The sequence below is a fragment of the Falco biarmicus genome, chromosome Z, assembly GCF_023638135.1.
Source record: "Falco biarmicus isolate bFalBia1 chromosome Z, bFalBia1.pri, whole genome shotgun sequence".
NCBI lineage: Eukaryota > Metazoa > Chordata > Aves > Falconiformes > Falconidae > Falco > Falco biarmicus.
Window position 1 is genome coordinate 318,242 of NC_079311.1, and position 124,536 is coordinate 442,777.

The following is a 124,536-nucleotide window of genomic DNA, read 5'->3' on the forward strand; positions in this document are numbered from 1 at the left end:
AGGACTGAATGACAATGCAGAATTAAATCCTGTAAGAATCTTTCTCCAAAATATCTTTAGTTGCAAGGCGAATTATATACTGTAAATCATCATCAATGGCTCTACATCACCAAGACTCTAGGTGTCTCCATCTGACTCTCTTAACAGACATAAACAACTCGGAAAGAACAGAAACCACCAGAACAGGGTTGAAACAAACAGAAGCATCAGAAAGTGTACCAAGCACCTTAAGTAACACTTAAGCAGCCTGAACAACAATAAATGACAAAAAAAAAGACACCTCAAGAGAGATGTTGAGAAAGACAAATGAGTCCACACAGAGCAAAACAGAAGTCCTTCTGAGAGGACTGTGCAGGCGAGAGAGGACCCTTCCCTTCTCTCAGAACTCAGGAGGACGTCTGGGCTGACAATGTCCTCAGGGTGCCAGGGACTGAACAGAGGCATCCATTAAGATCAGTAACTCTTTGTCGTATTATATGTATAATTTAATGGCTAGGAACTTATGTTTCAAAGATAAAACAATTTATCATATCTGAAGCCTTCCTGAGGGGCTGGGGCACTCAGAGGGACGGTGGGAGGCTCCCTGGGTGTTGGCAAAGTCTGGCAAAAGCCCCAGGGTAGTCTGGAGAGAAGCGGGGTCCTGCCAACACACAGTAAAGCCTGCTAAATGCCAAGGGGAACTCTGGAGGGCAGCAGGGCCCCTTACCAGCCATGGCAAAGCCCCCCCCGAAGGCCTCAGGACACCCTGGAGCGAGGCAGGGCCCCACCAGGGCATCTGCAAAGTTCAGCCATGGCCCTGGGGCTCTCTCGAGGACAGCTGGGCCATGCCCAGGAGCTGGCAAAGGCCCCAGGGAGCTCTGGAGGAAACCAGGGCTCTGCCTGGGCCCCGGCAAGGCCTGGCAAAGGTCCCAGGGACATGGGAAGGGCAGCAGGGCCCTCTCTGTGCCCCAGCAAACCCAGCGAAGGCCCTGGAGCAGTCTGCGGGGGAGCAGGGCCCCACCCGGGTGTCTACGAAGGAGCCAAATGCACCAGTGTGCTCCAAAGAGCAGCAGGGCCCCACCCGGGTGTCTACGAAGGAGCCAAATGCACCAGTGTGCTCCAAAGAGCAGCAGGGCCCTTTGTGCGCCTCATCAAAGCTGGCTAAGACCCCGGAGTAGTCTCCAGCAGTGTGAATGCAGGGGTGGCGGTGTGTTTGAGGTGCGCCACTGTGGTGGTTTCACCCCGGCCTGCAACCAAGCACCACGCAGCCACTCGCTCACTCTCCCTGCAGCGGGGCAGGGGAAAACTTGTGGGCAGAGATAAAGAGTGAAGCAAAAGTTGTGCATGCAAGCAAAGCAAAGCAAGGAACAAATTCACCATATCCCATCAGCAGGCAGGTGTTTAGAGCCGTTTCCAGGGAGGCAGGTCTTCATCATGCATAACAGCTACTTGAGAATATAGATGTCATCACTCCAAATGTGCTCCCCCTTCCTTCTTCTTCCCTCAGCTTTATATGCTGAGTGTGATGGCATATGGTTTGGAATGTCCTTCAGATCAGTCGGAAACAGCTGTCCCAGCTGTGTCCCTTCCCAAATTCTGGTGCATTCTCAGCCTGTTTGCTGGTGGGGTGAGGTGAGCGGCAGAAAAGGCCTTGATGTTGGGTGAGCACTGTTCAGCAGTGACTAAAACATCCCTGTATTATCAACACTGTCTTCAGTGCAAATCCAGAACGTAGCTTCATACAATCTACTATGAAGAAAATTAACTCCATCCCAGCCAAAACCAGCACATCTACACACATCTCTTCCTGGCGCATGATCAATTTGCGTGCAGACAGTCCCTTGGGGTTTGCCACTCACTGTTTTACTTCTCTCCGCTCTCTGCTCCCCGCAGAGAGGACATGCACAGCAATCAGCCACGACAGAAGGGTCCCCATCACTACCAACACTATGGGTGTCCCGACATGGCAGAGCTGCTCTCCAGAAAGCCCTAGGGACCTTTGCTGGGCTCTGCAGGGACCCGTGCATGGCCCTAATTATCCCTGGGAGTGCGCCAGGGCTTTATCCAGGCTCTGCAGGGGCCTATGTGCGGCCCTAACTGCCCTCCGGAGTGCCCCAGGACTGTAGCCAGGCTCTGCATCTCTTCAGTGGTCCTACCTGGAGCTGCCCTGGCCCAAGCCCACAGCTGGACCTGAGTGTGAACAGGGGGCCATCACTCCAGTCTCACAGCACATCATCCCCCCTTCACTGGATCCAGCCATGGCCACTCACCCCATGCCCAATACCTGCAGAGACATGTAGGATTGCAGAGGCACAGTAAAATGATAATTCATTCATGCACATAAGAAATCCCAGCAATGACTTGGCTTGGAGGCTCAATGCCCCGGTGCAACAGGACAGAGGGAGAAGAGGCAAGAGGAAAGCAGGAGGAAGGACAGAGGGATGCACAGAAGAGGTGTGGGACAGGGAGCCAGAAAATGGGGGAATGAGAGGAGCAGGACAAGGGCGTAAAGAGAGAGTGAGCACCTACTCGTGGTCTCCAAAGATCCAGAGGATGTCTTGTGCACACAGGCCATGTTGAGGAAGGTGATTCAAAGTGCCCCAGCATCATATTCTAGGAGCTTGGTAGCAATGTATTGCTTGGATATGGATACACCAACTGTGTAGAGTGTCTTCTTGGCTTCAAAACTTTGAAGAGCATCTCTATACCTCCTCATCCCTATAGGCCAGCACCCTGGCTGTCAGGGGTGCTCCAAGAAATCAGTCCTCTCCTACCCCAGTCAAAGGGAAAGGGAGCCCCAGGTGCATGCTGGTGCACTCTGGTTCTTCTTGTGTGACCAGGGGAAAGCCATGAGGAAGCGAGATGGCGAACCCACTTTGAAGATGGAAGCCCATGTACGTGAACTGAGAGGGAAGACAGCTGTTAAGAAGGGGTCACCCAAGAAGGCTGTCAGTGTAGTCGCTGCAGAGACTCAAGAAGGCAATTAATGCTCTCTCAGACACAGAAAAACTGAAATCACCTCCCTTGATCCTGGTGAGGGGAATTCTGGTCTGGCACTGCAAGGGGAAGACAGTGAATACTGTGACCAGGAATGGGACCTTTTATAGGTCCCTGACATCAGCCAGGAGGAGGAAGGGGATGACCAGGTATACAGGACTATGTGGATTCAATGACCTGGCACATCAGATCCACAGAAGTATAGAGCTTTGGTAGACAATGGTGTGCAGTATATGCTGGTACCATCAGGGTATAGTGGCATAGAACCCATCTGGATCTCCAGAGTGACAGGGGGATGCCAAGAATTGTCTGTATTGATGAGGTGAGCTTAACAGGGGCAAGTGGGAAAAGCTTTCCATTGTGACTGGCTGAGAGGCCCCTCGTATCCTCGGCATTGCCTGACACAGGAGAGGGTGCTTCTGTAGACACTGCGAATACAGAAAGATCAAATTGCTGTCTACCCTGCCTTGCCTCTCCAAAGATCCCTTTGTTGTGGGGCTGCTGTGAGTTGAAGAACAGCAGGTGCCTGTTGCTACCACAACAGTTCACCAGCAGCAATATCGCACAAACCAAGACTCTCTGGCTCCCCTCCATGAGCTGACTCATCAGCTGGAAAGCCAAGCAGTCATCAGCAAGGTTCGCTCACCTTTTAATAGTTCCCCGCGGCCAGTGCAAGAATCTGATGCAGGATGAGGTTAACAGTAGACTATCACAGCCGGAACAAAACAATGCCACCATTGAGTGCTGGTCCTGGTTTTGGCTGGGATGGAGTTAATTTTCTTCTCAGTTGCTGGTGCAGTGCTGTGTTTTGGCTTTGCTGTGAGAATAATGTTGATAACACAGTGAGGTTGTCAGTTGTTGCTAATTAGTGTTTGCACTAAGTCAAGGGCATTTTAGTTTCACAGGCCCTGCTAGCAAGAAGGCTAAAGGGCCACAAGAAACTGCACCCAGGACAGCTGACCTGAACTAGCCAAGGGGATAGTCCACAGAACATCATGCTCAGTGTAGAAACTGAGGGGGAGTTGGCCCAGGCCCTGAGAATTGCTGCTCGGGGACCAGCTGGACATGGTTTAGTGGGTGGTGAGCAACTGTGTTATGCATCACTTTGATTTTCTTCCCTTTTGGATTTTATCTCCCTCTCTCTCCTCATTACAATTGTTGTGCTAGTTGTTATAAGTATTATTATAATTTAATTATTAAATTGTTTTATGAGTTTTACCTTTTTCCCAGTTCTCCTTCCCATCCCTTGGGGTCACAAAGTGAGTGATAGACTGTATGGTTCTTAGTTGCCAGCTGCAGTTAAACCATGACAGAGGCTTTAACTGCTTGGCTTGCTTAATGGCAACACGTTTCACATGCATGGATAACCTGTGCGACAGTGTCTACGGTGAAGTCCACCCCTCTCAGTCACGAGCCCATCTATATGTTGCATCTCTTCCTTGATGGCATGAGGTCTTATGGTCCCATCATGCTGTATTGTTCATATAATTCACTCGCATTTTGCCAGTCCAGATCCACCCAAGCCACTTCAATCTTAGCAGCCTGATCTACCTGCTGGTTACTTTGATATTCTTCAGTAGTCTGACTCTTGGGTATAAGAGCAGCAACACGACGTACTCCATCACAGCAAACTGGTGACCCTGACGTGATGGGTTTATGAACCACCAGGCTGAGCGGCAGGCTGTGAGTCCCACAGAACGTTTGAATGAGCTGCTGAAAGGAAGCAGGAATTGAAAAAAAAAGTCCCTCTGGAGTTGACAGGTGAGCTGTGGAAAACTTGGGAATCAAGTGTCTTCCCCTATGAGAGATGTATATGGACTCATAAAGGGTCTTCTGGTCAGATCCGGGAGTCGGTGCCTCAATCTCCTCAAATGGTGACCCCTATGGTGGTGTCCCGAAGCCTTGGAAGAATAAGGACAGAACTGGTCGATAAAAAGACAGCTCGTGGAAGAGGGCTGCGTTCCGGAGGAGACGTCTTGGCTGAACGATCGTCTTGCTGGGTGGGCCAGGCAGACAACCTAAACCCCAAGGATAACACCTGTATGCATCGAGACAGGTGAGCAGCCAAGAAACTTTAGAGACTTTGAAAGAAATGAAAGTGTGTACATACAGCAGCCAATTGTATGATGCTGCCGCGGAGGGGAACTCCGTGTCGGGAATGCATTTAGCACCTTGGTGGCAAATTCTGACTACTCTTCACCAAGTGTGGACTAATTCTGCTAACGGTGCTAAACCAGAGGAAGCTGTAAATTCCACAAACAGTGTAAGCACTGAACTGGAGGAGGCTGTAAATTCCACCGACAGCGCGACTCTTCTCAGCACACTGTCAACGATGGCGATTCTGTCCACACCTCCTCTGCCCCCAAAGCTTCTGTCACTGATTGCAGCGACCGTCACAACACAGGACCAAGCACGGGAACAGGACAACTTGGACAATGATTCCATTGACACTGATAAACCTTTTGATCCAGGTCCTATAGATTCAGAAAAGGAGCTAGACCTTTCCCCCCCCGCCCCTGCCGCCCGCCTCTCTCGATGCATTGACTGTATTTTCGGGGAGGGTGAAAGGGGGTCTGAGGGATCGGTGGCAGGAATGCAAGTGGGAAACACTTAAGTGAGGGGTTTTGGGAGTCGCTATGGCATGTTCAGTATTTTGTCAGACAAATCAACCTGCAGAGTGGCAGCCTGTGCAATACGAGGCTGTTAAAGAGTTAAGCAAAGCAGTGCGGGAAGGGAGGATTCATAATACATTTGTTATTTGTCCCTTCGTAAAGTGATGGCAGAGCCTTATACACTCACACTGCGTGACTGGAAGTTATTGCTTTGTATGGTACTAACTGATACAGTATATGATGTGGTTATCTGATTTTTGTGGGCTATGTGTAGTGGCCTTGATTGAAAACCTTAATCGGGGAATTGCTGTTAACTATGAGCTGTTGGCTGGAGAAAATAATTGTGCTGATTCTGTGACTCAGGCAAGGTATCCCAGGAACAACTGTTTGCAAATGAAGGAGATGGCTATTAAGGCAGTCCGGATGCGGGAGTCTTGCCACAGTCTTGCAGGGTCCTAGAGAGTCACTAACTTTAATACTAACTTGATTGACTGGCTTCAGAATATTTTGCAACAAGTCGAACATCAGGAAGCTCAAGGGATGCTTTTAAAACAACTAGCTGTGATAATGCCAATGAAAATCGTAAACGGGCAACTTTCACAATCGCAACCCCAACATGTTTATATATAAGTATAATGCAGAACTCACAGCAGACTGTAACTCTCAGGCTGAGTTCTGGAATGCAGCGTAACACATTTTTGCTTCTCTAATCTCTTCTGTAAGAATAGTACACGCTCTTAATTTGCTTAGTAAATTAGGCTGCTAGCTTGCTAAACAAAGTAATACTACAAATACTATTCTTTTTTTTCTCTGGCTTATTAACAGATGTTGATTCTGTCCATCATATGTTGCTACAGAACCGAGTTGCTATTGATTTTTATTATTAGCACAGGGACATGCATGTGAAAACTTTGATAGGATGTGTTACGTGAATCTGAGTGACCACTGGGAATTAATTTACAAAAGTATACAAAACTCAAAAGCCTTAAAACAAAGATCTGCAGCAGAGCCAGGGGCAGGATGCCTTTGGTCTCTTCTCACAGCTGGGAAACCTTGTATCACAGCACAGATGGGTTTACCTTTGCACTACAAGTTGCTCTGCTTTCATTGCTGCAACCACCCATGCAGGGCATTAGCCACCATCCATGTACCATTATAGAGGCGAAGTATTGGCTACTTTTCTCATTCAGCGATGTCTAAAGCCAGCTAGATAGCCTTCAATCTGATTCAATAACCTTCCCCTTCAGCAGTCTCTGTGACTTGTCATAGAGGACTCCATATGGCCACCACCCACCTCCAATGCGTTCCTACGATACGGCAGGACCCATCAGTAAGCAGAGCATGCAGCTGCTCACGTTCTTGCTATTTATTATATGGTGGGGACTCTTCAGCATGTGTCACCTCTTCCTCTGGTGACATTCCAAATCTTTGCCTTCTGGCCAGTCCATGATCCCTTCCAAGATTCCTGGGTGACTGGGGTTTCCTATTCGAGCTCGTTGTGTGAGCAGTGCGACCCACGTACTCCACGGAGCATCAGTTGCGTGATGTATAGAGGAGATGCGGCCTTTGAACATCCAGCCCAGCAGCAGTAACCGGGGTGCCAGGAGGAGCTGTGTTTCGGTGCCAATCATGCCTGAAGTGGCTTGAACCCCATCATACGCAGCCGGTATCTCTCCTTCAGTTGGAGTGTAGTGGGCCTCAGACCCTCTGTATAGAGCATGCCTGGTACGAGCAGCACTCAGCGGCGGCGTGACGTCGTTCAGGCCACGATAGTCCAGCGTTCATCTCCTTTCTCCATTAGGCTTTCACACGGCCCATATGGGGCTATTACAGGGCGAGAGGGTCCTGCTGATCACTCTCCTTGTCTCTCCAGTCGCTGAATCAGCTTACGAACGGGAATCAGGGAGCCTCAGCTGCTGCGGTATTGCCACTGCTGTGCCACTGTGGCAGCGACAGGCACCTGTTGTTCGTTGACCTTCAGCAATCCCACAACAGAAGGGTCTTCGAGAGACTGGGCAAGGTAGGCAGCTGCTTAATTTCCTCTGTCTCCAAGGCAGCTATACCCAAAGCCCACCGGTACCCTTCTGGGCCCTTGAAATACCCTCTCCTGAGAGTCTGTGCCACGGATGCACAGAGCCTCTGGGCCAGTCGCAGCGGGGTGCTTTTGCCACTTCTTCCTAGTCATCTTACTTCAGCCTCCAATACAGTTGGCTGTTGGGATCCCTGTCACTCCAGAAATAGAAAGGGCTTCTGCCCGGTATGGCTTGATGGCATTGGGTTACACTGTGCACTGGTGTCTACTAGAGCTTTATTCTCTTCTGGATCTGATTGTGCCTGGCCATTGGGTCCAGACAGTCCAGTAAATTCAGCTGTCCCTCTCCTCCACCTGGCTGGGGGCAGGGCCCCTCTAATTCTGGTCATAGGATTCTCCACCACAGCAGCAAGTGGTGTGGAGCAGCTGTACCACAGAGCAGTCCTGTCCATTTACATATTACAAAAACGGGTTAGAATTGATTTTCATAGGATCAATACTAAAATCAGCCCTATCACTCTGTCTGAGAAACTACCCCCTGGAGACTGGAGCAGTAGACTTGCTGAAAGATCCTCTATTTTTGATTGGTTTTCCTTGCAACTCACGCACCCATGCCTTCAGGGTCGAGGTTGGTTTTCCATCCTACCTCCTCATGTCCTCTCCATGGTCCTGCAGGTAAAACCACAGGGTACCCTGTGTTGTGTACCTCCTACATTGTTCCTCTCAAGCAGAAGGACACTTACTGACAACAGCTGAGATGCAGCTCCATACAGGTGGGGAGTAGGATCTAAACTTGTTGAGTTCTGGACCAGTTTCTCTTCAGCCAAGATGAAGGAGGTAGAGATGTTATCTTATTCCAGGAGTTGGTGAGCCACTTCATCCACCACAGGTGCTGCTTTATATCTCCAGTTCATTACTGCCAATGAGTTGGCATATGACAGTGGTCTGCTCCGTAGAAATTTCTGCTACACAGGTCATGTGCATTGGACTTCATCAGGATCTGTGGGTTCCCACTTCATCGCGATCTGCGGGTATGTTGTTCAGGTCATAATAAATTCACTTTCATGGCTAATTCCCTCAGGCACTGGATAACACTCTCTATTGCAGTCCACTTGCCTGGTCGACATCTAATATCCTCCCTGAAGGAACACCTTTCATTCATGTTTGACAGGAGTCACCTCCAGAGCCTGGGGACTTGTGTCCCTTTTCCAATTGCAATGTCAACGGCCCCTTCCCTTGAAAGTGATCCCAGTTGCTTGCCTTGCCTAGCCTCTAATTCCAAACTATTAGCCCCATTATCCCAACATCACAGCAGCCAGATGATAACGTGCTCACCTGGATAATGGGCAAAATCTCTTTGCATACCCCACAGTCATGCAGGGACAGGGATTGAGTGGTTACCTCTTATTCTGCCTCTTCCCCCCATTCCTGTGGTGGCCTTTCTTTGTCGTCCTTTGCTAAATGAGGCGACTTTTGTATCCATTTTTGATTGTGTATAGGGGTGACTGATACAGACAGGGGTTGGTCCTCTCCATCGCACGTCATGGGGCTGCAGTAGCCACAGTACTTGTCGGGAGGAGGGTTGGATGCCCACAGCTACTTGCCTGATCCTCAGCCGGGCCCAAAACGTCAATACCACATCCAGTATTCCTAGCAATAGCATCAGGGCCAGCGCTACGCTGGGTCCAACATCCTAAGGATGGTCGACATCTTCAAAAGTCTTAAATGCTTCGGTAGTTAGCCCTGGGGAGAAGGGGGAGGTGTAGGCCCTACCCACAGCTCGGCTCTCCAAGGCCAAAGGTGCAGTTGTCAGCATTGCCCGCAAGATGGCACCAAAGTACAGGGATGACAACAGCCCTGCGCGCGCAGACCCAGTTAATTTCGGGACCAGCGAGCCCATCAAAACCAGAAGCCAGCGCTGTAATAGCACAACAAAACGAGATTTTTAACCTGAGCCCCAAGGACGACAAACGGCAGAACACGGAGCACATGCTGCAGTAAAGTGCATAACGCAACCCTGAGACCATGGCCAGCAACTTTAAGAGCAAAGAAATCAGCATTGTGGCCAGTGATTATTAAACTGTTACAATGAACACTTTTTTTGTTGTTGTTTCAATTGTATTTATTTTCAATTGCATTTTATTTGTTTCAATTGTTATATTCAATTGTATCAATTTTGTTCTAACACACTCTAGACAGAGCTGTTATGATCTCACCCCTTCTTGCCCTGCATTGGGTGCCAAAAAGGACTGTTGTGGTTTAACCGCAGCTGGTAACTAAGCACCGTACAGTCGACACAGCACCACAGAAAAAACTGAGTCAGGTAACAGGAGTCATTTCCAAACCCTCATAGACACCTGAGCCAAAGAGCCTGGCGTTATGTGGGTATATCACACCCCCTGTCCTGCACAGGCCTCCTGGAAAACCAAACGACGCAATGGACTGTTAAAAGACCACACTGAGAGCAAGGTGGTGGGACCTTCAAACACTGGGATACACATTCAGCAAAAGACACCTGGTTAGTCAACACTAGAGGACCTGCCAGTCGAGCTGCCCAGAGGTTTTACGTACTGTAGAAGGGAATAAAGCTCCTGCAATGCACATTAAAAATATGCTGGGGAAAATGGCCTGATTCATTCCTGCCTCAGGCAAAGGCAAACCTATTCAGGGATTGCTTTTGTTTGAGGACCTGGCAGCGCTCGGTGGGTGAGGCGGAGGGATGGGCAAGTCCAACGTGTGCCTCAAGGGGATTTGATTCTGGGTGAAAATAGCCAATAAATCAAATTGTGTGATGTGAATTGCTGTACAACACTGCATATTGTCATTTCTATATGCTTGAAGCACCCGTCTCTGCCATTCTGGATTTGTAGGTCTGAACCCGACCTTCCTATGGCCACATTATCAAAGAATGAACTCTGATGAAACTAGATCAGTGCAGCTGTGATAAGATCAGGTCTGGCTTTAGCATGCAACAATGAAACACCTTGCACCATCTTTCCTGCCTTGAAAGACTCTTAATGACAGACAGAGCCCAACATCATGGACTAAATTAACTCAATAAACTCTTAGAGGGATGGTCCATAGATTAAGGGAATGGTATCTGTGTGTTTATATCAAAAGTCAGGGAAGGTGATGGCGCATTGCTAAGTGTGGCATGACATAAATTGTATGAAATAAAGGGTCGATACTGTCCTCATTTTGGCTGGGATAGGCACTTATTTTTTCCCAGCAGCTGGTGCAGCGCTGTGTTTTGGATTTGGTGTGAGATAATGTTGATTACACAGTGATGTTGTCAGTTGTTGCTAATTAACATCTACACTAAGTCCAGGGCTTTTCAGTTTCACAGGCCCTGCCAGCAAGAGGGCTGGAGGGGCACAAGAAACTAGGAGGTGACACAGCCAGGACAGCTGACCCAAACTCATCAAAGGGATATTCCATATCATAGACCATCATGCTCAGCGTAGAAATGGGGGAGTTGGCTGGGGCAGGCCAGTTGCTGCTGGGGGACTGGCTGGGCATCATTTAGTGGGTGGTAAGCGACTGTATTGTGCATCACTTGTTTTTTTTCCCTTTTGGATTTTATTCCTTTCTCCCTCTCTCACTTTCTCGTTTCAATTCTTCCTCTTAATATTATTTTAATTTCATTTCATTATTAAATTGTTCATTTCTCAACACACAAATTTTAACTTTTTCCCAGATCTTCTCCCCATCGGTCGGGGGCGGGGAGGGGCGGGGAGTGAGCAACTGGCTGGCTGGTACTCAGTTGCCAGTTGGGGTTAAACCACAAGAGCGCTGCTGTAGCAGACATGTTAGAGCTCCAATAGGAACTGGAGCTGAAGGTAGCCAAGGTGTATGCTACAACTGAAATTGCTGATGCCTTCTTCTCAATCCCTTTGGCAGCAGGGTTCAGGCCACAGTTCACTTGCACTTGGAGGGGCACCCAGTACACCTGCAATCATCTCCCCCAGGGGTGGAAACACAGCCCTACCATCCGCCATGGGCTAATCCAGGCTGTGCTGGAAGAGAGTGATGCCCACGAACATCTGCAATGCATTGATGACATCATCATTTGGGGCAACAAGGCAGAAGAAGAAGCGTTTGAGAAGGGAAAAAGAGCAATTCAGATCCTTCTGAAAGCCAGTTTTGCCATTGTGGAAAAATGACTAAAGGTACATTACAACATTAAGGGAAGTTTAGGATAAAACTGCAGCTGCTCCTTCCGGAGAGGAATGTGATTGGTATGCAGGGAATCTCCTCCTCAGCAGTTCCCCAGGCAACACAACCTCCAGCCTTAGCACGCGCTAAGAGGAACTGAATGGAAGGTGAAGCAAAGTGAAGCACCAAGACACCACCCCAGGCTGTGTTGTACTCTCTGCAGGAAGGGAAACTTGGTGATACCATGTACTGATAAACTGCATATTAGCTGTCAAGCAGGGAAGATAAGGGAAGATGTCATCTGTTGAGCTAGCAGCTGTGGTAAAATTTCTTTCCTCAGATGACCTTTGCTTGTTATAATGTCATTGTAATACCAAAGCACACCTCCCTCTCAAAGCTACCTGCCTCCAAGGTATGACCACCCCTCACTAAGCATGCACTTTATATTTTTATTGACTGTACCTTTAAAGGTAAAGCAAGAGGATTTGACACCTGGAAGTAACAAAAGTATGTATGACTAGAGTCACACAAGCTCCAGTGAGAAGTAAAGAGATAATACAAGTTAGGAAGAGGAAAAGTTAGAGAAGACTCCATCGTAGTTATTGGAATCAGTCGAAGGGCTGTTTGACAAACCTGTCTTCTCCCCAGTAGAGCTGCCTGTCTGCTAAGAACTACCCTGTACTCTATGCACGCTTAATGATTAACTCCAGCTGACTTTTATTAGTGATTAGATTTTGTGTGCATACTATTTCACATTTGTTCTTGCAGTCAGGGTACTACCAATGGTGATCTTGAACCTTAATCTGTCACAAATCTCTATAACAAAAAACTCTCAGCTGAGCTCGGGTTTGTGTGATTTTTCTGGAAACTTGAATAATTGATTTGATTAGTGAATCTATCACCGTGAATCCCTGAATAGGATGGGTGAATCACGCTCCAATGCCATGTGCTGTCCGGTAGAGTCTGTAGCAAGCTGTGACAGGCTGGTCAGGCACAAAGTTCTTGTCTTTCCTGGGGCATTGACAGACTAGCTGAACACAAAGGGTTGGGGGAAAACCTCCCCCTAATGTGACAGTGATAAAGAAAAGCAAGGGCAATGGACCTACAGAGGAGATTCAGTACTTGGGAATAAAATGGCAAGATGGACATCATATGTGCCTATGGATGTGGTCAACAAGACAGCAACTACTTCTCCGCTAGCTAACACAAAGGGAACACAAGATTTCCTAGGCCTTGTAGGGTTCTGGAGAATGCGTATTCTAGGTTAGTCAGCTGATGAGCCTTCTCTACTGAGTAATCCAAGAGAAGAACTACTTTGACTGGGGTTCTGAGCCTTTGAGCAGGTCAAACAGGAGCTTGTGCAGTAGCTCTTGGGCCTGTCTGGACTGGACCAGCTGTGCAAAATGCACTCTACACTGCAGCTGGGGAGCGTGGTCTCACATGGAGCCTCTGGCAGAAAACATCAGGAGGAATTCAAGGTTGACCATTAGGGGGTTTGGGCCTGGGGTATTGAGGATCAGAAGCCCACTACACTCCAACTGAAACAGAAACAGTAGCAGCATATGAGGGGGTTCGAGCTGCTTCAGAAGTTGTTGGTACAGCAGCACATCTCCTCTTGGCACCCCTATTGCCTGTGCTACACTAGATGTTCAAAGGAAACATCCCCTCCAAAGATCATGCAAAGCATGCTACACGGAATAAGTGGGTAGTATTGAGGATGGAACAAGCTTGACTGGGACCCAGCTGCCCAGGAATCCTGGAAGAGATCCTAGCAAGAAGGTAGAGGGTCTGGGCTGTTGCCTGAGGAGGTGGCTCACGCCTAAGAGGTAACACCATATAATGAGCTATGAGAAGATGCAAGGCATTATGCTTTGTTCACTGATGGATCCTGTCATGTGGTACAAAACCGTTGGAAGTGGAAAGCTGCTGTGCGGAATCCCACACAATAAGTTGTTGAGGCCCCTGAAGGAGAAGCTAAGTCAAGTGAGTTTGCAGAAATGAAAGCCATCCAACTAGCCCTAGAGACTGCTGAATGACAAAAGTGGTCAGTACTCTATACTCAAGTATAGTCTATACTGACTATATTGGACCACTGTCACGAACACGGCAAGGCAAGGACTACATAGTCACTCACCATGGTGGAAGCAACTACTGGTTGGCTAGAAGTATACCCTGTAAACCATGCAACTGCCTGAAGCACCATCTTGGGCCTTTAAAGGCAGATTTTGTGGATGTGGTACCCCTAGAAAGAATTGAATCAGACGACGGGACTTACCTCCGAAATAACCTCGTAAAGTCCCGGGCGAAGAAACGTGGCACTGAGTAGGTGTATCACATCCCCTATCAGCCACGAGCCTTTGGAAAGACCGAGAGAGATAACGGCCTGTTAAAACCTCCACTGAGTGCGTTGGGCAGTGGTGCATGGAAGCGCTGGGATACAAAGCTAGCGGAAGCCACTTGGCTGGTTAACACTAGAGGATCTGCTAACCATCCTGATCCTGTAGGAGCAAACCCCCTCTGGTGCTGTGGGAGGAGATAAGGTCCCCACACCACACACAGGAAAGTGGCTGGGCAAGGTGCTGTGGGTTGCTCCTCCCAGGGGAAAAAGCCAACCCGTTCATGAGAGTGTCTTCACACAAGGACCTGTGCGTACTTAAGTGGTTATTGGGAAGGACGGGGAGACCTGGTGTGTGCCTCAAAGAGATTTAACCCTAGGGGAAAAATCATCTGTGACGTGAGTTGTATGTTGTAGGAAGGAATGTAGTTGGAATGACCTGAACTGATGAAGAGTGAGTTTCACCAGGAACCTGACAAGTGCAACGATGACCCAAACCAAGCTGATGTTGGTGTCCCACAACTGAACATACCACTTCTGTCCTGAGCACCCATCTTGACAGATGGGGCCCAAGCAAAGGACGGGGAGTAGCAGTTAGTGAGAATGTACAAATCTATATGTTGGGTATAAAGACGCTTTAAGTATGTCATTAAAGTTGTAAGTGTTGGTAAGAAGGGATTTCAGTCATGAGAATTAAATACAATGGAGTAGTTAGGAAAGACAGATAGATACATATGTGTATGTATGTATTAAATTATGTGGGACCTGAGCGTGATGCAAGTGATACGGAAAGTGGTGGAGACTGTACTGGGTCTGGCTGAGCCCGAGTTAATTCTGCCCACAGCAGTCCTCACATTGCTGTGCTTCAGCTAGAAAGGTGTTGGTGTTCAGTCACTGCTGAGCAGCGCTAGCACAGCATCAAGGCCATCTCTCCAACATCCCCCCTCACCAGCAGGCTGGGGGTGAGCAAGAATTTGGGAGGGGACGCAGCCAGGACGGCTGACCCAAGCTGACTGAAGGGATATTCCATACCATATGATGTCTGCTCAGCAATAAAAGCTAAGAGAAAGGAGGAGGAAGAATAATTTATGACATTTGTCTTCTGGAGCAACCGCTACAGGTCCTGCGGCCCTGCTTCCTGGGAAGTGGCCAGACATCACCAGCTGATGGGGAGTAGCAAATAATGTCTTTTGTTTTCCTTTGCTTCTGCATGCAACCTTTGCTATTGCTTTATTAGACTGCCTTTATCTTGACCCACGAGGTTTTTTTCATCTTATTTTCTCCCCCCATGTCCTGCTGAGGAGGGGATAGAGCAGCTTGGTGAGCACCTGGCATCCAGCCAAGGTCAGCCCACCACAGGGGTAAAAGAAAGACAGCCCAGAATTAAAAAACAGGGAGCAGGAGCTGGATACAGAGAGACGTAGAAAAAAATTCAGAAGGCCACAGGGTACAGGGCAGCGTTGGTAGAAGAGGAAAAAGTTATTCTGGGGAACTGAACAGGCACAAGAGGGAGACAGAGGCAGGGACAGGCAGGCAGGAAGGCAGAAATGTAGAGAAGAGTGACAAAGATCTGCTGCAGCCACCAATCACACACTGCACAGGGCTACTGTGACAACCAACCCAACTCCAGCACAGCCAAAACCAGGACTGCTCCTTCCCATCCTATGATAGCTGTGCAGGTATGAGTCCCTCAGTCTCCATAATAAAACATCAATAAATTGCCCATTTTTTTTTTTTTTTTGGACATTTGCTGTAGTCATGTAGTCCATGACTCGGGCTCCAGGACAGGAGAGGCAGCGCAGGGCCTCGGAGAGGAGCTCAGGTGGGGTCACTCCTCCTCCACCAATTTAGGTGGCTCCAGCTGCGCCACTTCCTACCACATAAGCACCTCCAACGAGATGTCCATACAGCATCCCTTGGCACCAGGCCACAGGGTTTACTGTCACAGCAATCCCCTGGCTTCTTCTCTGGGGGCAGCTGCAGGCCAGCAGATCTTCAGGGTGTAGCTGCTCCGGTGGGGACTTCTCCACAAGTCCCCGTGGCAACTTCTGGAGTTGGGTGGGAGATGAAACAGGACAGAGTGGAAAAAGAGGGGGAAAAGGGCACAGGGGGACTGAGAAAGGGGGAGAGGGACAGACCGGAGTCGGGAGACAAACAGAGAGGGGGGCAGAAGCAGGGACAAGGAGAAGAACACAGCAGTGCTGCGGGGCAGGACAGGGGCAGAGAAGGAGAAGAGAGGGAGAAAGGACAGGGGGGAATGAAAGGGGAGAGGCGGATGGCGAGAGGGGTAAAAAGGAGCAGGGAGGAGGAAAGGGATGGGGAAAGCGATGGGATAAAGGGAGAGAGAAATTAAGAAGACCCAGGGGCAGGACAGGGAGATGGGGAGGCAGGAGGAGAGAAGGAAAAGGGAGAGGCAAAGGAGCAGGAGGAGGGAAAGATAGGAAGGGGAGAGGGACAGAGGGGTGGGGGAAGGGGAGGGTATACAGGGTGAGGAAGGACTAAGGAGCCAGAGAGGAAGAAGGGTACAGTGAGGAGGGCTGGAACAGGGAGAAAAAAAAAACAACCCCAAGTTGAAAAAAAGAAGGGTAGCAAGACATCAAAATACTGCCCTAAGAAATAAAAAGCCAAGGAGAAAAAAAGTAAAACAAATCTAGAAATCAACCCACCCAAGAAATAACACTAGAAGTCAAAAAAAACAACCCAAGTTAAAAAAAAAAAATCAAAATAGCTCAAGAACTAAAATACATGCTAAAAAAAGAAAAAATAACAAGAAAAAAAAACTACAAGGAAAAAAAGAGAGAAAACCAACCCCAAGAGATCAAATTAACCCAAGAAATCAAAAAAAAATTAAATAACCCACAAGAAAATAAGGGGGAAGGGAAAAAAAAAAGAAGGAAAAAAGAAAAAAAAAAGAACAAAAATTACCCCCTCCCCGTTGTGAATGGGCGATTTAGATTGCTTAGAGAACCACCAGCAAACGTATTAGCAAAAGCAGTTTTATTGAAATATAAGGCTGTAAAACTGTGACTTAAAAGTTCAATAGCAAGGTTAGCTCTATTGCTGTACTGCACAGTAATTTGAAAAAAGATTCTAAACTACCAAGGCAGAGCCCAGGTTACCAAGACAAAAATCAAAGTTAACAGGTCACAACTCAGTTACTGTAAAACAAAGTTATGCGCGGTATTGGTCACTTAACAAGGATCTGCCGTTGGCGAAAGGCACCTTTGCCCCGACAACCCCAGAGATGTGTCCCATCCCCAGGGGAGATCACTGCTGCCACAGAGAGCTGGCAGGGTTCAAGGTCAGCTCGCTTTGGGCTGTCAAATACGGAATAAAGTGCTTGGCTCACAGTCAAATTACCCGTGATGGCAAAGGCATGCATGAGACTCCTTGTAGCGACAACTGGCTTTTGTTCCTTGAGAAACGAGTCTTGGAAACGCCACCTGCTATTCATGTCTTAATTGCACTTAATTTTTAATGTCTTAAAAGCACAGGCTGGTGTTTCCAAGCTCACACGCCTGGATGCTCACTGGGTCACACCGCTCCTCTGTGGGGTCTCCAGGAGTTCTTCACCCATCTACGGTGCAGGCCTTTGCTTCCTTTGGAGCCTTTACCAAACTACTGCCAGTCTGGTTCAGGAGTTGAGTGCCTCCATCAACCCCTCTCCAAGAAATAAATTAAAAAAAAAAAACCAAACAAACAAACAAAAAGAAACCACAAAAAAACACAAAAAAATCAAAAAACAAAAAAAACCACCCACAAACCCACACCCCCCCCAAAACCAAAAAAACCCTAAAAAAACCCTAAAAAAAACCCAAAAATAAAAAGGAAAAAAGTCTGCCCCAGGAAATCAAAAGCAGTCCTGGAAGAAGTTAAAAAATAAAACCAACAAAAAAAAAAAAAAAGAAAGGAAAAACCAACCCAAAGAAATAAAAAACCACAGAGCCAAGAAATAAAATACGAAAAGCAAAATCCTTCTCAAGAAAGAACTAAATAAATAAGTACTTTAAAAGTAAATAAATAATAAAGAGGCCAGCCGCAAGAACTTTAAAAAGAGAAGAAAGAAAAAAAAAAAAAAAAAAGTACAAACCAGCGTAAGGACGCGGCACGGGCTGCAACAAGGCGGGCCGGGGGTGAAAGATGGAGCGACCGGGGGCTGGGGGGGCGCGGCCAGAGCGTCCCCGCCACCGGCCCCGGCCGGAACCCGCGGCCGGAACCTTTAGTTCCAGGCAGGAACGGACCGGGAGGGAGCTGCAGGGCGCGGGTGGCCTGTGGCGCTGCTATAAGGAAGGACGCGGGGCTGCTGTAGGGCTGGGGGGGGGGGGGGGGGTGTGTCGGTGTCGGTGTCGGTGTCGGTGTCGGTGTCGGTGTCGGTGTCGGTGTCGGTGTCTGCGGGGTTCCTGTGGGGCTGCTATGGGGTAGGGCGTAGCGAAGGCGCCGCGTAGGCCCCAGGCGCCCGGGGTTGTTTGCCGGGACACGCCCCGTGACTCCGCTTCCTGTTCGGGCGCTCGCAGGATGGCGGCGGCGGCGGCGGTTCGGGGCCGGCGGTTCAAGTGGTCGCTGGAGCTGGCGGCGGCGCCGGGGGGGCGGTGAGGCCCCGGGGTGTGGGGGGAGGGGGGGTTTGGGGGGCGGATGTGGGGGGTCCAGGGAGCTCCTTGGCCTCACCTGCCCTCCTCTATCCCACCCCCAGGCCCCGCGGAGCCGCCGAGGGCCGCGGGCCGCTGGGGTTCGCCGAGCGGCAGCTGGGGGAGGGCGGCGTCCACGAGAGCGACAAAATCCTCATGGAGAAGGTGGGCGGGGGGGGACCCGGGAGGGAGAGGGACGTCCCCTACGCCGGGTTCCCCCGTGGAGGGGATCGTCCCCGTCCCCCATGGCTGGGTACGAGGTATCCCCACATGGCGGACGCCTCGTTGGCCTCTTTCCTGCAGCGTTGCTGGGACGTGGCACTGGCGCCGCTGAAGCAGATCCCCATGAACTTGTTCATCATGTACATGGCCGGCAACACCATCTCCATCTTCCCTGCAATGATGGTGTGCATGATGGGCTGGCGGCCGCTGCAGGCCCTCATGTCCCTCTCTGCCAGTGAGTACAACCCCACGCTACAGCCCCGGGTGACAGCTCCCTGGGTGATCCCCCGTGGTCGTCCTCTGCCATGTGACGGTTCCCCCAAATACTTGTGGTGGTTCCCTGGCCCGTACCTCTTCTGGCAACATTCATCCCCACATATCTCCCAGCAGTGGTCCCTGCAACAGACCCCACCACATACGTTCCCCTCCAACAGTTGCCCCTATGTCAGTTGCCCCCACGTGTCCCTCAACAGTTGTACCTGTGACAGTCACCCCCTCGTGTCCCTGAACGGTTGCCCACGTGTCAGTTGTTCCCCCGTGTTCGCTAACAGTCACCCCCACATCACTCACCCCCATGCATCCCCCCCGCCCCCAGTTGACCCTGTTGCAGTCAACTTGTATGTCAGACCCTGCCCCACACCCCCTAACAGTCACCCATGTGACAGTCATCCCTACGTTGTCACTGCCATGCGTTCCTCGACAGCCATCGCCATGCCATCCACCCTGCGCCTCCCCCACCGCTTCCCCCATGATGCTCCCCGGCTGCTCCCCACTCATCACTACCCCGGTCCCCTGCAGTGCCACACGTGGGTGACAGTGACGGGGTCCCCCAGTCCCAGTGTCCCACCCTGTTCCCCCTGCAGCACTGAAGGCCCTGGAAAGCTCAAGCCGGCGGGCCCTCCAGGGGCTGGTGTTCCTGGTGGGCAACGGGCTGGGGCTGGCCCTGGCCCTCTACAAGTGCCAGGCCATGGGGCTGCTGCCCACCCGCCCTTCCGACTGGTTGGCCTTCGTCGCCCCACCACAGGTGCGTCCAGATGCCAGGGTCCCCCCACCCCCGCTGCCCTGCACGCCAGGGTTCCCGCTGGCCTGGCCGGCAGGGTCCCCCCGCTCACCCCCCTTCTCTCTCTCTCTCTCTCTCTTACCTTGGCAGCGGATGGAGTTCACTGGGGGGGGCCTGATCCTGTGACCCAACTCGCCTGTCCACCAGTAAAGGCAGAGGCAAGGCTGGTGAAGTTACTCTGGGGAAAAATTCAGAGGGTTTGGAGGTTCAGCCTTAGGAGGCACCAGGATGGGTTGAAGCGAAAACCGTTTATTGGTGGTATGTGCTGAGAGCGCTGGGGCCTGTACTGGTAGTGCCAGGGCCCATACTGGGGACACTGGGAGTGCACTGCAGGAGTGTTGAAGCCTGTACTGAGAGTGCCCTGAGAGCCTTGGGGCCTGTACTGGGAGTGCACTGGAGCAGCAGTCAGAGCCTTGGGGCCCATACTGGGAGCCTTAGGGCCCTTACTGGGAGCACTGGGGGAACCTTGGGGATCACACTGGGAATGCACTGGAGCTGCACTTGGAGCCTCAGGGCCCATACTGAGTGCATACTGGGCCTTAGGTTGCATACTGGCAACGCTGGGATTGGGGCCCATACTGGGATCATCCTTGGAGAGGTGCAGCCCAGGCTGGTACTGTACTGGGAATACTGAGTCCATACTAGGATCTTAGTTTAAGTGTAGCTCACATTGCCGTCATACTGGGAGCGCTGCGTCCACACTGGTAGTGTTGGGGCCATACTGGGATCCTACTTGAAGAGTTATGACCCAGACTGGCATTTGATCGCATTTGCTTGCCCTGTTTTGGCCTATTCTCCCAGTTCTTGCCCCAACCCCCATAACTGGCTGGTTTTGCCCCTTGTTGCCTTGGGTTTGCCTTTTTTTTTTCCCCCGGTTTTGACCTGTTCTGCCTTGTTTGTGCCCGGGTTTGTCCCTCCCGTTTCCCCTGTTTTCCCTGTTTCTCCATTTCTTCTCTGTTTTCCATTATTTCCCTCACTTTCTCCAAGTTTCTTCTGGTTTTTTCCTGGGTTTACTCCTTTGCCACCATTTCCTTCCTTTCCCCCCATTCCCAAGCCATTTCCCCACATTTTTCCTGTTTTCCCACAATTTCTCTCGGTTTTCTATGTTCCTGTTTTCCCCTGGGGTATTCCTGTTTCTGCCCCATTTTACCCTGTTTTCCCCCATTTCCTTTGGTTTTGCCCTGGTTTTCTCCCTACTGTTTGCCCATTTGTGCACCAGTGTTTCACTGTGTTTCCCTTTTCTCTTGTTTTTTTCCCCACATTTTTCCCCATTTTCACTCATTTTTGCCCCATTTCTTTCCCCATTCCCCCCATTTTCACTCGGCTCCTCCCCCCCTTTTTCCCATTTACCCATGTCTTCCATTTTCTGTCATTTTTCCCCAGTTTCCCCATCTTGCCCCAGTTTCTTCCTCCATCCTGTCGTTTTCCCAGTTACTCCCTTATTCCCGTTTGTCTCCGTATTCTCCCCTATCTCCCCCTTTTATCTCTTTTTTTTTTTCTTCCCTTACTTTCTCCCTGCTTTTTGCCCTGCTTTATCCCCCATTCCCCCCTTTTTTTCCCGTTCCTGCCATTTCTTTTATTCTGGCCACCAGCAGCACCAGCCAATCCCACTCACTCATTCAGTCACTCTGTCACATGTGCATATGTGGCACACATTCCACCTCCCCAGTGTCCACCAGTAAGCATTGGTATGCACCAGTGCCCACTTGTGTCCCCCCCCAACATTCCCCCCCATCTCCCAGTATGGCCCAGAGCTCCCCCTGCCTCCCAGCGCAGCCCACAGCCCCAGAACCCTCCTCCCCAGTATGCCCCCATGCCTCCCAGCACCTTCCAGTATGGCCCAAGACTCTCCCAGTATGGCCCAGAGCCTCCTCATGCCCCCCAGCATAGCCCAGAGCCCTAGATCCATGCCTCCCAGAATGGACCACTGCTTCCCAGTGAGTCCCAGTATGGTCCAGCTCCATGCCGTGTGGCCCAGCACCTTCCCCATAGAGCCCAAAGTCTCCTACTGACTCCCAGTACAGCCCAGACAGCTAGAAGAGCACTCGGCTCGCCGGGTGGTCCTACACGAAAGTGCGCAGCTGGGTTACCATAACTACACGGGGTACAGATGGCGAAAGCGTGGTGAGCTTTGCCAAGTTCGACTTCCTCCAGTGCCAGTCCTGGTTAAAGATGCGAAGATGAAAATACGATACCGACATCTGAAACAGCCAGAGCCTGCAAGTGTCATCCCACGTCTCCCGGTATAGCTAAGTGCCCTTCCTAGCAGTCCCAGTATGATCCAGGGCACCACAGTGATTCCCAGCGTGGCCCAGAGCCCCATCCCAATATAGCACGCTGCCCTCCCAGTGATTCCCAGTACACCCCAGTGCCCTGCCAGAGCACACCAGACCCCCCCAGTGGCACTCACAGGCTCCCCCCCAACCCCTGCACGGGGGAGCTTGCGATAGGGCAGAGCCTCCCTCCCGCACGTTGTACAGTATGTGCTTGGCAATAAAATCTGCAGGGAAGAAAGAGGAAGAGGGGACATTTGGAGCTATGGCGTTTGTCCTTCCAAGTCAAGAGTCAGGTGAGATGGAGCCCTGCTTTCCTGGAGACGGCTGAACACCTGCCTGCCGATGGGAAGGACTTCCTTACGTTTTGCTTGCGGGCAGCTTTTGCTTTTAACTATTAAAATGTCCTTATCGGAGCCCAAGTTTCCTACTTTTACCCTTTTATTCTCTCCAAACAGCTCCTGGGGGGGCAGTAGGGCAGGTAGCTGTGTGGGGCTTGGCTGCCGCCCGTGGTTATATGACAACAGACAAATATGTTGGGTATGGATATATTAAGGTTAGGCTGCTAAGACTGTTACACACGTGAAATGACAAACCATCGGACCCCAAACTCTTTAGCCTCTATAGGTGAAGTACCAGCTGAGGGGTCTGCTGCTTCCCTATTACAGGCTGCACCAAAATTGACCTGCAAGTGCTTTGACTCAACGTATGACAATATCATATCAGCCCTGGAGCTACGCTAGGCATAACTACTTTTACCTAGGATTTAGAATGATGGGATATTGCCTCGAAAACTTTCCCCATATAACTCCCGTGTGTGGCCACGCAGAAGCCGAACAGCACCTAGCGTTTGGCAGTAGGTTATCCTCCACTGAATGGAAATATCAGACACGTAACACTGCGTCCTGTCACGTATCTGATTTTTTCCTGTACAGTGAACAGCCCATCCTTGGATGGCTGCCTTGGATATAAAGGATATATTTTTCATGGTCGTATTACAACTTGAGGATCAAGAAGAGATTCACTTTGACGTGGGATGGAATACAGTACGCTATTCCCTGACTACACCAAGGATTCAAACACAGCTCTACGTTGTCACACCAGGTTTTAGCTAAGGAATTAAGAACAAATCCCACAGAACAAGGGGTGATGGTATATCAATATATCAAAGACATTTTAATTGCAGGAGATTCTCCCGAGAAGGTCCAAAGAATGTGTGGTGGCGTCCTAGCCCGTCTGAAATGTGAGGGGGTTAGCATCCTGTTGCCAAAAATCGTAACCAAGAAAATGCTCCAAACCAAGTAATAGTTTAGCAAGCTGACATCGGTTTATTGCAGCACTGAGTGCATGGGGGGATTCTTCCTCCTAACATGCATATCAAGTTATTTGAGGGTATAGATTATATACAATAAATATCTATATTCATAGTCCATTGCATATTCATTGTCATACACACAGGGTTGGTTGCAAGTTTCTCGCTTCCAATGCAAGTTCGTATTCTTCCTCAGATAGCACTGATGAAGCTTTTTTACTAATCCGCATGCTCCCCAAGTGGGGTTTTGTCCTGTTTCAGGGGAGCTATCAGAGGTCCCGAGCTCCCACTGCCACAATTACCTTTGTCTTACTTTCAACTAATTCTCTGCTGATGTCTGTGGACTGCAACACCTTAGCAGCCTGCCTTCTCTTGCAGCCAGGACTACCTCATTTGAAGTCGTCTTTTTGCATTTTATTTTTACTTAACTTGGATAACGGTGTTCTTTTAACCATCTGTTCTTTGTTTCCTGACTTTGTGACATGAGCAAAAGAAGCAGAACCTAGTTCTCTCTTCTTGCTAACTAAATTGGTTTAAGTCCTTGGTATCAATCCCTGAGGCTAAATAGTGGGGCTCTAACCTAAAGGTTAAATTTTTAGGCATAACTTGGCAAGGGGGCAGATGATATATTCCCTCTGATACCTTACAGTAAATATCCAAGTTAAATTCACCCTTTGCTAAGAAGGAGTTTTGACAAGCCCTAGGAACTTCAGGATTTTGAGGATTTTGGCAAGCTTGTCTCCACAATTTAGCATAATTGCCTGAACCTTATGCAATCTACTAAAGATGCGTGCTACCTGGGAGTGGACAGTTGCTCATGAAGTAGCATTTTGTTCATTAATATGCAGTGGTTTAGAATATCAGCCCACGGGCCCAATAATAGCGGGGGGGGGCCTTTAGCCTACATATAGGACTCACAGAAAGAAGATCCCATGGGAATTCTGGCAACCAGCTCCCAATAAGGCTCGGTTTACTGCTATACAGTTAGGATTGAAGGAGCAGCACAGTTCCCAAGCATGGTATTCACCTTGGGAAAAAATCACTACCGATGGTTTAAACAGCCCTGTTAGATGCAGAATCCATCACTTTAGATCCACCCTTAGAAACGCAAACTCCATTCCCTATCCTTAAAAAAGCAAAAGAGCCTATTCCCATTCCGCAGAGAATTGTGCACTCTGGTGCGATTCAGAAAACAGTGATGCACGTAGCTGTGGCAGTGTGCTCCCCTGCCACTAACCCCACCTGCTGAAGCCATAACCATTGTTGTGATGTTGTCCACCTTACTCTGGATTTTGGGGGATAGATGGCAGCGTGATAGCCAAAGGCTTTCTGGAATGGTGAAACAGACGTCTTGCTGACATGCAAATATGACTATTACTTTATAAACAGTCGGCAGCCCAGGGCTCATGGAGCTCTCCTGCATGGCAGCCGGCTGCCCGGCAGGATCTCCCCTTGAGTTCAGTCTTGAGGCTTGTCAGGGTTACTCCTCGAAGCTGAGATTCCTTGCTGCAAAAGATCCTTGGTGAGTGATTGCATGCTAAACTTTGAAATCTTAGCTAAGTGGTATAAAGGATTGATTGTGAATATATAATCCTTTAGACATAAACTGTTGACCAAGTCTTGGACTAGGGTTGGGTCTAGCTGCATCTAGAGTCCTCTGTGAGAAGGAGTTCTGAAACCAAGGGGGTTCTTGCTGAACCTCATGACTCCATGGGAGGATCTCCATGACAGTCTTCTCTGACCCTGTCCTCTGTGTAGTAAATAACCAAGTGTACCAAACCACTTGCATTTAACATTAGACTTTGTTACCTCACTCTTTTATATCAATGAAGTGCGGTGTTCTCTCTTACGAGCAAAGTGGATGACTCCACCTGAGACAACAGAACGTCGCCACTGGGTGGATGGAGGAACAGGCCTTACAGGGAAGTTCACAGGCGTGTAATATCCAGTGGCAAGAAGCTGCTGAACCACCCCTTGCTACGCTGCCTTCACCCATTCATGGTGCACCACTCCCATCTGATTTACAACAGGATGCTGTGGCTTGGTCTAAGGTTTGGTTTAACAGATGGATCAGCTCAAAGGGTTAAAGGGGAACGGAAGGGAAGGGCTACCCACATGTGGCCCTCAGGTGGGACATCTGAAGCACAAGAAGTAGCGGGATCAGGTCAGTTGGCTGAGCTCTAGCCGGTCATGCCAGGAGCCCAACGGGGCGCTGAGGCGAGTGTACTCATTCCGATGTGGCCTGGTCTATGTGGCCACCTGCGGCTTCCACACTGGAAAGCTGAAGGATGAAAAATTAAAGGAAGGAAAGCCCGGGGAAAAGGTCAATAGGAAAGCTGTATTTAATACCTCAAAGCAGAGCAGTGGAAACCCTCTTCAAACTGGGCACATACCAACACATACAAAGGCCACATATTTACAATCCAGATGGGATCATGACATAGATCATTTGTCTAAAGAACATAAAGCAATAATGTTGATCTTTCACATAACATGTATACACTATTCCACCTCTGGCCTGGTAGTTCTGGGTTGGCTACAAGACAACTTAAGACATATGGGTAGCCTGGATCTATATCAATAGGTTGGCCTTCAAGGGGGGGCCTATTTCTAAAACAGAACGCTGAGATTTTATAATTAGGAGCCTTTTTTGTGCAGATGCCCAAGCCAATATTTTAGCTGGACAACACTGGCCTAACCTGAGGCATGGTAAACACTTGTGGTTCTTTGTGCTGGTTTTGGCTGGGATAGAGTGAATGTTCTTCATAGTAGGTAGGATGGTGCTATGTTTCGGTGATGAAAAAAGTGCTGGTAACTCTCCAACGTTGTAGCTGCTCCTGAGCAGGGCTTGCACAGCAGCATCAAGGCCAGCAAGCAGGCTGGGGGCACAAGGACCTGGGCAGGGGGACACAGCTGGAACAGCTGCTGACCCCAACTGACCCGAGGGGTATCCCCTGCCTGATGGCATCACGCTCAGCAGGTGACACTGGGGGAAGCAGGAGGAAGGGGGGGGATGTTCAGAGTGATGGCATTTGACTTCCCAAGTCCCCACCACATGTGATAGAACCCTGCTTTCCTGGAGATGACTGAACACCTCCCTGCTCATGGGAAAAGGTGATTGAATTCCTTGGTTTGCTTTGCTCGTGGGCACGGCTTGGCTTTCTCTTTACCTAATTAAACTGTCGTTATCTCAACCCATGAGTTTGTTTTCTCACTTTGCTGATTCTCACCCCATTGTGGGGGCAGTGAGCGAGCAGCGATGTGGTGGTTAGTCACCAGCTGGGATTACACCATGACATTCTTGTGGCAAATGAATTTTAAAAGGAGCTTTACCAGGAACTCCAAATAAATTGGAGTATATTTTAACCTGGGCAGAGATTATTAGTGGTTTAGGTACAGCCCACCCATTCTTCAGGCTAGTGCAAAATGCCTAATTTTAGGATTAAGACAATGGTTTACCCACCTGCCTTTACTCTCTGTGATTCAATCAGACAATCAACCACATTTCAAAAAGTAAAGATACACACAGATGGGCTGAAACCCAAGGATTTAGATAGATTTTCCACATTCCTTGTCATCCCCAGTACAATGTTATCATTGAATGCTGGGATGGACTTCTTAACATTAGTGTAAAACTGGAATTTACACTCAGACCAGTCAGTCCAAAACCTCAACCAGTATTTCCCCATATCACAATTAGACACATCGTCTTAATGACACAGTGACTGCTTTAAGCAACCAACAGACCATAACCAGTAGTCTGAGCTGGAAAGTTTTTGATACCAGCTGCAGCATAACTTTAAGTGAAAATTATAATCATCAGTTACGTGTTAATAACTGTCTGAACTAATAATCTGCAAAAAGGAAGATTTCACTGAGTATTACAAACACCCCTCTGAAGCACCATGTGGAAGGTGCTTGACCGTCAGAGTAACACAAATCTCATTTCTGAGCAATGGATACCCAAATTATTTAACATTCAAAAAGAGACAAAGTGGATTTGTGTTTTCCTTCAGGTTACTCTAACCACAACATCAGGAAATGGAAACTCATACTATCTTCCCTGGTAATACCTTGTTCATGATACTGATTGACAATTTGGCATGAAATGAAACAAGCTTATATTGATTCTGACCAAAAAATCTCATGGACCTGTAATAATGAATCAACAAGTGCAAACAAAGGTGGTTTTAATGGCTTGGAACTCCAGAATCTCACATGAATGTTAATAGAACAAACTGTCAAAGATACAATTTCACTGCACCTAATTCTCCAGGCTGCAAGCTGCCAAGTAATGCTTGGCTGAGTACTAACAATAATTGGGACACAGGTGGCCCAAACAACATATCTGGCTGTTTAGACTGTAACTCTCTTTGGACAATACGTTTAAGCCAAACGTGCTTAATGAAATTCAGTGTTTCCCTAATCCACTGTGTTCATTCTGTAAACATCACAATGGTTCTGGGCACTTAAATCAACTGGGTGGTTCCGGCTTTGGGCCACCACAGCAGGCTGCACTTCTACCATAGCACTCTTAGTCCTTACGCATTTTGATCTAAACATTTAGCCTTTAATTTGCACCACAACCATTACCCTGTAGGTAGGAACTATGGAGTGTTCAAACCCATCGTGACAGGACCAACTAAATGAAGTTTCTCTTGGCAGAAGAGATACAGCCTCAGCATCATCCTGTAGCCATCCCGGACAGGAGCACTCAGGGGCCACCTTTGGGCAGCAGAGCTGGGCCAGCAGATGGACCCAAGGCTGGGCTGATGTGCCCCAAGGCACTTCTCACAGTGGTGATAATTCCTCACCTGCTGGTGCAAGTGGATATAAGGAATGGGCTTGCAACACGCTGTTGCAGAGTCTTTGTAGAAATGCTTACAGCGGTAGGACTCTGTCCGATGCACTCTTAATCTTTCTTATGTATGCGCTTAATTCACTTCAAGGGGTACCACAAAATTTCCTCAACAAGGTGACTCAGCAACATGTCTGAGTCATCTCACCAACCTTTCACCAACTAGTCCAAGAAAAATCCCTGCTCAGACGTCTGCCAGCAGACTGCTCCTGGCTATGGTCTTGGCTTCCAGGCCTTGCAGCATGGGCATAGCACATCTTAATGGAATTAGCTCTCATTCTAGCTGCTGGCTTTGTGCTTTTCTGTATTGTGTCTTGCTTCAAATCTCTTGTGTATATCACTTTTACCTGAAGCAGTACTGTAACCTCAGTTCTCAGCTGACAAACCCTCACTTAAGTTACACCACCATTGCTGGGCCTGAGGCAAGTGTAAGTACTCCATCTCACACATGAAGAGGCAGGAGAGATGCGGTGTAGTCTCACCTGCAGTGACCCACCAGCAGCTGTAGGCCCAGGGGTGAAGTGGCAGGAACTGCTGTAAACGCAACCTGGTTATAGTGGGGGGAAAGACTGTCAGAAGGTTCCTGTCAAAACACTGACAGAAAAAATGCCAGCAGGCCGGGGAACCCAGGGCACCCTTGAGAAGCACAGCTGAGTACCTCAAAACCAGAGACATCATGAGATACCATCAATAAGCACAAACCCCAGAAACTGCTTATCATCTAGAGAGGTGAAAAGAGTCAAAAAGGTGGAAAACAGCCTGGAGGAACCGGTGACAGCTATTGGCTGTTTCAGATGGAAGAACAGAAAAACAGTCTGGAAAAGTAAAAATTCATCTGAGAGAACAGAAAAAAAACATTGTCTGTTGACAGTCTCAGGCTGAAACCAGAAGTTAGCAACATCTATAGGCTGCTTCAGGTGGTGGTGTCCTATGCCTTCTTACTTCTCTGGGATATAAAAAATTACGTGCTTTCTACCCGGAATGAAGCCTCTCTCTCCCTCTCCAAGTGTTCCCCTTGTGTGGACTTTTTGTACAAGGTCTCAACAGACTGGACCCTGGCCAGGGACACCTGGCTGACTGCAGACTCCAAGAAGCTGATGACGTTTCAAGTGAAACTTTGTCCATTGTTGACTGGCCTCTCCCCTGGAGCAGTCTGATGAGCACCATACTGCAACTACTTTGAATATTTATATGCACAGGCACACATGTCAGTAATTAATCATAAGTATACTTGCCGCTAATATGGAAATACATATGTCCTTGCTACTTTAGTACTACTGCTAATATTGAAATACACGTACCCTTGTTTTCTTTAGTAGTGATAATTTTTGTAATAACTTGAGATATCTCTATACTTGCTTCTTGGTAGTAGTTTTGTAGTAAATTGACATAAATATATATATATATATATACATACACACAGAATCACAGAATGGTTTGTTTTGCAAAGGACCTTTAAAGAATATCTATTCCAACCCCCTGCCATGGGCAGGGACACCTTCCACTGGTGTTGCTCAAAGACCCTTGCAATCTGGCCTTGGACAACTCCAGTGATGGGGCATCCACAGCTTCTCTGGGCAACTCTCACAGTCCGTTTGGATTGCTCAAATGTACAGGACAACATACTCTGCAAGTTATTCTATGAGTTCATTAAGAAATACAACAAACAAGCATGAAAAACGAGGGCAAATCACCTTTTTCCAAACTAGTCTGCCATGTGAATTCACTCATTCACCATCCAAGTCATGTAATTCTTAATTCATGCACCTATGAGCAAAAAATCAGTTTTCTGGCTGATGGTGAGAGTACACATCCTTCCTCCTCCATCACCATACAGGCATCCTCTGTATCACACCAGGAAGCACAAAATCCTCAGCAGTCCAGCTGCTGTTGGATTTGCTTCAAAAGGTTTTGGAATAAGCTGAGGTTTTGTACCTTCCATCTTGAATGTTTGGTCTATACCATTTCCATAAGTTAGCGGATCCTAACAAAACTGCCAGACAATTGATATGCAAAAATGATGGCTGCAGGAGACAGCCAGCTGTAGGTGATAACAGCAGCATAATGGCCCTTTAGTTCTTTCTGGCTACCTGCCCTGTGTAGGTGATGCTCACATTTTGACCTAATGGTACAGCTCCCAGCATACATCAGGCCTTAGCATGAGCAATATTAGCAAAAATGTGAGCAGAAATTGAGTGAACAGCCAAAGCAACCTGTTCCAGTGTCTCACCACCCTCATTGTAAAACATTTCTTCCTTATGTCCAATCTAAACCTACCCTCTTTCACTTTAAAACCATTGTCCCTTGTCCTGTCACTAGAGTCCTTGGTAAAAAGCCTCTCTCTGTCTTTCTTATAAGCCCCCTTTATATTCTGAAAGGCTGCTATAAGGTCTCCCCAGAGGTTTCCCTTCTCCAGGATGAACAAACCCAATTCAGCCTTTCCTCACAGCAGAAGTGTTCCAGCTCTCACATCACTTCCATGGCCTCCTCTGGATCTGCTCCAACAGGTCCATGTCTTTCTTTTGCTTGGGACCACACAGCTGGATGCAGGACTTCAGGTGGAGTCTCACAAGAGCAGAGTAGAGGGGGAGAATCACCTCCTTTGACATGCTTCTTTTGAGGCGGCCCAGGATACAGCTGGCTTTCTGGGCTGCAGGCACACATGACTGGCTCGTTCCATGTTTTGTCTGCCAGTATCCTCAAGTCCTTCTCTTCAGGGCTTCTCTCCATCCACTCATCCCCCAGCTTGTATTGATACTGGGGATTGCCCTGACCCAGGTGCCAGACTTTGCACTTGACCTTGTTGAACTTCATGAGGCCCACATGGGCCCATTCCTCGAGCCTGTCAATGACATAAGCCCATATATGATGTGAGATACAAGATATAACACAGATTAGAGTCCAATAAATATTTAGAGCCTTCCTACAGTCTAGTTGAACATGCAGATATAGTAAGTTCTGGTTTCACAAAGCCCATTTCCAATAAGCAATTAAAATACGGATGTGCTATAAAGCCTCACATTCTCTCTGTCTACAGCGTTTCCAACACTGTATGAACTTCTGCTCCACAGCCTCAAGCTGCACCAGGGGAGGTTTAGATTTGGGTGAATAAAAAATTTATTCACCAAAAGGGTTATCAAGCATTGGGAACAGGCTGCTGAGGAAAGTGTTGGAGTCACCGTCCCTGGAGGTATTTACAGGATGTGTAGATGTGGCGCTTGGTGGCTTGGCTTAGTGGCGGAGCTGGCGGTGCTACGTTAATGATTGGACTCAATGACCTTAAGGGTCCTTTCCAATATAATGATGCTATGATTCCCTGATTAATACAATGAAAAGGAACAGAAGGAATGTGACAGCATTGAAGGAAAAAGGCTACATCTCATCCTCCCTTAAACACAGATTGAGAGCTACAGCATTTCAAATCCACAGTGATCTGGACAGAGCAAACAAGTAACATTTGTTCTCTGTCTCTTCCAGTGCAAAATCCCTGGAGCATCAAATGCAAGTAGCTGCCATACTCCAAGCAAATGAAGACATTTCTTTTACAGGATTTCCCACCACCCCACCACCGCCATCCAAATACTTACAAAATAGCCTGTAAACTTCTTGTTGCAGGACAGCTATTGATTATGAAAATGCCTGTAACTTCAAAACAACTCAGAAAGCAATGGATAAAAGAAACCAAAAATCATTTGAGGGCTACTTAATAAAAATCTGAGGAAATAAAAGAAGAGTTCTGAAAACATTTGCTCGGCTCTTCTGGTCTTCCTTAGGCAATTAATTGCTGTTTGCCACTGCTGTAGGAAAGATAGCAGGTTTGTCAGACATTTACTCTGAAGCAATCAGAACCTTTCTTAGGCTCCTCTAAAAATCAAAGTCAAGCAATGAAAGCACCTGGAAACTTGCAAAATGCATACCTCTTCTTAACACTTTGGCCCTTCAGGAAAGCAGGTGTATGCTCATACAAACCCAGAAAAATATGTTCCTAATTTTAGGCCAATATTGCATGTTCATGGTGTACACAGTAACTGGACATTTAAGAAAAGAACCTGGTGACTTTTCAGGTGTGTAAATGAAGTATGTAAAATATATTCACTTTATACACACACACATATTAAAATCTATATTGAGACAGCTGAAAAAAATTCTTTAAGGCCTGTATGTGGCTGTAAGTCAACCTGCAAATTATAATGCACATAATTTTTAGCCTAATTTCACCTTGACAAATTGCAGAAGGATTTGTATGCAAAACATGCTGGTATACTGAAGTATTGAGTGCGTAACTGACCACAGAGTACTTAGTCATGAATACAGTTAATATCCTGATTAGACAGGTGTCATCTTGCCTCATTCTTAAGCTGCGATTGTGTAGGGAGGTATCATTTAGCAATATTTATTTAGTATTAATGTAATGTAAATATTAAATAATACTAATAATTATCACTTGTGACATATTCACAGTGGTGAAGCCTTTCTTTTTTTGTGCCATCAGCATTTACTACATACTATAAGAAAAAATTTCATCACATGTCAAAGATACTGACTTTAAAGGCAGAATTCAGAGTAACCAAGAGTGGGTATGTACAAAATGTCCTTAGAAATCCACCCTATGAAAGAGCAATTAATTTGATTTTGTCTGCCTGACACGTAAAAAGCAAGCAGAAGCAATGAGATGCCATACCCTCACCTTCTCAGCAAACACCTTCTGTTGGGAATGTCATGAACAACAAGAGCTGAGCTCTGCTGAATTTGTTGTGTCCCAAGAAGTTTTGATTTGCTTTAACAGGCTAATGGTATCTCTGCGGAGCAATAGAAAAAGTCATGCCAGGCTCTGGGAGTGAAGGAGGGCAATTTAATTTTATATTAGAGCATCACAGAATCACAGACTGGTCAGGGCTGGAAGACACCTCTGGAGACCATCTAGGTCAACCCCCTGCTCAGGCAGGCTCTCCTACAGCAGCCTGCACAGTGTCGTGGCCGGGTGGTTTTTGATGTCTCCAGAGGAGATGCCACAGCCTCTCTGAGCAGCCTCTTCCAGCACTCCGTCACCCTCAAAGAAAAGAAGTTTTTCCTCGTGTTCAGAAGGAACCTCCTGTGTTGCAGTTTGTGCCTGTTGCCTCCGTCCTGGTCCTGTCACTGGGCACCACTGAAAAGAGCCCAGCCCCGTCCTCCTGACACTCGCCCTTAAGGTATTTGCAGATACTGACAAGATCCCCTCTCAGTCTCCTCCAGGCTAAACAGGCCCAGCTCCCTCAGCCTGTCCTGAGAGAGATGCTCCAGCCCCCTCATCAGCTTCGTACCCCTCCACTGGAGCCTTTCCAGTAGCTCCCTGTCCCTCTTGAACTGGGCAGCCTAGCACGGACACAGCACTCCAGATGCGGCCTCACCAGGGCGGAGCAGAGGGGGAGGGTCACCTCCCTCCACCTGCTGGCCCCGCTCCTCCTCATGGACCCCAGGATCCCCCTGGCCACCTTGGCCACAAAGTCACACGGCTGGCCCATGGGCATCTTGCTGCCCACCAGCACTCCCAGGTCCCAGTCCGCAGAGCTGCCCCCCAGCAGGTCAGCCCCAGCCCGTACTGGTGTGGGGGGCTGTTCCTCCCCAGGTGCGGGACCCTGTTATGTGACCTTACTAGGACTTCTCTGAATGAGCTTTGTCCTGATGCAAGCAGACTCAGCTTAGGAGACCTTTGCTTGCTGCCAGGGAGGACGCTGTTGGAAGGACAAAGGGTGAAGCAGAAGCCTGCCAGGTGGATGTAAGGGGGTCGTGCATGGAGAGGAGGTGATGCCAACAGTGCAACGCGTCAGCGAGCAGGACAGGAAGGGTGGTCTGGGAGAGCATGATAAAAGCCACGGTGGCAACGCTGTTTGCAGCAAAGCGGGTGCATGGGGCATGCCCGCCGAGAGCGCGTGGGAGCGCAGGTGTGCCTGGCAGGGGGTGGGCAGCAGCCGCGGTGTGTGCCCCAGGACCAAGGGCCGTGCTGGGGCCCGGTGCAGTGGAAGGCTGCGGGTGGAAGGGCCAAGGCCGGTGTGCATGTGGGTGCAGCGGGTGCGCAGGCAGCGGGTGCGTGCAGGAGGGCGCGGCGGCAGGGCGGGCGTGCTGCGGCGAAGGAGCAGGGGCATGCCTGGGGGGGGATCTGTGCGGGGATTCGTGTGCCTTCGCGTGTGCCCCCCCCCCACACACACACGTGCGTGTCAGGGGCGCACAGGTGCGGGGGGAGGCGCGGGCCCGTCGCACGCTGCCCGCCCTGCGCGGCGCCCCCCAGGCACGGCGGGGCGGGCACGGCGGGGGGTGGCGGCGGGGCATCTGCTCCCCGGCTGCCCCGTGAAAACCGGCGGCGCCTGCAGCCGTGTTCCCACCGTCCCGGACCGCCCTGCCGGGTCTGCAGTCCGCACCATGCCCGCGCCACCCGCGCCGCCGCTGCTGCTGCCGTTGCTGCTGCCACCGCTGCTGCTGCCGCTGCCGCCGCCGCCGGTCTTGGCCCCAGCCCCGGGCCCCGGCCCCGGTCTGGGCGCGACGGCGGAGGGGTGCGGATCCTGCGAGGCGTCCCAGTGCCCGTCGTCGGCCTGCGTGGTGCCCGGGCTGCGGGCGCGGAACGCCTGCGGGTGCTGCGTGCTCTGCCTAAGGCTGGGGGGCGACCCCCGCGGCTGCCGCGATGCCGTCGGGGCGCGGGCACGGCGCTGCCGGCAGAGCCTGGCGTGCGCCAGCCGGCGGCGGCCCGGCGGCCCGGACCCCCAGGCCTCCCGGAGCTGCCTCTGCCGGCCGGCCGGCACCGCCTGCGGCCCCGACGGGCGGTGGTGCGGCGGCCCCCGCGCCCTGCGACTCCGCATCCGCCACCGCCGGGCCGCCCGCCGCCGCCGCTGGGGCACCCGCCGCCGGGGCACCCGCCGCCGCCGCTTCCTCGATGCTACCGCCGCCCGGTGCCAGCCCGGTGGGTACGCCGGCCGCCCCGCCAGGCGCCGGGGAGCCCGAGCCCCCGCGCCGGTGTCGCGGCTGGGGGGGGCGGGGAGGTGTCGGGGATGGCCGGGTGCGGGGCGGAGGCTGCGGTGGGAGGTTTGCGGGCGGATTTTTAAGCACCGGCTCTCCTCCCTTGGCCGTGCGTCCCCTTCCCCGAACGATGCTCCAGGCGCAGAAGGGGACACAGGAAAAAAGCAAGCGTCTCCCAGCGCTGTCCCAGTGGAGGGTACCGGCTCCTCCGTGGGTGGCCCGTGACTTAGTACGCCCACGTCCTTTGGGTCACCTCAGGACACAAAAGCGCTGCCGTTCCAAGTTAAGACATGCGCTGGTCCAGTTTGGGGGATGTGCAATGCTGCCAGACTGATAGCTTGTACGGTTTAAAGCGGTTTTAAGTTTAAATACATTTGCTGGTGCCAGAGATGGCACCCTACTAATTAAGCAAATGGCAAAATAGAACCAAATAGCAAGATTCTTCTGCATTCTGAAACAAAATCATCACCATTAGGAAAGGGGAAAAAAAAGAAAACTACAATTTTTCCATTCGAGGTTGCATTCTTTACTTGTATCCTGCAATTCTGTACTCTTGTGCATATCTGAATAACCAGAGGCTTGAATTCTGTAAGGAAACACACTTAAAATGCTTTAAACTCATGTGGTATTTTGAGAAGGAATTTGTACCGCCAGGAAGTTCAGTTCTTAAACCTTAGCATCTCTTGTTAGCAGGTTTTTAACATATACTTAGATATCCATCTGCTCAACGTGGTAAGCAACCCATGAAATTAACTGATTGAAGTAATCCTGTCCTCAGTGGTACACCTAACTCAGCCAAAACCTGCACGCTGTACAAAGGCCAGTACCCAGAGGAAATCTTCTGTTACCTCCTGGGTATATCAGCTATAGCACCCAACATGGAGAGAAGGACAGGACAACGCTGCATGAAGGTGCGTTTGTGGGATGAGGACTTCAACAACACAGAGCATTGTGTGGGCATTGCAGACTGCCCCTGTGGTCTCTGTTGCATGGTAGAGGTAAATCCTTTCTTAGGGCCGTTTGCTCTCTGCTAGCTCTTCTGGTATGGAGGAATCGGGCTCAGCTCTTTCAGTGTCTGCATCTGCATCTGTGTGTCTTGTGTGCCTGTGTCCCTTTCTGCAGCTTTTTTTACTCAAAACCCCCTGCTAAATACAATTTATGTTCTCCTGAGTCTTTGTCCCATTGTTCCAGTCATGGTATAAATGCACTCAAAGATGGGGGCAGGGGGGACAGACAGGATGAGGGATGAGGGGACGACACACATTTGCGAGTAAATACCTTGTTATATCATAACTCAGAAGCAGTAATTTATTCAGCTGTAATCACAGGGACAGGTTTTAGCTGTCCCCATGGGACACTGGTGGAAGCTGGGTAACAGCTGCTTCCTTTGCTATTTGTGATCAAAAACATCCTTTCTGGTATGTTTATTTTTTAATGAGCTTCCCTGAGGCCCTTGATGGGAGTTGGGAAGATCCTACTGGATTATCAGTTTCTCATTGTCTAGCCTTCTTGTCACAGTTCTGGTGCACCCATAAGAAGCTATACACTGAAATTGGTTTAAATATTGGAGAAAAGTACCCTTTGCAGTGGATTTCTGGTCATTACTAAGGGATTGAAACCCAAGGCATGGACAAACACTGCTTGTTCAGCTCTGGCAACAGCAGCAAATGCCTCTACAAAAGTCTTCATGGAATTTTCCAGATAAGCCCAGAGTTTCTGTATTTCTTGATGTCTGAGCTTCTGAAGTGAGAGAGACTTCCGTGTGACATTTTAATTGCTCGGAGGCTGCTTTGAGGAGCTGACACCGAAAGTGATTTTTACAATATCATGAATGTATCAGTCAATATGTAATCTCCTTCCATCTCTACAGAGTTTTTTCTCACTCTCCCAGATCCTCTCACTGACTCAAACAGCAAAAGGTTAGGCAGAAGCCTTGCTAAATTAAGTGCCAGTGGAGATACAATTCAGTATTTATAAATGAGGCTTCTTTTGGTGAGTCTTCTTGGTGTAGTGCTTTCTAGTGCTCTGAAATTAATTATCTGTTGTATTACTTCCATGTGCTATAACGATTGCTGATTGCACTCTTAGGAAAGGGATATACTATTATCTGCTGACTTTGTTCCAAATACTGGTTGCTTTACAGAGTAGAAGTCCTTTTATGGGCAAATTTTTTGGTTGCCAACCTGAAAGTTAATATTATCTGCAGGCTTGGCTGAGTAAAGTTGCAGAGAATGTCTCTGTTGGTGCCTGAATTACACAGCGCAAAGCAGGGGAATTTTGCAGAAAACAAGAAGCATGGTTATTTTCATCTCCCAAAAGCACAGCATAAAAGGTGATGAGAACGTTTGGTTCTTTCCAGCCTTCAGATTTAACAAATTACATGTTTCCACTCAGCTGAGGTTTATTTCTTTAACTGGACCCTCTGCAGTTTGGGCCAAATGTTAATACTAGGCTTGCTGTATCCATATAACAATAATAATCTCAACTGAAAACCACATAAAAGAGTACATCACTCAGTCCTCTGAGGAGGCAGGTGATGGTGGAGACATCCTTGGCCACCAGAGGGTCACAGGTTTTGCCGTCCAGCAGCAGCTCCAATCCAACTCTGACTTAGGACTTGTAGCTTCTTAAGTTTTACAGGCAGTGCTCTGCGTGCTGCTACGCATCGCTGTTCTGTGGCAAGGTTATCACAGCCTGGTTTGCTGGCTGCCTGGGACCTTCAAGGCCAGTAAAGAGGGAAGAAGTCTGCCTGGTGCACAGGACCTTCAGGGCCTGGTGAGGAGGGGAAAGGGGACTGGTATGTGACCAACTCTCAGTCACAGAGCATGGCCGTTTGCTTGGGTTAGCTGTGCTAACCGTATTACCAGGGGCCAGGAGCAAGGGATACTGGTCACAATCCTCTTTCAGTAGCAGCAGAGCAAATGTCTTGGGCAGTGGGCTGTGATATGTGCAAGCATTGCATTCCAAAGACACTGGGAAGTAGGTAGGCCTGCAGGTCTGGATGCTTTGGTGCTGTCCATCAGTAGCACACATTTGGTAGACACCCGTGTGTGTGCAAGCCACAGCAGCTGGAGTAACAAATGAAAGTGCGCTGGAAAATACGGAGCAGAGTGGATGTGTGCTCAACCAGCTTGCTGGCAACAGACCGAAGAACATGATCTGAAGGAGCGGGGCTAAACCCCAAGCTTCACAGTGCATTCAGAGTGTGCTGCTAGCTACTAGCACACCCTCCTTACTTCGCTGTTAGGAAATCCACACTGGAGACAGAGCTCTTCCATGCCTTGTGTCTCGCTGGGAAACAAGGAAGACTGGAGCAGGCTTATTTGTACAGCTGAAACGAAAACAAGAGAGCACCTTACCTGGGTGAACATTCCAGGCTGCAGAAGAAGCGGACTTCCCTAATTTGTTCTCTTGAATAGCGTGAGAGTATTGTGACAGAGAAGAGCTGGCTTGTGCATCCTTCCCCTTCATGGGGCCCCACGTAGCCCCTACTCCATGCTGAAGGGGACAACTTTTGGGGGCAGGCTTAGTAAGCCAGTAAACCGTCATGCAGGGTTCAGCCCAGGCTCCGTAGCGAAACCCACTTCCCAGTGCAGAAGGAGCAGTGGGGCCTTCAGTTTCAGTGGGAACTGTAAAGGTTCGTTGCTTCTGCAAATAAATCAAAATCCATCACCCTTAACTTCCTTCCATCCTCCTGGTTCTCCAGAGGGTTTGGGGTGAAATTCAGGTCCCTTGCTTGTCTTTGGCAGGCAGGCAGGCTGGAGGTTTCAGTAATTAACTGTAACCAAAGAAGCATAGCTATATACTTGGGATCATTCATTATTAAAGCTCACTATCAAGGCTTAGGCACTTTGGCAGATGTTGCGAGTGCTTCTGTCCCTGGTGAAGTCAATGAAACTGTGCATCCAGCCCTGTTTAAAAATATTTACAATGTCTTGCTGGTGCTGGTGTGCCTTGATCTGGTTCTGCAGTCAAGATGCAGCCACTGGCTTTTCAGGGCTGATAATATCTCGTCTGTTCTGTGTGTCTTTCTCTCTCTCTGTGCTTGCATATGCATTTTAAAGTCTTCATTAGAGCAGCATGACAGCTGCTCAGTTTGAGACACGGCTTTTGTTACATTAAAAGTGCTTTGTGGCAGTTCAGCCTGTGCAGATCTACAGAAATACTTCAACGCCTCAGCACTGTAAAGCATCTTGGGCTTGTTGTGTGAAGCAGGAAGGACAGTTTTTAGCATAGAATCATTTAGGTTGGAAAAGACCTTCAAGATCGAATCCAAACGCTAACCCAGGACTGCCAAGTCCATCGGTGAACCATGTCCCTAAGCATTGCATCTATGTGCTTTTTAAACACCCTCAGGGATGGTGACTCCACCACCTCCCTGGGCAGCCTGTTTCAATGCCTGACCACCCTTTCTGTGAAGAAATTTTTCCTAATGCCCAATCTAAACCTCTCCTGGTGCAACTTGAGGCCGTTCCCTCTTGTCCTGTTGCTTGGTGCTTGGGAGAAGAGACCAACTAGGGAGCGATAAAGTCCCCCCCCAGAGTGTCCTCCAGGCTAAACACCCCCGGTTCCCCCAGCCGCACTTCATCAGACTGGTGCCCCAGCCCCTTCCCCAGCCCCGTTGCCCATCTCTGGACACGCTCCAGCACCTCTACGTCCCTCTTGAAGTGAGGGGCCCAAAACTGAACCCATGACTTAAGGTGCGGCTGCAGCAGTGCCCAGTACAGTGCTGCACTGTGAGTTTGTGAAGTGCAAAAAACGTTCACAGAAACTAAGGGATGGGTGTATGTGAGCAGGACCTGTCTTCCTTCCCATAATCGTTTCCCCTTACAAGCTGCCCATTATAGTGTTTTAAAAATGTTATTCCTAACCGTGAATGTTCTTTCACATGTGCTTATATGTTGAAAAGATGCCACAATCCCGAACAGTCTCAGTGTCTCATCTAATTTCCACCTGAAACGCCCTGCTCGCTACCTCTGTGTGACTGTAGTGTTGAAGCAATTCCCTGAAATGTTTGTTAAAATGTCCTACCAGGAATAAAACTCTGGCAGTAGCAAGAATTGGAAAACAATTTTGCTATGGAAAAAGTTTGCTATGTCAAGAGGCTTTTTACCCAGACATGACCTGTCAACTGGGAAGCGCAGTGATACTTCTGTAGCCATTGCACCCTCATACGCTTTTTGCTTCTTTGGCTAACTTCTTTTCATTCCAGCCCTCTTTTAAGCCCTCCTTTTACCTAAACTGAAAGAGAAGCAGTAGGGGGTTTGTGTTTTAACAGGATTCTGCTGCATTCAGGTCAGTGGTGGTATGAAAAATCATCAAAAATCAAAAAACTGCCTCTGCACAGCCTGGGAGCCAGCCACCATTAATGGAACTGCTGTAACTGCCCTGTTAATCCTGTAGTTTCCCTGGACAACGGTCACTTTTTCTGGCACCATTTGTGGCTGCAGCCCTCAGCAGGGTACTGCCTTGCTGCCGGAGCCCCGAGATGTCCGTGAGAGCATCTCCACCCAAGGGGAGGCTGGCCAGCACTGCCTCGCAAGGTGCTGGCTGCTGGGTCACCTGTCCGTGTCTCCTACAGCTGCTGGGTCACAGCTGGATATGTGGTCTGCAGAGCTGGTGCATGGAGCTGTGCGCTCGAGAAAACACGAGTGGCAGGGGGTATTCTGGCAGCTCGTAAAGGAAGGTGCAGGCTTTCACATGGTAGATGAAACTGCTGGTGGGGAACTTACAACGAGCCTGAACTTCAGCAAAGGGCAACAACTGTCTTTCCTATCTCATGGGTTATTAGTTCTGATTTATGCACGGCAAATAATAGGCACTTGCAGCATCAGGGAATGGGGGGTGTGCAGGAATGATTATGGGGCAGACTTTGCCTCGCAGGGAAAAATTAGATCCCTTAAGAACATGAGAGAGGTAAGGAATGCATTTTGAATTGCGCACAGCCTGTCCTCTGAGGCTTGAAGGAGATGGTCAGCTAAGACACCCCAAGCACTTTTATCTCTATTGAATAGCATCTGTCTTTCTTAGGGAGAGGACTGAGTAGAGACGGCCGCTGTTTATTTGGGAATTGTTTTCTCTCAAGCACCAGGACAGTAACTTGTTTATAGCCCCTCCTAAGATGCCTCTGGACATCTAGGGCTCTGTGGCTGCATGAGAGAATCCCAAGCAGAAGATTAGTGCAATTTAAATGAATGGTTGCTCATGCCTAATAGATTCTTGTTTGGCAAATACATCAGCTGTGTTCAGACAAAAAAAATTTACCAATTCCTTTGGATTCTGACCAAGGCAGGCCCAGAAATAGCTAAGCCTGTTACACAGCCTGGTCATGGAAAAGACTGTTTGTAAATGGGGAAAACACAGGAGAAAGGACTTCTCCAGCTGTGTTCCTATGCTTGTGACATGTTTAGTAACTACAGGAGGCCTGGAATATCACTTTGTGAAAATTGGAACAGGTCTTCATGCCTGAGAGCCACTCAAATGCCATTCAGCTTCGGATGCAAACCTGTAGTTAGCTGAACTAAGCTATTAAATGTTCTGCATTAGAACTGCAATTTAAATACTGAATAGCATAGATCACTAGCATTATCCTTTCACATGACAAGTGATGCACAAAATGTTATGTTTCCCTCTTGTAAGCAATGCCCAAAGAAAGCCTTCTGCTGTTAGGTTCTCCTGCATTTTCTTTTTTATTTTAAAACTTGTCATGAAAAAAGGTCTAAAATGGCAACTGGTTGAAGGACAGCTGCTATTAGGATAACAAATATCATGACTAAAAACCCATGATAAACTTCACCAAAGACGGGGGTTCTTGTTCTCAGAGACCTCACCGTGTTTAATAATCTGCTCCCTACATTTCAGTAACTTCTGTATCATCCCGAAGTGCAGAATGTAGCGGAGTTGTGCTGTTGAATGTGTGTATTGCTGCAGCCAGCATTTGTGAGCATGTAGTACCAATACATGGGCTTTCCCTGGGAGCTGCGCACCTGTGAGGCCTGAGCATCTAGGGCATGTTGCCTGTATCCCCCAGGAAGGAGAGGTGGTGGTCCTTGCTGTTCAGAGATATGATGTGATCTGGGGTCTGCATAGATACCTCCTTCCCATGGCTGGTCATGCCCAGAGCATTTACACACAGCAGTAGGTACATGGCAAAGCCTGGGATTGCCCAGTCAGCGCTGAACTGTGCTGGCACTTCCCTTGGCTGTGAAATTCACACTCCCTTCTGGCCCTGAAGCTCGACGTGGTCTGCATCAGCTGGCACCTTATCTGGGCCTTCTTCAGAATGGGTGCATCAGGATGTGTTGACTTGTTTCATTTCAGCAGCTTTCATTTTCTATCATCTGCATTTTCCGTTTGCATTTTTGATGGCACTGGTTTTGTCCGTGGACACTGTTGGGAATATGTCATGCATGGGGAAAGTAAACAGTACTATTTACAGTCCTCAGGCTTATTGCATGAAAGATCTGGAGTGGTGAAACCCCTTTCTAATACAAGGAAGGGGAAGTAATTTGAAGAGAGAAGATACAGAAACATCTGGTGGATGAAAAAGCATCCATCAGAGATTGGAGATTTACCAAGACTGTGAATCGAATTTGAGACCAGGAGGTTCTTGTGCACCTGACCAGGCAGCTTTGCACTCAGTTAATCAGCAGAAGGGCAAAGATGATCTGCTGTTCTGTTTACAGTGACTCATTGCCAGTGATTTCAGCCACAGAAGTACACATTTTAAATTACTTTGTTACGAGATAGGTTTAAAAATGACAAAATTACAGCTAGTGCTTTTGCTTCTGTGTTAACAAAGCTGATGCTTTTTTCCTGTTGCTGCCACCCTTACTTTGATTTACATTCGTTCTTTCCTGCCTAAGTATGGCAATGTAAGCACTACCAGACAAAATCTACAGCTTTACATTGTGCTTTCTAGCAAAAAGCTGTACACTACAACAGAATACCAGTGAAATAATTCTTTTTAGAAAACTTCTGCCTTCCTGGCTTTTTTCCATTCCTTAACAGGGTGAATGCAATCACTTACTGTTCTTTGCATGCCTGTGATAACACAGATCCACTAACTTGTGTCATATTAGGGAATTATGGAGGATTTTGTAGGGAAACCATTTCACAGAAGCACCTCAGAAGCAGCCAGTGGCCTGGAAGTTGATTTCTCATTATCATTTCCCCATCTGCATCAGTAGAATATGTTTCCGAAGTCAAATGCCATTTTTCTGGCAGCCATCCGAAACACACCTAAACAAAATAGCCTCAGGCAAATTCTGTATCACTCTGAACACCTGATGAAGCCAACATGAAGCCTGCACCACAGTAGCGTGGTCTTTAAAGACAGTACTTGTAAAAAATCCCACTAGAGATGCACTGAAGTAGCGCTGGCTGTGAGTGAGATTTGAAATGGTGATGAACAGAAAAACATACAAACTTGAATTGTTTCCAAAATATCCACCAGTTCCCCATTTGTTGCAACTTTGTTGAAATAAAAAGGGCTTTCATTCCTCAGCGGCAAAACCATCTGTGATGTCACCGTAAGAGAGCTTCACAAGCTGAAAACTCACTATCCAGGCATCTCCATCCATTTATGGGTGCTAATTCTTAACAAAATGAGGAGCTTGTACTTAATTTTCAGACTTCAGGATTGCCATTCAGGCAAGCAGGAGAACAGCTTGCCAGGGATGGGTTCCCAGCTTACACCTGGTTCATCTGGCTTCAGCACAAGTGTGGACCTGCGCTGTACTTCTGTGTAGGTCAGCAGCCCCTCCCCAGCTGTATTTCTTCAATGCAATTGCTCTTTCTATGGGATCCAAAGCAGTTTATGCTGCATTTGATATGCAAACACCTGAATCAAACATACTTTAATCATCTTTTCCTCTGATAACACTAACACCTTCCCCTTCCCCTGGCGAATGAGGGTGAGAGAAATCAGCGATGCCAGTGCCAGCGTGCTCAGTGTGATACCTCATTGGTACTATATAGTGGAGTTGTCACCAGAATCCTGTTTTACCAAAGCAGGGATGTGTGGACAGGTGTGTGAGCCAGGCAGTGAAAGAACAAGCGCGTGCTTCAAGTTACCATCAGTCTGAAAGTTGCTGATGTCAGGTGCAATTTCCCAGCCTCTACCCCCCTGTCACACTCCTTTCTTCAGTGCAGCCCTTGTGAGGTTTGCTTGCCAACCTCTTACCTGCTCTTCTTTTTCTGCAGTGTTAAATTGCATCTTCTTTCATGTTCCTTTTCCCTGTGCCTGTCTCCCTCTGACAACGGGAGATCATGGAGCGCGAACAAAGCAGAGATTGCTTTATGCGCTTGGAGTGTGGGACTGCAGCATGGATGGAGGAACATCTGGTTGTTCCAGGAGATGGTTAACATGAGACACTCTGTCCCCATGTCTGAAGACAGCAAGGGGTAGGTTCACTGTGTGACTGACTGGACAGGGAGAACCTTTATGTGCATGCATGGGATATAAACTTCAGAGAAGATAGTAGAAAGACCTTTAGACCAAAGATAGGGTCTGGGGGAACAGAACAGCTGAAAATATGAGCTGCAACTAAGCAACCATGAAACGGTGGGAATGGCGTGGCAGAGACTGTCTTCTTTCCGTGCTTGCATTCAGATAATCCAGTTGATGACCCTCGGTCTGTAAGTCAGCAGAGGATCCTCAGTACTGGCTGCTCTCCAGCCAAGGTAATGTAAGAGCAATGGCACTGATACAGAAAGTGGTCTAATAAGGCAGGGGAAGTAAAAACCATGTTACTTTCCAGCTCAAACAGAATGGCAGGGAACTCGACAGATGGAAAATAAGCCAAGCCCAGAACTGCTATTGCCATATTTGGAAAAAAAATAAAAATAATAAAAAAAAAAAGATGTTGCAAACAATGGGGAACATTTAGATACGGTGAGTGTCAGATTCCTTCCTGGTAACGGACTCAATGACTGTGGGAGCAACACAGTTCAGAGGATCAAAGGGCTATACAGAGAAGTAGGTCAGGGTGAGGGTTGTGGGACAAAGTTTTCTTACCTAGAAATGTTGAAATGTTTTAGGGTGTGAAAACATGCCCTTGAACATTATCTTTGCAAAGAACAGGTTTTTAGGTGGATTTGTTGTATCATTTTTGCATTATTGCTGTTGTTTTACCCCAGTGAGCAGCTAAGCCCCATGCAGCCCCTTTCTCACTCCCCCACAGTGGGATGGGGGGGGAGAGAATCAGAAGGGTAAAAGTGGGAAAGCTCATGGGGTGAGGTAAAGACAGTTTCAAGGTAAAGCAAGAGCTGCACACAAGCAAAACAACATAAGGAATTAATTTACCGCTTCCCATTGGCAGGGAGGTGTTAAGGCATCTCCAGAAAAGCAGGGCTCCATCTCATGTAACACCATCACTCTGAACATCCCCCCCTTCCTCCTGCTTCCCCCAGTGTCACCTGCTGAGCGTGATGCCATCGGGCAGGGGATACCCCTCGGGTCAGTTGGGGTCAGCAGCTGTTCCAGCTGTGTCCCCCTGCCCAGGTCCTTGTGCCCCCAGCCTGCTTGCTGGCCTTGATGCTGCTGTGCAAGCCCTGCTCAGGAGCAGCTACAACGTTGGAGAGCTACCAAGCACCTTTTTCATCAAAAAGCCAAAACATAGCACCATCCCACCTTCTACAAAGAAAATTCACTCTCTCCCAGCCAAAACTATAGTTCTGTAGTACAGCAGCATTAACTTGTGTGGTTTTGCCCTTCATAACGGCATGGTGCATATGGCACCAAGAAAAAAAAAAATTACAAATTTCTCTCCTATAAAACTGGAAGTAGGTCATCTTCTCTGAGGGTCAGCAAGGTAAAAGCAAGCACATGTTGCTGATTCTTGTCCAATTTTTCGTCCCCCAGTATCCCCAAACCCTTCTCTGCAGGGGTCTTCTCAGCCCCTTCATCCCCCCAGTATTGATACTGAGGGATGCCCTCTCCCAGGTGCAGGACCTTGCACCTGGCCTTGTTGAACCTCATGAGGTTCATATAGGCCTGTCAAGATCTGTCTGGGATCTTGACTTCACACCTGGAAGTTGCCACCAGTGCTACTCCCTTACACAACACTCCAAACATGAGCTTGATGCCATGCTGATTCTTTGCTCGGGTTGTGTTTTTCAAATGTCCTCGTCCACCAGCTCAGTGGTCTTATGCAAAGGCGTGTGGCGCTGGGGTTAGAGTAATGGGGACAGACAGACAGACACATCAGTCAGCATAGAGTAAGCACCTTTGGTCTAACATAAATCCAGACTGCAACCCAAGAGTCCCAGTCCTCATTCTGCCTGGACAACCTTGTCCTTCATACCCAGCCTTCATCCTTCCACAGCAGCTGCAGCAGGTTCTCATTCTGTGACCTTCTTGGTTGTGGGGGTATTTACACCTTTTCTGGCACAGCAGCCTTGCACTGAGCTGGTGTCACAGCGTGGCCGATGCCCTGTGTCCCCTGAGGTTCACAGCTGCCCTTCTGCAGCAAGGCGCATATGCCAAGTCAGTGCCCTGTCCTGCCTGCCTGCCCTGCCGCCGCTGCTGGGAGCTGCGTGGGGTGGGAGAAATGCCATCCGCAAAGCAGAGCAGCAAAGTGTTACAGGAAAAGCGAGCTTCCCTGACAGGGAAGCAGAAGGCCCAAGCAGTTTCTGGGAATGCTGGCCATGCCAGGTGGCCACATCACCTCCAGGAAAGTGTCTTGTTTTCTTCCAGTTCCCACGATCATTTTGTCACCACAGAAAATTCACAACATCACCAGGGCCCAGGTGTACCCGTCCTGTGACACGAAGGCAGTGTCCACGGCTGTTGGCACCTGGAGAAAGGTATGCTGGGACTCTGGTACAGGAGGCTCACCTTCATTGTCTAGCAGCAGATGTGGTTCTGCATTCCCATGCTCACATTCTGTGTTGCTGCACCACATTTCAGGTAATTCAATTCATCATCCGCATACACGCTGAAAGCAGAGTAGGGACAATTTCTTCCAACGCTTCAGCAGCCGGTAGTGCCCATGTGGTGGGGAGGTCTAGTCCTCATCTCCCCAAAGGTTATCACGAATCCAAGCATCTTCTCATGGTAATGTAATCTAGTGAACAACGTCAGAGTGCCTTGTCAAGCACTACAAATTAGAGAATGGTTTTAGCAGTCAGTACCACAACTGGGATGTACGCCCAGCAGACATCTGCCCACGCATCTAGTAAAACAGAGACTACTTGGTGCTACTGGTTTGCTGGATGGTTTTATCTCCGTGTCTGAAAGTGCCTTGCTCTGTGATGACGTCAGCCTGAGGCGTCTCGAAGCCACACTGCACAAAAAAAATTTTGCCTAAAACCTTAGAGACTTCAAAGCAAGCGCAATTTTCTCAACCCTTCAGATACACAGAGAACCGAGTCTGTAGGGGTCAATGCTGCAGCACAGGAGGATGCTGAGCAATAGGCATATTGAGCAGTGCTTTGAAGTATCCAAAGCCCCAGTACCTGTGACAGAAGGTTTCTGCTCTTTGCTGCTGACACAGGAGCTACACTGAGAGACCAAGTGAGCTCAGGCGTTCTTAGGGGTGAATAGGGCTCAAATTCAGGGCAATGAGGAAGAAGGGGATGAGAGTCTTGGCACAGGCTGGGTGTAGGCAGAAAGAGGTGCATTTCACCAGCATATTTCCCTGGAGCTGCAGAGAGCACCTGTCCAGTGAGCATCACCCTGCTTCTCCCTGCTCCCTGCCCTGCATGCAGCTCCTCTGCCTGCTTGTCCAAGCATGTCAGTGACAGCATGTTCAGAGACAATTATCACGAGTAAATGCTTCTAATGGATTTCATGGATGTCCTCTAACATCTTCACACTCCTATGAAACTCTGCAGGTCTCAGAGTCACACAGAGGAGTCACCCTCCTGGAGGAGCTGCCTGGAGACAGAGCAAACACGGCTGTTCAGGCTTGGGGAGGACCTTTGCAGGATGAAGGCACAGGGTGGGTTTTGGTAAGTTCAGCACAGCAGGTACATGGGACAGGCTTGGACAGGCAGCACCCAAGGTCTTGGTGGTAGTGAGAAGTGACAAAGTTCAAACGGTGAAAGCAGTAAGAGAAGGACCAAAGAGGACCTTCCGGGCAGACACGTCACACAGAGCAGATTGCCCTCGTAACTGTCTAGAGGAGCAGTATTTTGTGCCTGTTTTGAACGAACAGCAAACTTCAAATGTGCTTAGTTGTGAGAGTGGTTCCGGGGTGCTGTTCAGAATGTATGTGCCTGTTGATAATAAACTATTTTCTGTGATGGTTTTGCCAGATTGACCAACTAATGAAGGAAGATGAGGGGGTCTACCGGTGTCACGTTGCCAACACGGCTGGAGAGGCACATGCAGATGGGAGCATCACGGTCCTTGAGCAGAACAGAAACAAGGAGGCATACCTTCTGGCACAGGACAACCCTGCCTAGCAGGTAACGCTAACAATAACAGTGCATGCCATTACCAGGAGCTAGCTGGCTTTGGCACACTCTCCTTCCACTGCACAAATCAGGGTTTGTAGATGAGAAAGCAGCCAGCTGCAGGGAAGGACTTGGTCAGATGTGTTGCGTGTATTTGGATTGTCCTTCTCTAGAGCAACTGACAAGGTCGTCCCGTGCAACAGAGAAGGGTATTTCAATGTACCAGCCTTCCCCTATCCCAACAAGGGCACAAGCAGCTTTGCTGGCATGAAACGTTGCTGGGTGGTTCTTTTAATAAAGCGCAGATGGGAATGCAAGTCATACCCTTGACAAAGTATCAGCTGCTGGCAGGAATGAATCCTTTCCAGAAAGGAGAATGAAGACGAGACAGGTAAATGAATGCTAATATTTTACATTCAGCCATAGGAACAGATTTCTGTGAGGCTCTGTCACTCCTAGTATTTGTACCATGACATTAGTCCCTGCTGTAATGCATTCCAGTGAGACAGCATAGGTTATGCTGGACCAGCAAGTAGTACAATGGTGAATTGTCTGCCGTGTGTAAAGCAAGATTTGAAACTGGGAGGTCAGGGTGTGGGAAAGAAGAGGAAGAGAGGAGTGTGTCACTTCAAAGCTATTCTGGAAATGCAGTATCTTATGCCGAAATTGAATCTTTGGTAGAGTCAGAGCGGGGCTTTTAAGAAAAGTTCAGTTTCCTATGAAAGACTTACTTGGTAATGTTGTCTGAAATCTGCCCTCTCCCTTGTTCCAGGAAGAAGGCATTTGTTCACTCAAGAAGAGCCGAACCGCAAAGCACATGCTAGAAAACAGTCAGTGGCTACCTTTGCTTCCTTTGCCATAGGAGTTTGGAAAATGTTGCATTAATACTCTTACTATAGGCTTACTGTCAGTTTTATACATCTTCCTGCTTGGAAACTATGCAATTAGTTTTGAAAATACCTAGTTGAAAATGCACATTAATACTGAAAATTCATGGAATATCAGTAGGGGAAAAATAGAGCAATAAAAGCATTTGAAAAGCAGTAAAATACCATTTTAAGTGGCATTCTCTCTCTGGCCTGTTTTCTTAGGCATCTCACATGAAGTTAGAGTTTCTAACGCTGCGGAAAAGGTCACCATTTGTTAATTCCCACCCATGTTTGCCCCCAGGAGAAAACCTTGCAGCATAACTAGGAAGACTAGGCAGTTTTAAAGCAAGCCATTTTTGAGCAACCTGAACACGTAAGTAAAGCTTTGCTTACAAATTTCATCTGCTTATGCAGTTGTCACTGGATTTGCACCCCAGCCGGAATTTTCCCCTTTGGGGTCAAACATCTGCAGCCCTTCTGGGACATGTTTGTTCCTGTCTGGCTGCAGAGCAGGGCACGCTGGCTTCTGGGTGGGAGGACCATGCCCTGCGCACCACCCAAGGACAGAACACAGATGATGCGCTCAGAGTGAGGTGGTGTGGGGCATGCAACCTGCACCAGGCTGCTGGTGCACCACATGGCAGGGGTCAGAGGAGAAGTCCCTTGTGCTGCTTTCCTCCTGTTATTACAGGAGGGCTGCACCAACACCAACATCCCTCTCGCCCCCATCCTCAGTGCTCTGGCACTTGTGTGTGGGCAGCACGTGGACCTTGCCACCTGTGTCTGAGCCTTTCTCGCTGCTGCTGCTGCTGCAGGCCAGCGGTTGGTTCTTTCAGAGTCCTGACAGATGCTTGGCTTGGAGCCTGACTTTTTTTTTCCCCCCTGGAGCACCAGCTACTTGAGGGTGCCATGCTGCGTACACAAGAGCTGAACAGCAAAAGAAGGAGCTGCCGCACCTCCACCTGCCCTATCATCAACCTGGCTGCTGATTTTGTACCACCAGGTGTGCTCCGAGGGTGTTTTGCTATAGGTGGGTGTCACACCCAAACATGGAGTTGTTTCTGGAAGCTAGTAAATCACAGGCAGTCAGCCACCCAGGAAATTTACTGTCCCTGGAGATGCTGGTTATGTTGCACCCAGGACTGGCAAAAGCAATGCAGCACAGCTGTGGCATTTGCTGGGTTATAAAGGTTTGGCTTCTATAGGGCAGAAATCCAAAGCAGAGTTCTCTCGAAGTAAAAAACGCAAAAAAGATAAGTTAAGAGTTGTCTCCTAGGAAATAATGCCCTCTGGTTCTGCCACTGTGGTGCATCTGGCTCAGAGCGTGCTTCCATGCAAAGCTGAAATTAGAAATGAGGAGAAATCTATGGCACACAAAACAAAGAATAAAAAGTGGATGTGGTCTAGAAGCAAAGAAGCTGGTGCTAATAATTATGCAGAGAGCCAGAGGTGGTAAGTAAAATGAGAAAAGCACAAGTCCTTTATGACTGCTTGCCTGCTGCAATGAAACAGGACAGTGAGTCTGTTCCAGTAAAGTGCGAATACGAAACAACTCCTGAAATCTCTTTTCCACTCTGTAGATTTGCGCTCTTGCACGCTTTTCTCCCACAGAATGGAGGCCTAGCCGATGAAGTCAGTCTCTGCTCACTTGTGCTGCCTATAAAATGTATAGATAAATAAATAAATTGTATAAATAATCTTATACATGTGATATGCCAGGAAATGGCAGAAAGCCAGAGGCACAAAGGTGAAGTGCTGCCACTGTGATCTGTTTCCTGCATCCACATTACAGACTAGGTTACCAAAAAACAAAAAAATAAAAAAAAAGGGGAAGAAACACCAGTCCAGGCAGTTCCTTTAGCTAAAGCGGACATACTGGTTAACCAAGAGACTGGGAGTTCAAATACGTGTGCCTGTATATATATATATATATATATACATTCCAGCCATATATGAGTGCTTGGCACTATACCTACACCCTTTCCTAATCATGGTAATAGCTTACCCACAGCAGCAAAAGCAACGCAATGCGACCGCGCATAGGAGCAGCAGCGATGTGGTTAATCCTTACAAGCACTTCAGCAACGAAGCCCTGTGCTGCCTTGGACAGAGATCTGGGGCCCGTGTTTTCAACCTGGGGTTTTTCCACTGTGCTTGTACTCTTCTGCGCTATGTTTTATTCAAGGGTCGTAGATAAGAAAATAACTGCTTGCTGTTGGTATGTTAGGCGCTACATGTGCCACATCATACCAAACAGATTGTCACAGCAGCTGTTACCCTAAAGAATTCCATAGACCTAGAGCTCAGGCAGGCTGATCCTGTTATACCATCCACACAGAGAAAGTGGAGCAAGCCACAGATGTTACAATGGGATGAAGCTGTGTCAGGGCAAGTTCAGACTGCATGGTAGGAAAAGGTTCTTCACTGACAGTCACTGGACAAGGTTCCTCAAGGAAGTATCCAGGGCACCAAGCCTGTTAGCATTCAAGGAGCATGTGAAAAACACCTTTAGTCGTGGTTTGGTTTTGGGTCGTCCAGTAAGGACCAAGGAGTCGGACTTGGTGGTCCTTATGGTTCACTTCCAAGTAGAGATATTCTTTGAGTCTACGATGAAGTCCAGGCACAATCAGATCCAGAAGAGAATAAAGCTCTAGTAGACACCAGTGCACAGTGTAACCCAATGCCATCAAGCCATACCGGGCAGAAGCCCTTTCTATTTCTGGAGTGACAGGGATCCCAACAGCCAACTGTATTGGAGGCTGAAGTAAGATGACTAGGAAGAAGTGGCAAAAGCACCCCGCTGCGACTAGCCCAGAGGCTCTGTGCATCCGTGGCACAGACTCTCAGGAGAGGGTATTTCAAGGGCCCAGAAGGGTACCGGTGGGCTTTGGGTATAGCTGCCTTGGAGACAGAGGAAATTAAGCAGCTGCCTACCTTGCCCAGTCTCTCGAAGACCCTTCTGTTGTGGGATTGCTGAAGGTCAATGAACAACAGGTGCCTGTCCTGCATCTTTCCTGCATTGCAGGACTGTTTTGACAGATGGAGCCCAACATCATGGACTAAATGAACTCAATGGACTTTATTATAGAGATGGTCCATAGACTAAGGGAACGATACCTGTGTGTTTGTATCAAAAGACAGGTAAGGTGATGGTGGTTACCTGGGATCTACTGGAATTTGTGGGACCGGGGTGTGATGCAAACAGTATAGAACGAGGGTGGAGACTGTCCTGGTTTTAGCTGGGATAGAAATTTTCTTCCTAGTAGCTGCTGTTCTGTTTAGATTTAGTACGAGGACAACACACTGATGACAACACACTGATGGTTTAGTTGTAGCCAAGTTGTCCTTACCCTAAGTCAAATCAGTTTCCCATACCGTGCCAGTGAAGAGGTGCACAAGAAGCCGGGAGGGAGCACAGCCAGGACAGCTGACCCCAACGGGCCAAAGGGCTAAACCATACCACAGAACATCATGCTCCGTGTATAAACCGGGGAGAGTTTGCCAGTGGCCGGCCGATCACTGCTTGGGGACTGGCTGGGCAGCGGCCAGTAACTGTATTGTGCATCACTTGTTTTTCACGCCTTTTATTCCTCTCTTTTTGTTATCTGCCTTTTCATTACTTGTCATTATAGTTTCCTTTACTTCAATTATTAATTCTTTCTTACCCCAACCCACGTGTTTTACCTTTTTTCTGATTCTCCTTCCCATCTCACTGGTGCAGGGAGGAGGAAAAGCGAGGGACTGAGCAGCTGCATGGTACTTAGTAGCTGGCTGGGGTTAAACCACCACAAAACCACATTAATGCATCATTGCCATGTCTTTTTCACTCTCCTTTGCTTTTCCTCAATACAAGTTGATTTTAAAGGTGGAGAAGAAAGTAAGCCTAAGACAAGAGCCAGGGAAATAACTCCAGATGACCTCTAGCTTGAGTGACGGTTATTAAAAATAAAGCACTACCAAAGTTAAGTAACACAACTGCTCCTCCATTTATTTAAAATAAAACTGCTTGTGAACTGAACTCATTGAAGACTTCCTTTTTCATACAGAAAAGTTCGGTAAGGTTGATGGCCATAGCATGTGGCAGTTTAGAGGTAGCTGCATAACAGAGCAACTTGCCAGCGCTTAACACTTCAAACAAAATGGAGATGGGCAGCGTTTTGTTTTGTTTTTTTTTTTTTAAACAGTACAAGAAATGTTCCATCACAAGTCATAGCTTGATGCTACTAGGGAGTATTCTGTGACCAGAATTGCCCTGCAGGGGCAACAGACATCTTCCCCATCCTCCAACCTAAGCTGTCACTCTCAGGTCAGATAGGCTTAAGCGAAACATTTTAGAACCATTTAGTACTGGATGTCTGCCTCTGGCACAATGTTTAATTAAAAAAAAAAAACCAGGGGAAAGCAGCTCCGGTCCATTTCATGTTTTCATATATTGTGTCTGAAGTGGTCATATGCTGTCCAGCTTCTTCAGGATGAAAGGAGCTGCAAGCAGAAAAGAAAACTGCATGAACCTCGCTGAAGAAGCAGTTATTCCCCAGTAAGTCTGTAACAAAACAGCATCTAAAATATTCAGAGGCTGGGCGAAGGACTACTTTCTGCCTCCCAGGCGGTCCCTTCTCTCTCCGCACGCCTGCTTTAACGAGCGAGGCAGCACGATTCCAGGGGGGAACCAGCAGGAACGGCAGCCGGGAGCGCTGCCGGGCCGCCGGGCCTCATCGCGGCCCCGGGTAAGCACCCAGCCACCGGGCCGCGCCGCCGCGGGCCGAGGCGGTCAGGAGGCTGCCAGGAGCAAGGCCGGCGATACAGGCCGCCATCGCGTCTGCTGCGGTCTCGGCCGCCCCAGCACTTACTGATCCGCAGCAGCGCAACGTAGATGAGGAAGTTGCGGACGGAGGTGAGGACGTCGCGGCGCATCTTCCGCTTCAGCTCCTCCGGGTCCATCTTGGGCCCCAGCCCCTCGATGCGGAACATGCTGCGCCCGGCGCGGTGCGGGCCGCCGGCGGGACGCGCACGGCGCAGGCGCGAGAGGGGCGGGGGGGGGCGGGGCGGGCGGCGCGTACGCAGTGAGGCGCGGCCAAGGCCCCGCCCTCCGGGGGCCGCCCGGCCCCGCCGTGAGGCCGCGGGAGCTGCTTCCGCAGTGCGGTACTGGCGGTCTTTGCCCTGGCGGTCCCGGTAACGGGCGCGTTCCGCCGCTGCCGGGGTGGGAGGGCTCAGGCGGCCCGCGGAACAGGCCCGCTCTGTTGGCGGGGCGGGGCGGGGCGGGGCGGTGTCCCGCGGCTGGACGGAGGCCTGCCCCCCAGGGGACGCGGCGGCGGCCTGGCCCGGCGGCTGGGCGGGCCTGCGGCGGGGGCCGGGGCTCGCGGCCGGCCGCTGCCGGGGGTGCTCGTCCTGGCTGTGCCGGCCGGCGGCGGGGCGGGGACCTCGGGGGCCCTGCGGGCGGAGTTCTTCCGGTCCCGCCTGCAGCAGCGCGGCTTCCCCGCTCCCGCCAGGCCGGGCGGCTGCCTGGTCTACCGGAGCAGGCAGAGCTGGGTCTGCGGTGGGTAGCTGTGCCGCCAGCCTGGAAGCTGCCCGGTCCGTGGGTGTGAACTCGGGGAGCCTTTTGCAGGTGAGTGCACGGAGCAGTTCTGGTTAAGTGTAGCTGTGCTGGAGGAGTCATGCGGGCCACCGGGAGCTTCTCTCCTGTCGTGGTTTAACCCCGGCCAGCAACCAAGCCCCACGCAGCTGCTTGCTCACTGTCCCCACGGTGGGATGGGGAGAGGATCGGAAGAGTAAAAGAGACAAAAACTCGTAGGCTGAGATAAAGACAGTTTAATAGGGAAAGCGAAAGCCGCGCACACAAGCAAAGCAAAACAAAGAATTCGTTCACCACTTCCCATGGGCAGGTGGGTGGTCAGCTGTCCCCAGGACAGCAGTGTTCCGTCATGCAATAACGGCTACTTGGGAAGACAAATGCCATAATGCCGAATGTTCCCCCCTGCCTTCTTCTTGCCCCAGTTTATATACACTCTGCATGACATCATATGGTATGGAATATCCCTTTGGCTAGTTCTGATCAGCTGTCCTGGCTGTGTCCCCTCCCAATTTCTTGTGCTCCTCCAGCCTTGTCGCTGGTCGGGCCTGAGAAACGGGAAAGGTCCTTGACTTAGTATAATATTACCCAGCAACGATCAAACACAATGCTGTTAACATTGTTCTCGCAGCAATGCAATACACAGCACTGCAATAGCTACTAAGAAGAAACTTAACTCTGTCCCAGGCAAACCCAGGCCACTCCTCAGCCCAGTGCTTGCCCTTAGAAGGCAGAGGGCAGTGAGCAGACTTAGGACAACCCTACAGAGTAAAGCACAGAGAGACTGTCCAATGCCTGTCAAGTCTGTTGCAGATAATAGCGCTTGGAACATCTGTAAGTGACAACCTCTGTGACTAATGGTGGTCCTGAGAAGCTGCAGTTAATCTAAGTGATGGGTACTAGACACTTGTCTGGGAATGGGGATGCATCATAGGGCTGCTTAGGAGAGACGGACACAGATGAAACAGAGCCCGCTTCTGTGGGTTGCACATCGTGATGGTTCAAAGCATGTCAGCACAGCAGCCTCAAACTCAGCACCTCTGGCCATGCCATCACATCTGCTGCTGCGAACCCCACTGGCTTCCCCATTTGTGTGGTACTACCACGTGAGTTGTGCAGGAGAACACGATCCTGAAGAACAGACTAGTCTCAATGTTCTCAATCGCTGGGAAGAGAGGGTTATAGCTGCACCAAGCAGGAGAAGCAGTTGCCTTGCTGGCCCCTCTGACCTATTCCTGGTGCCTTCTAAGTAACCTGTTTACAGTGCGACTTAATAGATACCTGTTTTTCTCTAACTGAAGTGAAGAATTTATCTGGCTGTGAGTCAACCTGCTTCTAGCTCTGCTAGCTTTCCTGACTCACACACCATCTCCTGAATTACGCACCATTGTCTTTTGTACCGCTGCTGATCTGCAGTAACTGACTTAGCTGTTCTGCTTTGTTTAGAACACAAGACCCTTCACTCCAGCACAGAACCCCACCGTGCAAGATCTTTTTTTGCCTTTTGTAAATGCAACCCCCATTCCCAAACAAGTCCCGGGAGACCGTCGGAGGCCAGTAATACTTAATAACAGGTACAGAAAGACTGAGAAGACCAGGGATCTTGGCTTTGGAGTGGCCTCTGGCCAACCCCAAAGCCCCCGCTCCAGGAGCTGGATGTCACAGGAAGGTGGGCTGTGTATGAATTTCAGTTAAGATACTGGATGACTATGAATGCTAACTGGAATTGTGCCCTTTTTTAGGGGGAGGAGCTGGTTCAGGCCTGAGACCAGGCCCACCCAGATAAGTGTGTACACAGCCGTCAAGTCTCACTCTTGAGCTCCATCCACACATACAGGCTTCAGCCAGCGATTTCCAGCCTGTGGCAGGCAGCAATGCTTTCAGCAGCTCTCCTCAGATGCCGGGAACACCTTCAGAGATGGGCACGGGCACTACTGGTGCCTGGAGTGGACCAAACAAGCAGGCAGAGGCTTGTGGCTCTCCCCATCACCCCCACAAGACATCTGGGTTCCACAGCCCACCCTGCTCTGCCTGCTTGCTTGATAGGCAGTAGGTAGATAATTCAAAAACCCAGATTTGTCTCAGCTAAGCTGCCTATGACCTGAGGCAAAGCCAATTACAGAGCAGCTGCTTTCATTGTGCCAGTGATTAACAGGGGCTAATTGCATCTCCCATTAGCTGGGGGAGCTTTCCTGCTTTTCTGTGGTACCTCAAGGGTCCACCCTGACTTTGCAAAGGATGGCCAAGGGAAAGTGGAAAAGGGAATCACCCTATTCTGAGCACATTTGCAGGACATTCAATACCAATTCCCAGCGCAAATGAAAGGTCAAACTCTTCTGGTCAAAAAAAGTTGTAAAACTGCCCTCCTGAGAGCATTACAGCAAGGTCCAGGAGAAAAACACGACAGAGCTGCCCAGATCTGCAGCTGATATAAACTAGCTTTGTTCTGCTGGCTTCCAGGTAATCTCATTGATTTACTTGTGGTTTCATTCTGGATGTTGGATTTCTCTGGTCTTTGCTAGCAGAAACGGATTGGCAGGTCCCCAGCCCATGTTAGCAGAAGAGCAAGGAGTTTCATCCTACATTTCAAGACTGTTGGTCTTCCCAGTCTTGTTTTGTATTTGAAAAGCAGAAGTGATGCTGCTTTCCCAGACGTTGCTCTGGAGAAGATAAAGGAACTTGGGCAATTCTGGGCATAGCTGAATCAAACATGACACAGTATTGGAGAGACTGGAGCAAGGAAAAGACAAAAAAATGCTGTTAAGGAGCAACGTGAATGAGAACTCTGCCAGGGCATTGACTGGAGAGTTGTTTCCCTGGGGCCACCCTATACTCCTTGTCCTTTTGTAAAATAGGGGGATGAGAAACATTTCCTTTGGGAGAAACCCACATTGGATAGGGAGGAGACTTCAGATGTGGAGTGACTGGCAGGGAACCCATTGGCTTTGGGTTTTGACAGCAGCATGAACAACTTCCCGAGCTGCCCTTGAAATGTTTGTGTCAATTTTCCAGAATTCCCTCAAACCTCCAAACTGCACGATTTTGACAGCTCGTATTATGTTCTTAGTTTTACTCAGCCCTGTAATTGCATGAAAATTTTAGCTTTCATTTACTGGGGCTACAGGCAGACATGACATGCGGAATTGAACTCTAAAACTCGAGGAGAGTTATAAAGCGGGGATGTTTATTGCAGTGCTGGGTGCAAGGGGGGTTGCTCCTCCTCACTTGCACACTGTTTCAACAAGCTGGCTGATATTTATTGTACAAAGTTACGAAAATACATAAGGTTTCCAAAAATTCATTATCATAATCTCCTCCCTCTGGCACCTCTTCAAGATGTACTTTTCACCTTCTTGGGCAGTTGCCTAAAGTTCCTGCTTACCTTTGCATACATTAGCAGCCTGTTGTTTAGTTTCTGTTACCTACTAGAGTTCTTCACGTGTCTTCCATCATCTAACCTTTTGTTCAAGTGTAACGCATCTGCTGGCTAACGATGAGCCCTTCCTTACTGCCCACTCTAAACATGTCAAGCTAATACGTGCCCACGGGGCTGGTTTTAAATCTATATCAGACGACTAGACACTGACCGAACGCTGGCTAGAGGTTAAGGTCTTTGAACAGAACATGGGCAACTGCATGACATGGCTGCGTATCGCAGGTGACAGTATGGAAAGCTGACAAAAGCTGCAGATGATGCCACAAGGGACAGCTGGATCTCCCAAGCGATTAAGGAGTAGTGATGTGAGAGGAAAGGCCAAACTTCACAGATAACTGGGGACAAGCAGTGGGGTCTTTCTGGGGCAAGGCCAGCACACTAGTGAGAACTCAGACTTCTTGCCCCAGGGGTCCTCCCCATCCCATGAAGTGCTGGCACTGGCTCTGGGGTAAGACTGGGCTAGTGCAGAAGGCAGGCAGTAAATAGCACTCAGAAATTAAACCTGTCCCGCCTGCCCTTTTTGAGACTTCAGACAGGTTGGGGCTGGGGCAGATGGGAGAACTCGCCAAGATGGCTTGATCCTCCTTGATGGAGATGTTTTGTGAAGTGGCCTTCTATACACTGTTCTGCAGTGTCTCTCCAGGGCTGCTCCCACATGGTGGAAACAGCTTATCAGCCAGCTGAAAGGACAGCATTAGCTTGCCCTGGTTCCTTCGGCATCTACCAGTAAGATTCAGAGAAGTGCCAGAAACCTCCACCTCTAGAGCTGTACCAGGACGTTTATTGCTGTTGCATATGTATCAAGGGCGGTTTAGAGGCCCAGGGGAAGCCTTGCAGAAGCACTAAAGGGAGGCAAAGTAGATAGTGCTGGAGCCTTGGTGCTACCTACCAAGTTGACCATTTCACCCCATCAAAAGAATCCATATTGATACATACACTAATGACAGCATTTGCCTTTGTTCAAACAAAAATACTTTCTCTTTTTCTGGCCAATAAATTTCAGCCTGCCATTCCATAGTGTCTCTCTACAGACTCTGCACAGCAATCAGACTGTACATTTTTGGGGCTTCATCAAACCAGGCCGAAAAGCAAATTAATGTGACTGCCAATTGAAGCTGAAGGGACAGTTCCCACCCACCCCACTGATGCCATCCAGCTTCTCAGGCCTGGTGTAGAGGGTAATGCCATCTCTCCTAGTGTGTGAGCACACTAATAGTGTGCGTGGCCCTTGCTGCTGGCGTCTAATGCTCAGTGTCTTGGCTTCCCAGTGCCTTGCAGCTGGAGCATCCATACTTACTGCTTTCAATTCTGCTGGTCTGAAGACCGGATAGTGTGACTAAAGACCATATGTACGCTGAGTCCAGGACCGATGCATCTACTGCAGGCAGTGCTGCACAGGCACACGAGAAGATACCGGTATCTAACCCAGCCTTAACCAGGGCAAAGGGTGAGTTAGACCAGCTTAGGCTGGTTGATGTAATGCAAGGCAGGTCTCCTTCAAACGAGAATGCTCTGGCAGAAGCTCCCAAACAGGACTGCCCATGCAGTATTGCCTGTGAGACTTGGTCTGCCATTTCTGTCCACAGGCTGTTTTCTTTTGGGACAGTCACTAGTGAACAGCTTTCATCTTTATTTCCTGTTTTCCAGCCTGGATCTGCAGCCTCTGGCGTTGGTATAGTGAAAAAAATGTAAAACTCTGCAGCAGGCAGAAGCTGCACAGGTAACAGAAACATCAGCCCCAGAGGAAGAGCGAAGGGCAGGAGCTCAGCGCTTGGCGAAGGGACAGTTAGTACCGATGGAGATGAGCTCCACGAGAATGTCAATAAGGAGCCGTCTGACTAGGGCATGCTAACTGCTAAAAGAAAACAAACCAGGGGAAAAGTTCGTCCTTTTCTCCAACGGCCCCCACCCCAAAGAGGATGGATCCCCCGGCGGGGCATCGTGGTGATACAGATTAAAACCGGCCCCGTGGGCACGTATTAGCTTGAGTGTTCAGAGTGGACAATAAGGAAGGACCAAGCATTAATGTCTGCATAATTAATGTATGCAAAGATAAACAGGAACTTCAGGGAACTGCCCAAGGAGTTGGAAAATACATCTTGAAGAGGCGCCAGAGGGGGATTCTGAATGTTCGGAAACCTTTCTGTATATGCCTGACTTTGTATAATAAATATCGGGCTGCTTGTTGAAACGGTGTGCAAGTGAGGAGGAGCGACCGCCCTTGCACTCAGCGCCGCAATAAACATACCTGCTTTGTAACTCCTTGAGCGGTAGAGTTCGATTCCGCACGTCAGTGTGAAGGTCAGAAGAGATGACAAGGGCTGTTATATAGCGTTCTGCAAGTTTCCAGTAAGTTTGTCTAGTCAGATGGTGCACCGATAAATGCAGCTATCATAGGTGGTGCCTGAGGCAGCTGCACTGCAAGATCAGTGCCCATTGCTCACTCAGTAGGGCTACAGTAACAGACACCCAGAGGTGGCATGGTCTTGTGTCCATTCATCCTCTCTCCTCAGTTCTGAGGCATGTAATATTGTCCGTGTCTCCCCGCAGACAGAAAAAGTCTACCACGGTTAGAGCTCTGCCTCTTGACTTTATCAAATCTGAAGTCTTTTCCTTTCAACTAATTCCAGCCAGAAGCTCTGGCATGTATTGCAGCTAACGGCAGCTACTTAGGGCCAGGAAAGCCAGCAGTGTCAGTCACACCTTTCCAGCAGGACTCTTGGCAACTGTACAAGGGGGAAGACTCTCTGGCACAGGTAACTTTGTTGAATGAGATTCCAAAACGGAATCTACATCTAGTCCTGCTAACACCGTGCTGTGGCAGAGCTGTCAGCTGGATGGCTAATCCAAAGGGAAAGCCAAATTACAAGGAGCTTAAGCAGGGGAAAAATTTTAAAACCACATCGCACTGACCTCTTCGAGGAACAACGTAGGAGGCTGCACAGGTTCTTGTGCAGGGGTACATTTGGTATAGTGCTGCTGGGGAGAGTGACACCCTTAGATGGCAATAGGACTGGGGGAGAGATGTTATTTCTCTGCAGAGCAAGCAGCAAATAATGAGGCAGTGTTCAGGCCTACAGGGTATCCTGGGGGTTGTGTAAACTGGGTGATTAAAAGGAGCAAAACGATACCAGAGCAGACAGTCCAGCAATGTAAATCCACACAGAGCTGCTAAAACACAGCGTAACAGTTCCAGGAGAGGAAGCCTCATGCCCTCCTCTCACCTGTGCATTGCAGTGGGCACAGTGAAAAGGCACAGTGGGGCCCAGAGAGACACAGGGCGAAGAGACGGCGCCAACCACACGAACAGCTGAGTCCTTAGGGCACCTTGAGCTGGAAGCCTCCCACTTCACAGCTGTGTTGTGCTTCTACCCAGCTCCCCAATCCCCTTTGCTCCCTTTTGCTGTGGCTCATATCTCCCCAGCAGCCTCACCAGCTACGTCCTGCTTAGTGGGGACCTGGGGCAGGGGAACAGTTCTTGATGCGTAGCAGGAGGAGAAGGAGTAGCAAGACTGGTCTGGCCTCTCCCCTCAGACCCTTGCATGCTCACCACATGTCTGGACACCTGGGGTTTGGCACCTCAGGGGGCCAGATGGTGACACAGGTTGATTTTCTGTAGCAGTATTCCCTTTACCATCAGAGGTCACCATCGCACCACGCATCTCCGTGTGATGATGTGGCTTTACTCCACGCTGCCTGCATTGGCAGACAGGTTAGTGCTCAGGCAGCAAAGCTTAATTTGCAGTTCCTAGAGGAAGCACGCATCCAACAAGGGGTTCTGCTTTTCCATTCGCCACCTCCACCTGCCGCCTCACCGAGATGTCATACTCAGGCCATCTCTGTCTGTCCTGAGGCTGTACCTGTAGTGGTTGCTGCACAGAGCTGGAAGGAGACCAGCACAGCAGCCTCAAGCTGCAGCATGGAGGGGGCTAGTGCCGATGCTCCAGCCTCCCCTGTCTGCTTCTGCCAGACTGTTGGAACTGGCTCACTCGTGAAAAAGTCATCTTTGCTCCCTGTAGGGAAGGCTGGATCCAGCAGCCCAAGAGAGGTGAGGCTGCTGCACCCAGGCTCAGCCAGCAGTGAGGCTGAGCAGCTATTAACAGAAAGCATGTGCATACACATGCACACCCTTACAGTGCTGCAGTGGATTGACCCTGAGTGGACACCAGGTGCCCCCCAAAGCTGCTCTATCACTTCCCCTCCTCGGCTGGACAGGGGAGAGAAAATATAACAAAAGGTTCGTGAGGCATGTTAAAGACAGGGAGAGATCGCTCACCAATTATAATCATGGGCAAAACAGACTCAGCTTGGGGAAGTTAGCTTAATTTATTACTATTCAAATTAAAATAGGATAATAAGAAATAAAAGCACATCCCAAAAACACCTTCCCCCTACCCCCTTCCCTTCTTCCTGAGCTCAGCTTCACTCCCAATTTCTCTCCCTCCTTCCCACCAGCAGCGCAGGGGGATGGGGAACAGGGGCTGTGGTCAGTTCATCACACGCTGCCTCTGCCACTCCTTCCTCCACAGGGGAAGGGCTCCTCACACCCTGCCCCTGCTCCAGCATGATGTCCCTCCAGTGGGAGACAGTCAGTCATGAATTGCTCCAGCTTGAGTCCTTTCCCACAAAACTGCTCCAGCGTGGGTCCTTTCCGTGGGGTGCAGCCCCTCAGGCACAGCCTGCTCCAGTGTGGGTCCCCACGGTTTCACAAGTCCTGCCAGCAAACCTGCTCCAGCCCGGGTTCCTCTCTCCACGGGACCACAGGTCCTGCCAGGAGCCCACTCCAGCGTGGGCTGCCCATGGGTCACAGCCTCCTTCGAGCATCCCTCTGCTCTGGTGGGGGGCCCTCTCCGGCTGCAGGTGGGGATCTGCTCCACTGTGGGCCTCCACGGCCTGAGGGTGGACAGCCTACCTCACACCGTGGGCTTCACCACAGGCTGCTGGAAAATCTCTGCTCCAGTGCCTGGAGCACCTCATGGCCTCCTGCGCAGACCTGAGTGTCTGCAGAGTTGTTCTTCTCACTTCTCTCTCCAGCTGCTATTGCTGTTGCACAGTTTTCCCCGCCTTCTTAAACATTAACATATCCCATAACGAGGTACCTATGTACGATGTTACGTTATGAGCCATGTTACGATGGCTCAGCCTTGGCCAGTGGTGGATCCATCTCGGAGCCAGCTGGCACTGGCTCCATTTGACACAAGGGAAGCTTCTAGCAGCTTCTCACAGAAGCCACCCCTGTAGCCCCCCCTGCTCCCAAAACTGTGCCGTGAAACCCAATACAAGTTCGCAGGTACATGGCTGTGGATATATGTGTCACATATACATGGCTGGCCACACGCATCAGTGCAGACAGGAGCCCTGAGCACTCACGCAAATGCAGACAGCACCAGCAGCCTCGATGTGCTCCCCTTTGTGGCCTGAGACCACCATGAAAACACATGCACACTGTGCAGAGTCCCTCATTCAAGAAGGATGCTAGAAGTGGAGTTGAATTAAGGTGGCAGCAAGACAGGCTATGCTGACCCAGCGTAGGGCATGACCAGACAAGCATCCCGATCAGAAATCAGTTTCTGTGTTGCTGACCCTTTTTATCACCTTACCCCTCTGTTTTCACATGTTCATCCTGCCTGAACTGCGTCAATTCCCATGTTTCCCCACATTTGGTTCCTCCCCTGGGCATCCCGTTAATAAGCTTTGTGCTCTTCCCCTGCCCGCTGTAGCGTGTCCCATACCCCTGGCAGAGACCCCTGGGTCCGTGAGGGGCTGGGGAGAGGGCAGGTGTCCCCCAGCCTGTGGGGCTGAGTTCCCCTGGGACTGGGAGATGCTGAGCAGGGGCTCACCCCTCTGTGTTGGGGTGTGCATTCAACAGTTCTGGGTGCCACCACCCTGGGCCTTGTCCCCAGGCATTGCTCCCACACTGGGCTCCCAGGCCTGGGGACGCTCTGGTGCCTGCCTACAGAAATTCAGGGGAGGCTCAGCAGCCACTGGGCGTGCTGGGGTGCTCCCAGGAGTTTCCATGGGCTGTGGAGGGACCAGCCTCTCCCCAGCAGGCTCTGGGAGGTCCCTCGCAGGCTGCTCTCCTCCAGTGACTTTCCTCCAGAGGTGAAGTGTGCGAGGGATCACACTCACAACCCGGACGATGAAGCAGGGTTGCCTCCTTGGTGCTGACACAGCCAAGAAGGTGGTGGGGAATGTTCGGCACCAGCCTTAGGGCCAGAGAGCAATTTGGCTTCTCAAGGTTCCTGTGGGACGTGGGTGTCACCAGGTGCTCCAGCGACCACTCTATGGGCCAGCGCAGCTCTGTCCCTCCCCTTCTCCAGCGGTGCTCCTCAAAGAGCCCAAGTGGAAGGGCTTCACCATGGCCCCTGGTGCCAGCTCTTGTCATGCCTGTCTTCCTTCACCCCACGTAACCTGTGCATGGTGACCGGTGGTGCCAGCCTGGGCCATATCGGGATGATCACTGGCCAGTGATTTGACGTGGCTTATGTGAAGGATACCAACGGCAAGAGCTTTGCCGCCAGGCTCTCCAGCATCTTCGTTATTGGCAAAGTCAGCTTGCACAGCCCCGATGTGGGTGGCTTCTCTCCCATTGCTGGGGGCTGCTGGCTGACACCAAGAGGCATGCGTGTCTTCCGTGGGCAGCTGCCTTTCCACACGGTGAAGCTCCAGCCCTGGCATCAGCTGTGACTCCGCTCCCAGTGGTTCTGCCTGCTCTGGGATGACCACTCTGGGAAGCGGAAGCATCCATGAGAAGCATCCAGCTGCCTCTGCTGTCTCGCTGTCTGCCATGGGCTCTCCTGTCCAGCTTGGAAGCGGGTGGCGTTTCGATCTTGGCTGAAGTGCGTCCTTGATGGATGTGACTGAAACAGAGACAGATGTAGGCCTGTACGCCTTCGGCGAGTTCCTAAGGAGCTTCTGCTGATCCAGCGCCACAGCTCTGTGTCTGTGGCCCAGCACAGGCAGGGTCTGGCTTCTGCTGCTTTTCCCCCCTGAATGGGAAAGCTCTGCCCCCTCCGGGCTTCCTGGTGGGGAGGTGGCTTCTTCCCCTTTGCTGAAGGGCAACGAGCCGTGGATCTCCTTGCCTTGTGGAAAGGGCATCCACCTGACCAGTGCTGAAAAAGAAAGACCAGAGACTGGCGGCCGAGCGGAGCAGTGTGTGAACTCCACCTCGGGCCCACGGTGGTCCTTTCAGTGTATTCATGAAACCATTTACTGAATGGCTGAAGGTGGGGCTGGGGGGCTGGAGAGCAGCAGTGCCTGTGGGGAAGGCCCAGACACCGAGGTGGCAGGGGCGGGCAGCGTGCCCACACAGCAAGGGCTGTGCTAGCCAGGGCATGGGTGGCACCGTGGGAAGAGGTTCCACCGCGCCGTGGGCCCAGGGAACGCCATGCCCGGGTACCGGCTGCGGGCTGGGGCTGCCGGATCCAGGCAGACACGGGGCCGGTAAGCTCTCGACTCGTTCTGCATCCTCCCCTAGGCAGAGCTCGATACATTCCTATTGCTCCTCACACCAAGAGCAAATCCACCACCTCTCCTTGCTGGCCCTGTCTCTCCTAAGATGTACGCAGCCAACCATGACAGCATTCAGGTCGTGCAAGCTATCCCCTCACGTGTCTGTAATTACAATGAGATCACGGCCCTGCGACCTCACACAGGTCTCTAATTCTTCCTGCTTTTTCTCCATGCTGTGTGTGCTGGGGTACCACTATTTTGGAGAGGTAGGTTGGAGAGGTGCAAGTGGATCCACCATAGCCACACGTGCTCCTTGGGGTGGCTGGCTGCCTGGCGCTCAGCTTGGCAGGCAGCTAAGGAGCATACATCACTGTTCTGGTTGGCCTGGCTTATTCCCCAGTTTGATGCGATGGCGTGAGCATTGCCAATTTGGACCCATGCCCCCGAGCCCTGCAATTTAAAGCCCGCCTCACCAAGCTGGCCAGCCTGCTGCCAAAGAGTCCCTTGTCTCTTCTAGACAGGTGGATCCCATCCCTCCTTAGCAGGCTATAGCCAAAGAAGGTCCCGTTGTCATGAAGGGGCCCAGGGAGGCTGTGGGACCACCAAGTCTGCATTTTCTCAGACTCTGATGGGACACACCCCTGAGTCTGGTCAGAGAGTTTTGTTCAACTCCAAAATACAAAATGGGCAGCATAGATACCTCTTGGCTCTTCCTCCTGACTCAAGATGCCCGTGTGCACAGCCCAGCCCTGCTACTTCTGCTGCAGCAGACCCTGGTGCATCCTTTCCACTCAGGATCCTCTGCCTTTGCAGCCATGGAGCCCAACATAGGAAGCAGCGGGGCTCACAGGGGCAAGGAGGGAAGCCAAGGCTATACATACGATCAGCTTTTCACTCCATTCCTCCACTGCTCGCATTTGCAAGAGGAGCAGGAGAGAATGAGAATCTCTTGCTTGGAATCTTGTGTCCTGCAGCACGGCGCCACACCGGTACCTGAACATACTCCAGGCTGACAGAAAATTGCTGCTGGTTCAGGGATACAAAACCTGTTTCAGTCTCTGTAAGGAAAGCCTTGCCTGGGTATGATTTCGGAATGAGAGGCACAAGGCATGAAAGTGCTCCTGGCAAGTCATAGACATGGCTGTAAAAGAAGAGATGAAGGGCAGCAGGAATGCCCTGATGCTGGGACTAGAAGGAAAGCCTTGATCATGCACTGCTGGGGAGGGACTTGCCCATGGATGGCATGCAGCACTGCTCTCACTGCCATTGATGAGAGCACCAGAGCACTGGAGGAGGGTCTGAAAAACAGAGGGGCCAGTGGCTCATGTAGGTGCTCCTACACCCCCCTGCAATGGGGAGGTTCTTTATGAGACCGTGGTGATGCAGTGCCGTGCAAACATTAGGTACAACAGACCAAGTTTAGGATAGAACTGAAATGTTCAAAGTCCTTGGTTTGAATCACAGAGAGGCGAGTAGAACGGCAGCTTGAGGGGGTCCAGCCAGACTGCTGGGACACCCTGAGGACAGAGGTTGACTCAAAACACAGGTCCCACGGAGCGAGGCCAGCAGAGGCCCCAGCTGGTCCAGAGCTGGAGTGCCAGAGGCACAGGCAACGGCCGAGGGTGCCAGCTCTGCTCAGTGTGGAGAAGAGGGAGCACAGGGGCCCTCCAGCTCTGCCTGCTGACATGGGCCTTGCTTCCACCCATCTTTCTGCCAGGATGGACCAGGCATAGACAGGCACTGAGGGGAAATGGTCAGTTATTGGCCTCAGAAAGTGTCCAGGCCTGATCCCACCAAAACTGTGACATGAGGCTGGCAGCACAATGACCTCTCAGGGCAGCTGAATGTCTGGGGTGCCATCCCTGCACCCATCCCTCATGTGCCTCCCTGTGCCGCACCCTCTGGATGCTGCGCAGGCTCAGGGCCAGCCAGCATCTTCAGGGACCCCTTCACAGAGGGTGTGTGTGACATCCCAGTGTGTGTGACACCCCAATGACCTTCGGGTATCACTGGGGATCTGCTACGGCTTGGGGCTCATCTTTTGTGCATCACCGAAGTCAGCATTCCCAAGCTGTGATTTATCTTCTGGGAGACACAATACTGAAAGCAGTGTTATTTGACCAGTCATATTGGAATCTGCCTTACTGAGGTCACGTGAGGCCAGATAGTTTGAAATCCCCCATCGGTTCTCAATTCAGGCATCCCAGGGATGTCCCCACCACTCCAGGTCTGTTTTATCTCCATTAAGCCAGTCCTATCAGTCTGCTGTGGTCTGGGAGTACAGCACAAAGGGCTCAGGGTACCCTGGCACTCCTGGCATCCCAAGGGAAGATTTCTCTTCCTGCTCTTTCCCCTTAATTTTGGGAGGAGATGAACAGGTGCCCCTGCTGCTCATGATGCTGCCCAAGCTGCTGCGAGAACCTCTGTGCTGCTTTGTACATGCAGGGGGTGAAACCAGCCCTAAAAGCTTCACTTGGAAGTGAAAAAAAAATAAATGCTAAAAATCAATGCCAGAGCCTCAAGGCAAATACTTCAGACTTACCATCCATTTACCTGTGATCTGGACAGGGAGAGACAGAGCCAATAGGAAATGTGATCCCACCAAAACTGTGACATGTAACCACAGCTTGCTCTGCCCATGCACCAAGTGGTTGAACATGATTCCTGGTGTCTTCAGGTTTAATGCACTGATGTTTATGCTGAAGAGAACCAGAAAGGAGACATCATTTGTCTGTATCGCTTTAAGAAGCAATCGCTACTCTAAGTAGAATCAGAGCCTATAGCATGCTACCTGTCAGTCTGGGAGGGTCTGAATGCGTTTCTACCTTCAGGGTAAATGTTTTCTGGTCGCTTATATCGTTAACAGAAGTGTTTCTCTTGTCACACTGTTTCCTTTTTGCCTTCTACCACAGATGAAAAACTGTGGGTTCCTTTTTGAGCTTCTTGTCTTGAAACACATTGACAAAGAGGTGAGAAGGAAGATGGATGTTTCAAGGGCAAATTGGGGACTGTATAGTTTGGCTCTGGTATATTTGAGCTATTCTGCTTCGTGGGTTAATCTGTCTATTCCTTGCTAAGGGATCTGAAAGGGTTTCCTTAACAACAGATCGGTGAGGGGTGCCTGCACAGCAGGCTTTGGAGCTTCTCGGTGCTGGCTCTTGGCCTGATTTGCTGTCCACGCTTAAGCAGCCAGCTATTAGTCAGAGCATCAGGGTGAGCTGTAAACAGGCAAGGCGTGCCCTTCTTATGGGCACAGAGGCAGGAGAGATCTACAGGAGAGATTCAGAGAGATGCCCTGGTTCAAACTACAGACTGGCCTGCCAAACAGGTCTTCCCACCGGGGAGAGAGAGCACACAGAAGGGCTCGGACCCACACATGCCCTTCTCACAGGTGCCACTTCTCTGGAAGGACTCCAGCGCAACCAGCTCTGCCACACATCTTTCACACCTCTTTTGTCTTCTGAGCTGCTTTGTCTTCCTCTGGTCACAAATGCGATGTTGTTGTATTTTAAGAAGGTATCCTGGGCTGCATAAAAAGCAGCATGGACACCAGGCTGAGAGACGTGCTTCTGCCCCTCTGCTCTGCTCTGCTCTGGTGGGATCCCATGTGCTGTACTGTATCCAGCTCTGGGGCCCCCAGTACAAGAAAGGCCTGGAGCTGTTGGAGCAGGTCCAGAGGAGGGCTACAAAACTGATCAGAGGGCTGGAGCACCTCTCCTATGAGGAAAGGCTGAGGGAGGTGGGGTTCCTCAGCCTGGAGAACAGAAAGCTCCAGGGAGACCTTACTGTGGCCTTTCAGGACTTAAAGGGGGTTTATAAGAAAGATGGGGACAGACTTTTTAGCAGGGTCTGTAGCGATAGTACAAGGGGTAGTGGTTTTCAGCTAAAAGAGGGTCAACCCAGACTTGATATAAGGAAGACATTTGTGACAACGGAGGTGGTGAAACACTGGCACAGGTTTCCCAGGGAGGCGGTAGGTGCCCCGTCCCTGGAAACACTCAAGGCCAGGCTGGATGGGGCTCTGAGCAACTTGATCTAGTTGAAGGTGTCCCTGCTCATTGCAGGGGGGGTGGGCTAGATGGTCTTTAAAGGTCCCTTCCAACGCAAACCAACCTGTGATTTTATGATTCTGAGGTAGTTTGTGTCACTCACATAATGCTCAATGACCTTTGATGGGTCAAACAACTACAAAGTTGTAGTGATTGTGAAAGGTGCCAGACAAACTCAGCTTTTACAGCAGCAGTGAAGAAAAATAACCATCGTTTCTGTGGGTGTGTTGATTTGGGAGAGGGTTTCAAGTCTCTGAAAAAGGAACAGAAAGAGCAGCAAAGGTAAAGGCAGAAGGACCCGCAGTGCAGAAGTGTTCTGGCTAATTAGAGAGTATGAAAGAGCAAAACCAGAAAGGCACAAACCAGAAAAAATCAATACCTTTCAGTATATGAGTCTTTGTTTCCTGACCAGCCTTGTGCTAAATAAAGAGCTGCAGACAGTTGCAGGGGAATTTAAACACAGAGCAGGGCATTTTTGCAGCAAAGGCTGGTGTCAGAGATGGGAAAAGAAGAGCTGACACAGTGGTTGTAGGTTCCTGTGTCCCCATTTGTGCAGTGCCAAATGAAAGTCGTGCAGTGCCAGGCGATGTCCAAGCAGCCCTGCACCCCACTTTCTTTGTCCTTAGCACCACTAAGCCCTTTGTGCCTAGAGTACCAGGAGCAAGAGCACTGCACACTGTGTTACGTGATAAAAGTGGCTCTGCACACCCACGGAGGAGTACGGAGGGGCAATAGCAGGGTAGGAAGCCGAAATAATGCCCTGCCCTGTCTACTCCCAGGCCCATACGGTAGTCACTAGCCCACGAGAGGCCCGCTTCCACAAGCCGTAAGGAGCACAGAGGCACAAAGGGAGTTGGAAACACAAATTAGGGACTCAAAGGAACGGCAAATCTGTCCAGGGCCCTCCCAGGGCTGTCCCAGGAAAGCCTCAGCCCCACAGTCCAGGCATGAAACCATCAAAAGGAGTCTGTGTCTGAGCACCCTGGGACTCCGCCATCAACATGCTGTGGGGTGCAGGGGAAGAGCGTTCCGAGATTCTGCAAAGCCTGTTACACAGGATGCCCAGGGGAGGAACCAAATGTGGGGAAACACAGGAATTGACATGGTTTGGGGAGAACCAACAAGTGAAAACAGAGGGTTAAGACAATAAAAATGGCCGGCAGCATAGAAACTGTCTTCTGGTCAGGATGTTTGTCTGGCCATGCCCTGCAACGGGTCAGAGCAGCCTGTCTTGTTGCCTGATACAGCTCCACCTGAGTGAGGGACTCTGGGGTGTGTGGTGTGGGTGTGCAAGCGAGCGTGCAAGTGCTGGTGATGATCCAGCTGGGTGAGCGGCGAGGAGGTTATGTGGCCATGGACTTGGGGAGTGGGGGTCTCTAGGGGTGAGACCACCGGAGGGGCTGGCTACTGGGGCAACCGGGGCAGTCCTGGGCAGCTCTGTATGTTTGGTGTGCGCGGGAGGGTCTGGTCCAGCAGCTGGAGTGGGGCCACGGCTTCAGGGCGTTGTATGGGCTTGTAGGTGCCAGCGACTGGTGACGCTGGGAACCAAGGGGGAGCTATACTGGGCTGCCAGTATCTGTGGCTGGCTGCTGGAGGGACCCACGCTGTACACGCACGGGCTGATAAACCGGAGAGGGGAACAAGCTGAGGCTGCGGGTGCTGATGTTGGATGATGTAAGCAACAGCCCCGGGCGTGTGGGTTTCGGCGTGCCTTTGGGGCACCTTCCCAGTCCCGCTGCTGCTCGGACCCGGCGGGCAACGGCGTGCAGCAGCTTCACCTCCATCAGGCACCCCCGGGGACACCCCGCCCCGCCCCCGGCCCCCGCCCCGCCCCCTTCCACCGGCAGGGGCGGGGCAACCCGCCCCCCGGCCCCGCCCCGCTGCCCGGCCCCGCCTTCCCGGGCAGAGGCCGCACCTGCCCCGCCGCCGGCGCCGCCGCGGGCTCCGCGCTCCGCGTCTGGCAGCAGGTAACGGGGCAGCTTCCGCAGCAGCGGCGGCGGCGGGCGGGGGTCCCCTCCCGTGCCGGGAGCTGCGGGAGCCCCCGACGGCGCGGCGGCTGCGGGGCCGCTTTTCCTTGCCGCCGGCTCGGTCCGGCCGGGCTCCGCCCTGCGCCCCTTGCAGCGGCCGCGGCTGCCCCGGGGCCCCTCGGGCGGGCTCCCCGCGTCGGTCGGCGCGGCCCCGCCGCAGCCTCCGCCGAGGAGCGGGCCGGGAGCCGCGGAGCGTCTGGCGGGGCGGGCCGGGGGCCCGACCGGCGTTGCCTCGGCGGGCGGGTGGGTTGGGCCCCGGTGGATCCCGGTGCCAGCGCAGGTGCGGAGCCGCGCGGGTCCGCCGGGACCCTCCAAAGCGGCTGGAGCGATGAGGTGGTGCAGTAAGTAGTGCCGCCGGTTGCGCTCCGCATCGGCTGTTTCTCCAAAGCCACGTGGAAAATTGCTTTGCTGCTGGAGGCAACGCCAACGGCAGGCGCGTCTGCCCCAAAACTGTCATCAAAGAAACCGGTGCTACCGGGCTGGCTTAGCCGGTCGCCAGGCTGATACGGTGGGAGAAATCCACGAACCCAGGACTCCAGCAGAAAGCCAGCACCTCTGAGTTCTGGTCTAGTGCCCTGCTGTTAGCTGCTATCCAGAAATACCCGTCTTGCTGGGTGGTAGCTGCTTGGACGGTGTCTGTGTGAATGAAATGGTCGTTACTTAGAGTTTCGTGTGCCTGACTTCGTTCAGGGGACTTGTTCAGTGGTTTTTGGGCCTGATCTTGCACCAAACGCCGTGAGGTAATTTTCTTTTTCAGGGGAGGAAGCTATACATGCCTCACTCCCCTCCCCCCCCTCCCCCGCAACCCCCAAACCGACAACAAAACGAGCAGATAAGTTCCCAACCCCTCACTGTTGTCGAATTCATAGTCAATTATTTTTGCCTTTTAACAATGGGATAATACTGTGAGAGGAATGTCACCTGAGCTGGGGGGAGCGGAAAGTCAGAGTGGCTTTAACATGCAAACATCAGGTCCAGCATTCTGGAGAGCATCTTCATTACAAAGGACGGTGGTCTCAATAGGCAAAGGCGGGATCTCTGCAGGGCAGCTGGAGCACAGAGATCAGGCTCTGTGAAGGACAGCAGATAAGGGCGGGGTGGCATTGCGTATTCGGCTGGGCTGGGAGGTGTTACAGATTTGTGTTGCTGGCCAAAGTGATTGGATTTGTTCCGTTTGTATGTGCTCATGATGGCTATCTAACCGCTGACAACATACCTGCCAGCTTCCACCTGGGTATAACCTATTCTGGATTTGCATGCTGGTCTCCACCTCTTGAGCATCACACATTTTTGCTACTACTCTGTGACAGCTTGTCTGTGGCTCCCGTGTTGAAGACGGGTTTACTGCAGTACTGGGAAGCTATCTGAAATTTTTCCTTCCTGGCAGATTTGGCTGAGACAACCTGCTGATGGGATGTGGGAGATAAGGCTGAATGCTCTAAAGGGGCTGTAAGGCAAGAAGTGTTGGGAAACCCATTAGTTATGGGGGCCTTGTCCTGGAGGGGCAGTCCAGCTGGCCCAGAACCTCCAGAACTGGAGATGGAAATGATAGTCATGTTAAATAGGAGGCCCTCAGTGAATCGTTTCCTCTGCTTTGGCTCTTTCTGTGGTCCTGTTCCCGCTCCCATATGGGGTTCTCTGTAGCAAGGCAGAGAGAGAAATGTTCAGAGGGCTATCGTGTAACTGGATAAAAATCCAGGCTGGAAAAGAAAAAAAAAATAAATTCTGGAAGTCTGCAAGGCAGCATTTCATTCTCCCTGCATAAATTCCAACTGACATCAGCTAGAGAGGCACGTGACCCTTGCCCCATCCCTCCATTTGTGAATCTGCCCGTGCAGCTCTAGGAAGACTGATGAGTAAGCTGTGGGACCAAACTGGTGGGAAGGCCAAAAGCAAATAATTGCAAGGATGCAGCACAACTGCAAGGAAGAGGCTGGCCCTCTGTCCAGGTCCATGACGCTACAGGGATAATAGAGATGGAGACAGGTCTTTCTCAGACAAGAGTAGAGGGGTGAGAGGGCTCTGGATGGATAGGGGGCTTGAAAGAAGCCAGTGAAGCCTTCCAGGAGATGGCAGGTGAAGTTCTTCTCCACCCAAGCTTCCCGGTCATGTCCTGTACCAGATGCAGCTGCTATGGGAAAGAGTGGCTTGGCAGCAGAAGTGGTGGCATTCGTCTGCCTATGGCCTTGCAGCTGAGTGTGGAGCTTGCTGTGGTGGAGACTCCTTTGCTTCTGTAGTTTAGCCGTTGGTAGCAAGGCATATGGCACGCATTTCCAAGTGTAGTGCTATCTGATTTATCCTGCATTTCGCTCGTCTAAGTTTCAGTAAATGACACTCTAAATTCTTGCTGAGCAAGCTGCTAGCAAATAGAGAAGTGTGTTTAATGCTGGTTAGTTACCTGGGATCTAATTCTTGCAAAAAGCCTGGCATTTTTAAAGCTGAAGACAAGCTGTTAGGCTTCCATGAAGTGGCTCTGTGTGCAGCACGAAATTCCCAAATCAGTATTTTTCAAGGGCATGTATTTCCCCCTTTATTCTTCGTTTGTTGGCATTTACCAAAAGGCTATGCAGAAGTGGTTTCCCAGCATAAAGTCTCCATGCTTGGTGAAATCTGAGGCATGGGTAAAGATCATCTTTACCCACAGATGCGGAGGAACCTGGTTTGTTGCCTGCCCTGAACTTGTGTACGCTGAGGTGAGATTTCTTCTGGGTAAACAGTCCCAGGAAGACACTGGAAATACTCCAGAGTGCCAAACTTTACAGGCAGGGGTTTTGGTCCAAGGTCTGCACCAGGACGTCGAGATCAGTGCCAATACGTGGAGTTCTGCACAGAATCTTCCCCGCCCCCGTTGCGCAAATTCTAAGTGGCATGACATTGTTGCAAACTGGGCTAGCTTCTTGGTTTCATGGTATTGTGCACACAGAAGCTGGGGAAGGGGATCTGACGACACACTGAGGGAGACAGTTCTTTTTATCACTGTGAAAGTAAGTTACTCTTGGAAATTAGAGAGGAATATTCTTTCAGGGCTGTCAGTTCTTGTCCAGATAGATATAGCTAAAGGGATGATCTTCACGCACTTCCACACAAGTTTATTTTTAGAAGTGAAAGCTGTTCTGGAGGGGAGGTATCGATTTTTCTCCTTTCCACCTTGAACATTCTGTTTATTGTTTTCCTCAGTTTGTGTGTAATGGACCATACACAAAGCTATTCCTACTTCTCCCCTTTACTCTAAATACATAAGCCTTTGCTAAAACAATTTTTATTTGGTGCCTGAAGTCTTTGCATGCTATGCCCAGAACCTCATATTTTAAAACTGTCATGGTTTAACCCCAGCACGCAACTAAGTACCATGCAGCTGCTTGCTCACTCTTTCTTTTTTTTTCTTTTCCCCCAAGCTGACTCATGGGATGGGGAGGAGTACTGGAAAAAGGTAAAACCCATGGGTTGTGGTAATAAAAATTTAATAATTGAAATGAAAAAAATACTACTAATAATTGGAATGAAAAGGGATATAGCAAAAAGAGAAATCAAACTCAGAGGGGGGGGAAAAACCCCCAAAGTGATGCACAATATCATTGCTTATCACTCACTGACCGATGCCCAGCCAGTGCCTGAACAGCCAGCAGCAAGCCTGGCCAGCTCCCCCAGTTTCTATGCTGAGCATGATGTTCTGTGGTATGGAATATCCGTTCAGCCAGTTTGGGTCAGCTGTCCTAGCTGTGCCCCCTCCCAATTTCTTATGCCCCCTCCAGCCCTCTTGCTGGCAGGGCCCAAGAAACTGAAAAGCCTTAGTGCAAACATTACTTAACACAGTAATGTTTTTAGTTATTGCTATCAAGGTACGAAATTTAAACCACAGCAACACAGCACTATACCACCTACTAAGAAGAAAACTAACTCTATGCTAGCCGAAACCAGGACAAAAAGTAATTCAGCTGTGGGATCTTTTATGTCTGCAGGAAAGCGGAGCACAATGAGGGTGTAGACTTGCAAATGACTTCAGAAAGCAAGCTAACAGCTGGCACTGCCCTGCAGATTGGTTGGGAAGAGCACCAGTGAATGGTTAACTTGTGCCTCGTGGTCACTAATAACTTCTGGCCTCCAGCAGTACATCTGGTCAAGCTGAAAGAGACAAAGGGACCATCTTCATGACTATGTGGCAGAAATAGATGTGATCTGGCAGGACCGCTCACCCTGTTCCTTGATGTTTGTGTCTGTTCTCAGGCAAACTACAACATGTGTTCTCCCTGAGTCTGACCAGGTGTTACTTGGCTTTTGTTTAAAGATGCTACATGACAAATTCCTCTGGGCCTCTTGGAAGATGGCTCTACTAGGTGATGCTGTGGAGCTTCAGCTTCACCCTTCAGCCAGCCAGCGGCCACTGGTAACTTCCTCTGTTGTTCTGCTGCAACAAAGCCCTGCTCCAGGGCTTGGCATGGAGCCACCTTGCCAGCAGCGCTGGCACCAGGTCCCAGCAGCACTGAGTCTGTGCCCTCACCAATAAGCCATGTGTCTGCAGGTTGCACGGGGTCCCGTGCCATTCCTCTCCTCCATGGGCACTTCAACCCAAGACCTTGCCGGTCCAGGGGCGCATCCCCAGGGCAGGTTCCCCTGCAGGCTGTGGCTGGGGCTCTGAGAAGCTTTGTCTCAAGTGACATGCATCTGTGAAAATACTGTGGTCTTTCTGAGCCAGACCATGTCTGTGTAAAACCTGACCAGTGCAGTGGGAAAGAGGAAGGTGGGAGGACTCAGGCAGTCAGAACACGCATGTACAGGCAGCGCAGGCGGTGTCTCTGGAGGTGTTCCTCCAGAAGGTCTTCCTGGGAAGGCTTATGTGTGTATAGCAATTGCATCAGGCAGCATTCAGCAGCACCATGGCCTGAAGCAGAACCTCCTCTGTCTTCCCTGGGTTGCCAAGTGCTCGGAATTCTCCTGCTGACTCTTTTTGACTTAATGTCAGGTGGAAAATTTCTTTGTTGTTTTGGCAGGGGGCTTTTTTTTTTTCCTCCTGGCAGCAGCTGTTTGTAGGCGGAAACCTGGGTTTCCAATAACACTAAAAAGCAGCTGTGCTTTTTTTTTTCTTCTTCTTTTTTTTTTTTTTTCCCTTCTGTGGGGGTTGGTAATAGTGGTAATTATTTTCCTGACATGACAAAAAAGTGCTGAACGTAGAAGGTTTTTCTATTTTGGATGAGAAGGAAATAATGCTATGACTTAGCAGCACTTCGTGAGAACTGCAGCATGAGTGCGTGGTATTTCTGACATGGATTATGCCTTCTGAAACACTTCATGGCTTTCTTACCATATGAGGTGCTTCTTTCCTCCTTTAAGACTGGAGGATACAGTGCAGCATGGCAGGAGTCCAGTCAAGGACTGTGACTTCCTCAGTAGCTGCAGAAGGCATCAGAAATGACACTTCCTCAAGCTGCTGTGGTCTGTCTGGTTCACACAGTGTTGGTCTGTTTTTCCCCATTCCAAAGCTGCCTTGGCTCTAAGGATGGATGGATGAGTGGGCGTGGTGGTGGCTGTCCCTTTGCTGTTTGAGCTGTGGTGAGCCACTCAAGTGCAAAGTATGTTCATCCTGTAGAAACAAAACCCTAAAACCCCAAGGTGCGTGGATGGCTTCATGAAAAACTGAATCAGATTGGTGCTTATGCCTAAGGTGGTTGGTGACAGCAGCTGACAAGCCAGAACTTGCTCAGCTGCTCACTGAAAACATGGTAATCCGGGGTGGTGACTGCTTGCTTGAATGGCTGGAGAAGGCTTGTGCACAGTGGCACTGTGATCAGATGGTGGTAGACTTGGCTGGTCTTGCTTGGCAGACAAGGTGATGTGTTTGTGGAACAGCACAGGTTCTCCTGGCTGCCAATAGCGGGAGATGGACAGAAGACTGTGTAGGATTCTTCTGGTGTGCTGCCCCCGGACCAACCTGGAGGGACATGGCCGTACATCTGCACAGCACTAGGTCACGAGCTTGCTGACCCACTGGCTGGTGCTGTAGGGCTCCGTCCCCTTTTTAATCAAGTCGAAGCTGGTCATTTTCTGGGTCCAAGCTCTGCTTTCGTAACGTGGAGAGGCCAGGATGAAGAGCTCAGGACTGTCACGCAGTCAGAGGGACATCAGGTCAGCTGTGAAGTCCTTGTTAAGGAGAGCAGGCCACCCTGTGGTACTAAAGCAATTATAACCAGGGACCCAGAGGTGATCAGACAAGCGGCTGACATAAGAGTGTAGAGGATAAACTCTGCTGAACAGACCTCAGTCCTGTTAGTGACATCTGGCAATATCGAGCAGTGTCAAGGGAATGTTTTCCTTCTGAGGAGAAGCAGTGCTGCTGTAATGGGTAAGGGGACTGACATCATGGCGCACAAGGATGTTTGCGGCCATGGGGAGGATCCTGCTCTGGACCTTCTTCCCTGGGCAGCGGGATGAGTCCCAGATGGGCCCATGACTCTCACAGGCAGAAAGTTGTGTGTGGACAATTTGGGCAGGCCTTTGATCTGGGCAAGCCCCATGTGAATCCAACGTGTCTCTGCAAAAACCAGGGAAACATCACAGACTTGCTCAGGGAAAACTTCTCCTGCTTCTCTTGACTTAGGAGACAGGATGACCATAGTGGGGTTTTTTATTTATTTTATTTCCTTTTTGCATGGGTTATGTTATTTAAATGTGTGATTGTGGAAACTATAACAGCAACAGCTCAGTCACAGCCAAATAATGAAAGCAGCGTGGCTCACCCCAGCCCATGTGTTCCTTTTTCCTTAACTGTTCACCTGCCTTGCTGCAGGGGCTGGAGATGGGAGTCATGGCTGGGGCCTGTAAGGATCCTTGATTTCCGTAAAAAACCCCACCAAACATCTTTGTCATTGGAAGAGAAAGGAGACCTACCCTGTCAGTGTCCGCTGTATTTGCATAGAGATGAGCCTGGGGAGACTCCCAGGGGATGTGGAAGCTGGGAGGTAAATGAGTCAGAGCATCTCAGTGGCTTTTCAGGGTTGGTGTCTTGGGTAAAATGTCTCCTAAGAAGAGAAGAGCCCTAGTGGGCCAGGTGCTACACAGGCAGAAACATCCTTGGAGCGGTTTCTAGTGTCATCTTCCCACCTGGGATTTACTTGCATTCTGGTGGGAGCGCAGGTTGCCATGGAAGCTTTAATCTCAGTCCTGTGGCCCAGCTATCTTCCCTGACCATATCTCGGAGAGTATCTTTAGAAGCCATTGTGGAAAAAACTGAAAATTACTGTTCTGTCCTAGTGTCTTGTCAGGGCTGGCTGACCTTCAAAAGCTTTGCTGCAGAGATGCCCAGCCTGCCAAAAGTGTCTTCTGATGCAGCCCAGGCTCACAATGAACTATGTAAAGAATGAGCTCAGTTTTCTGCTGCCTGCCTAGGAGGCAAAGGATGTGCTTACGCCCTGGTGGTACTTGGACAAGAACAGCAGCTGAAGGAGCAGACATCACCAGTTGTGATCGATACCTCCTTACCTGTAGTTGACCCATTACGTGACCCAGATCCTCCTGGCTGGTTGGCAGAGGTGTGCATTCAGCTGTTTGGGAACCTGCCTGTTCTCCTGAACCTGCAGCTGCCTGACTCAAGGAGCTCCACACCCGGTTCTGCTGTTGAGTGTGAAGACTCCTTCCTTGGCTGAGGGACCACAGATGGAGTCTCTTGTCTGACAGAAGCCCGTGATTTCTCTGGAGCCAGGGGCATTCATTGGCTCTGGAGGACTTCAAAAGGAACTTGGGCTGAACCTTTCTTTTGCTATCCCTGTGATCTCTGGAAGCAGGTGGAAAAAACATGGGGCTTTCTGGCAGCAGAGAGGCCAAGCATTACCTGAAGGACTTCTTTGTGCTCTTCTCCAAACCAAGGAGACCGGCCATATGGCAAAAGCACATCCTGCTTCTAAAGTTTCTGCTTTACAGACCTTATGAGGGCAGCATGCAGCACATAACTAGTATCCAGAGAAGACCATGCCTGATGAGTTGGGGTAGTCTGGGCAGGGACCAGCACCACTTCATCTCTGAACTGCACAGTGTGAGGATGTGTCACCAGCTACACAGGAGGTAAAATCATAGAATTACAGGTTGGTTTGCGTTGGAAGGGACCTTTAAAGACCATCTAGCCCACCCCCCCTGCAATGAGCAGGGACACCTTCAACTAGATCAAGTTGCTCAGAGCCCCATCCAGCCTGGCCTTGAGTGTTTCCAGGGACGGGGCACCTACCGCCTCCCTGGGAAACCTGTGCCAGTGTTTCACACCTCCGTTGTCACAAATGTCTTCCTTATATCAAGTCTGGGTTGACCCTCTTTTAGCTGAAAACCACTACCCCTTGTACTATCGCTACAGACCCTGCTAAAAAGTCTGTCCCCATCTTTCTTATAAACCCCCTTTAAGTCCTGAAAGGCCACAGTAAGGTCTCCCTGGAGCTTTCTGTTCTCCAGGCTGAGGAACCCCACCTCCCTCAGCCTTTCCTCATAGGAGAGGTGCTCCAGCCCTCTGATCAGTTTTGTAGCCCTCCTCTGGACCTGCTCCAACAGCTCCAGGCCTTTCTTGTACTGGGGGCCCCAGAGCTGGATACAGTACAGCACATGGGATCCCACCAGAGCAGAGCAGAGCAGAGGGGCAGAAGCACGTCTCTCAGCCTGGTGTCCATGCCGCTTCTTATGCAGTCCAGGGTGCTGTTGGGTTTCTGGGCTGTGAGCGCATATTGCCAGCTCATGTCCAGCTTTTCATCCACCAGTACCCCCAAGGCCCTCTAGGCAGTGCTGCTCTCAATCCCTTCATCCCCCAGCCTGTGTGGATACCAAGGGTTGCTGTGACACAGGCACAGCAGCTTGCACTTTGCCTTGTTGAACTCATGAGGTTCACATGGGCCCATTTCTCAAATTTATCCACGTCCCCCTAAATGGCATCCCATCCCTCATGCATGTCAACTGCACCACACAGCTTGGTGTCATTTGTAGACTTGCTGAGGATGCACTTAATCCTGCTGTGTCACTGATGAATATATTAAACAGTACTTGTCCCAGTATAGACCCCCTGAGGGACACCACTGATCTCCATCTGGACACTGAGCCATTGACCACTACCCTTTGGATGCAACCATTCACCCAGTTCCTTATCACCGCCATCAAATCCATCTCTATCCAATTTAGAAATTTGTGGGGGACCCTATCAAAGGCCTTACAAAGTCCAGATAGGTGACATCAGTAGCTCTTCCTTTGTCCTCTGATGTAGTCACTCCATTGTAGAAGACAGCTAGGTTGGTCAGGCAAGAAGTGCCATCGGTGAAGCCAGGCTGGCTGTCTTGAATTACCTCCTTGTCCTCTGTGAGCCTTAACATAGTGTCTAGGAGTATCTGTTCCGTGATCTTCCCAGGCACAGAGGTGAGGCTAGCAGCTTGGTAGTTCCCAGGGTCCTCCTTTCTACCCTTCTAAAAAATGGGTGCAATGTTTCCCTTTTTCCACTCAGTGGAGACTTCACCTGACTACCATGACTTTTCCGATATCATGGAGTGCCTTGGCAACTACATCAGCTGGTTCCCTCAGGGCTCCTCGATGCATCTCATCAGGTCCCATAGACTTACATATGTTCAGGTTCCTCAGGTGGTCTGAAGCTTGATCTCATACAGTGCTCCTCCAGTCCCTGCTTTGAGGTCTAGCGAGATTGCTGGTGAAGACTGAGTCAAAAAAGTTGTTGAGTACCTCAGTCTTTTACTCGTCCATTTTTACCAGCTTGCCAGTTGTGTTCTTCAGGGGTGTGTGCTTTCTTTGACCTTCCTTTTCTGGCTGACATGCCTATAGAAGCCCTTTGTATCCCTTGCCAAGTTCAGCTCCAGCTGTGCCTTGGCCTTCCTGACCCCATCCCTACACAACTGGGCAACATCCCTATGCTCTTCGCAGGATACGTGTCCCTGCTTCCACTGCCTGTGCATTTTCTTCTTCCCTTTAGTTTGTCCAGCACGTGTAGATGCACCGTCATTCACGTTAACAGTTGACTGACCTTCCAAATCCAGACCCACATGCCTGTTGTCTAGAGGCACCTGGGAAGGTGAGGTAGGCAAGGAGGGGGTTCACCTGCTGCCCCAGGCATAGACTTGCCTCCATTCACTCCTTTCCTTCAAGTTTACTGCTTTCTGCCTAGTGATGGGAGGATCACTTTGATCTTGTGTTTTTCTTGTGGATGTTTCTGCCTCAGGGAGGGCAGAGCATGGTTCCGCTAGCACCTTCAGCCTTTTCGGCAAGAATAGCTACAGTCTGGATAGTGGCAGGACTGTGGACTTGCTTATGTTCCTCTACCAAGAAAAGGCAAAGATATGATGAAATGCACAACCCTGTCATGGCTATTTTTCACAGCTTGTTCTGGAAGAGGGCTTTTACAGCTGCAGTGCACAGCATCCTCATAGCACCACATGCCTAGCACGGACACCTCTGCTTTGTCTCCACAGGAACTGCTGAAGTTCAGCATCACTGTGATTACTTTGAATCCCATGAGCTCTGCTCTGGAATTAGCTGTCTGTCAAAGGACAACAGTAAAGATGAGACTCTGAGGCTGCGTTAGCAGCGATGAGTGGTGTTTGTACCAGCAGTCTTGCTGCAGCTCCATAAAGGAGCATTTGGAAGAGGACAGGAGGCCATTTTTGGAGCTGGAAGCCTTTGCTGAGGAGCAGCAGCCTGCTTTTTAAAGACCTAACCCGGTGCACAGGTTTTGACCTTGCATCAAAAGAGAGATACAGCTTCGATGAAAAGCAGAGGGAACCAGCACAAAGCACTGTGTTTACACTTCGGGCCGTAGCCCTCACTGCTGTTGAATTTTGCTGCCTTTATTTTCAACACCACACATTTTGACTGCAAGCCCTAAGGCTTCTCCAGTTAAGAGAAACATTCTGCAGAAGGAATGGCCTCCCCTACGGCAGCTGCTGGGGAGGTTGCTGGTGGTGTTGGGGTCCTTGGCATGTTAGGGTGGCCAGAGGCAGGGCTTGTGTCTTCCATGATCAGACAACCTTGTTGCACATGGTGAGGCTCCCTGTGAAGGCTATGTGGGATTAGCTGGAGCTTAGAGGTTGGAGCTGGCTGCTCTCCTGATTACTATAGGGTGGCCGGGGGACTGACTTGGAGATGGGAGGTGGAAGAAGCCTTAAAAGCCCTTTACTCCCTTAGGGAATTCACATGTGAGTCAGGGAGTACTACATTAATCTTTGAGTAGCTGCACAGGCCCCTGATATGTGCTCCTTATACCCCACAGAGAGCAAGTTACAGTAATTGGGTACCTGCTGCCAAGCCTGGCTTCATCTTCCGCTGGCAGCATCATCAGGGCTGGCAGCAACAGTGTTAAGGCAAATGCTGATCATCTGCTTTTCAAGAAGAAGGGTGCATCTTGTAAAGAAGAAAATGTAGCTGTTCCAGATCTGCTCTAAATACACGTATTATCATAGTAATATTTGTGTCGTAGCTGATGATTCCCAGTATTTAGAACAAATCAGGCCCCAAACTTCAGGAAATTTAACGCAACCAACCACCTTTAATTCCTCTCCGTTTGCCTCATGAGGATGCAGCTGGGATCGTGTATCAAAGGTATTTTTGTTGCTGCTCTAAGGGTCAGATACTTCACTCCCATAGTAAGAATTAAACTGAATCTGAAACTTCCAGCCACCAGTACAACTCTAGAGCAGGGGCTCTAGGAATGTCCATATGAGGGAGGCTGGGCTGTGGTAAGTTGTTAGTGCTGATGTGAAGATCTTTAAGTGCACCCTCTGTGTTGCCTGCAGCTGGATGCCCTGCCCTGCCAAGTGAATCACTGATGTCCACAAGAGGTTTTGAGATATTTTCAGGGAGATGCAGGTGCAAGTTGCCCCTTTAAAGCAAAAGAAAGGGATTTTCTTCAGCTGGCTTGACCCCCTTGGACAATGTCTGTGGGAGAAGGCAGAAGATGGGTCATTTTTCTCACTGTGTCCTAGCACTCGGAGCTCAGCACAGACAGCTGGAGTCAGGCAAAATCACAGACTGGCTGGGGTTGGAAGGGACCTTTGGAGATCATCTAGACCAACCCCCTGCTCAGGCAGGCTCTCCTAAAGCAAGTCACACAGAGTTGTGTCCAGGTGTGTTTCGTACGTCTCCAGAGAAGGAGATGCCACAGCCTCTCTGGGCAGCCTCTTCCAGCACTCCGTCACCCTCAAAGAAAAGAAGTTTTTCCTCGTGTTCAGAAGGAACCTCCTGTGTTGCAGATTGTGCCTGTTGCCTCCGTCCTGGTCCTGTCACTGGGCACCACTGAAAAGAGCCCAGCCCCGTCCTCCTGACACTCGCCCTTAAGGTATTTGCAGATACTGACAAGATCCCCTCTCAGTCTCCTCCAGGCTAAACAGGCCCAGCTCCCTCAGCCTGTCCTCACCAGAGAGATGCTCCAGCCCCCTCATCAGCTTCGTACCCCTCCACTGGAGCCTTTCCAGTAGCTCCCTGTCCCTCTTGAACTGGGCAGCCCAGCACTGGGCACACGCTCCAGATGCGGCCTCACCAGGGCGGAGCAGAGGGGGAGGGTCACCTCCCTCCACCTGCTGGCCCCGCTCCTCCTCATGGACCCCAGGATCCCCTTGGCCACAAAGTCACACGGCTGGCCCATGGGCATCTTGCTGCCCACCAGCACTCCCAGGTCCCAGTCCGCAGAGCTGCCCCCCAGCAGGTCAGCCCCAGCCCGTACTGGTGTGGGGGGCTGTTCCTCCCCAGGTGCGGGACCCTACACTTGCCTTTGCTGAACTTCATTAGGTTGCCCTCCACCCAGCTCTCCAGCCTGCCCAGGTCTCACTGAATGGCAATGCAGCCATCTGATGTATCAAGCCGCTTCTCCCAGTTTTGTATCATCACCAAACTTTCTGGGGGTGCTCTTGGTGCCTTCATCCAGATCACCGATGAAAAGGTTGAACAGGACTGGACCCAGCACTGACCCCTGGGGAACACCGCTAGCTACAGGCCTCCAGCCAGATTTTGTGCCCCTGGACACAGCCCTCTGAGTGCTGCCGTTCAGCCAGTTCTCGCTCCACCTCACTGTCCGCTCATCTCACCCACATTCCTTAAGTTTGTGCATGAGGATGTTATGAGAGACAGTACCAAAGCCTTGCTGAGGTCAAGACAGACAACGTCTGCTGCTCTCCCCTCATCTACCCAAGCCAGTCGTTCCATCAGAGAAGGCTATCAGGTTGGTCAAGCGTGATTTCCCCTTGGTGAATCTATGTTGACTACTTCTGATAACTTTCTTTTCTTCCGCATGCTTAAGAGGTGACATCCAGGATGAGCTGTTGTATCCCCTTTTCAGGGACAGAGGTGAGGCTGACCAACCTGTAGTTCCCTGGGCTTTCCTTCTTGCCCTTTTTGAAGACAGGAGTGACACTGGCTTTCCTCCAGTCCTCAGGCACCTCTCCTGTCCACCATGACCTTTCACAGGTGACGGGGATTGTCTTGGCAATAACATCTGCCAGTTCCCTGAGCGCTTGGTGGTGCATCCCATCGGGGCCCATGGATTTGTGGGTGCCAGGTTTGCTTAAGTGATCTCTAACCTGATCCTCCTCAATCGAGGCAGACTCTTCCTTTCTCCACACTTCCTCTCTTGCCCCTGGGGTCTGGGATTCCTGAGGGCTATCCTTAGCAGTAAATACTGAAGCAAAGGAAGCATTCAGTGACTCTGCTTTCTGTGTGTCCTTTTTCACCAGGGCACCTACCTCATTCAGCCATGGGCCCACATTTTCCCTAGTCACCCTTCTCCTGCTGCTGTACTTGAAGAAGCCCTTCTTGTTGTCCTTGACCTCCCTCACCAGATTTAATCCCAATGGACCTTAGCCTTCCTCATCACATCCCTGCATACTCTGACAACGTTCCTATATTCCTTTCAAATGGCTTGTCCCTTTTTTTGCATCCCATAAACTTCCTTATTCTGTTTGAGGTTTTTCAGAAGCTTCTTGCTCGTCCATGCAGGTTCTCCTGCCCCCTTTGCTTGATTTCTTACTCATAGGGGTGCACCAATACTGAACTTGAAGAAAGTGATGCTGGAATATTAGACGTTCTCTTGGACCCCCTACCTTCCAGAGCCCTAACCCATGGGATTCCTCCAAGTAGGTCCTTGAAGAGGCCAAAATTAGCTCTCCTGAAGTCCAGGGTTGTAATCCTACTTGTTGTCCTGTGTCTTCCATGCAGGATCCTGAACTCCACCATCTCAGGGTCACTACAGCCAAGGCTGCTCCCAGCCTTCACATCCCCAGCCAGTCCTTCTTACTGAGTATAAGGTCTAGGAGCACACCTCACCTCATTGGCTCCTCCACCACCTGTGTCAAAAAGTTATCAGCAACACTTTGCAGGAACCTCTTGGACTGTATGTGCCTAGCTGTGTTGTTTTTCCAGAAGATAGCATGGTGGTTGAAGTCCCCAAAAGAACCAGGGCCTCTGATTGTGGGGCTACCTCCAACTGTCTGTAGAAGGCCTCATTGATGTCCTATTCCTGATCAGGGGGCCTGACCGACAGCAATGTCCCCCGTGTTGGCCTGCCTCTTAATCTTTACCCATAAGCTCTCAACTGACTCTTTGTCCATGCCCAGGCAGAGCTGAATACATTCCTATTGCTCCCTCACAGAAAGAACAATTCCACCACCTCTCCTGCTGGCCTGTCTCTCCTAAAAAGTACACATCAACCATGGCAGCATCCTGCTCATGCGAGCTATCCCCCCGTGTCTCTGTAACAGCAACGAGGTCACGGCCCTGTGACTGCACACAGATCTCTAATTCTTCCTGCTTATTCCCCATGCTGCATGCATTGGTGTACAGGCATTTCAGAGAGGTAATTGAGCAGGCAGGGTGCAAGGGGATCCACCCTTGAGGTGGCTGGGCTTCTGGCGCTCAGCTTGGCAGGCAGCTAAGGAGCATACATCACTGTTCTGGTTGGCCTGGCTTATTCCCCAGTTTGATGCGATGGCGTGAGCATTGCCAATTTGGACCCATGCCCCCGAGCCCTGCAATTTAAAGCCCGCCTCACCAAGCTGGCCAGCCTGCTGCCAAAGAGTCCCTTGTCTCTTCTAGACAGGTCTCATCCCTCCCTAACAAGCTGTAGTCATTGAAAAATGACCTGCCTGCCCATGGTGTCCTCTTGTGTGCTCCCCCCCAGGCTGCTTGTTCTGGTTGCTCTCAGGTGGCCTGCCTGATGTCTCTGGCAGAATCAAAAACCTGTATAAGAAAAGCAACCATGCTGAATATCCTGAAGATAACCTCGGTTATCCTTGTTCTGTCTGCTAGTTACTCCGAGGAAGTCTGGATTGCGGCCTAGTGCGGTCTCAGCAATGCGTGCTCTTGCAAGGTGCCGGTGGGGAAAAAATTGCAGCAAAAGAGCAAGGACTGTGTTCCCTCAAACCCCTGTACTCTTTGTAGCCTTGCAGGGCTGCTGGCTACATGCGCTGTGGTTTGTATGTTGAAGGCTTGCTGCATGGGCAGTGAATCACGAGCCACAGTCCTCTGTTCACCCAGAGGAGCACTGAAGTGTCACAGCTTTTTGTCAGTACCCATTATTGTGACTGCACTTTGAGGATCGGGGGGAATGGCACATTATACACTCTTTGGTTTTTATTATTGCCTTTCTTGAGATTGCTCACCACTGTCTGGCATCCTTTACAATAAGTACTTAGATGTTTCCAAAAGCCCAGATGAGTGAAGATATGGGTGGACCACATCCAGAGGTGTTTTATGACAGCTTATTGCAACCATTTCTACTCCTGCAGTTCTCTGCCATCAGTGAGTGGAGGAAACCGGCTGATTCTCACTACTGCTGTTGCTGCTACATTTTGATGGTAATGAACACTTTAAAACAAAAATGCAGTTTGAAAAGTAGCAGAAAAAAATTTTCCATCAGAAAATTTCAGTTTGATGAGTTAATACTTTCCATGTAACGACATGAGAAAATGTGAAATGTTTTCCTTGAAAGTGGGTTTGGTTTTTGTTTTTTTTCCTGCCAGTCAAATCTGAGCTAGCTGGCTGAGTACTCCTCCATTTGGTGCTTTCTGCCTGATTGCACAGTTGGCACCCATTTATCAATGGCTTCCTCTCCTTGTATGATGGGCTGCCACCGACTTTCTGCTCCACTTTGGAGTGGGCAAGAACTGAGTGAGGTGAGGTCACATCTATGTTATCCTTGTTTGCAGCCTTCTGTGCCACTGCAATGGCTGAAGGGGAGGCTATGGAACAGGAGGCTGGCGGGGAGCAGTGTTCTCGCTGCTGTGGTAGATGTGCATGACGCACAGACAGTGAAGGCTGGTAGTTCTTGTGTCCTTTCCCTCCATGCAGGTGACAATGCACTTACCCACAACTGCTCTCAGTTGCACTGCCCCGTGGCTACCTGCTGTGAGGTTTCCCAAGGTTCTGATCTTCAAGTCAGTGTTGTTCCTGAAGAGCCAGAACCACCCACCCAGGTTTCCTCTGACACACCAAGCAATGGCCACGTGAATGGGTCAGTTAGCCACACAAATGCCTGACAAGTCTTAATTTCCTCTGCCAGAGTTTAGGGATCCTTGTGTATTAGGATCCTAGCCCACTCAGGCTGCTTAGTGATGTGCTCAACAGCTTAAGGGCTTGGCTCAAAAATAGTTGCGAAAGGGCAGGTGGGAGAAGGACTCAGGTTGGAGGGTTCATAGGACGTCTTTGAAGCAAGGAGGTGGTGCGAGCTGCACAACGCATGATGGATCTGTGCAAAAGATTGAGTAGTCCTGTCCTACTCAGTGGATGTGTGGGTGCTGTCTGCCCTGGGGACACCGTGAAAAAGAAGGCTGCTGCCTTGTGTTTTGCTCTGTTATAGGGAAATACCTACCAAAACTGCTTCTTCTAAGACACCTATTGTTTGGCTCAAACATTCTGGTTTATTAAAGGACATTGTGCGTTTTTTTCTCTTAGTATTGCATCTGGGTTTTTTCAGCATTTATGTTTGTTCCTCAGGCTTTTCCTCCTGCGGGTTAAGAGGTTTTGTCCAGAAATTGCGTTTTGTGAAGCACAGCAAAAGCGTAGAAAAGAAAGGCTGACTTTCTGCAAAGAAGTAAAAGGTACGGAGCAGTGTTAGAGTGTGGAGCTGTACATGGAGGTAGTGAGAAAGCACCAGAGAACAACTAATCTCAGCACATCAGTAGCTGAAGCAGGTGACTTGTAGGCACCCAAACAGAGAGCCTCTTGGGATGAAGGACCAGCTGCAAGAAGGACTTTTCCCGTGGCTCAAAGTGAGGTGTTAGAGTGTTGGAAGGAATGTAGGCAAGCCAAAGCCCTTTATGCTACTGAGAAGAGAGATGAAGTCAAAGTCAGAAGGTGATTCCAGCCATACTGTTGCACAAGTGTCTATGGAGCTGACTGTCAGAAGCAGTGAAATGCTGGGGCTGAAAGGGAGCACACTAAGCATGGACAATGACTGCTCAGGCCTTGGTCTGACATGTTCTATCTGTGTCTTTCAGGCTGCAGAACTTCTATGCTTCTACTTGTTCTGTGGTTACTTCCCAGTCACCTTCTGGAAAGGGAGCAGATTTCACATCCTACAATACAGAAAACACCATTTGATTGCCAGGGTACTCGTTTTTCATTCAGAGATGCAGCTCTGAGGCAGATACAGAAGCACTGCGGCTGAAGGAGCAGTTTTGAATTGTGTTGCATAAGAAAGAGCAGCCAAGAGAATGCACAGAAAGAACTCCCCGAGGGCTGAATTTTGTGGTCCTTTCCCCTCTTTTCTGTCCATTGCTACACCAGTCTGAAATGGGCCAGAATAGCTTCCGGGGAGGGAAAGAGACATCAACAAATGTTGGTCATGTCTTCTCATCCTTGTTGGAAAAGATGAGTCGGGAGGAGTGTTGTGAGCTGGGAGGGTGCTGGGGGGAGAGTTCCAGTTTATGTGCAGACAGAATGTTCTGTGCCTCATTTCTGTCAGCTTCAAACTAACTCTCTTTTATCTGAAGTTAACTTACTAATACTTCTCTAATACAGCTCCTGCTATGGACCAGCAGTCCGCTGTCCTCTGCACTGTCTCAGCATAACGGACAATGTCCCCAATGTGCAGAACTTACTGTCTGAGCAGAAGACACAAGGGAGGACCTCAGGACGTACAAAGCTTGCAAGCTGACCAGAAGACACAGCGTGAAAGGTAGATATAGTAATTCTGTTTCCTTGCTGAAATGCAATTGAAATACAAGAGTTTATATCCTTCGTGGCTTCTTGTAGATGCAGACATATTTTCTGTTTCATTTTGTGTTTGGTTTACTTGCAGCCCACAGCTCTTTCCAGTGTCTGAATAACAGAAATAGTCACCTGTATCAAGGAAGACACAATGTTAAAGTGGCAAATTATCTGTATTAGTAGAGGAATTGTGGACTGGCAGGTTCATTTTGGGGTCTGGAAGCTGACCTAACCATTGTATCTTCAAAAGAAGGAACATTTTTGGGTGCAATTAAAGTCACAATGAATTATCTAGAGAACCAAACCCTTCTAATGCTGCAGTTCTTCAGTTCAGTAGGACTAAAACCATCCTACCAACAGTAAAGGGTACACGCACAAGGAGCAGGTTGGGTGAGCAACCATTTTCATATTGTTGACCTAGGGCTTTTAAGTGGAAGATCCAGGATGAGCCACTCACTTTACTGATTTCTGGAACCATGTATGTTTGCAGAGCTCCAGGACTAGCGGATTTCAGGACACTGGACCAGTTTTATCAGAGAAAAATTTGAGCTTATGACCTGTGTTTAGAGACTGCTGCTGCTAGTGCAAACAGCAGTCTGTAGCAGCTTGCACTGGCCACTCGGTTTCTTGCTTCATTACTGCTCTCTGCAGAATTTCTGTGGCTGTGTTCATCTGAGAGGAAATCTGTCACAGGGAGGGAATACACCAGTTCTCTGCCTCCCCAAGGCAGTTAGGAGTTTGCTGTAGGTGTCACTGCCATGCCCTGAAGTGTCTGGCCCACTGAGGCTGAAGGCTGTGTACTTGCCCCTGAGATGATGGTCAGTGGAAGAAGCATGCCTAGTTTGGATCAGCGTACAGGTGGGTGTTACCAAGCTTGCAATTCAGAGATCCCAGATTAAAATAGAGAAGGGCTTTCCCATGACTAGATATATCATCACAGGATCCAGAAACCGGGAAAGAAGAATACAGAGGTTACTGGGTTATTCTCTACCATGAGTAGCTAACGCGCTATAACCACCAACATGGACTAACCAAAAGCACCAGGCAAGGGGAGACTGGATGGGCAAGAAGAATCAGATTAAGTGTTCCACATATTAACATCCTCTGTTAAAGCATGTGGTCTTCCCAAGGTGCCAACGGATGTCTTTATTACAGGAGAGTTGTGAATCGGTGTTGATAACTGAACAGTGTCTAGAAGATTTCTGTTTTCCTGTGGTTTCTGTCCCTTTCAGGTAAATGGAAGATTTGGAGGCTAACTTAATCCAGACACGCAAAGCATGTAGAATAGAGCAAGTGGTAGCAAAATGGCTTCATCGCTCTCGGGACGGTGCATCCAGGTAAACATGTTTTTTGTGAAAGAAATATCTGTTGATCACCTTTGATCAGAGACAGCACAAGCTTGTTCCCAACAAACGGGTGGTCAGGGGTTGCAGATCTTATTCACTGTTTCAGTTGCTCTTGGGAACTATGCATGCAATAATCCCTAGGGAAAACAATGTTTTTAAGCTTCCCCCTTGGTTTCCAGGGTCAGAGGTTCCTGCTTTAACCCATTCTGGTTTTGTGAGCCACAGCTGCAGAAATACAATACTACTCAATGCGAAATACAGTTTTCTTGCAGGTGGGGTTGTACTCCTCTTTGTGTCTTGCTGTTGGCCCTTGTTTTTAGGGCAAGACTGGGCCCAGCTCACAGCTGCTTTACTTTCCTAAGGTCTGTAAATCAAAAGTAAGCTGGACTGGATCCTGGAAGAAGTAGAGAGCTGTAAATTCTCTCACTGCCTTGCTGGAGAAGGGTGTTGCTGTGATCTGTGGAGGTCGGGGCTTGCTGTGGGGCACACCTGGAGTTCTCCCACTATGTGACCACTGGGCTGGGGTAGCTGGAAGAGTTGTGGTTACAACCAGCTAGTGCCATTGTTCTGATGTCTTCAGTTTTCTGTGGAGCCTCGGGGATCACTGCAGGCCTGCACAGTGCAGAGCCACCCATGGGTACCCAGAGAAGTGCTGGCCTCCCTGTGTACTGGTGCAGCCCACTGAAAGTGGGGAGGAGGGGCGTGTATGTGTGTGGATCCATGCCCCTTCAATAAATTATCTTCCGACTGTATATTAATTAATCACTGGCTTCTTGTCTCACAGGGGCAGAGTGTCTGTGACAGACAGCACCAGTGATGGCAGTGGCCAGCCTGCCAGCCGTGTCAAACTTACTGTCACAGTATACAAAGATTTGATCCTCCATCACTATGGCTTTGAAATCTGTCCAAACCTTCCTCTTACGATTGCATCTGTCACTGCAGGTAAGCACCATTTCCTTCTCTCTGCAATCACAGATGTGACAGGCCTGAGTCGTCCCAGATAGCCTTAGTGACAAACTCCTGCAAGATTATGAGTTTCTCAGGTACCTCTGGTTGGCATGTGATCCTTGAATACTGAGGGCAGAAGGCTGTGTGCCTGTGGCGTGCAGAGTGCTTGAACATCTACCTGAATGTGATGACATGAAAGAAGTCTAAGCCAGTGGCAGCTTTACCACAAATCCTTTGCCTGCACTTGGACACAGCTGACCTTCAGGCATGCAAAGAGCTGCTTCAGAGCAAAGTTCTTTCCGGTGTTTCATCTGAAATGCATAGGAAGAATTTCATCTAATCTTAAAGAGTTCTTATTCCGCAGTGGCCCCAGTGATCTGTTGTTGAAAATGCTCTATGGGCTTACAACCCTGTAATGCCAAGAGGATCACTGTGAGTAACAGACAGCCCAGGTGAAATTCTGCTTCAGTCAAGCAGATCAACCCCTCCAGTTATAAAAAGGAGCGTTATAACTCTGCTTTTAAGGTGCCGGGGTGGGGGTTGAATCAAAACCTGTGAATCTGTTTTTTCTTTACCTTTCATTTTTGTAATGGGGACACAAAAATGCCTGATTTTTTTCCTGTTGGTGTGTGACAGCCAGAGGAAGTCTATGCCTGAGCTGGACAGGTAGGTGTTGTGGGGAGGGTGGCTGGACAGCTGGCCTGAGCTCTGCCTCTGGCTGCTCCTGTGGGCTGTGGCATTGTCTGTCTGCCTGGGGGAGCCATCCGAGTGCTTGCTCCTGTGCTTGTGGGCTGTTGAGCGTAAAGGCACTACAGTATGGTCTCTTGTCCTTTCCCACTGCTTTTGAGTGAAATTTTCTCTTTATACCCTTTCCCACTGAAATGCGGCTGAATCAGCTGAGAGTCTTGGGGTCTAGGAAGTAGGGAAGGGGGTTTTCTGTTACACTTTTCTTTCTGCCTAATCAGAAGAATCAACATTTTATTAAAAGTGAGGCACAAAGAAACCTGTCCTTTTAAGTGCTGTCCTGTCCTGCGGGAGCCCACCGCTAAAAGCCCCATGTTTAATTCCAAATGATTGTGTGTTTTGCATTTCATGTACGCTACCTGGCGTTGGGGTCTCCTTGAGGGGCAGGTGACAGGTGCGAGGTGGGTGCATGGGCAAACTCTGTCTGGCAGGGAAGTTCAACAGGGTGCTGCTGTTGCAACTGCTGGTGGAACCGGGGGCTGAATGTGTGCTCCTCACTCTTAGGCTGGAGATACACCTCCTCCTTAGCCCCTTGGATCCTGTGGCTGCTACTTTCCTGGAAAGCAAAGCTCAGAAACCATCTTTTTGCCTTGTTGTGGGTCCTGCCAGCAGACAGCATGGTTAAGGGAGGCCTTCTCCGTGCTCTCCCAGGTTGCAGAGGGGAGTCACCATGCTGGGAATGCAGCCCACATCTCCCGAGGACTGCTGCAGCACTTTGGTCTGGATGGCGGCGTGCTGGCGTATGCAGTCAGCTGCTGGGGTGAGACCCGCAGGGTCAGGCCATGGTGCAGACCTGCAGAGAGGAAGCGCTGGCTGCGGCAGCTCGCAGGTGGGTGAAGGGCAAGGCAGTGCTGCTACCCCGCAGTGCTCCTGCGGCTTCCCAAGAGCCTGTGAGTCCTTCTGCTGCACCCCAGGCAGGCCATCCCTGAAGCGGCTGTGACAAGGGGAAGGACATGGCGCAAGAGGGATTTTCTGTGGTGCAGGGGCAGCTCGTGGGACAGGCGGAGAGCCCAGGTGAGGCAGCATGGGCATGGGCAGTGGTACACCAGCTGGCATAAGGGCCCAGTGTCCTTTGGGTCCTTCGTATTGTGCCACCCAGTACAGCTGCTGAGGCAGGTGGGTGCCAGGCGAGGTGAGGAGCTGACGATGAACGTCCCCGGTGCGAGGAGGCCTGCCGGCGCGGTGCTGCTGTGACTAACAGTGTGCTGGTCACCCGCAGGGAGCACTGCCGAAGGGAAGCTGCAGCCAGGCGACCAGCTCCTCAGGATAAACTCTACCGCAGTGGATGACATGTCTGTCGAACGAGCGGCTGACATCATCAGGTGTGGTCCCTCATGGCCCGTGGGACGAGGCGGCGGAGGGCTGAGAGGGGAGGTGCGGGGACTGGGTCTCATCAAGGGTGGCGAAGGCACATGGCCCTGTGGGCCTGACACATGGAGCTGGGCCTCGCTCAGTGGGGTCTGCCCCGCAGGACCAGCCCCGGGGAGCAGGGTGCCCCCTCTTTCCTCCGCCATGTTGCTGCTTGCTGGCTGGGAGCGGTCCCTCACGGGGCGGGCGGAGGGGCTAAAGGCCTCACAGGCACCATCTGCCACAATGGTGGGGAGAAAGGCACAGGCATCTGCTGACCCTGGCTGACTGCGTGTCTCTGTTGCAGGGAGGCTGGTGACGAGCTCGTCCTAACTGTCCTGCGCTGCACGTCGGTAAATGGCCTTTCTTCAGCACTCTCAGCATGCCCTGCGGCACTGCTCCAAGGTGGCCGTGCCCAGCAGCATGGCCCTCAGGGAAGGTGGGGTGGCTGGGCTAGCACACAGGCTTCGCAGGGGCCAGGAGGCCACAACTGACTAGGATGTAGGCAGATCTCTTCAGCAAGTGGTGGCCGAGCCCACCACGGACAGCCCGGCATGCTCCCTGTGTGCTGGGGCTGTCTGGGCCATGGAGGCACCCTGAGCACGAAAGGCAGGTGCTGGGGCTGCAGGCCCACATGTGCCTTAGGTGCTGCTTGGAAGCTCCTGAGGTTTTCCTTGTTGAGTGCTGGCAAAATTTTCTCCAGCTGTGTCTGGTTAAGGGCCAGGGCCTGGGTGTGGATCGTACTTTGGGAATAGAAGGAAGTTTTAGTACAAAACTTTGGTGCTGATTGCCCATTTCTGTAGCATAAAATTCCCCAGAAAACACGTGCTGCCAACGTGACGTGTATATCCATGTGGTTTTCAATGTGTGCAAAAGCTGAGCTGCAAAGCAAGGACAAAATTGGGTTTGTGTGCTTTTTGGCTTCTCGTGATGTATGAAAGTGGCCTGAGGGGGATTTCCCCCCTGCTTCTCCCTGGAAAGCATTTGGGAAGTGTTTTTCATTTGTTTGGAGGTTTTTTTATTTTTATTTATTCTTAGAAACAAGAATGATGGCTCCTTCAGTTGACTTACTGGAACTCTCAGGCTTAAGGTCATGAGATTTCTTGGCCACTTAGTAAAGGTACATTAAACAGAAGATCTCTTAAATATATTTTTCCTGCCCAGAGTTTCCCAGGTGTTGGCATTCAGTGGATGTGCACAAAGCCAAAGTAACCAGAACAATTTTAAGAAGACCCACCGAACAGTGGCTTCCCTGTTTTGTGAATCTGATCTCTCTTGCCTAGTATGTTGGCTGTCGTTCTTGCCAGCACTTGATCCGTCTGTAGAGATCAAGGAAGAAGTGAGTTAGTTATGCAAGACCTGAATGCTTGCCAAAAGGGGGAAAATGAAACGGCTTTTCAGAGAGAAAAGGCTTTGGAAAACTTCATGGGATTTGGAACACCCTTCACAGGCCTTCATGCATTGTGGAGAAGCAAACAGGGCACAAACCCATTTTTGTTTTTTCCTTTGCAGGTCACTTTAAGGACATCTCCAAATACAGCCAAGGCTGATCTTGGGTTTGGGGTTGGCTCTTGCCCCACTGTGAAGGCAGCTGTGCTTAGAGCTGAGAGGTAACACCTCCTGTTGATGGACACCAGCCCCTCTGCCGGGGCTGCTCTGGCCACACTAGAAGGGAAGCGGGAGCCCTTGGCCCTCCTTAGGGCAGCTGTGGGCCGTGATGCTCCCTACAGCCCCGCAGACTCTGGAAGGGATTGCTGGCCGGACACAGACACTCCCGCCTGCCTCCCTTCCTCCATCCTCGCTAAATGGCCTATGGGCAAGATGGGGCTTTGGCAGGTTGGAGGCACCTGCGCTTCTGGCAAGAGTGTAGGGATTGCTCCGCCTCAAAGTTGTCTAGGAGGATACTGAGGTATAGTGCCTCTCTTCTTCTTAGGGAATATCATGCTTTCCCAGAGCAGGACATTTGGGCACAAAACCTCGGTGGTTCCTAGGCTTACATGGAGTTTGGTAGGATCCTGTAATGGTGAAAGCACGTTTATGTGACAACAGTGCAACGAAGTCAAGTTGGCATTTTCCCTTTTGGGCAGTTTTCTTAAATATTTGCAATATGAAGAGTATGCTCTAGAAACCCCAGCTGAGCTGGGAAGTTTCTTGCTGTGTTCTTGTGAGGCACTGACAGTGCGTGGGTTGTCCGTCACTGCAAGGCGCTCTGCAGTTTATTGTACTGTTAGCCTCACTGCAAGCCAGCTGTTGGTACATTAACAGTCATTCTGCAGGATCCTGACTTCATTGCAGGAGTTGGGGGGTTGCCTAAACACAGTAGCTGGCTATCATGCCGTGAAATTAGGAGTATGTACATGTGTGTCCACTTGTTGGACAGCCGGAGTTGGGTTCAGAAGGCAGGAACTGCCCGGGTCAAAAAGGCCTTTAGCAAGCCTCCTCTGCCTCTCATATGGAACAGCAACAGACTGAGCTGCCGACTGAGTGCTGTTATTTTTTCAGGGTGGGCCTAAGTCATCGTTTCTTACTGCAGAGAAGAGGGCAAGGCTAAAAACAAACCCTGTGAAAGTACGGTTTGCAGAGGAAGTGCTGGTGAATGGACACACGCAGGTCAGTGGGGCATGGCTGCAGCAGGTGCAGGGGGCACTGCATGCTGGGAAGAAACGGGTCTGTCCTGTGGACAGATGCCAGGTTGGGGTTAGCATGACCAGGACCTACAGAGTGGCTGCACCCTCTCTGTGCTAGTCTGCCCTGGATAAGCATCCAGGCATCCAATCCCAGCTTGTTTGCTAGGCTCACAGGTGATGGCGGGGGCGGGGGGGGGGGGGAAGTGCTGATATCCAGAGGGTTTTATCTTTGATTTGTTTACTCAGAGTAATGGAAAATACTTGCATATACTACTTTTGTCTTTTTACAATCAGGTAAACTTTAAACCAGGATTACACAGCTGTGGGAGGTAGCAAGCATCTTGTGAGGTGCCAATCTCTCCATAGTAAACCTTAGACTGAAGTTTGGGCATGACAAATCCTAACACTGAAGATGAGAGGTGGATCCTACTGTCCATGCCAGGTTTATTTGCAGCCAAAGTAGCTGCGGTGTCTCTTCCTGGCCCTCAGCAGTGTTCAGGCAGCTTTGCGTACAGAGAGTTTGGTACTGGTGGTTTTGCTTTGCTCTTAAATTTTGACATGTTTTCTAGGTGATAGGGTGACAGCTTGTTGTGTTTCATATCCTTGCAGAAGGTTTCAACAGAGCATTCAAGCTACCTCTGTAACAGACCATCTGCAAGCTGAGCCAGCCTGTTCTTATGTGAAACAAGATCCCAGCTCACTGGAGGAGTGCTGCAAATTTAGGGTTTCTACCACTGGGAACAAATAAGCTGGGTAGATATGGATATGCCTGTAGCAGAAAAGGACAAGCAGTGAGAACACTTGCAGCTTCCCTGAAGCGCAAACAGCTCTTAAATGATACCTTTTTATTTCCGTGTAACTTAGTAAGCTCAGTGTCATTGGGATGGACTGGGGTCAGCTGGGGAATCTTTATTGAGTTTTCCTTTTTCCTTTTGGGCTGAAAAATTTCAGTCGTCAAAATCCCCCACTCATGTCCCCTGCTCTTGAGTGCTGTTCAGTTGTTCAGATCTGACCCAATCTTGCTGCTTTGCACTTCGCAGTGATGATGAACCATCCCCTAGGCCCTTTTCTTCTTCCCTTCTGGGCTGTCTCTTGTTTCCCATCTCTGGTGGTAGCGAGCTCTCCTGACCCAGCTCAGGCAGAGCATCCCTGTGGCAGGTGTTTCTTCTTCTCTCCCTGCACCAGGCTAAAGGCGATGTTTTGCGAATGTGAATGCTTTGGTGCTTGTGCCTGACTCCAGGCATGCTGGGACTCCTTCATCTCTGGCTTGCTCTCCAGAACAGGAGAGGGTCAGGCATGACTCCTGACATGTTTACCAGTAAGTCTCTCTAGACTCTGGGATCCTTTCTTTCCTGCTAAGTTGTTGCCAGATGTGCTAGAGCTGCTGCAACTTGCCTGTGCTCTACTAAGGGCTGTGTTCACATCCCTCAGATCTTACTGACAGGTAATCATGTCCTGCCTGAGCATTATGGGAGGTGGGCCACCCTTCCTGACACACATACTGGACCCCTTACGTTGTTGGGAGATGGAACAGAGAAGAGGAGAATGTGCTCTGGAAATGGTCCCAGGCAGACATGACTGAGAGGCCTTGGGCAAGGCTGATCATAGGATACAGCCAGACATGAAAATGTCAGCAGTCTCTTCTTTTTCTTATAGCTGTAGGGTCACAGTAGTATCTGCCTGGGAGCTTCCGTGGAGCTGTTTCAGCCAGAGGTTGGGCGCTCCGTTGTAGTTTATGGAGGTCTCAGATCTGTGCCGTTCGCTTACTGATTGCGAGGTAGATCTTGAGAGGCCTGAAGAAGGTAATTCCAGAGGGAATGCTGTACTCTGCACTTCCTACAAAGCCCCTTCCGATATTCTGCTGAGCAAAGTTAACCATACCTTTGCAAGTGCAGAAAAGGGACAAAGTCATTTAATGAGAACATAAAGGTAAGAGAAATTAATCTGGGTGTTGGGGTACCACAGGTGTTAGCTTCCCTTTTTACCAGTTGGATATGGACCCTGTTTTGACAATAAAATATTAGCAGAAAGGGAGAGTAAATGAATTTGTTGCACATTTTATGACTTCTTTCTGGAAAAGCGCTATTCACCATAGACAGCAGCAACTGTGCTTGAGTGTTTTAGAACTGCTTTCCTTTCAGTGGACTGATGTATTAAGACAGCCAAAATGGGTATTAGGGCCCTGGAAAACTGCAAAGCCTCCTGTTTCAGTAAATATACTGCTCTTGTCATCTTAATGGAGCATTGCTAAATGATCTTTGTGGCAACTGGAAGGAACTCGGAGGCTGCCTTCTGCAGATGAAACCTGAAACTCCAAGCTGGGAACATAAATTGTTAATAAGCCTCAGTGCTATCAAGCCTCCATTTTCTGTTGCGAACTTATTATGTATTTCCATAAAACTGGATGATATGCAAGAGACTGGTCCCTCAGGATCCTCAGGTCAGTGTCATTATTAGAAGCTGGGGGCCTAGCTGTAACATGGAGTTAATCAGCCTTGCACTAGACAAAACAGGAGGGTTACAGCTGCTTACGCCATAGCAACAGCTTTCCAAATTAATTCATAGTAATCTATTAGAGCCTGCACAAAAGGAGAGAAATCCCATCTGGGTGTTCTGGCCAGCTAATTGGATCTAACTAGGAGAGTGGTGAATCTTAATTTCTATACGAATTTTTATATATATATATTTTTGTATAATTTTTATATAGATTTCAAGTTTTGCTGTGTGCTGGCTATACAAGGCCCCATTGATCTGATAGGCAGAAGGTGCGAGAGCTGCCGGAGAAAATGTGCAGTTGGTGTAAACCAGCATCCCTTTTCTGAAAGTGGTGGAGGACCCAAAGCCTGTCAGAGATGTGATGTGTTTGTGCTACTTCGCAGAAAGGAGTTAGAGCTTGGGCTCAGAAATGGTGGCAATGTTCACTCTTTTTCCTCAGTAATGACTGTAGGCAGCTTGAACCCCACAAAAGAGGGAGGGGAGGAACAAGGAACAAGATTCAGAAGCATTCTGTGTTTGTTCTGGTAGTACTTCCAGGACATATGGGCTGTATATCAAGAGGGACCATGGTTATGAGATTGATAAGGTATCGAACAGCAAATGAAACACAGGAGAGGTCACCTTAGAAATTCCATCCTCAGCCTTGAGATTGTCATGACAACTTTTTAAGATAGCAAAAATGTGGTGGTCCAAGAACGTAAGAAAGGTATGCTGAATGGGAAGTCCAGGGGTGGAGGAGTAAATCTTCTTAGCACTGAACAAGAAGAATAAGGCTGAAAACAAGGAACGTGCAAATGAGCTCTACCAAAGGGAGTAACGTGGGAGGCTGAAAGGTGCAGCTCTAGACAGCCCCAAAAGGACAGAGACCAAGAACCCAGACCCTTCTCAGAGCATCCAATGGAGGTGCTTTTGCTATGGAAGTCATTGCCTTGTCTAATGCATTTGAGACCTATCTCAAGAAACCCTGGTGATACCATCTCCTGTTTGGGAAGACCCAGAGTCACAAATCTTAGGGCAATCCTCAACAGAAGTTGGGTTTGCTGAATCCTACAGCCTTCCCATAGCGTGCAAGATCTGTTTGTGGTAGCATGGAGGGTTTGGGTAGCTTTTGAGTTGAAGTCATGGCTGCTGCCAGTGGGACAGTGTCAGTGTCGGGGTTAGTGCTGCTGGTGCCCAGTAACAGGACAATGTCTTTTCTGGCAGACATCTGACCTTTTCTGGTAATGAGCTGGCAAGATGTCTCTCAGCTTTCAGTATCTGCCAGATCTTCCTGCGCCATGTGGGAGCTGAACAGTGGGCATATCTGGGCCATGTGCAGCTATTGCACTGCTTGGAAATTTATGATAAAGGCATTTATAAATGCTTTCTTTCCCTTGTTCCATGCCAGAAGCATAATCAGGAAATAAAGCTTGGTGCCACAGAAGAGTATTGCAAAAGCAGAGAAAGATGTCCATTTATACCGGGATGTGCTGCGTCAGGCAGAGAAGCCTGGTGCCCGGAGGCTTAACATCCAAGGATTAGTGCTGTTGCTTTTGTTCTGCAGGGGAATTCTCTTCTCTGTATGCCCAATGTTCTCAAGGTATACTTGGAAAATGGACAGACGAAGGCTTTCAGGTTTGAGACAAGCACTACAGTGAAGGTAATGATGCTTGGTTGTCTGTCTTTGTTCCCACCACCTGAGTTCAATCCAGTAGCAAAGGTGCATGCAGTGGAACTTGCAACCTCTTGGTTGTATTGACCAGCTAGTGGGAACTGGATTGCTGACTGATGCTGAGCGTGCTGGATTTTCCATGCCCTTCCTGCAGAGGAGGCACTGCTTTGGTTCACCCCTGTTTTCTTCTCAGCAACCAGCTGTCACAGAACTAGCAGGAACTTGGCTATGAGACCACTACAGCTTTGCGAACTGTGATTGAAGTTGGGCCAAGAGGACAGGTTGGTGGGGGACTGGCAGATCAGCAGCTGTCCAGACAAATGTTGCTTTCCTTGGAAACCACACGGAAGAATACAGAGGAGGTTTTTTAATACAGCACTGACAACGTGCATCCCTGAGAGAGAGAACCAGTCTCCTGGCTTGGGACTTCGGCAGTGAAGTCCAGGTTTGGATATCACATGAACTCAGCAAGTGCAGTTGTGCCAGTTATTTAAAGTGCCTCATTTCTGCACTGGTGATAATGTTCCCCTGTGCCGACAGGAAGACTGATTAACCCCTCGAGATGAAAAAGCAGTACCGCCTTCCTAGGATCACTTGAGCTTGGAGGCATTATAGACAAGTTACCATAATTTTCTTCACAATACAAGGTGCTCATCTCCAGTGCCATTAATCTAGCACTTTCCTTAATTGCCGTGTTTAGACACAGGCTTACAAATTTAAGTTTTTCTAGCCTGGTCTATAGAGTTGTGCAGTATTTACGCTGGAGTTAATAAGATTTGCCTGTACACAGTAATTGGAGGCCATAATTTTTTTTCAAGGATATATGGTATCCTGCAGCAGTGCAGTTACTGTGGAAAAGATGCATGATGGACAGGCATTGTGGAGTTATCATGCTGAAAGAACATCAAGGGGGAAGCAAGGAGATCTTATTTATAATGCACAGAAAACTTTCCTCAGAAAGGAGTTTATTGTGTGGTGCATCTGGACTTCACAAAACTGTTGTGGTCTCTCATTCAAGTAAGTTTCTGCAGGTCTTGTGACTTGCAAGGCAGAGAAAAAGAAAATAATGAAATAAAGCAAGAAAGTAGTAAGGAAAGGAGTGATGATTTATAAAGAGATACTTATTTTCCAACCTGCAAGGCATTAATTTCAAAACAATGGATTAGCTCTTCATGTTTGACTTGAGTTGCTCATGTCAGACCTGGAACAAATTTTTCCCTACTGGAGTTGAGTGCAACCCTCACCAGAATCATCACAGAAACACTCAAAGGGGTAAAATGTTTCCTAAGTTAGGTGTTTTCAGAAGTTCCTCTGCTGTTTGAGAGATCCTTGCTTAAAGCTGAGATGAGTCAAACATTTATGCTTGCCTCAAGAGGTTTGAGTGAGTCAAAGGAGTTGTCTTTCAATTTGTATTCAGTCAAGCCTTATGTAATGCTTTCTGTTTGGCAAAAATAAACTTAGTCATTTCCATGACACTTAGTATTCCAACACAATTCTACATACAATTGAAACACCACTTTCAGCCAAATTTGTTAAGACTTTTGCAACTATGCTCTCAAGTTGTTGTTTATTGGTGGGGAGAAGTGTTTTTCATAAGTTCGCTATAGTTTCTTCAAAAGGTGTCATAGAGTTCTAGCAAGCTAGACTGGTTAGCAGCAAACTTTTGGATCAAGGGTGAAAGAAGGTGCTCAACAACACCAAACTAAAAACTGCAAGCCCAAAACTTTCTGCGTAAAGCAGCCCAGGACATGCAGCTTTAGGAAACAGATTTGATGCCTGTTATACCCTGAAGTTTGCATCTTACTACACTCTTACCACAGCAAGCTGTAGTTTTCCTACCTTGTCTTCCTGATCTACTGAAATGTGTTGTCCTCCCTTTATCTGTGCTTCCTCTGCAGTTCCCTTGACTCCCTTCCTTACCAGCTGGCTGGCATCAGTGGACATGGGTGGCTCTGACGACCATCCTGCTGACTGCCTGACTGGCATATTCTTTCATTGCCCAGACATCCAGCTGGGATGGCACAGCAGCTACCTGCCAAGCTTCTGCTTGGTGTTCCAAAGAGGCTGCCGTCTCCCATGCCTTCACTTCTGATCAACTTGCAGGCTTTGTATAACCTTGAGACCTCTGTGGTTTGTCTAGGTCGATGGGTCCAGAAGTGGTCAGTGAAGAGGTATAAGCAGTACATCATATAGGCATTAGTTTCCTGTGAAACAGCACTAAAAATGTCATGCTGTGTTGCAGCACCAGGCATGTTCTTGGCTGCAGAGAATTTTGTGTCTGGCCAGTGCCCTTTCAGTGCTGTCCCACACAGCTGCCAGCACAGGCTGGAAATATCCATGTTTGTGTGGTGTGCTAGTGGTGCTCAGCAGCTCTGTGTCTGAATTCTGTTTGACCATTTATGTGCCTTCCCTTCTCAGGACATTGTTCTCACCTTGAAGGAGAAGCTCTCCATCCAAAGCATTGTGCACTTTGCCCTTGCTCTGGAGGAGCAGTACAACATGGCAAAGATCCACCTGCTGCATGAGGAGGAGCTCATTGAGCAGGTGAGAAGAGCCCCTTGCATGTCCTTGCAGCCATGCTGGGAGGGGGCACCAGTACGAATGAATTGTGGCCGGTGAGATGCAGAGAGAGCTGAGCTCGTGACAGTGTCACAAGAGGGAATGAGCTCGGCCCCATCTCCAGAGATGCTGTCCTCTCTGCCTGTTGCATGTGTCACCCCTACATTGACCAGAGCCTTTGGAGAAATGGTGCTTTCATAAGCATCACATTGTTTAGAGAGCCCACAGAGCAATACCTGTGGGCTGGTACTGCTTGGACTACATCAGACGACTGAGGATGAACATGCTTTGTGCCACCTATCAGACAGGTCCATCTACAGAGGACTGTTTGAGACCGTCTTAAAATAGCTGCATACCCAGCTATTTACGATTCCGTAGGTAGTCAAGAGAGTTAATCCAGCCAGGTGCCACTTGGATGAAATTCTCAATCTGCAAACATGAGGTTAGCTCTGACAGTAATTCTGTTGCTCTGCTAGTAAATCTGAGCTGATCTAAGGTGTGAGAATGTGCCCACTTGGTAGATTCATCTCCGTGCTGTTGACTGTTGATTGGTGATCCACTGTGATGCAGAGAAGGTTCAGTAGCTGATGCTGTCCAACCGCTGAGCACGCGTGCCTGAGAATTTCTGCTTTGTTTGAGTTGGTGAGCCTGTATAGGATTTGCCCAGAATAAAATATGCTAATTTATAATGCAGGGGTTAATGTATTGACATTATGATGATGAACCAAGTGTCTGTTTAGCACTGCTGTATCTTATGACTGACGTTAAAAGCAGAGAAGCTTGCCCTTTCCTCTGTCATTATATGGCCTTCATGCCTCTGTCCTAGCTTATCTACTGCAAGTATACGAGATCAATGGGTATTTAATGAAGTTTTGCTGTCAAAGGACTTCCAAGCTACCACAGGGAGAAGTAAAAAACCAGAAGAACCAAAGATAAAATTACAAACCCTAGCAGTCTCCTTCTGATTGCGAAGGACAACAGCTAATCTGCAGCCAGCCCAGTTGCCAGTAGCTTTACATGATTTCTATGAGTTCATACAAGCCAGAGGCTTACTGTGCATTTGTGAAGGGAGGGACTACAGCAGTAGTTGTGGCGTAATGCTGTTTGTCTGTTGCAGGTGGTCCAAAAACGAGAATGTCATGACTACCGGTGCCTCTTCAGAGTCTGCTTTGTCCCAAAGGATCCCTTAGACCTCCTGCAGGAAGACCCAATTGCCTTTGAGTATCTCTACCTGCAGGTGAAATCGAGGCATTCCATGCTTCAGGATCTCTTCTCACCCAATTCTCATTTCTGCTTGAAACCAAAGCATACTTCAGGCCAGTTCAGTTATAGGATTGTGAAATGCAAAGCTCTTAAAAACAGAGCATTCGGATTCAGTTTGCCTTAAATTCTTAAATCAACTATTAGTTGGCTTTTTAACAGAAAGAGATTGAAATGAGCCAGGTGGCTTCGTTTATTTGGTTCATGGTAGCCATATCCTGACTTCTTGAGCTCCTGTCATCATGCTAACTCTGCTCTCTTTGTTCCAGAGCTGCAGCGACGTACTTCATGAAAGATTTGCTGTGGAAATGAAATGCAGTGTGGCATTACGTCTAGCTGCTCTACACATACAGGAGAGGATCTATGCTTGTGCTCAGCCACAGAAAGTATCCTTGAAATACATTGAGTAAGTTCCCAGACTTCTGTATCATGTTGTGACTAAGCCTGGCAAAAGAAGGAGCCAACTAAAAGTGGCATCAGCTCTATGTTTGCCCGTTCTGGATAGAAAACTGTCTTTGACCCAGAGAGACTGCAGTCTCTTGGTTGTGCCAGTCATTTTAGGGCAAGGTGGCTTCACAAGCCTCCCTGTCTTTAACCGGCTGAGCTGCTTGAACAATCTGGACCTTATAGCGTCTGGGCACATCCCTAAACTGAGGGAGGTTCTGTACTGTAGTTAGAGCGGGGACGTGAAATTGCCAGCCTCTCACATAGTTGTGGTTAGCTGGGCTGCTCCTGCCAGTATACTAAGATTTGCATGCAGTAGTTGAGAGAGAGGATAATCATCAGCTTTGCACAGCCAGTACTTTACATCTCTTCATCCACCAGAGCTACATCAGAAGTATCTAATTTCAACATAGGTGATAGGTCCTGTGAAGTAGTGGGATCTGGGGAAAAAAAAAATAAATGCTTTCACAAGCAGCAGGTGTGCTGTGCTGCACGGCAGTGGTCTTAGACCACGCTTGCCCTAAAGAGCAACCCTGCTTTAAGAACTTGTGATGAGCCAGTAATTAAATAACAGTGTGGTAACTGCACCGTTGAGCTTCTGCCAGCCCATGCAAGCACCACTGATACCTTGCATACAGCCAGACATCTCTAACCACTTAGAGTTACTGGAGAGTGAGAAGCGACTGTAGACAAATGCAGCATTCTTGGTTCCTGAATATTTAATGCGGGGGCTTGAACAAACTGTTCAGCAGAACAGATGGCCCACAGCGTTGGGTCTAGGGAACTGGAGATGTCAAAATGTAATGTCACAATGTCTTGTGACCGAAGGAAAGTGACTGTAAAGGCAGAATCTTCATCCGCTGTGTGGCAAGGACAGGTGAAGACCATTATGCTGACGAAGCTTGTAGGTTGTCTCCTGTATAACCACGTAAAAAGAGGCATTCTACCTGAAAGTGCACGCTGCTCCAACCCCACCTCCGAACCCAGAAGCAGATGCACACAGGAGTGAATGTGCGTGAGGCAGGCAGGTTGCATGAGCCATGCAGACGTGTTACAGCACCCTGAGGCTGGGTGCATCCTGGTCTAGCATGGTGTCTTTGCCTTTCCCTACCTCTGGCCAGCTGCCCTGCTGCACATTTTACTGTGTGGCTGGGGAACAGCACAGCTGGGGGTCCCCTTTGCTTCCTTTCCTGTCTTTCCGGCAGGAGGGACTGGGGAATCGAAAACTTCATCTCACCAACTTTGCTTCGAAACATGAGTGGGAAGGACATCAAGAAAGCCATCAGCTACCACATGAAGCGTAACCAGGTGCTACTGGACCCTCGGCAGAAGGTAGTGTGTGTCCCCTGGGTTCAAGGTGCTGCCCCCCAGGATGGCGGCAGCATCTCTCCAGGCCAAAAAGGCAATGTCTTTCCTCTGTGGGTTGCTTCTCTGTGGCATCACTTGGGGCTTTTCTCGTATCTTTTCCTCTTGTAACTTCCTCTGCTGCACACGTAACGCTAATATCCCTGTGCAGTGTGTTCTGCTGCAGTTTGCTTGCGGGGTTGCCAAACGGCAGCCGTGGTAATGTGGGATGGTCCTGTACATCTGTGGCCTATCCAGACCAAGCTAGATGCGTTGGTCAAATACTAAGTCCTGTATCAAAAGAACATCTTATAGCCTACAGGCTAGCTCGCAAACATCAATCTGTCATGTTCCTAAACAGTATTTCTTCTCTTGCAAAATGAAGCATATGCTCGCAGCAGTTCAAGTGCGCCTGAGCTACCTGCAAATACTGGGAGACCTAAAGATGTACAATGGGAAGATCTTTAATGCCACCCTGATGGTACGAGTGCTGTTTATTTATGTAATCGGGTTTTGGCGTACTGTCCTATTGCCTTGCTTTCTGCACCTGTTATGACAGTGTACTTGGACAATAACTGCAAAGTTAGGGCACAAGAAGCAGTTCTAACCCTTTTTCTTCACCAGTGGGTAAGATCGTGTCTTAACCAAAGCAAACCCTAGGTAAAGCAGAAATATTGAAATATTTTTCTGAATTGATTGTTGATGTGAGACTAGCAACCTCTTACTGAGTCTCCTTCCCTATCTTTGCTTTGATGCTCATAGAAAATGTAACATTAGCCTTGGCGGTGCTGTTTCAGCCAGCCCCAGTCACATCGCTTTTCCTTGTCCTGGGATGTCATAATAAATACTGGTGACAGCCTCTGCTAGGGTAACTCAGCATAGTTCCATTGAAGTGAACAGCATACCAGCCTACACAAAATTATGCATATTTTTTCTAATGGAAAGTTTTCACTCTTGCTCTTCAGGTGAGCTGTCTATATTTGGTATGTTGTAAATTACTGAAGAGATCTTGGGGGTGGTTCATGAACTCTTGGAAATATATTTGTCACGCTTAAACCTTACTGTAAAAAAGAACATTTCCCTTATCACAAGAAGTTTCTTGTTTTGGTTTGGTTGGGTTTTTTTCACCTGTCCCCACTTGGATCTGTACTGAACTGTGAACCACAGCTGTTTAGTACAGAGAGCTGAGCAGCACAGGTAGCTCTGTACCAGTAGAGGACCTTACTGATGGGTTGCAGTAATTCCTAGGTCTGCACTTGTGCGCAAAGAGAATGATTTCTTCCAAATTATACGGGCATTACATAATTTTTTTAAGTGTCTGATGCTAACAGAAAGTGTTGACATTTCTTCCGAAGTCAAAAATGCCTTCGTGAAGTTTCTGGCCAGCTCCAGTAGGTCTCGCTAGGTCTGTCTGGCACAGCCTGGCAGGTGACACTTCCGATAGCAACCTGCTGCTGCCCACCTCTTTGGATCTGCTAGATGGCTGATGCATCTCTGGGGCTACCTGCCTTGGGGGGCACAGGGGAGCTGGCGGTCCCCAAGGCAGAGAAGAGAACGGCCAGGAGCAGGTGACCTGACTGCCTGTAAGTAACGAGGGGCTCCTTTGCTGATGGTTACAGCCCAGTTGTAAAGAGAGTCCAGTGTTCAGGTACCACGCAAGATCAGATGGCTGAGGAGTCCCTGCCTGGCACAGGTGAATGGGTTCCTGCTGAGATTTTTGCTACAGATTTAACCTTTCCCCCTACAGCTACAGGACAGAGAATCATATGTTGCCTTGCTGGTGGGTGCCAAGTATGGGGTGAGCCAGATTATCAATAATAAGCTCAACATCATAACAAGTCTGGCGGAGTTTGCAAACATCAGCAGGGTGGAGCTTACAGAGGAGTCTGAAAAAGTGAGCATGGTGAAAATCTACCTGCAGGATCTGAAGGTATGCGGTCCTTTCATGATGGCCAGCATGTGGTTGTGTCGGGGCCAGAGAGGAAGTAGAGGAGTTATTCACACCGTCTATTCTTTTCAAAATCTGACATTTAGGTGATGGTGTCATCAGTACAAAAGGCTTAGAACAGACTCAGAAGGGAAAGCTCATAGGAAGAATACAAAATGACTGAAGGAAAGTGATTCTTCCTGCAGTACTCCATCAGTGAGACATATGAAAGAAACAAAACGAGAAAAAACCAATTGCTCATCTTTCTCTGTGCCTCATGCAGAAACAGAGTGCTCTGCAATGATGGCAGTATGGGAGAGGGAATGGATTTTCAGTGTGCAGCACGTAGTTGCAGATTGTCATACAAGCGGTATTTGTCTATGCTAACATTTTTTACTGTTTCCTCCACCACCACCACCCCCTCACCAAAAAAGCTGCTGACTCTGCTGCTGGAATCAAACAGTGCAAAAGATCTTGTCTGCCTCATCATTGGCTATTACAGACTGTTCGTGGATGCAAATATCTCCATATTTACCTGGGGAGAGAAAAACCAGCAACTGCATCGTGTCTCGGCTGAAGAAGGTTTAAAAAAACCCCAGTCATTTTTTGGCCAAAGGGTGGGGAGAAAGTGGGTGGATCCTCCAGCATTAAAGGTGTTATTTCCTCCTGGGAATAGCATCATACTAGACCAGTAGCCTAGGGGTGTGCAGTGCCAGGTTTCCATCACCCCCAGACACGTTGGGCAGGGGAAGAGCACCAGTAACTGGCAGCTTTTCCCGGGAAGTGAAGGCTGAGTGCCTGTCATCGAAATGGCAAACGCGGCACTGAGCGCTTGTGCTCTTTTCACCAGCCTCCTGAGCAATTTCCCTGCTGCTGGCATCCCTCAGCCAGGAGAGAGAGGATCTGTTTGCCTTGCTGTCCTGTCCCTTGTCAGCGTAACTGCAGCCTCGTAGGTGTTGCAGACTGAGGCTTTAGGTAAGGGTTTAGCTGGCTGCTCTTCTGCAGCTCCCTCCGGTACTGCTCTGCAGTAAAAACAGGCAAAGCAGGCAGGAGGAACCAAGCCTCTGCGGACAGGTTGTGGCCCTGCAGTTCAGATTGCACCTTCTTCACCTTGTTTGCTGAGGAGCAAGTGAGGGCAGAGCTCTGTGGGCTTTGCATCCCTGCTGTGCAGACAAGTTCCTAGCCTTTGTCTGGCTGTTCCTCCTTTCTGCTGCAAAGAACGGGCTGACAGATGTGTTTAAATCCCAGGCTACGAATCTCGAACTTGCAGTGATTCTGAAGACTCCTGGGAGCTGGATTCCTCCTCAGAGCATTGCGTGGATGCTCCTTTAGCATACAGCAGCACCCAGTGGAAGGAGGAGGAGCTGGGAGAGCTCCACAGTCTGGAGAAGGACAGCACAAAGCCCCAAGCTGGAGGAGGTGACCAGTGTGGTGGGGGTGACAATGCAACAGACAGCGCATCCGAGACTTCAGATTCAGCCAACACCGAGAGCCGAGGGTTTAAGACAAGTGGCTCCAGTGACTCTATGGATGCACTGGAGGAAGATGAGTTGGAAGCTTGCTCTTCCTCCAGGCCGGAGTTCTTCCACTTCTACACACCAACAGTGCAGGAGATGAGCAGCTCATACAAGAGCTTCCCCATTCATGCTGCAGGAGGCTCCAGCAGGGCCGAAACCAGAGACTACTTCTGTTTCTTGCAGGTGCCACATGCAGAGGAGCCTGGGTGTGAAGACGGACCCTCTGAGCAGAGAGGGGACGGCACTGGTGCGTCTGTGCTGGAGACCAAGCTGTCTGAGAAAAACGCCGTGGGCTATTACAACCTGTGCTACAGCGTATCCCCTGCAGGCAGCATGGAGAGGAACAACATCGGGGGCAGCCTTCAAAGAAGCCCTTGGGAAGATGGGTTGGCCCAGGAAGAGGCACTGTGTGGAGCAGAAGGGATGGCAGAGGCAAGCGACCTCATTTTGGAGCCACCCCCGGGCTTTGGTGACACCAGCTCTGAGGAGGAGTTCTATGATGCTGCAGACAGGCTCAGCCCTCTGGATGCCCTGGCAGGTAAACCCTCACCCATGTGATGCAGGTCACCTTCCACCCCCTGGGCTGGGGTGTTGCCTGTTTACCCTGTGAAGTTTTCCTGGAGGGATAATCTTTCAGCTCTTCATAGTTTTCCCAAGATTTTTGAAGGGCCTTTCAACGCCCATTCTTCATGAGCCACTCTTCAGCAGAAATACAGTGGGTGTGCACACAGGGGGCAGAGCCGCAGCTTTGCAGGGAGATTTGTCATCACATCTAAGCATTGGATCCTAGAAAAAGGTCAGTTTTGAAATGAGTCTGGCGTTCTGGAAAGTTCTCACGTTTCTGCAGGAGTTCCAGAATACCGATGTATGGCTCTGCTTGATCCTAAAGCCAACACACTCCATGAGTAAGTAAGTTCTGTGCATCCTTCTACGTGAGCTGGATCTTGGCTGATGAAAAGAGTGATGAGTCCCAAAAACAGAACACAGAAAAGATGTGTGTCCCTGCACTGACAGGGTGGTTTGTGGCAAATATTCCCATTGTCAGACAGTACCTTTACTCTGCAATCTTCCTTCAAGCTGAGGAGAGCTAAAAAGTGTAAAATATTATTGTTCCATGCACACCCAAGATCAAAAATAATTTTCGGGTCAGGGGCATATTTCATAACTGGGTCAGGGAGCCTTGTGGCTGAGCAGCTCCCTAGTAGTAGGTACAATTTTGCCTTGCATTGATGCACAGTAACAATACCATGTTCAGGCACTAAATTGTTATGTCTGGAAATGTGGAATAAAGCTACTACTTTTAATGCACCTTTTTTTTAAAAAAAAAAAACCACCTGCCCAGGTGGATGTTCTCTAGAACTTTGAAGATCAGATTTTGACCCATTTTATTAGGGGCTAAAGACTATTACTGTGTTCACTTGAGGAGGTTCACTTGCCAGGACACACACAACCTGTGACGAGCAGAATTTCAGCAGAAATTCCCAACCTGGAATTTCTGGTGTTTCTTTTCAGTGTTAATAGAGGTACAGCTGTAGGCAGTACTCCCTGTAGCTGGAGTTTATCCAAAATTATCACCAAATTTAACTTGAGAATTACAGCTGTACCTGCAGTCAGATCAAGCAGCTCCAGTAAACAAGGGGAGAGACTACGCAGTGCCCTTCTTCGCTGCTCTTGGACTTTAAGTTGTAGCCATGGGCCCAGACTCTGTTTTGCTTGACATAACTGATTCCAAATGGGTGCTTGATCATAACACAGGGACAGTTTTCTTTGGCACTTGGGAGCCAGGCTTTGCTGCCAAACACTGATGCCTGCAATTGCAGGACCTGTGTTAAAGAGCGTTTTGGCCCACTGCATAGACTCCTGGATATTCCGCTGCCTGTGGCTGTTTCCTGACTTGCATGGTTTTTTTTTTTCTTGCCAGCAGGCTACAATATGATGTCCCCATCCCAAGAGGGTACAGACAACTCCTTCTGCACCCTGAAGAAACCAAGATGTTACAGCTTGGAGGAGGACCTGATGACAAGGCAGACAGCAAGGGAGAAGCACAGGAAGGAGAAGGAGCTGACATACACCAAAAGCCTGAGGAAGAGGAGGTCTTTCTTGAAAACTGATTACACCTCGCAGGTCACTTTCCCCTTGGCTTTGCCAGGCTCTCTGCAGAGCTGCTGCTCCTGGCCACCCTCCCCACCACGCCTTGCTCAGCGCCCTGCTCCACGCTCGTCAGAGGACATCAAGAAGGATGCAGCACTGGGGCTTCCTGCAGCCACCCAGGCCCAGAGAGATGCTGCTAGCTCAAATACATCTTCTGACCTGATGGAAATGGAGCCTGACACCCTGGAAACAAAATCACTGACTGACTCTGTGCTTTCTTCCATTTCAGCTGTTCGCCTGCCAGGTGACCTGCACAGGGAGGAGAGTGCAGGTGTCACCACGCATGTGGACGGTGGTCTCCAACCTGCACATGCTGTACATCCACCTTCCCTGTCCCTGGAGGAAGCTGTGCCCCTTCCTGGGGGACAAAGCAGAGCTGCTGAGGGAAGTTCCTCCATGAAGGCATGTACTGGGTGGCTGAGTGAGGAGAGCTGTGTGGCCACCGGCAGTTGGCTGGCCCAAGTGGCACTGGAGGAGGCGGGTGAGGTGGTGGCAGCCCAGCATACAACTGGTGATGTACCCCCATTCCTGGGCCAAGAGGTAACCTGCCCTGCTAACGGACACATGCTGCTGCCATCAGCTCATGGTCCCAGTGTGGCATCTCCCCTTGAGGTTGCCCAGGACCAGGACCTCACATCACCCAGCCCATCTCAGGAAAGGGTAGATAGCCCACGAGAGCTTTTGGCCTCTCAGAAGACCTGTGGGTGCCTGGGGGCTGATGCTGTCAGAAAGGAGATGCAAACAGCTCCAGCTGAATCACCCTTTGAGAAAGAGTTGGTAAGCAGCCAGGATGAAGCAGAGCCCAGGAAAGACATGGGAAATGGGGCTCACAAGCAGCTGCAGCCTGTTCAGACCCCTCTTCCTAAAGAACAGGCTGGTGAGGTGGGGAAGGACTCTCCTCTGACTCCATCTCTAAGGCTTTCCGTCTCCTCAGGCCCAATTCCCTTGGGCTCACTGGGGAAAAGAGCAGGAGATCATGGGGCTTCAAAACTCTGCTTTCTCTGCTTTAACTACAAGAAGGATGAGCAGACCCCTTCTGACCCCATCATGACCAGGTCCTTGGCTTTTTCCACAGTGAAGATGACCTCTCCACCACAGCTTGGGGTGGACAAGTGCAGCTGTCAGCTGTCCTATATCAGCTGCTTCCATAGAGCTGATGACAAGGGGGAACATGAAACCACCATCCCCACGTGCAGCACGTTTGTGGGGCCTCTCACCACACCACCATCCAGCGGCTGCGGTCTTCCTGGGACCTCTCTGAGCCGTTACCCGGTCTCCATTGGGAGGGATGCAGCATGGGAGGACCCTCATGTCCAAGCCCTCAGCCAGCTGAAGGACCAAGCAAGAATGAGCCCTGCAGATTTCTCCTGCTTCCTAGCCTACACCACAGAGCTTCAGGAGGTCGTTGGGAAGCTCTCTGGGAATGAAGCAACCCACCTGCAAGATCAATGTGCAGAGCAGGGTGCTGAAAGTAAGGGTGCCCTTGGATTAGCCTCTCAGGAGCTGCTGTCCAGTTGCCAGGAGTTCCTGAAAACAGAGCAGTCCCTCCAAGAGCTGCAGGGGGCACTCAGGGTGACGTTTGACCACCTGGTCCAGCTAGCAGTGGCCTGCTTCCAGGTGACGCACTGCCAGCTGTGCAGGCAGAGGCAGCAGGAGCTCGGGGCCGCGCTTGTGGATGTGGTGGGCACCTACCACCAGCTTGTGCAGGCCGTTCACCAGCAGCTTCACAGGCAAGGCTGCCCAGATCTGGGTGCCAAGCTCCTCGCCCACCAACATACAGCCTTTACAGCTGCCATGTTTTGTCTCCTGCAGCAGTTCAGGGTACCCCCCTTGTCGTGACGGGGCGGTTCGGTGGCGCGCACACACACGCATCGGGTGGGGAAGAGCCCAGCCGCGTTCCCTTCTCTACCCTAACAGGCTCTCCCCATCAGGATGTGTAGCATCAATAACGGTCACGGGACTTGTCCATGCATGTTGGCTTCGCTGCGCCAAGAGCTGCCCTGGCCGGGGGGTGGGCACAGGGCAGGGCATCCTGCCCTCCAGCCTAGCTTCGTGGAATTCTGCGTACACAATCTGTATGTAAGAGGCAAACTCACAGAGCGCTCTCAACGCTTTATGTATCTTGCCTGGGGCTTGTCCCTCACTTCCCAAAGGCCTGGCAGGTGGCCAGTCTCAAAGGGTTGTCCTAGCCACCTTCTGTCACCTGTGGAGAAAGGTGGGGCTTTTTGGCCTGCCCTTCCTCCCATTCCTTACTCTCCAAGGCAGACCCGGAAGTAGAGCGATGTCAAATAGCAGTGCGAAGGAACGCAGGCTGCTCTGGCCACCTCCTGTGGCTGAGGATGTGCCTGGGCTTGTAAGAGAAACCTCTTTGGCAACAAAACTATATACTAGTATTTAGCTGTGTCGCCTTACAAGAGCAGAAGAGAGAGTTGTCCGGGGTGAGGGAGGCAACACCATATCCTACTCTTCCGATACGGTTTCTGTGTCAGCCAGCTTTTCTATTCCCGTTTTGCTAGCGCTGGAGAAAGTCCCTCATTAACCCTCCACGCTACTTTGGATCCGTGTCTTCCAGAAGGCACAGGTAAGGCCTTCAGACTGAAATGACCTTCACAGCCGTGAGGATGACCCGTTACGCCGGCCTCCCTAGGAGAGGGCAAGCCTCTTTTGCCAGCTTTTTCAGTAGCTCTTCTCCCATCGCGCACGGCACAGCCCTGGCAAGCATGAGCCATCTGCCCTTAGGTACCATCCTGTTGCGCATCCTAGTCAGCACTCCGGTGCTGGAGGCGCGATTTCACCCCCCCACCCCCCAGGATGAAGACAGCAGAGGCAGGTCCCCGATTGCTGGCATCTAACTTTGGGACTTCCTCCTCCGAGGGATGCTGCACACACTTCTGTCCCCAAGCACCAGGGCAGCATGGGGACAGTATTGTCCTGTGGTTCTGTAACATCAGAGGGAGGCCACCTCCACTTTTTTTTGGCTCGTTCCATGGAATGCTTCTGGAGGGCTTTAAGGCAAGTCCTTGCAGTTGAACCCAGGTGTGGAAGAGGAGAGCAGCTGGGGCAGAAAGGAGTGTCACAGCCCCTCGGAGACCTCTCTATCCAGGCAGATTCCCAAGAGCCAGGCAAGCAAACACCCAGCAACCTTTGTTATCCCTGCACCAAACCCCCCAGAACCGCTGCTCTCGCACTGTGCCTGCAGACAGCCAAGCTAGCAAGCCAAGGGCAGTCTGCTCTGCTGACCAGACAGGGACAGGGTGGCCACAGTACCTCCAGCCACTGGGTTAGCATATGCTGCTACCTAGCAAACTCAGGGGCTCAAGCAGCAGGTTAAAGTCTCTTACACAGGAGCCCAAGTGCAGACCTCTAACTACACACAACAGCTGATGGAACAGGGAGACATGAAGAGTAAGAACTGGAAGAGCACGTGGGATGCTGGGTGAACCCGGAGGGCACAGCAAAGCAACGGGCACCAGCAAACACAAATTCAGCTTGTGTGGGGAGCAACAACCACCAGTAACTGTAAAGATGCAATCGGAGTTTAAGAGTAAACATTTTATTTTAGCGTAGATGCACAGAATTAGCTGTAGGCTTCAACAACTCGCCAAGTCTTCAATTGGTTTAAAGTAGTTAGGACATGGTGCACCTAAGAATAGTTTCTCCACTGGGGAGCCACTTCCCATGTGGTGTTCCCCAGCTGAAACAGCACTGTCCTTTTTCCGTGGGAAGGAATCTTCCTCACCACCGAGCTTTGCAATTCTAACTTCACCTTACTTACTGTTTAATCGAGGTGAAATAGCCTAAAGCTCTCATCCCTGTTCCAGAACAAATGTAGATGCAGGAGTCAGAAACACTCTAAGCAGCATCTGCAATGAAGCAAAACTGAATTCCTGTCAAGTTTTCACTTGATCCCAGGGCTCAATCAGTTGTGGGGTTTTTTTTCTGTTCAAGGGGAAAAGTAATTCCCAGCATTGTACTGCTGAGGTAGAACACGACACTCTCGACAAGGTCCTCAAACAAGATTTAAGCAGAGCTGTTTTCTCTATGCACATTCATGCTGGTTACTCTGCTTGAAATCTGGAGTTTGCCTTTCTTGTATGCACAGCTCCTTACCATCAAAAAATAAAAAGAGTTTTCTTGTGCATTGTCACGCTGAGGTATTTCCACTTATTTCCCCGCATCTGGTAGCACATAACCTTTTCCAGAAGAAACTCCCGCTTTCAAAGCTGCTGGCCAGCATCGCGTCTCGTAGTAAGTTGCTAAGACATCAAAGACTGTTGGGAACAGAGATGTACCACGCTGTGAAACCGGTGTATCAGTAGCAGGCTCTACAATACACCACCACCACCACCCCGATTGCAAAACATCAGGACGTGGTAATAGCTGATGCCAGAGAAGGTTAGCATGGAGTCTGCATTCCCTCCCATGTCAAATCTGGTGAGTGAGTGAGTGAGTGAGTGAGTGAGTGAGGCTAATTTGAAGATGGCTTTGGGGAGCTCTGGTTAGGAACAGCAGAGGCTGCGTCAACTAAAGCAAGGTGCCCGCAGTCACCACGCTGACGGACCCGTGCTGTCCTGTCTGTGCCACTGACCATACACCCGGAAGCACATCATACCCGTGTCTCCACATCAGGGCTCCCCTAGAACACGCAGTGGCCTCCAGCAGCTATGCCTGGTGCTCTGCAGTGCCCTCTGCCCCCTCTGCTTGTGCTGATGGAGACGGCAATGGCTTCTCCCCCCATTACTGAGCACTGGGCCCCCGTTTTGCAAACCACTGCTTAGTGCTCGACAGCCTCCCCCCCTCCTCCAGCCCAGGCAACCGACAGGACACAGCGCAGCCTCGCACCTTGATTAATGGCCAGCGTCTCCGAGTGGTAGTTTTTGGTGTTAACTGCTTTCACCATGTACTCACGAATGGGGAGGCGGGCTGTTTGCAAGGACTGCTCTTGTGCCCTCTGCAGGGTCAGCTTCTGCAAGAGAAATAAGAACAAGGTGCCCTGTGCGCACAAACTTGCACATGCAGAGCACAGAGCACGCACATCATTTTGGGTACAAGCAGCTACGAAGGTGAAAACCGTCCCGGGGCTTGTTTCACTGTGACTGCTGCAGTCTCTCAGCCTGGTGCTGGATCCCCACAGAACCTTGAGGAAAGATGGGTGTTGGCACAATAGTGATATGTCGAATTGATGCAGCAGCAGCACCAGGTGCTACTAACGGGGACGTCTCTGCTCTCATGAGAGAATGGGGAAGCCAACAGCCTCAGGTTCTGACAAGTGAATACTACTCACCTTGTGAATACTTTCATCCACCAGGCCTCCAAGGACATACACTTTATTTGGATCAATATCTTCAAGGACTAGAAAAAAAGATTACTTGCTCACCACCACACAACAGTAAAATTCTGCATTACACCCTTCTCTGAGCAAGACTCCACTTCCATGAGAATGCTGTGGACAGAGCTGCCCTTCACCCTGTAGCCTCAGGCTGTGCAGGAGTGTGAAGCTTCAGAGACGGAAGGGTCCGCCTGAACTGCAGGCAGGCTGACTGAAGGGGGAGATCAGACTCAGGCTGAAAGCACAAAGCACCAGAGATATCACACGTTGTTCCCCTTAACCATTGTCAGTTCTGAGATGTGGCTGATGTGTCCGTCTGATCCCAAGCAGCCTGCAGACGCCTCCCACTCACCTCCTAAAACATTTCCCAACCCTTAACAGATTCTTTATCAGAGTAAGGCATTTGCATCAAACAAGAAAGGGATCTACATCCCCAGAAATATATGGGCAGTCAGAAATGGAGGAAGAGGAGAACACACACAGAGCAGCAAATGAAGCAATCACGGGAACGTTGTAGCTGCTGCATTATTTCAGAGAAAGATGTCATTTAGACTGTATCCAAAACTGCCCCAGCATCTCCACTTCGCCCCTTCGTAGCATTACAAACGGCAGTGGGTCTACACACAGGTTTTAAGTTCAGTCTGCTGCAGATCACACACAACCCTGAGTCAAAACCTCATCCCCTGTCACAGCAGATGGAAACAGGAATAGGTTTAGCATCAGATACAAGTACAGGGTACGTCTTGCAATTTGAGACAGCAAATGCTTGGAATCGAATCACCTGAAGTATGAAACAGTCTTAAGAAGAAAAGCTTAAAAATCAACATCTTTCCCCAGTTCCTCTGTGCCTAAAGCATGTAAAATATTTACCATTGTCGGAGTCAGGAGTGAGATAAACAATCGCATCTAAAGGAAATAGGTCCAGGTAACTTTCTTGAGTTGTATCCATCTGAAAAATGCAAGACAGGGAGAAAAGCAGGCCATTTGCCCCAAGTCCATCTCTCAGAGCAAAACCTATTCTCAGACACAAACGTACCAGAACTTGACACTACCGACTTAGGTGTTTGAACTCCTACAGATAAGAGTTTGGGTTTGGTTTTTTATTTTTTTTTTAAATTGGAAAATGTTTCTGTATGAGCACTGAACAATATATCCCTCAAAATCCATTAAATTCTCTTCTCATCAAAATCCCTAAATGTGGTTTGAGGAAGGGAGAGCAGCAGTAATTACCTAACTTTAAATGAGATCTGAATTCTTAAAGAGATTCAGGAATCTCCACTTCAGGTGTTTTTCTCCCCTCACCGTTACCAGGTGCAGGCCCACAAGTGCTGTAGAACACATGGCTCAATGTCGCTGCTGTGACATTGTCTAAGGGCAAGAAGACCTGACCTTAACCCCTGTCACCGAGCTGCATTCCCACGCCACCCCCAGCTCTCGTTCCAGCCCACCGCAGCCTGTCTCGGACCAAAACTGAGGGCAACCACCGTGGCTATGGGGTGCTACAAACCTGGAAACCACTGTGGCCAGAGACCCTTACCAAGTAACTGGAGAAGCCGTCGTTCATGCGAAGACACTCCTTGTAGATCAACGAACCCACCACGAACTCTGTCAGACAGAGCCAAAACGGCTTCTTGGCCCGCCTGTTTGCCCCGTAGAGTCTCCTGATCTGGGATGCGAGGCGGCTTGTTTCCTTCCAACAAATAACAAGCACAATGACTCACAAGTCTAGGAGCAAAGGGGTAACACAACCAACAAAAGTTGCATTCAGGGTCTGCAGATGTCTGCAACGCTTGTGTCACCGGCTGGTTACTAAGATCTGAAAAGGCTGTTTGTGGGGAGCACAGCTTGGGGAAGCCCCCCGAGAGCTGGGTGTGCAGCCAGCCCGTGCTGGAGACCAGGCAGCACGTGGGCAGGCCCGGGGGTCGAGGGACAGGCAGAGGCAGGACAGGCCAGCATCCCCCGCAGGGGCTGCACCCAGAAAAGCTGTTGCATGTTCTCTAACACACCCCGGCTGCAGGTGAGCTGGAGGGATTCTTAGCACAGCTTGAACAAGCCAGCAAGCGGCCCCAGCCACCTCCTCCACCCCCTTAGACACCTTCCATAGAGGGACGGACAGAGGAGAAGCACAGCTGCCAGGCCGTGTCAAGGTTGCGATGGGGCACGTCCCCGGCATCTCCTGAGGACCTGCCAGGCCAGCAGGCAGCACTGGGGCAGGAGGGCACTGCAGGCAGTGTTCCAGATCTGCTAATAAGTTAGAATTAATTGACTTTATTTGATTTTATAAAATCATTTGGAATAAGAAATATATTTTAATGGAACTCGTGCTTGCACAGCAAAAGCTGCTATGAAATCCTCTGTACAGCCCTGCAGCAAGGCCAAAAGCATAGGTCAGAATCACCTAGTAGGAATGATTAGAACGTAGATAACAGACTTAAGATTCAAGACGATTGAAGATAATTGGATACAGTATTTACAGGTAGACTGGGGAGAGGATTTCTTTGCATTTGACTAGTCTTCTGTATGTAGAAAGTGTATTGAAATGTCAGAATACAGAATTAATGGGAAGTGGGGGGAGTCGACTGGAACAGCTTGTAGTTACCTGCCAAGAAACTGTGAACTTTAGTAAAAGGCAATTCTGGCAGGGGGAGATCGCGACCACCGACTCATATACCACCTACCCAAATCGTACCCCAGACCCATTTCTGGACCTTTCTAACCTTTACTGCGCAGAACCAGAGACGGGAGGAGGGTATGTTAATGATTTTCAGGAAATACCATGATTATGCATGAATACTTAATGAATACATTCTCTATATGGTGTCTGATTCTGAAGCTTGGCGTGCGTTGATCGTGAGAGGACTCGCTCACGCACCCGACCGTCAATAAAGAAGTGTCTGCTTATCTACATCACATCGGTGTCGGTAAATTCTTTGTTCCGAGATTTCGGTAACAGCAGGACCCTCGTACCTTCTCCGTCATGCGATCGGCCACGCCGAGGTCCACGCAAAGCCGGGGCCCCCGCCGCCCGGGCCTGCAGAAGCCGTTCCTTTGCGAGGGTGGCCGGCACCTTCCCACCGTCCCGGAGGGCAGCCCCTGGGAGGCAGAGCACCGAAGGCAGCCCAGGCCCCACGTCCGCCCACGGCCCGGGGCCCCTCGGCGGGGCCGCTCCGTGCCGCCCTGCCGCTCACCTGCCCCCTGGGCCCGCCGGGCCCGGCTCCTCTCCCGCTCCTGCCGCCGCTTCATCCTCTTGGCCGCCAGCACCCGCTCCCAGCGCCTCCGCTTCCGCAGCACGTTCCTCTGAGGGCGTCAGCGGGGCCTCAGGCCTGCGGGCCTACCGCCGCCGAGCCCGCGCCGCGTCCCGTCCCGGGGGCACTTACCGAGCACCGCGCCGCGCCGCCCACCCGCCCCGCGTCGGGCCCGACGGCCGACGGCTCGATACGCAGCAAGCGGAGGGCCTCGCAGGCCGCCTCCGCCTCAAGCCAGCTCCCGGCGCCCGCCATCGGCGCCGCTTCCTCATCGCTCCCGCCGCCCGCCATCGGCGCCGCTTCCGCTTCCGCTTCCGGGGCGGGGGGGAGGAGCTCGCTGGCCACGTCCCCTCGGGGCCACCGCGGCTCGCCTCTCCCGGTGCCGCGGAGGGGAGGGTGGGGACAGTGACAAACGTAGAGCGCTGCAGCAGGCAGAAGCTGCACAGGTAACAGAAACATCAGCCCCAGAGGAAGAGCGAAGGGCAGGAGCTCAGCGCTTGGCGAAGGGACAGTTAGTACCGATGGAGATGAGCTCCACGAGAATGCCAATAAGGAGCCGTCTGACTAGGGCATGCTAACTGCTAAAAGAAAACAAACCAGGGGAAAAGTTCGTCCTTTTCTCCAACGGCCCCCACCCCAAAGAGGATGGATCCCCCGGCGGGGGATCGTGGTGATACAGATTAAAACCGGCCCCGTGGGCACGTATTAGCTTGAGTGTTCAGAGTGGACAATAAGGAAGGACCAAGCATTAATGTCTGCATAATTAATGTATGCAAAGATAAACAGGAACTTCAGGGAACTGCCCAAGGAATTGGAAAATACATCTTGAAGAGGCGCCAGAGGGGGATTCTGAATGCTCGGAAACCTTTCTGTATATGCCTGACTTTGTATAATAAATATCGGGCTGCTTGTTGAAACGGTGTGCAAGTGAGGAGGAGCGACCGCCCTTGCACTCAGCGCCGCAATAAACATACCTGCTTTCTAACTCCTTGAGCGGTAGAGTTCGATTCCGCACGTCAGGAACCCGCGGCGGGCGGAACCCGCGGCGGGCGGAACCCGCGGCGGGCGGAACCCGCGGCGGGCGGAACCCGCGGCGGGCGGAACCCGCGGCGGGCGGAACCCGCGGCGGGCGGAACCCGCGGCGGGCGGAACCCGCGGCGGGCGGAACCCGCGGCGGGCGGAACCCGCGGCGGGCGGAACCCGCGGCGGGCGGAACCCGCGGCGGGCGGAACCCGCGGCGGGCGGAACCCGCGGCGGGCGGAACCCGCGGCGGGCGGAACCCGCGGCGGGCGGAACCCGCGGCGGGCGGAACCCGCGGCGGGCGGAACCCGCGGCGGGCGGAACCCGCGGCGGGCGGAACCCGCGGCGGGCGGAACCCGCGGCGGGCGGAACCCGCGGCGGGCGGAACCCGCGGCGGGCGGAACCCGCGGCGGGCGGAACCCCGTGCACGTGTCCGCGGTGGTGGGTGTTCAGCCATCGCCGGGAACAGGGATTTGGGGGGGGACAAACGCTGTCACTCCGAACGTCCCTTATATACAGAGCGTGGTGTTCTGCGGACTGGCCCTCTGGCCAGCTGGAGTCACCTGTCCTGGCTGTGTCCGCCCCCCCCCCCCCCCCCCCCCCCCTCGCTGGCAGGGCCCCAGAAACTGAGAAGTCCTTGACAATAGAAAAAGTTCTCAGCAACAACTAAACGTCAGTGTGTTATCAGCGTTGTTATCCTACTCAAACCAAAACGCGGCACTGCAGGGGCTGCTAGGAAGAAAATTAACTTTATTCCAGCCAAAGCCAGGACAGGTGGTTTCTCCTTCTCGCTCAGGGCACTGCATGCCATCACAAACGGAGGGTAAATTTGTTGGGTACCTGTGCGCCATCCCTCTGCGAAGCAGCTCCCCATGTCACGCACCCCGCGTCCTCCAGTCCCGGATTTTTTTCTTCCACTGATGGAAAAAAAAACAACCACCAGGCCCTTCTGGTGTTGAACCAGATGTGTGGCTGACCGTTACACGATGGGAGTCCTTGCTTTCAATGGGCCTAAAGCTACTTGTTGCACCTCAGTGTATTTTTGCATTTATCCTCAGAAAGTTTCATTTCTGAGATGCTTTTAGTGTTTTTCTTATCATTTTCATAGGCAGCACCTGGATATGTTCTGGTACAGTATGTACAGCTGTTTCAGCATCTTCCTTCCTCGTAACAGCAAGCTGAGGTCTCTCTGCCCTGGTTATCGTGGTTAGTCATTTATGCTGCAGTAGTATGTTGGCATTTCAAGCCAGAATCCAAATACATGCCAAGCAAAACCACTCAGAGAATATGCGATCCAACAGGTTTGGTTTTCGCCTCAAAATTGTAGGGGACAGCATGCGGTGGTGGGGTGACTGGTGATCATGCAGTGTTCCTGGGAACATTCAGAACTGCTGCAGTGCATTCCAGGGAGCTGGGAAGATGCTCAAGATGCCTTTCAAACCCTACTGCCATGCCCGCACCAGCTGCACAACCATCTATGAGATGTGGCTGCTTTCGTCAAGCCCTTTACAACACAGCTGAAGAGCTAACAAGGCCTGTAGCCTAGAGACTGCAAGACCACACCTTCTTAACGGTATTACAAAGGGTGATACAGTCCTGCTGGTACCAAACCCTTTCCAGTGGTTCCAGTGTAACCGTGCTGTCTGCTTCAGGCCTCCAGAAGGCCTGATTCTGGTGTCATCGATTGTTCCGCAGGAGGAAAGGCACCTCTGGCTGGAAGAAGGCTGTTTGGCAGAAAACCAAAAAGGCCTTTCATTTATTCTTCATGCCCTTTTGTGGAAGATCTGTTAGGGACACTGCTGGATGTCCTTGTGATGTTGCGGTATGCAGACTAGGGGGAAACACCTTTTAAGATTGAGAGATGCCACGGGTTCAGCATTGGTGGAGACGGGCTGGTTCATGGCCGGTGAGGACAGCAAGGAGCAGCAGCCATGGCCTGCAGCTGAGATGGTGCATAGGAGGGGGGCAAGGCGATGTGATGCTTGCTGCATGCCCACACAGCAGCTTCGGTAGAGTTGATTTTCTTCCTAGTAGCTGCTGCAGTGCGGTGTTTTGGATAGACGATGAGAACAATGTTGATAACACTGTGATGTTTTTAGCTGTTGCTAAGAAATGTTCATATTGAGTCAAGTACTTTTCAGTTTCTAGGGCCCTGCCAGCGAGAAGGCTGGA

The 124,536-nt window shown here is 50.1% G+C and overlaps 4 protein-coding genes and 1 long non-coding RNA gene across 19 annotated transcripts; 3 read left to right on the plus strand and 2 right to left on the minus strand.

The window, feature by feature from the left end:
- Positions 1-18,517: 18,517 nt before the first annotated feature.
- On the plus strand, positions 18,518-22,706 carry LOC130142944 (ER membrane protein complex subunit 4-like). 3 transcript variants are annotated; one of them, XM_056325444.1, is made up of 6 exons: positions 18,518-18,699; positions 18,801-18,900; positions 19,039-19,192; positions 19,821-19,981; positions 20,108-20,175; positions 22,524-22,706. In XM_056325444.1, the coding sequence occupies exons 1-5, from the start codon at positions 18,626-18,628 to the stop codon at positions 20,141-20,143; spliced, it is 525 nt and encodes a 174-aa protein (XP_056181419.1). In that variant the 5' UTR covers positions 18,518-18,625; the 3' UTR covers positions 20,144-20,175; positions 22,524-22,706. The 3 variants fall into 3 exon arrangements, 2 of the variants coding, with proteins under 2 accessions (XP_056181419.1, XP_056181418.1); XR_008819581.1 differs by having other exon boundaries at positions 18,519-18,699; positions 20,108-20,275; XM_056325443.1 differs by having other exon boundaries at positions 18,519-18,699; positions 20,108-22,706.
- Positions 22,707-47,052: 24,346 nt separating this feature from the next.
- On the plus strand, positions 47,053-49,914 carry LOC130142837 (uncharacterized). The gene is made up of 4 exons (XR_008819539.1): positions 47,053-47,255; positions 48,285-48,401; positions 48,708-48,860; positions 49,621-49,914. It is a non-coding gene; the product is annotated as an uncharacterized LOC130142837 (long non-coding RNA).
- A 3,765-nt stretch (positions 49,915-53,679) lies between these two features.
- LOC130142342 (mitochondrial import receptor subunit TOM5 homolog) lies at positions 53,680-54,740 on the minus strand. The gene is made up of 2 exons (XM_056324071.1): positions 54,568-54,740; positions 53,680-54,199 (listed from the first exon to the last, which is right to left on the minus strand). The coding sequence occupies exons 1-2, from the start codon at positions 54,686-54,688 to the stop codon at positions 54,165-54,167; spliced, it is 156 nt and encodes a 51-aa protein (XP_056180046.1). The 5' UTR covers positions 54,689-54,740; the 3' UTR covers positions 53,680-54,164.
- Positions 54,741-55,201: 461 nt separating this feature from the next.
- LOC130142340 (FERM and PDZ domain-containing protein 1-like) lies at positions 55,202-114,865 on the plus strand. Of its 13 annotated transcripts, none has more exons than XM_056324056.1 (19): positions 55,202-55,322; positions 89,195-89,298; positions 89,698-89,808; positions 90,221-90,377; positions 91,642-91,746; positions 92,540-92,697; positions 94,667-94,769; positions 95,102-95,147; positions 97,297-97,404; positions 101,461-101,556; positions 103,987-104,112; positions 105,245-105,364; positions 105,657-105,793; positions 107,037-107,163; positions 107,561-107,656; positions 108,923-109,105; positions 109,537-109,684; positions 110,351-111,157; positions 112,541-114,865. In XM_056324056.1, exons 5-19 carry the CDS (start codon positions 91,646-91,648, stop codon positions 114,607-114,609), a joined length of 4,425 nt encoding a protein of 1,474 aa, XP_056180031.1. In that variant the 5' UTR covers positions 55,202-55,322; positions 89,195-89,298; positions 89,698-89,808; positions 90,221-90,377; positions 91,642-91,645; the 3' UTR covers positions 114,610-114,865. The 13 variants fall into 13 exon arrangements, with proteins under 13 accessions (XP_056180031.1, XP_056180036.1, XP_056180038.1 ...); XM_056324061.1 differs by having other exon boundaries at positions 112,544-114,865; XM_056324063.1 differs by lacking the exon at positions 101,461-101,556.
- Positions 114,866-116,303: 1,438 nt separating this feature from the next.
- LOC130142341 (tRNA methyltransferase 10 homolog B-like) lies at positions 116,304-121,650 on the minus strand. The gene is given in 9 exon segments (XM_056324069.1): positions 116,304-117,041; positions 117,613-117,736; positions 118,055-118,122; positions 118,970-119,048; positions 119,637-119,789; positions 121,067-121,123; positions 121,125-121,192; positions 121,288-121,396; positions 121,477-121,650. Coding segments are annotated over 9 exon segments (924 nt in total). The 5' UTR covers positions 121,636-121,650; the 3' UTR covers positions 116,304-116,934.
- Between the last annotated feature and the right edge of the window lie 2,886 nt (positions 121,651-124,536).

Excerpts from the sequence above, each read along its gene's own strand:
- LOC130142944 (XM_056325444.1), top strand. The coding sequence starts at position 18,626 with ATGGCGGCGGCGGCGGCGGTTCGGGGCCGGCGGTTCAAGTGGTCGCTG. Across the intron at positions 18,700-18,800 it reads GCGGCGGCGCCGGGGGGGCG|GCCCCGCGGAGCCGCCGAGG; the intron begins GTGAGGCCCCGG and ends TCCCACCCCCAG. Across the intron at positions 18,901-19,038 it reads ACAAAATCCTCATGGAGAAG|CGTTGCTGGGACGTGGCACT; the intron begins GTGGGCGGGGGG and ends TCTTTCCTGCAG.
- LOC130142342 (XM_056324071.1), bottom strand. The coding sequence starts at position 54,688 with ATGTTCCGCATCGAGGGGCTGGGGCCCAAGATGGACCCGGAGGAGCTG. Across the intron at positions 54,200-54,567 it reads CGTTGCGCTGCTGCGGATCA|CTCCTTTCATCCTGAAGAAG; the intron begins GTAAGTGCTGGG and ends TTCTGCTTGCAG.
- LOC130142340 (XM_056324056.1), top strand. The coding sequence starts at position 91,646 with ATGGAAGATTTGGAGGCTAACTTAATCCAGACACGCAAAGCATGTAGA. Across the intron at positions 107,164-107,560 it reads TACTGGACCCTCGGCAGAAG|CATATGCTCGCAGCAGTTCA; the intron begins GTAGTGTGTGTC and ends TGCAAAATGAAG. Across the intron at positions 107,657-108,922 it reads TCTTTAATGCCACCCTGATG|CTACAGGACAGAGAATCATA; the intron begins GTACGAGTGCTG and ends TTCCCCCTACAG.